General features: G+C 35.7%; 15 protein-coding genes and 1 long non-coding RNA gene across 19 annotated transcripts; 6 read left to right on the top strand and 10 right to left on the bottom strand.

Moving 5' to 3' along the window:
• Nucleotides 1,565–3,250, top strand: LOC109708736 (protein JINGUBANG-like). Its single transcript, XM_020230556.1, has 3 exons — nucleotides 1,565–1,611; nucleotides 1,676–2,334; nucleotides 2,433–3,250. Exons 1-3 carry the CDS (start codon nucleotides 1,565–1,567, stop codon nucleotides 2,978–2,980), a joined length of 1,254 nt encoding a protein of 417 aa, XP_020086145.1. The 3' UTR covers nucleotides 2,981–3,250.
• On the top strand, nucleotides 4,824–8,489 carry LOC109709667 (ribosomal RNA-processing protein 17). The gene is made up of 4 exons (XM_020231991.1): nucleotides 4,824–5,073; nucleotides 5,764–5,869; nucleotides 7,759–7,894; nucleotides 8,052–8,489. The coding sequence occupies exons 1-4, from the start codon at nucleotides 4,922–4,924 to the stop codon at nucleotides 8,303–8,305; spliced, it is 648 nt and encodes a 215-aa protein (XP_020087580.1). The 5' UTR covers nucleotides 4,824–4,921; the 3' UTR covers nucleotides 8,306–8,489.
• On the bottom strand, nucleotides 25,895–26,668 carry LOC109708735. The gene has a single exon (XM_020230555.1). The coding sequence runs from the start codon at nucleotides 26,666–26,668 to the stop codon at nucleotides 25,895–25,897; it is 774 nt and encodes a 257-aa protein (XP_020086144.1).
• On the bottom strand, nucleotides 29,487–39,821 carry LOC109708923 (beta-adaptin-like protein C). The gene is made up of 15 exons (XM_020230864.1): nucleotides 39,617–39,821; nucleotides 38,217–38,414; nucleotides 37,316–37,429; nucleotides 36,871–37,121; nucleotides 35,995–36,130; nucleotides 35,116–35,295; nucleotides 34,933–35,025; nucleotides 34,002–34,213; nucleotides 33,817–33,880; nucleotides 33,535–33,714; nucleotides 33,024–33,116; nucleotides 32,533–32,945; nucleotides 30,729–30,918; nucleotides 30,410–30,613; nucleotides 29,487–30,097 (listed from the first exon to the last, which is right to left on the bottom strand). Exons 1-15 carry the CDS (start codon nucleotides 39,701–39,703, stop codon nucleotides 29,801–29,803), a joined length of 2,712 nt encoding a protein of 903 aa, XP_020086453.1. The 5' UTR covers nucleotides 39,704–39,821; the 3' UTR covers nucleotides 29,487–29,800.
• On the top strand, nucleotides 46,490–50,805 carry LOC109708816 (protein IQ-DOMAIN 14-like). Of its 3 annotated transcripts, XM_020230654.1 has the most exons (7): nucleotides 46,490–46,642; nucleotides 46,716–46,805; nucleotides 47,783–47,878; nucleotides 47,958–48,242; nucleotides 48,961–49,179; nucleotides 49,333–49,464; nucleotides 49,867–50,805. In XM_020230654.1, the coding sequence occupies exons 3-7, from the start codon at nucleotides 47,804–47,806 to the stop codon at nucleotides 50,497–50,499; spliced, it is 1,344 nt and encodes a 447-aa protein (XP_020086243.1). In that variant the 5' UTR covers nucleotides 46,490–46,642; nucleotides 46,716–46,805; nucleotides 47,783–47,803; the 3' UTR covers nucleotides 50,500–50,805. The 3 variants fall into 3 exon arrangements, with proteins under 3 accessions (XP_020086243.1, XP_020086241.1, XP_020086240.1); XM_020230652.1 differs by having other exon boundaries at nucleotides 46,498–46,805; XM_020230651.1 differs by lacking the exons at nucleotides 46,490–46,642; nucleotides 46,716–46,805 and adding an exon at nucleotides 47,487–47,546.
• LOC109708817 (glucan endo-1,3-beta-glucosidase-like) lies at nucleotides 51,751–55,786 on the bottom strand. 2 transcript variants are annotated; one of them, XM_020230656.1, is made up of 2 exons: nucleotides 55,645–55,786; nucleotides 51,751–52,878 (listed from the first exon to the last, which is right to left on the bottom strand). In XM_020230656.1, the coding sequence occupies exons 1-2, from the start codon at nucleotides 55,649–55,651 to the stop codon at nucleotides 51,935–51,937; spliced, it is 951 nt and encodes a 316-aa protein (XP_020086245.1). In that variant the 5' UTR covers nucleotides 55,652–55,786; the 3' UTR covers nucleotides 51,751–51,934. The 2 variants fall into 2 exon arrangements, with proteins under 2 accessions (XP_020086245.1, XP_020086244.1); XM_020230655.1 differs by lacking the exon at nucleotides 55,645–55,786 and adding an exon at nucleotides 53,783–53,929.
• Nucleotides 57,233–58,730, bottom strand: LOC109708448 (glucan endo-1,3-beta-glucosidase-like). The gene is made up of 2 exons (XM_020230195.1): nucleotides 58,462–58,730; nucleotides 57,233–58,333 (listed from the first exon to the last, which is right to left on the bottom strand). Exons 1-2 carry the CDS (start codon nucleotides 58,583–58,585, stop codon nucleotides 57,393–57,395), a joined length of 1,065 nt encoding a protein of 354 aa, XP_020085784.1. The 5' UTR covers nucleotides 58,586–58,730; the 3' UTR covers nucleotides 57,233–57,392.
• LOC109708544 (glucan endo-1,3-beta-glucosidase-like) lies at nucleotides 61,677–65,198 on the bottom strand. Its single transcript, XM_020230335.1, has 2 exons — nucleotides 65,051–65,198; nucleotides 61,677–62,794 (listed from the first exon to the last, which is right to left on the bottom strand). Exons 1-2 carry the CDS (start codon nucleotides 65,136–65,138, stop codon nucleotides 61,848–61,850), a joined length of 1,035 nt encoding a protein of 344 aa, XP_020085924.1. The 5' UTR covers nucleotides 65,139–65,198; the 3' UTR covers nucleotides 61,677–61,847.
• On the bottom strand, nucleotides 69,168–74,594 carry LOC109709274 (DNA repair protein recA homolog 2, mitochondrial). The gene is made up of 8 exons (XM_020231425.1): nucleotides 74,362–74,594; nucleotides 73,877–73,937; nucleotides 73,107–73,327; nucleotides 72,484–72,571; nucleotides 71,319–71,491; nucleotides 70,773–70,919; nucleotides 70,344–70,478; nucleotides 69,168–70,000 (listed from the first exon to the last, which is right to left on the bottom strand). The coding sequence occupies exons 1-8, from the start codon at nucleotides 74,470–74,472 to the stop codon at nucleotides 69,704–69,706; spliced, it is 1,233 nt and encodes a 410-aa protein (XP_020087014.1). The 5' UTR covers nucleotides 74,473–74,594; the 3' UTR covers nucleotides 69,168–69,703.
• Nucleotides 75,026–87,077, bottom strand: LOC109708734 (DNA helicase INO80). The gene is made up of 23 exons (XM_020230554.1): nucleotides 87,069–87,077; nucleotides 86,358–86,396; nucleotides 85,680–85,767; nucleotides 84,649–85,466; nucleotides 84,366–84,566; nucleotides 84,176–84,286; nucleotides 83,268–83,698; nucleotides 82,778–82,886; nucleotides 82,328–82,408; nucleotides 81,867–82,039; nucleotides 81,618–81,743; nucleotides 81,222–81,383; nucleotides 81,060–81,117; nucleotides 80,441–80,671; nucleotides 80,131–80,274; nucleotides 79,483–80,016; nucleotides 79,098–79,355; nucleotides 78,704–78,811; nucleotides 78,085–78,179; nucleotides 77,813–77,969; nucleotides 76,782–76,979; nucleotides 76,419–76,541; nucleotides 75,026–75,910 (listed from the first exon to the last, which is right to left on the bottom strand). Exons 1-23 carry the CDS (start codon nucleotides 87,075–87,077, stop codon nucleotides 75,587–75,589), a joined length of 4,578 nt encoding a protein of 1,525 aa, XP_020086143.1. The 3' UTR covers nucleotides 75,026–75,586.
• On the bottom strand, nucleotides 88,624–91,832 carry LOC109708645 (S-formylglutathione hydrolase). Its single transcript, XM_020230452.1, has 7 exons — nucleotides 91,500–91,832; nucleotides 91,145–91,262; nucleotides 90,952–90,999; nucleotides 90,137–90,333; nucleotides 89,948–90,046; nucleotides 89,764–89,832; nucleotides 88,624–89,036 (listed from the first exon to the last, which is right to left on the bottom strand). The coding sequence occupies exons 1-7, from the start codon at nucleotides 91,656–91,658 to the stop codon at nucleotides 88,857–88,859; spliced, it is 870 nt and encodes a 289-aa protein (XP_020086041.1). The 5' UTR covers nucleotides 91,659–91,832; the 3' UTR covers nucleotides 88,624–88,856.
• LOC109708644 (eukaryotic peptide chain release factor subunit 1-2-like) lies at nucleotides 92,661–96,673 on the bottom strand. Its single transcript, XM_020230451.1, has 3 exons — nucleotides 96,526–96,673; nucleotides 93,267–94,706; nucleotides 92,661–93,175 (listed from the first exon to the last, which is right to left on the bottom strand). Exon 2 carries the CDS (start codon nucleotides 94,682–94,684, stop codon nucleotides 93,377–93,379), a length of 1,308 nt encoding a protein of 435 aa, XP_020086040.1. The 5' UTR covers nucleotides 94,685–94,706; nucleotides 96,526–96,673; the 3' UTR covers nucleotides 92,661–93,175; nucleotides 93,267–93,376.
• LOC109709525 lies at nucleotides 100,193–101,280 on the top strand. The gene is made up of 2 exons (XM_020231801.1): nucleotides 100,193–100,389; nucleotides 100,631–101,280. The coding sequence occupies exons 1-2, from the start codon at nucleotides 100,340–100,342 to the stop codon at nucleotides 101,187–101,189; spliced, it is 609 nt and encodes a 202-aa protein (XP_020087390.1). The 5' UTR covers nucleotides 100,193–100,339; the 3' UTR covers nucleotides 101,190–101,280.
• Nucleotides 105,728–108,018, top strand: LOC109709246. Its single transcript, XM_020231379.1, has 5 exons — nucleotides 105,728–105,904; nucleotides 106,990–107,029; nucleotides 107,103–107,203; nucleotides 107,291–107,405; nucleotides 107,741–108,018. Exons 1-4 carry the CDS (start codon nucleotides 105,821–105,823, stop codon nucleotides 107,396–107,398), a joined length of 333 nt encoding a protein of 110 aa, XP_020086968.1. The 5' UTR covers nucleotides 105,728–105,820; the 3' UTR covers nucleotides 107,399–107,405; nucleotides 107,741–108,018.
• Nucleotides 108,900–111,800, top strand: LOC109709245 (putative pentatricopeptide repeat-containing protein At3g15200). Its single transcript, XM_020231378.1, has 4 exons — nucleotides 108,900–109,056; nucleotides 109,361–111,078; nucleotides 111,215–111,305; nucleotides 111,408–111,800. Exons 1-2 carry the CDS (start codon nucleotides 109,002–109,004, stop codon nucleotides 110,950–110,952), a joined length of 1,647 nt encoding a protein of 548 aa, XP_020086967.1. The 5' UTR covers nucleotides 108,900–109,001; the 3' UTR covers nucleotides 110,953–111,078; nucleotides 111,215–111,305; nucleotides 111,408–111,800.
• On the bottom strand, nucleotides 111,727–113,583 carry LOC109709247. The gene is made up of 2 exons (XR_002215940.1): nucleotides 113,482–113,583; nucleotides 111,727–112,197 (listed from the first exon to the last, which is right to left on the bottom strand). It is a non-coding gene; the product is annotated as an uncharacterized LOC109709247 (long non-coding RNA).

Here is a 117,755-nt window from a genome sequence, read left to right as displayed (position 1 = left end):
AGAGAGTTGAAATTTTAGAAAGAGAGAGAGAGAGAAAGCTTAGTTTAGAGAGAGAAAAAAAGTTGAATTTTAGAGAGAAAAATAAGTTTAGAGAGAGATATAAGGTTAGAGTATAAAGAAAAATAATATCAATTAGCCGGCGGGTAGGAAGAAAGAAAGAGATTAGACATATTATGATTACCCCAATCCATTAATATGAGGATACCCACCCTCCCTCAAGGGAATGAGATTAGCACTTTGGGGTGAATCTTATTCCCAAGTGAATCCAATATTACCAACTAGATTACTTAGCGCGTTTAGCAAAACACCGTTATATTTTTTTATTCCCATTGGATTACTAGGAATCTTTAAAAGATAGCGCGAACCAAACGCACCCTTAATGTAATTTTTTTTTTTATTTAAAAATTAATTAAGGAAGCAAGCTTATCTTTTATTTAAAATTATTCTCTCCAACAATTACAATTGGAATTGCGGTCAATTTGGACGTAGTTCCAACTACTGTAGTTGGACCTCTTCCTGCAGTTCCTACTGCAGCAGTTAGAGTTGGATATATTAAATCAAACACCGAATTTATATTTTCATGTAATTACAACTACCATGTACAACGTGCAGTTGAACTTAAAAATCCAAAAAATACAGAGTTTAGTGTTAGAGCATACATCGATGAAATAGCCTTAATAACGGCTAGATTGATTAGCAGATGTTTTATCATTACCCCTTGAATACTTTACACATCCAATGTGACCACTTTTTTTTTTTTTTTGAGAGAGAGATAGATAGCACACTATCCATTTCGTTTATTTTATTTAGAAATAAACTTAGCTAGAAATGTGAATAAACTAGGATTCGAACTTGGACCTCGGGTATCAACCATCAAGCCTTTTGCCACTTGCTCTAGAGACGGCCGGTCAATGTGACCACTTTTAACACATAATTATCCAATAGAACAGTGCCGCTCCACTACCACCTTCTAGGAAAAATAATTTGTTAATAAGGTGTAGGAATTTCCTAGTTAAACCACGTGAAGAAACATGATGAAAAGTGTAACTTTTTTTTTTTTTTTTTTTTAAAGGGAGGTTTGAAAGTTGAGCACTTACTCTCCACTCACAAAGGTTTGGAAAAGTTTACTGAAACTATCTCATGGACCCATTCTAATTGGAGTATTTTAAATTATTTTTGTGAGTTATGCGTTGTGCATCATGTAGTATATTTCAAAATATTTCTCGTTTTGAGACATAAACTATAAAACTTTTGAGAAATTGTAAATCACCGACCGTCCCTAGAGCAAGTGGCAAAGGGCTTGGTGATTGGTATCCGAGACCTAAGTTCGAATCCTAGTTGATTCATATTTTCAGCTAAGTTTATTTCTAAATGAAATAAACGAAGCGGGTAGCGTGCTACCTATCTCTCAAAAAAAAAAAAAAAAATTAATAAGTCCGGGCTCTGAGGCAAACTATTTCTACTGATGTGGGGTCCATCTCAAAGGCTCCCTTGTTTCCAAAGTAGCCGTTGGACCGCCACCCCCCTTACCTATTTAAAATCCAGATCCCTCACCGAACACACAATGCACAGAGACACAGGCAACAAACAACAAACACTTATAATTCCCCTGTTTTTTGGAACACCCTTTTCTCCTCCCCAATCTCTCTCTCTCTCTCTACAATGGCCTACTCAGAGCCGCCGATATCGGCCCCCTAGAATCGGCCCCGATCCGCCGACGCACCCAACCTACAATCACTTCCTGCAGCAGCAGCAGCAGCAGCAGCAAATGCAGAAACAGCAGTAGGTGCTCCTACAAGCAATTAGCGGTGCTCTCGGGGCACGCCGGCTCCGTCTCCTGCGTCGCCCTCTGCGGCGAGTTCGTCCTCAGCGCCTCCCTCGGCGACGACATCGTCCTGTGGCAGCAGCCCGATCTCCGCCAGTTCGCCAGGTTCGGCCACGGCGGCACCGGCTCGGTGAAGGCGCTCGCGGCCTCCGGCGCCCGCGTGTTCTCCGCGCACCAGGACGGCCGCATCAGGGTCTGGAAGGTCTCCCGCCGCGGCGGCGCCGGCGCCGGCCCCGGCCGCGAGAACGCCCTCCGCCTCGCCGCCACGCTGCCGACCGCCAGGGACTACCTGGGCCGCTGCCTGAAGCAGAGCAACTACGTCGAGGCGCGCCGCCACCACCGCAGGCTCTGGATCGAGCACATCGACAGCATCTCCTGCTTGGCCATCCACGCCGGCTTTATCTACTCCGCTTCATGGGACAGGACTCTCAAGGTGTGGAGATTATCCGATTACAAGTGCTTGGAGTCGATTCGGGCTCACGACGACGCCATCAACGGCCTCGCAGCCGGTATTTCTTTTCTTTTCTTTTCTTTTTTTTTAATAAAAACTTAACTGATCTGATCAGATCAGAGAGAACGGTGTTTTAATATTTTTTATGTTCGACAGGTAACGGATTCATCTACTCGGCATCGGCCGACGGAAAGATCAAAGCCTGGGCCAAAGGGAAGAGCTCGCACTACCTGAAAGCCTTGTTGGGGGCCTACGACGACGTGTCGTGGAACGCGGTGGTCGCGTGCGGCGACGGCCGGTCGGTGTACGCAGGCGGCTCCGACGGGCGGCTCGCCGGGTGGGAGATAGACCCCAGCAGAAATGGATCCTGGAGCCTGGTTTGCGACGTCGGCAGAGCCCATGACATGGCCATTCTGTGTTTGTGCTCCATGGGGGATCAATTTGTGTGCAGTGGATCAGCTGATAAGAGCATTGGGGTGTGGAGGAGAGAGAAAGGTGGTGGAGTTTGCAGAGTTGGAGTGGTGAGGGGGCATGAGGGGCCAGTGAAGTGTGTGCAAGCTTTGGAGAGTAGTAGGGTTGGGGAGGGGTTTATGTTGTACAGTGGGGGGATTGATAAGAGCTTGAGAGTGTGGTGGATTGCAAAGGATTGTAGTGAGAGAAAGAGCAAACAAGCAGAGGATGAGAAGTGCATTGTGTTGAGGTAGAACAGAAGGGGTGATGCTTTTGGTGGTTTTGGTGTGTTTTGGGTTCTTCCTGCTTCTCTCAAGTTTTTAGTTGGAGGAAGCATTTGATCATGTGGTTTAGATTTGGTTGATTTGTTGAATTCATTGTGAGTTTGGTTATACTTCACACACATAGTTTTACTCACAAGTCATTGTGATTGTTTTCATCAAATTGTGTGAGATAAAATTTCTCAGATGATGTACACAAAAATGTCAGTGTTGTGGTAATTACATGTAATATATATTATTAATTTGTCCTGTTCATTCTTGTTGCAATTGAATAGGTATGGTGTCTTATCATTGATGTTTTAGCTCCATTTGGGACAAAGTAATGCTCCAATGAACAGTTTGTAGAATAAATATTACTGTTCTTTTGATGCGTTGAAGATTGTTATATATTCAAATCTTTAGGAGATTTTCTTAAGTTGATGTTAATTATTTCAACAAAGTTGTTGATAAATTGTGTGCATTATTATTATTTTTTTCTATAGTTTTAAACGTTAGTGCTTAAACTCTACTATAATTCCAAACAAAAGAAGTTTAAGCTAGGTTTGACCTTGTGTAATATCGAACAATTTAAGGGGGCCAGGATAAGAGAGCAAAATCATATTTCTATCGAGAGATATGGTGTATTTTCTCTGTTTTATCCTGTACTTTTTTTATCCCCCATGCTGAGATTAACTGCTTATTTTTACTTCTATGTGAAATGAATTGTCCAGGTTTTGTGTTATTTTAACTGTTGAAATAAGTCTCTAAAAATTCATCGATCACACGTGCAATTTATTTGAAAGAATTAAAGTAAAAAAGTAGTCTTTTGCTTTAGAAATGAAACATATTTAAATCATTCTCTGGGAATCAAAGTGAAGCAAAAAGGGGAAAAGGACATAAATTTTGTGTACAATTAAGCACATAAAACCTTTCCCTCACTAAAAAAGAAAGTAAAGGCGTGATGATTAAAGAAAAATTCTCAATTAGCCTAATTGACCAACTTTTTAGCTGTGTTTAGGCCCAACTGGTGGCTAATTGTACTACAGCATTAACTTTAGGAATCATCACAAGCTAGTGTAATAGTGTTTGTTTTCCCAATCCAGCACATGTGGTCATGTTACAAAGCACTTGCTTTCTATCATTACTGGCACAACATACTTGAGAAACTGAATCCTTAATTTATTCTATCAGTGTTACATTCCGATGGTTTAAAACTTTCCCTTTTTAATCCTAAAAACCTTCACAAAAAGAAAATTGGTTAAGTGGGATAAAGAGTGACAAAATATATTTCTTTGCATATTCATATTTAATTTTATAATTTTTTGAAATTTATAGAAGTATTTTTGGACCAATCCAAGACTATTTCATATTTTACTTAAAAGACTATGTTACCTTAGTCTTCTTCGTTCGTGCAGTTCTTAATTTCTCTGATGAATCTAACCATTAAGAACTTGACAGAAAAAAAATGAAACAGACGAATCAATCGTAACATAACAACAGAAAAGAAATGAATTTCGATCTTTGCACCTCTACACCTCTACTGGATGCTGGTACTGGTGCTACATAAAAAGAAAAATAGTCATAGTAAAATATGGTGGCATTTTAGTAATGTAACAAAATATTACAAATTTCACCTGAGTTTATCTTATATTTTTAAAGTTTAAATGACATTTTAAACCGCAGTATTTCCTAAAATTTTTAAAAAAGTAAAGCAGGGCCTCTTTTTCTTAGTAGGCCGTATTTATATGGCCCATGGGCCGACCCACTTTGCATTTTGGGTAGGGTTCGGATAAGGATAAAGGATCCGAATACAAACCCTAATCCAAATCGAGCCGGGACGCCAAAAATAATAAAAAAAAGGCACAAAAAAAAGGGGCAAAAATTCGGCTCTCTGCGTGGAGGAGGAGAGCTCGGCGGCGGCGGAGGAGGAAGACGATGCAGGAGGAAGAGGAGGAGGTGGAGATGGAGGAGGAGGAAGAGGTGGTAATGGTGGGGCAAAAGCCCACGGTGATGGTGCCTCGCCACATCAATAAGCGTGCTCTCAAGAACAGGGGCCTCTCCGTCGCCTTCAACGACAAAGAGCTCAAGTAACCTTCTCCCTTCCTCCCTTTCCCATCATTTTGATTAAAACAATAGATATTTTGTTGTTTGCTGCTTAATTCGGTTTTTTCCCCCTTATCAAATTAGGTTTATGTAAAACCCTATCTTGATCGATTTTGTGGAAATTTGTGGAAATTTGGCGTTTTATGTAGATCGATGAAACTCGGTAGAAAAAAAAAAACCACATTAAAATTGCAGTGTATTCTACTCAATTGCTTGCTATAGTGGGTTACGCAACAGATTGTGTAATAGATGATTGTAGTATTATCCCGCACATTGGCGTGATTAAGTAAGATATGTGTTAGTTCAATTCTAGGGCATTTGGGAGTCTAAGTATAGAAGTAACAGTGATGTAGGATTGGCAAGTAAAGCATAGAAAAGCACTTGGACAACAAATACATGATAAAATAGGTATATATTTTATGGATGAGTAAAATTGTCATGAAAAGTAACACGGAATCGAAAATATACTGTGAATTGCATGATATGGTATCAGGTTTTAGGGCTCCAGATCTCATTCAAAGTTGTATAGATGATGGTATTATTGGTTACATTCATGAATAGTAATGGTACATGTTCTCCTCATGTGACTAATGGAGTGGTTATTCATATTATTTTTCCTCGGGAAAGTAAGTTGTTTTTATTTTACTTAATCTTACAAGAATTTAATGTTTTAGGGATTTTGTTACTGGCTTCCACAAGCGGAAGAAAAAAAGAAGAAAAGAGGCTCAGAGGCAGCTGCAAGAAAAGGAAAGGTTGAAGCGAATTGAGGCCCGTAAAAAGGTTTGCTTCGAGATGTATTCCAGTTATGCAATATTCTTTACTTGGATGTTTCATACACTGTCTGATCATTGATAATCACTATGAAAGGGGTCTAAGTATAGAGAAATCTTTTTACAGTTCACATAGAAATTGCCATTCATCTTTGGTGAGAAATAAGCTCAAAGAACAACTGAGACAAAATAAATGTACTTATATGTTTAGCAACTTAGAAAGTGAGCATTCAAGTCACTCTCTGTTATTCAATAGCTTTCTCTGTGCTTTGTCTTCCTTATGCTCTGTCCCTCTCAGACTTGGAAGCATTTATCTATTGATTTTTAGAATCAAAACTTTGATAAATGTCGGAGAATAGATTTTATTAATTGTACCACAGTATCTCTTAGTTTAGGGTTGTTTGTTGCCAATCAACATGTATTTAGCCTCTTTGTATCTTAAGGAGCTATATCTACTATATATTCATCTGAGGAGCAGACAAAACTTATTTTGTTCAAGGTGGTCGCTCGTAATGTAAATAATATTAATATTATTGAGCGCTTATAAAGCTGTTTAACAACATAATGTGTAGAGCTAGGAATAACATTTCTATGTAGATGTGCTACTAGGGAGCTGTTTAACTCTTCTACAGACCACTGGATTATGTACAGAGAGAAGCAAACATGTCATGAAATTTAGGTGAAGCACTTATGTGAGGGGTACTATATTGTATTTTGTACCATAGTTCCCTTCGAAGGACAAAAGTCTTTTCTATATTGTAGCATTACTCGTAATGTAAATAAACTATTACCCATTCTAGTTCCCTTCGAAGGACAAAAGTCTCCACAAGCATGCCCTCAATTTATTTTACCTTAGTCAAAATTGGAATAAGATAAACATTATATATTGTTTGAACATCTTTTCTGAAATATCGAAACAATAAGTTTGTTGCAGTAGTGATAGCTTCTTGTTATGATAACTTGGGTGATGTTATTGTTCGCAACTATACCAACATTCTGGCCCAACCAACCTTGTATATTCACTAATGTTACCAACATATATATATATATATATATATATATATATATATATATATATATATATATATATATATATAGAGCAATGCTTCAATACACTATAGGTATTAAAATTAAACTCTTAATTAGTAAAGGGTATAGTTGAATTTTACATAAAGTAACCTATTGAATAGGTTACCAATTTGAATTAGTTAATATGACAATATTGGAAAAAAATTAGTAGTATATACTAAATTTGTCAGCATCTTTTATTTAGTTTTGTTACTTACCAAATTAGATAATACCCAATTTGTTAAGTATCAAACTCAAAAAAATATTGAATTTAAATTTAAGTTTTGAAGTTGGTATTGTAATATAAAATTTTAATTTCAAAATTTATATTAAACTTTTAAATTTTGAATCTACATTGTACTTTTAATCTGAAAACCAAATTTTAATTTTTGATTTAAATTAAAATTTTGAATTTGAACTGAAAGTTTTATTTTAAATTTGTGTTTTATATTTAAAAATTGAATTTGATTTATAATTAAGTTTGTTATGTTGCTTTGCATTTAAATTTATAATTTAGTTGTAATTTGAATTCCAGCTATTATTGTAGGTATTTGAGAAGGTTATAGTATTTTTTAGTTGGATAAAACCGGTTTTGTAGACCAAACCGGTTTTGTAGACCAAAATATTTTTCTATGGCCAAAATACCCTTTAAATAGGTACCTGGTAAATGATACCTATGCCTAAATAGTAAGTCGCATCTAGAATCATATTACATCTCAACCATCTATGTAAAAAAATAAATGGTCAAGATTTACATAAGATTTAGATGGTGTATTGAAGTATTACTCATATATATATATATATATATATATTTTTTTTTTTTTTTTTCAGAGGAAGGAAGAGAAGGAATTAGCGTTATATGGACGAGTATTTTCTTCAGAAGATCCAAATACTTCTGGGTTAGAACCCGACAATACTGATAATGACCATGAGGAAGACGAGCTCGAAATAAAAGCATCAGTTTCAGGTAAGTTGTAATTAATAGAATTTGTAGCCTTAGGTTAGTATTAGCATAGTCTGCCGGCAAATGATGATGATAGTTTTGTTCCTTTATCTATTTTACTATTATTGAAGGATCTGTTGTTAATTGAATTTGCTAAAACTTTTGGTTGGTATTTTTGAAGAAACAAAGACCTATGAAGATGGTTGTACCACAATCACGGTCACGACCAGCGAAATCTCCTGCGATGGTGATGAAAACCTGAGGCCTAAACATGTCATCCCTAAGCCGAGCAACAAAAGTGAGAAGAATCATAGTTTGGGTGTAAAGAAGAATCCGCTGAAGAGATCTTCTTCTAAGCATAAGCCGCATAGGAAAGGACGGAGCCATGTGTTACAAAATAACAAGAGAAAGAGCAGACGCGGAAAGAAGCGTTGATTGGTAGTGGTGTTTGGTAGGATTTTGTGGTTTTGTAAACTATAGTTTTAGTTTCGGTTGTGAAACTAACAATTTACTTGCTGGTGGATTATTATATGTAGTTTAATATAAATTTGGATGTTGTGTTGAACTATATTGTAGCATTACTTGGTTTGCCCGATAAGAGAGCAGTTAATTATGTATATATATCCTATCCCCGTTGCCGTGATTCGCTCATGATGCGAATCATGCACAATCCGTAATAATTATGGAAGCTGTTATATTTAACAGCGGTGTGAGCAAATTTTATAGATAAATTAGGAAGCTGCTAAATTTCAACGGTCCGTTGGAACTTCACTAGGACTAACGAACACCATTAATATAATCAGTGTATACTAATTAATATTAGAGCCTGTTTGGTTCGAGTTATGTAATATTACAACGTATTTCGATATATTTAGATATTTTGAATTTTTAAATTTCTAAATGAGATTACTACTGATACTGTATTAACGCGTTTGGTTCAATACAGTAATATAATGCTGGATTGCAGTGTTTATAGTATTATTATATTTTGTTCTGTCTATAAAATTCAGTAATTTAGACAATAAAATATAGTGTATTCCAAAATTGCTCTTAGCCATATATCACAAACTTTTTTTTTTTACTGTTTACCAATAATATTTTTTTACTAAATTTTCTTTTAAATGATTTATTTTTTTAATTTTAAATTTTAAATTTGAACAAAAATATAAATTTAATATTTTAATTTAAAGTATAAATATGAAATTTATAAGTTTAAAATCTAAAACCCAATTATATATATTAAATATATTAGATAATATAATTGATTAATATATTATATAGTAATAAAATTATTACTTCTACTTTAGTAATATAAATTCTATAAATATCAGTTAAAACTATTAGATAGCACCATATCAATGGGTGGTGCTTCGTTAAAAGTAATCCGTGGTTTCTATCAACTAATGCTTACTGATGAGTGGTCTTGTGTTCTTAGGAGCACAGAGGCCTCCGTGCTCTTGGTGTCTTTCGATTATGAACTTCTGAATCAGACGATCGGTCCGATTAGATATTAATCTAGGTAACATTTTAATTTTCTGAAAATATTTTTACGGATTCTTTTTGCATATCATTTACCTACATGATCGGAAAGGATTCAAATTCACTAGGGCAAATGATATCGTAAAATCATAAAAATTGTATTTTCTACATATCAACTCTAGATCAAGCTTTAACGGAGCGGCCGGTCGCACAGGTGTCCGATCGCACGATTCGAAGTCGTCGAACATCGAACGAGCTGGTAAGAACGGAAAGTCGCATCCGTGTTTTCTGATTTACGCCATAAGGTAGCCTCATTAATTATTTTATATTATATATAATAATAAGTAAAGAGAGAGAGACGAATGAGTGAGAGAGGAGACGAGAAGAAGAGAGTCGATGCTACTATGTTATTAAAATAGCACGAAGTACTTGCGCTGCACCAGAGTACGTTTTCCAATGCCGTTAGAATCTTACTGCTTGGTTTGATCATTTTCCCTTTTATCTGTTTAGGATACATACTATTTACAACCAGCGCGGTCAACCCTGGGGCCCAATCAGCTAACCGTACTTTCTCTTAATTTCCAATTGTGTCAAAAACTTTGATTAGCACCAGATGACTTGGTGCGCAATTATAGGTAATCGTATTTCGCTAGAAAATTGCAAAATAACACTAGATCAAGGTCTAAGCGAAGTCGATCGTCGTTCGGAAACTCTATTCATCGTGAAAACGGCAGGGCACGGAGACTCCGTGCTTATAGCACAGAAGACCTAAGTATATATATATATTATATATATAGTATATATATATATAACTATATACTATATATATTATATATATATTATATGAGTTGGACTGGTACTATTAGTACTCAAACATCTAGCCTGTACAGTCTTTAGGCACTGCCTACTGATCAACTATTTTCATTATTTCTAACCATTGGGGATAATGAGTCTATAAGCCGGTATGTCCCGTGGCCAAACGTGGGAAGGCCACTCAACCCCTAGAGGGGAGCTTAAAACCCCTCAATCTTCTAAGCGCGGCTAAGTCATGCCTGGACCCATAAAATTTTTCATCTAAAGAGGTTAAAAACTTGATTATCCAAAAAAGAGATCATGTTTCGCTTTTAGAGTAATCATTCCAGCCCTAATTCAATATATATAATATATATTATATAGAGTGGCTATCTGTATACATCTATAGTACGTGCAGCTTCGGTCTATAGTATTGTTTTGATCTTCGGGCCATTCAAATTAACTCCTCCACACCGTTAAACTGATTAACATATTTAATTTTTAGAATAAGAATTACTATATTTTTTCGATCATAGTTTCTTTAGATCACACCATTTCAAAATTCAATCTTTCAAAGGCCTATTATGAGGAGTTTGTAGTTTTAACGATACTAGAGAGTAGAATGCTAAATTTCTCTCAAGTTTTAAGAATAGAAAATACTTTAAAACTATATAGCTTTAAGTGAACATCTTGCACTTGAATTCTAAAAGTCTATGCATATATTTCTAAAGTATGTGAATTCTGTCCACGTTCATGTCTTGAATTATATATATATATATATATATATATATTATAGTTGGACTGGGCTACTATTAGTACAAAATCCTATTGCTGGCTACCAGTTCTTAGCCTTTGGATCAACTCTTTCATTATTTTCTAACCATTGGATTAAATACTATAACCGAGTGGGGACCACTCAACCCTAGGGGGACGCACTCAACTCTAACCGACTAATATCTCCTGACCTACAATTTTTCATCAAAAGTTAAAAACTTGATAGCAAAAAGCATTTACTATTAGTAATATTCCAGCCTAATTCATATATATAATATATATATAGAGCTAGCGTATTATACTATCTATAGTACCGGAGCTTCGTACTATAGTATTGTTTTCGATCTTCGGGCATTCAAATTAACGATCCACACCGTTAAACACTGATCTAAGATATTAAAATTTTAGAAATAAAATTTTATATTTTTTGACATAGTTTACTTTATGATCAAACCATTTCAAATTGTCAATTTTCAAAGGCTATTATGACGAGTTTGAGTTTAACGATATAGAAGAATGTAATTTCTTCAATTTTGATAGAAAATACTTTAAACTATATAGATTAAGGTGAACATTCTTGATCTGAATTTAAAATCCTATGCTTCAATACATTTAAAGGTATTGAATTTCCACCGTTTATTTTGACATAATTTATTTACTAAGTAAACGATATTGAAAAAAACTAAAATTTTATTCCTAAGAACTTCATATACCCTAGATCATATTTAACGGTGTGGATCGTTGATTTGAACGCCCTAAGATCGAAAACTATACTATAATACTGGAGCTCCGGTACTATAGATAGTATAGTACCTAATTCTATATATATATATATATATATGTAAATACCTAATTTCAATAGCAATTGTTCTAGAATTTTACAAGGGTAAAAATGCAAAATGACCCTTAGTTATAAGCCAATTCTTCAACTTATATTTTTCTATTGACTTTTCTGCAAATTTTTATATTTATTATTTGTTTTAGTTAATTAGGGTATAAGTTTACATTTAATGACTTCAACAATTAACTATTATCAATTAATTTTTTTATTTTTATTTACTAAAAGATTAAAGATAATAAGTAGAATATATAAATTATCAGTAGTTTGTTATTCGTCATTTTATGCTTCAATACGGCATCCGTGGAGACTATATTTTCCTACGTTGAGCTTTTGGAATGTAATTAATAACATGGAAGATTATGAGTTTTTACCATCTTCAAGGAGGTGCTTGAAGACTATAATTGTCTGAATTTAAGGCGGCTCCTTGCAGTACTGTACGAAGCCTAATAGAATGAAATAGAAAGAAAATAGGTTATATCTAGACTCAAGTATGAAGGCATATTTTCACTTAAAAATTATATAGTTAGATGCTCTCTAATTGGTTTGGAAAACAGTTTGCATATCGAGGTAAAATCGACAGCTTCTCCTAATAATTCTTTTTTTTTTTTTTTTTTTTTTTGAGAGAGAGATAGGTAGCATGCTACCCACTTCGTTCATTTCATTTAGAAATAAATTTAGCTGGAAATGTGAATCAACTAGGATTCGAACTTGGGTCTTGGGTTTCAACCACCAAGCCCTTTATTACTTGCTCTAGGGACTGTCGGTTTCTCTTGATAATTCTCAAATGCATAAAGTGGTAGCGTGAATGTCTTTCAAACTGTAATATCCTTAATGTTGCTTGTCTACTTGAATTAAGTGGAGACTTAATTCTATGTTGTTTCCTTCTGTTCAAAGTAGTTGCACTAAAATTCTAAAAGATATTCTTTTTGCATAGATCAGTGCAGTAAATTCTATGTTGTTTCCTTCTGTTGCTTGTCTCTTTGAGATTGTGGTCATAGTAAATATAAGGATTTTAGTGCAACTACTTTGAATATATTACTTTTTCACAATAATTATAGAATTTTTTTTCTTAGGCCGCAAAATATGTAGTTCTGAGAGAAAGGATAGTCATTACTGATGATTCAAGTTGTTAATATATATAAATTTTTTAGCTGCTTTGAGCCTTTTTTAATTATTTTTTTTTCTGATTAGACTTTGTACATTTGCATCTATCTACGATACTAGTTGAAAATATTTTTAAATTTTTTTTATAGAGATGTAATTAATAGTTTACTGAAAATTAATGAATTTTGAGATCAACTGTGAAGGGGTATCGGGATGGAGATTTTAAGGCTTTGATATTGTGGCGTCAAAGTTCCTGCTGCAGATTAAAAGCTGCAACTTTTTCTTTTTTCTGGATGATAGAGGCCAATTTTATTCCTTAGAATCCTTTTGGTTAGGTTTCAGAAATTAATAACAAACTATATGAATTTTTAGAATATTTATAAGAAATATATCAATTATTTTAAAATTTTTTCCCGAAAACAATAGTAGTTTGAATGACAAAGAAAATTCTAATCGAATAATATCATTATGCATGCATCATTTCCAAAATATAACAATACATCGAAAACAATTATAATTTAAAATGATACATATCTTTTTTCATTCAATATTTCTTAAAAATTTTATTTATTATTTTTTTAATATTTATTTTATATATTTTGCTTTTTATTCTTTTAATTGTATTAATTTAATAAATTAAGTTAGTTATATTATTAATATAACAATTATTCTCTTGAGTATGTTAAATATTTTTTCCACTTCTATGTTTTTAGAACGGAATGTTTTACTGGAATAAGTTAAAAATTTTATTAATTTAATTAGTAATTTTATTAAATATAATTATTTGAAGTACTTTATAGTGAATAAAATAAGATTAATTAACCACTAATAACTAGTTAAGCTATAGAATTATTTTATTGAACTAACTAGAAAAATTCAAATTAAAATAATTAAAAATTAGGCGAGTGTTAGTAAGGAAAAAATAATAATAAAGTTGAGATCTCCATACAGTTTAAAGTAAAACAATAATTTAGTGCCATTTAAAATAGATCAAGGCTTCAAAAGCTGGAACAAATTTTTTCATGTAGATGAGATGCACCTGCTCAAACTTATTTTTTGGGAACCAATATGATCCGCATTAATTTTTGTCCCGCATAAGAAGCTTCTGATTACCCAGTTTTTTCTATTTTTGAAGGTATGATTAGGCAGTTGCTTTTAGGATTAGCCATAATAAATTGTTTTGTAATTTAGAAGTTAGAACATAGTTGTTTAGTGATAGAATTTTGAACTATGACTTTAACAGAGCTTTTGCTATTGAAGAATGATATTTTATATACGACACTTTTTTTTACTATGTCTCAAGATATTCTAGTCGGATACCATATTAAAATGAGTAATAATATACTATATAAATTTTGAACATTTATTTTTCTTAATAGATGATTGAATTGTAACATACCTCTAGAAGTGATTTGCTATTGAGATACAGGTATCATCCACTAGATACCTATCTGAAAGGTATTTTGGTCTTTGTAAAATATTTTGGCCCACAAGATAGATTTTATCTAACTACGAATACTATAAACTTCTCAAATACCTATAACAATAGCTGGAACTTAAATTACAACCAAACTATAAATCTAAATTCAAAACAACATAAAAAAGTTAATTATAAATCAAATTCAAAATTTTTAAATATAAAATAGAAATTTAAAATAAAATTTTCAATTTGAATTTTTCAATTTAAATCAAAAATTAAAATTTGGCTTTAAGATTAAAAGTACAATTTAGATTCAACATTTAAATGTTTAATATAAATTTCAAAATTAAAATTTTACATTATAATACCAACTTCACAAATTAAATTTAAATTCAATATTTTTTTGAGTTAGATACTTAACAAATTAGGTATTATCTAATTTGGTAAGTAACAAAAGTAAATAAGATATTTAATATTTATAGGACACTAGCAAATTTGGTATATACTATTAATTTTTTTTCTAATGTTGCCATATTAACTAATTTAAATTGGTAACCTATTCAAGAAGTTACTTTATGTAAAATTCAACTATATCCTTTATTAATTAAAAATTAAATTTTAATATTTATGGTGTATTGAAGCATACCTCTATTAAAATATGTGGGCCAATTTGCATAAAGAATCCACTAATTTTGGACTTTTGCAAAAGTGGGCCACAATTTTCGTTTTTGTAGATTCGGTCTGATTTTTAGCAAACTGACCAAAATATTCTTATACCTTTTTCTCTCGTTCTTTTTTTCTTTCTCTTCCCAGAGAGCGGCGGAGGCGGAAACGCCACCCTCCCTGCCCCGGCGACGTTGCCCTCGCCCGCTCCGGCGACGAGCCCCCCTCCCTCGCCTCGGCCTCTTCCCCGGCCCCTCCTCCTACCGCGCCCTCACCCAGGCCCTCTGCCGCCGCGGCCAGGCTCGCTTCGCCGCCTCCTTGCTCGACGACATGCTCCACCGCAGCCTCCCCGCTGACCGAATCCTGCCACCAATTCCGCCACCCACGCCATGGCCAAACCCACCGCCAGCTCCCTCCTCCTTCTCTGGCGCCGCCCTCCCCGGCGCGCTCACCTTGACGCTCCCTAACATGAAGAGCACCACGGCGAGCACCATTTTTCCTCCGCCGCTTCCTATGGCAGCTCTTTAGCAAGCATAGATTTTGAGGCCGAGTAGGTGGGGGAGTGATGCTGCGACAGGGGTGGTGGGATGGGACGAGCCATGGTTGGCATTCTTGTACAGGGTCAGCATTGAAGAAGGAGGAGGAAGAGGAAGAAAAAAAAAAGAGAAATGGTGTAAATTTCACCCAAACAGTACAGTTCTGTCTCAAAGAGTGCAATTTTAAAAAAAATTACACTGTTTTATATAAAATTTATACTATTTGAGATAAAATTTACACTCTTTTGGACGAGAGTTGCACTCTTTAGGCGAACGTTGCACTATTTGGGTAAAATTTACACCATTTGGGATGACAAAATTACACTTTTTAGACGAACATTGCACTATTTTGGTGAAATTTACACCATTTTTTATTTTCTTTTTCTTCCTCATTCTTTCCCTCGGTTTTTTCTCTTTTTTTTTCTTCCTCCTTCTTTCCCTCGGTTTATTCTCTTTTTTTTTTTCTTCCTCCTTCTTCCATCTCGAGGAGCTTTGGAGCCGCTTCGCGCGCCTTCGTGCTGAGAACCGTGAGCTTGCTGTGCAGCTTAGCGGCGCCGCCCATCTCTCCGCGCTCCTCTCCCGCGACTCCGACTGGCTCTGGGCCGAGTCCGCATCCCTCCGTTGCGTTGGCGCGCCGATGGAGAAGGAGAAGGAGGAAGGAGGCCGCGGTGGAGCATGTCGTCGAGCAGGGAGGCGGCAGAACGGGCCTGGTCGCGGCGGCAGAGGGCCTGGGCAAGGGCACGGTAGGAGAAGAGGTTGGGGGAGAGGGCGAGGCGAGGGAGGCGGGCTCGTTGTCGGGCCAGGAGGGTGGCGTTTCCGACTCCGCCACTCTCTGGGAAGAGAAAGAAAAAAAACGAGCGAAAAAAAAGAGGAGAGAGAAAAAGGTACAAAGGTATTTTAATCAGTTTGCTGAAAAATCGGACCGAATCTGCAAAAACAAAAAATGTGGCCCACTTTTGCAAAAGCACAAAATTAGTGGATTTTTTATGCAAATTGGTTAAATATGTAACACAATTATTATTCTTTAAAATCTTAAACTATCGAAAAAAAAAAAAAAAACAGTAAAATAATGTTTTTAACTTTTTATATTGAACACTGTGATAGGAGCCTTATGACCTTATCATCTGATAATGCGGTGTCCAACAATCTTTCGTATTCCTTGAAACAAAAATCATGCAAGTTTTTGAAATTTAACAAACTCTTTAGGGCTTCATCCTTGTCCCCAACTAAATGAGAATCAAAATAAAGAATTAAAAGAATTTGCCGGGCAAATAGAAGTACACGTAAAGCTCTCAAAAGTTAGATAAATAGAGAAATAAAAACCAGAAACTTAAGAACAATCATTAGTTATTGTATAAGGCATAACCTATATGTAAAGAGTATACCATTAATATGAAATATTGAAGTGCCATTCTCTGTCACACAACTTCCCCTGTCAAAAGAAAATTGAGCCGTTACTCTCCATCGGGAAACGAGAAGGATTTTGCCTCAGACAATTTCCTTTGCCGAACACTTCACTTCCTTGTCGGAAAGCACATTACAATTGTCGGCACGAGCCATCACTTTGGCTGCTTCATCCTGATCAAGTCGCAGCCGCCGTTATTTCAGTTGCTCGATTATGATGGGATCGAAGGGCCCTATGAATTCCCACAGCTGACCATCGTATATGATGGTCGCGCCTCGATCCGCTGTCCCTACGATATCAATCAATTCATCCAGACTATAGGAGCTGTCGGATGGCGGTTCTTCTTGCCGTGACTCTGATGATGCGCCGGATGGTAGAGGAAGAAGAGAGGCATCGGGCTTAGAATTGTTCGCAGCATCTTCAGATCCAAACGCAGTGTCTTCACGTGCAGATTCATGAAGAGATCTCAACTCAAGCTGTTCTGACAGAGAACTTGCAGAGTGCTGGTTGCCCACGGCGACTGCAGGGGTTTCACATGCAGATTCACGAAGAGATCTCGACTCCGGCAGTGCGGACTGAGGAGTTGCGGAGAGTTGGTTCGTGGCGGTGGGAGATTTACATGCAGATTCGAAAAGAGCTGTCGATTCGGGCGGTTCCGACAGACATATCGGAGAATCAGGCTTGGCATTGGTGCCGTCAGTAACCGCAGGGGCTTCGCTTGCGGTTTCAGGAAAAGCTTTCGACTTGGGTGTTCCTGACGGAGGTGTCGCAGAGTTTCTGCCCGTGGTTTCTACCTGGCCTGTTACCGGTTTCGAAACAAAGGTTTTACGAGCTTCACCTGCAGATTCAGCTGACGCTTTCAATTCTGGCGGTCTCGACATAGATACCATGGAATTCGTGTTGGCGTCACTGTCGTCGTCAACGACAGGGGCTTCGCATGCAGGTTTAGGAGGAATTCTCCGATTAGAATTTTCTGACAGAGAAGTTGTCGATAGTTGGTTGGCAATGTCTTCCGCTCTCGATTCGAACAGTCCCGACATAGATGTCGCTGAATCTGGATTGGGATCGACAGAGTCGATCACAGCAGGCGCTTCGCATGGAAATAAAACAGCAGATCTAGATGTACATCCGGACGGAGAAGCTGCTGCGCTGGCAGCGGCAATGGTAGCTTGAAACTTGAATTGTCTCTTCCGCTTGTTACTTCTCGCGACTTCCCGACAGCTCTTCCTAATATGGCATAAAACGGAGACGTACGTGGTGCCGCCATCGCTTCCATCGTTGTCGACGAACAGCTCATACTCGTACATGACATACCCTGTGCTCGTGGTTCGATTGCCCGCTGTGTAATACGACAGCAGCGTCTTACGGAACACGGCAACGATGCAGCCGGCGGCATCGACCACGGGCCTCTTCTCGCTTGTCTGGGTCCTCCACGTGCCGTTTTTTCCGACGGTTCGGCTCCTCCGCGTTCCGACCATCGTCTTCGTCGCGAAGAAGAACGCGCCCTCCTCGCTGTCCCGCTGGTGCTCGTCGAGGAGCACCCACGGCTCGACGCGGTAGGGATCGTCGTTGATGACAGACTCGGCGCCGGTGATGCGGCCGAGGGCGAAGGGCAGGAGGTACTCGAGGATGAGGCGGTCTTCGGGGGGATTGAATCGGAAATCGGCACCTGATGACGGCACCACCCCCTTTGATGATCTCAAAAGTTCTGCTGCCGTCAATGGTCTACCGACTTTCACCGCCATTGATGGCATACTGAACGCCAATGTAGGATCATCAATCAGCGCTTGGAGCTTACATTATTAAACCTCCGCAATAGTTGGAGTTTAAGTAGAAGTAGGATTTAAAGAGTGAAATAATTAGGACTAGAATCTTTCCAAAAAGGAATTTTTTTTTTCTTTTTCCGGCACGTGTGCATAATCCTAATCTTTTAGTATGTTTTTATTTTTAAACTTTAAATTTTTAATTTCTTTTGAGGAAGTCCGAGTCCCAGTGTTGTTTCCTTACGGGTTTTGACTTGGACGGGCCACAAATTTTGACGTTACCTTTCCCGCCTTTTCTTTTTTTAATCTGCTACGTTTGTATGTGTGTGTGCGCGTCTTTTTTTTTCTTTTTTTTTTGGATCGTAGGTGACAATATACCTGTACTTTTTGTTTCAATTAAAATTTGGCGCAGATTCTCAGCTGGAACGTGAAATCGAACTCTTTTTCTTTTTCATTTATTCTGATCTAACAAGAAAAGCACTTTTTCATTTTATTATTTTTTGGTCCAATGCTTATTTTATGGCACTAGCACAATTCAATATTAATTAGCATAAAAAAATGACTAAAAATGATGAATTAGGTTACCACATAATTAATAACGTCAAGTGATTGACACTATTAGATTTTCAGCTGTTTGATAAAAAGATATGCAGTTAGTGGTCCTCTAAACTTGAGTGGATGATTGGTTGAAAAGTGTGATCGAACGAATGAAAAATGACTTAAAAAATCAAGCAAATGGCGAAAAATTTGATCGTACTGACATCTTGATGTTATTAATAGCATAATAGCCGGACTCCAAAATTACTAGATCGTACCTATTTCATGTCATAATATGGAACATTGGAATTAGATTCTTAATCCATTATTGATCCTTCTACAGAAAGTTTCGAACACAGACTTTAAATAATTGTTTGTTGCTGTTTTAATACTTATGCATTATATGTAGTGAGCTTTCTTTAGCGGAGAGGCTCTTATATAATTTTTGCTCCTATTTATCCTATCAAAAAAGTGGGACCGAATTCAGAAATATAAACCCATTCAATCAACTTAGTTTTTCTAACCCGAATCAGTTTCATTCGCGTATATACTTAGTGTCATTCTTTTATATGTATACGTTTCAATTAATAGAGATAATTTGATAAAACTTTAAAATAATAAATATATCTCTTCAAATTTTTGAACAAATTCATATATTACTATAAATAAATTTCAGAAAAAAGTGCAAAAAGATTTACATACAATTTGGTTGGTTAATGTATTTTTAGGAAAATCATTAGCGGAATCGTACATAATGCGTAACGCGAGTTCACTTCATGAGAAGTCGAGTTCTACTAAACTTGATTTTAGGATGAAGTCGAGTTCGGTAAAAACTATTTTTTTCTACTGTTTATTTTATAGCTATGGATTGCATTTTAAATTTATTGAACAACTCTTTGGCCTCTATCATAAAAAACATTAGCAACTCTTATAGCTGTGAAATTGAAGTAATGAAAATCAAGACCTTCAAAATCTCCACCCAATTATGCATTTACAGTTTGTCGTCCCTCTCGATTTGTGCTCAACAACAAATTTAATCACTCTGTTCAAATAAAATAGTAAAAATTGCCTCTATATATAAATAAACTATATAAATATTAGAAAAAAAAATGTCTAAGTATTTTTTAATATTTATATTCAATACTTGAAACCTTTTGGTAGACCCAAAAAAATAGGCTTAATTAAATAAATAAAAATTAATAATATAAAAAATCTGAGAGTTAAATTTAAAATTTATACTGTTGTTGTGATATTATGTTAAATTAGATAACATAATCGCTATTTTTTAAAAATATAAAATGTTATAGAAAATTTTAACATTTATATTAAAAGATAAAATAATGTAGCTACTAACAACTCAAATATTTTATTGAATAATTATATACGTTAATTAATTGTGATAATGAAAAAAAAATGGAAAAGCTAAACAACTTTTCATTTACATTGTTCGGACATGACTTCCTCATTAAGTAACTCATTTATCTCGTCCATAGTCATCTTCATATCCACTTCGCCGTTGTAGTCGAGAGTGGGCTCCGCAGGAAGTACAGGAAAGTCTGCCCGTGCCTGGTAAGCGGCTTCCTTCCACCTCCGATTTCTTCTCGAGATTTCCTTCCACCTCCGATTTCTTCTCGAGATTTCCCAATCGCTCAACTTGACATAACATATGACGCATTCATGGATCTCGCCCTTGCGACGAGCCCCGCTGCCCACATCACAGCCGTTCTTAAAAAGTTCATATTTTTTTTGAAAGGAATAAAAAGTTCATATTCATGCATCACATAACTGGTAGTCTTGCTGCAGTTGTTGGCATTGTAGTAAGAGAAACGTCTTGCGCCACCTCACGATCATGTATGTGGCCCTCGCCCCACCGCAGCCGTCCTTATAGAGTTTGCACTACCGTGTACACCTCCAACGAAACCCTCTCTAAGGCCGAAAAAACTTGAGTCATTGGTTAATCCTCCAATATCCCAAATAGTAAATATAATATAACATTACTCATCCTAGACTATAGGAAAAAGATTGTAAATCATATAGCATATAAATACACCAAGCATTATATTGGCTAATTTCACAAGAAAAAGGTGAATCAATAATGAATGTCATTTGTATGACATCTCGCAGGAAACGAATGAACCAACTATGAAGGTCATTTGTTTGGCTTGTCCAACTTCCGAAGTTAACTGTATAACTTGGATCATATTTTACATGGTGCATATTTATGTAAATACCTAGTCAATATGACACTAATTTTATATGTATACATATACATAATAGTAAAACATGAAATAGAACATGAAATCGTTTATCGCTTTAAGTGTAAACATTATTTTTTAGCAGAATACATACAATTATGTTTCAAATACGTATATGTAAATACCTAATTTCAATAGCAATTGTTCTAGAGTTTTATAAAGGTAAAAATGCAGAATGACCCTCAGTTATAAGCCAATTCTTCAACTTTTATTTTTCTATTGACTTTTCTACAAATTTTTATATTTCTTATTTGTACTATTTTAGTTAATTAGGGTAGAAGTTTACATTTAATGACTTTATTAATTAACTATTATCAATTAATTTTTTATTTTTATTTGCTAAATGATTAAAGATAACAAGTAAAATATCTACATTATCAGTACTTTGTTATTTGTCATTTTATGTTTCAATATGGCATCTGTGAAGACTACTTTCCTACATTGAGCTTTTGGAATGTAATAAAATGGAAGATTATGTGTTTTTACCATCAGGCATCAGCAAGGAGGTGCTTGAAGACTACAATTGCCTGAATTTAATGCGACTCCTTGCAGTGTTGTAAATTGTAATAGAATGAAATAGAAAGAAAATTAATAGGTTACTAGGAACCCTCACAATGACGGATAAAAATTTTTAATAAAAATAAATAAATATGGGAAGTGAAAAAAAAGAAGGATATAATTATATTTGATTAAATTTAATAATATAAAAATATTACAATAAAATTAGATTATAGCGACACATATTTGGGACACTTTTGTGTAAGTGTGTCATTTATACCAAAATTTTTAAAAAAATCTTAAGGTCTAAATATAAAGCCTAATCCAACAAAAAATAAAATGTTACTCTCCTCAACCCACCCAATCGAGCTCATTCGGTCCGATTATAAACAGAAAAGAAAAAAAAAAATAATTTGATCACCATCTCTCCTTAATTTTCCATTCACTCAATCCAATGAAACCCTAGACAATGAGCCCTTCGCTTTCCTCCTCCGTCGCCGCAGCCGACGAGGTAGGGTTCCAGCGGTTATTAATTGCTTAAATAAATATTGGTAAATTAGCAGCATTCTTTTTAGGTCATATCGATACTCTTAAAATGTCACTATATACCTAGTGGCCCTACATATAGTAACACTTTTTAAAAGTGTCGGTAATTTAGCCAGTAGCACTTTTCTTGACCTATACCGATATTTAAAAGTATCGCTATACACCATTGTTGTTGTAATACAAATATATTAAAGTTTTTAGAATAGAATTATAATTCAACGAAAAACAGAAAGAACTATAGGAGAAGAAAAATTATTATATAGATATCGGACCTTTTCACACTCTCATTTAAGGCTTTCTTACGTGAGGTACCACAGCACCTTCAACCCCTTCCTGACGACTCCATATCCTAGCTAATACTTCTCTTTTTCGAAGATCATTAGAGAGGAAACGCCTACTTAATTCGCATAACTATACAATACGATTTTAAGTACAAACATTACACATTTTCTCATGAATGGTAGACCAAAGGCCATTGGAAAAAAAAAAAAAAGAAAGTAAATATGAGTAAATGCAACAAGGAGCGAAGAGCCATTTAAAAAAATAAAGTAAATGTAGTTTCTTAGAGAAGAAAAGAAATAACTTAGGGCTCCATTTCCCTCAAATTAAAGGGGTACATAGGGTTTAGGCATGAGAATTTATGTATAGGTATACATAGTAGGCCAAGGCCTTTGAAAAAAAAAAAAGTAAATATGAGTAAATGCAACGGGAAGCGAAGAGTTTCAAAATAAAGTAAATGTAGTTTTTAAGAGAAGAAAAAAAAAGACTTAGGGCCCCACTTTCCTTAAATTAAGGGGTACATTCACGTAAAATTTAGGCATGAGAATTCATATATAGATATAGATATAGATATAGATATCTAGACTCAAGTATAAAGGCATATTGTCACTTAAAAATTATGTTAGATGCTCTCTAATTGGTTATATTGGAAAGCACTTTGCATGTCTAAAATCGACGGCTTCTCCTCATAATTCTCAAATGCATAAAGTTTTCAAACTGTAATATTCTTACTGTTGCTTGTCTGCTGGAATTAAGTGGAGACTAAATTTTACATTATTCCCTTCTGTTCAAAGTAGTTGCGTCAAACTTCTAAAAGATATTCTTTTTGTATTTGCTGCTCTAATATATATGTTTGAAGCAGCTAAAATTTTTAAATTATGTTTAATTTACAGATAGGCCCCTAAGTCGTCATTTTGGTGCTTTCTATTCTAACTTGCATAGGTAATATTGTGCAAGCTGTTCTAAATAATGCGACCATTGAGACAGACAATTTTGCACTCGATCGGTGATCGGGCATACGTATGCTGGGTGTCTTCGATATATTTACTGATTCTGAGTGTAAAAAATTCTTATATTTACTATGACCACAATCTCAAAATTAATTTATTACTGTTTTACAATAATTATAGAATTTCTTTTCTTTGGTCGTAAAAGATCGATATACGTAGTTCTAACAGAAAGCTAGCCATCAGTGATGATTGAAAGTTTCAAACCTTTTAGATCCTTTCTCTTCTTGATGATCTTGATGATATAAGCTAGCTCCTTTTAAACATTGCTACCTTTGGACTAATAGACTTGAAAAATACATAATCAAATTTAATTATATGTAATCTTTCTCGCACTGTTTCAAAATTTTAACTTATAGTAGTATATAAATTTTTTAGAAATTTGAAGAGATATATTTATTATTTTTAAATTTTATCGACTTATACGTAAATAGACCGTTTTAACGTAACAAATATTAATTCTTGTATAGTTACCCTTATGTGCTTGTACGGTTATCCTAAATAAGCTGTTTAAAAATTATTATTTGTAATGGTTTCTTAGTGATTAGGGACGTGCATGATTCTTAAGACCAGTAGCATATTGAACGAATTTCTTATCTAGCTTTATTGAAAAAATATATTTACCAATTTAACCTCATTTTCGAAATATTTCTGATTAAGAAATTAAAGAAATCGTTAAAAATGTATTTTTAGTGATAATTAAGAGAAATTAATTTTCTCTCTTTTCCTACTACGTACGTACGTACGTACCCACTTTTCTCTCTCTAACTCTCTCTCTCTACCCTCCCCCCTCTCCCCACAGGTTCTCTCTCTCTCTCCTCCCCTTCCCCCACCCGTTCTCTCTCTAGTTCTCTCTCTCCTCCTTATCCTCCCACAGGTTCTCCCTCTACCCCCGATTCTCTCTAACTCTCTCTCTCTCTCCTTACCCACCTGATGATCTCTTCACCTCCACCCCCACCCCCACCGAGAGAGGGAGGAGAGAGTGAGTTAGAGAGAGAAGGCTATAGAAGATGGTGGAGGTGGGGGTGGGGGGAGGAGAGAGAGAGAGAGTTAGAGAGAGAATCGGGGTAGAGAGAGACTTAACCCGTGGGTTGAGTCTAATATTATTAAAGCATAAGTACAAATTATATTAATATTTAATAGTGTTCGTTAGTCCTAGTGGAGCTCCAATTAACGGTTGAGATTTAGCAGTTTCCTAATCCTACAATGTGTATTGCTGTCTATAAGATTTGCTCCCAACCGTTATGTGGATATTTAACTGTCCTAAATATATTGAGCGTGTCCTAAAACTGTTATATTTAATATGATTGAATCACGGCAACGAGGATAGGATATTTTGCGTTATTATCAAATGATAACAACGAGCGGAATGTTTTTTTTGTCCGCGTAGTAGAATCTTAATTCCTAGTGTCAGATCTTAGTATTGTTAAATCCTATATATATATATATATATATATATATATATATAATTAATATATATATTTTAGAAAAATGAAAACGAGGGTGGTGTAGCTGCTGTAGCATTGAAAGTAGAGGGCTTTCTTATATGTAAGAGGTGTAGAATTTAATTTAATAATAATTATTATGTTTGAAAAAAGAACTATTTAAATTTAGATATATATACATTTAAAGTTAATTTAGATTAAATTATAATCATAAATTTAGATTTGAAATATAAATTTTGGTATGATTGCTTTTTGTANTTTTTATCTAAACTCAATCCTCTACAACTTTTAACCAAAATCATTTTTCCAAAATTTAGGCCAAATAGGCCCTTTAACATTAGAACTGAAGCTACCAACATCAAAACCTTATAATCTGCATCCAAATACCTCTTCAGTTGATTCTAAAATTTATTAGTTTTCGATGAACTATTAATTATATCTCTATCAAAAGATAAAAAAAAAAAATATTAAAAAAATTAGTATTGTAGATAGATGTAAATTTATAAAATTTAATCAGGAAAAATTATTAAAAAAGGGTTCAAACGAGCCAAAATTTTGTATGTATTAACAGTTCAAATTAGTTCACTGTATACAGAAAATATAACAATAAAAATATAAACAAAATTTAACATATGTCGTGACTAAATGTAAGAACTTTCATGACTTTATTACATCCTTCCTCAGTCTGCGCTGCGTGCAATCTCCCCCAGCAGTTCCTCCCATTCGCTATTGCTTAAAAACTTCTTGACGGCATCAACACCATCGGGAGAAAAGAAGCTGTTCAAAAAGTCATCATCATGAGTGCCAGCTGCAGCTGCAGCTGCACCTGCATTACTAGTGCCGGGACTGGTGCTGTTCCTGCAAGCAGCTGAGGCGGATTCCTTCCTCTTCCTTTTATTTCTTGCGACCTCCCGCTCGCTCAATTTAACTTGAGCAATTACGAATTCATGCGTCTCACCGTTGAGACGACCTCCGCTATCCCCACCATGGCCGGTTTTGAAAAGTTCGTACTCATGCATCACGTACCCGGTGGTCGTGCTGCTATTTGCTGCATTATAGTACGAGAGAAGAGTCTTGCGCCACCTCACGATCTTGTCTGCGGGCGTCCGATCGGCGTTGCTCTCGTTCTTGCTATTCTGGATCCTCCATGTCCCAACAACCTTATCCGCCTCGCCGACGGTTCGCTTCCGCCGCAGCCCTTTAGAGCTGAGCATCACCTTCTTGGTGAAGAAGTAGGCGCCCTCAGCCACGTCTCTCTGATGGGCCGCGAGGAGTTTCCACGGCTCGGCGCGGTAGGGATCGTCGGCGATGATGCGGATGCCGTCGGGAACGGCGAAGCCGGCGGCCATCGGATGCAGGAAATCGACAGCGAGGCTCTCGTCGGACGGTTGGAAGGACCAGACGTCGGAGTTGGAGGAGAAGCCGTGACTGCTCGTTGACGCCACCTCCGTCATCTTCGAATTCTTGATTACCGTCCACCGATCGAATTCTTTAAGCGATCGAGAGAGCAATAGAGTAAGTAATAAGGTAGAAGTACGATACTAATTAATATTAACACTTATATTAATTAGCAGACGCTGATTATATTTATAGTGTTCCTTAGTCCTAGTGGATCGAGTTCCAATTGACGGTTGAGATTTAGCAGTTTCCTAATCCTAGTGTGTATCGCTATCTAGAAGATTTGCTCAGACCGTTATGTGGATATTTAACTGTCCTAAATATATTTATATAAAGCGTACGTGTCCTAAAACTGTTATATTTCACGCTTTCGTAATGATTACAAATCGTACATGATTCCTAAATTTAATAGGATTAGATATATAGCATCATGATCAAATGATAACAACAAGCGGATTTTTTTGTCCGCGTAGTTAGATCTTAATTTCTAGTGTCAGATCTTAGTATTGTTAAATCGTATATATGTACGTACAAGCTCATGCTTGGCATATCAAACCTCATGCACTACGTATGTAAATGTATTCGAAATATCCCTAAAATTAAAAGTATACGAAATGCTCTCAACAGTACTTTATTTATTTTTTATGAGGAGCAATTATTTATATATCTCTAAAAAAATTTGGGCTTTCTGTATATTAAAAATACTCTTTTAAGATTTCAAAATTTTCAAATAGAGTTAAATTTTTTTTAGTGAACTATTAGGAAGCCGTTATTTCTGTATATTTTATCCTTTCAAATATAAACTTCTATTATCACCAACTCATTTTAATTATTTACTTCCTAAGTTAGGAGCAAAAAAAATATTTTAATTTTTTACTCTTTCAAAAGTACTCTTGTACAGTCACCAACTATTTTTATTTGCACTTAAGTTAGAAACAAAATAGTCATTTTTACTATTTTTTAACTATGGTAAAAATTTAACTCAGCTTGAACACGAGATTACTTAATGGGTATTAATAGTAAGGGTATTTTTGAATAACAGAGAAATATTAATTTGAGGAGTATATTTAAAATTAAAAAAAGGAGTAAATATAAAGTATTTCAGAGGTTTTGAAAACTATATAGGCAATTATTCCTTTTAAAAAGTATATGAGATACCCCTCAACAGTAGTGCACTATTTTTAAATACACTTTCGACTTCACAAGGTTTCACTAATTAAGATTGTGGACATAAATACTGTTATATATCCATATGGTTGCAGAGATGCAATGAAAAGATTTATGTGCTATGCCAAAAATACCCATAATCATACAAAAAAAAAGGATTAATTAAGTGCTCTCTTATCAGGCAAACCAAGTAATTAATGCTACAATATAGTTCAACATGATACACTGAAATTATATTAAACTACATATAATAATCCACCAGCAAGTAAATCTTTAGTTTCACAACCCAAACTAAAACTATAGTTTACAAAAACCACAAAATCCTACCAAACAAAACTACCAATCAACGCTTCTTCCCGCCTCTGCTCTTTCTCTTGTTATTTTGCAGCACATGCATGGCTCCTTCCTTTCCTATGTGGCTTATGCTTAGAAGAATATCTCTTCAGCGGATTCTTCTTTACACCCAAACTATGATTCTTTTCACTTTTGTTGCTCAACTTAGGGATGACATGTTTAGGCCTCAGGTTTTCATCATCGTCGCAGGAGATTTCGCTGGTCGTGACTGTGATTAATTGTGGTACAGCCATCTTCATAGGTCTTTGTTTCTTCAAAAATGCCAACCAAAAAGTTTTAGCCAATTCAAGTAATTAACAAGAGATCCTTCAATAACTTTTTATAAAATAAGTAAAGAAACAAAATTATCATCCTCATTTGCCAGCGGACCATGCTAATGCTAACCTAAGGCTACAAATTCTACTAATTACAACTTACCTGAAACTGATGCTTTTATTTCGAGCTCGTCTTCCTCATGGTCATTATCAGTATTGTCGGGTTCTAACCCAGAAGCAATTTGGATCTTCTGAAGATAATACTCATCCATATAAAGCTAATTCTTTCTCTTCCTTCCTCTGAAAAAAAAAAGAATGTTGGTAATATTAGTTAGTCTACAAGGTTGGGCCAGAATGTTAGTACAGCTGCTAACAATAACATCACCTGAATTATCATAACAAGAGGCTGTCGCTACTGCAATAAACTTATTGTTGCCATATTTCAGAAAAGATGTCCAAACAGTGTATAATGTTTATCTATTTGGATGTTGACTGAGGGAAATAAATTGAGGGCATGCTTATGGAGACTTTTGTTCTTTGAAGGGAACTAGAATGGGTAATATATAGTTGATTCCCTGGTACGAGATACAATATGGTACTACTCACATAAGTGCTTCACCTAAATTTCATGACATATTTGCTCCTCTCTGTACATAAATCCAGTTCTCTTTAGAAGAGTTAGACACCTCCCTAGTAGCACATCCACATAGAAATATTCCTAGCTCTACACATTACGTTGTTAAAGGGCTTTATAAGCACCTTATAATATTAATATTATTTACAGTGCAAATGACCAAAGGGAAAACAAACTGCGATTTAAAATATAACTAAACTGCTCTAGCTTCTTTACGTTTACAATCTTTAAAATAAAATCCAAGAAGTGCAGGTATACAGTTCAAAATTTTAATGCTTACTCATAGCAGGTTCTTAGATTTTTCTCAGAGCAGGATCTCAAGATTTAAATGAAATCCCAACTTTCATGGTGCAGGTGTTTAGAGTTATTAGAGATGTGTGAAAAGCATCAGGCCATCAGACTTTGGCGTAACATAGAAGACAACACAAACCAACGAAAAAACAGAAGATCTGGAACTTCCGAATAAGTACTAGAGAAAATAAAATGTTGCAGAAATTATAATAGGAACAATAATCACCATCCAATGATGATGCACATTGCGTAACTTAAATGTAAAAAGCTGAAGTGAAAACAGGACCACCGAAAGATTGATACTGTTCACAAACTGAATTTTGAATGCGAATTCCTCAGGGACTACCAATGATCTAAAATACAAGGGTATCAAATTCACCCTAGCTAAAAAACAAACTCACAACATATAACCAGAATGCATTGGTTTCACAACACTACGTAGAGAGGAAAATTTTATCATTTTACAAGGTCAACCATCAAAATCGTCATCACTTGAGAAGAGTCTCCATGGCTTCGAAGAAAAGCGGCGCCAATTCGGGGCTTGGCGTCTTTACTGCACATTTAACACCGGGAATACCCACTGTAGCAGTAAGCTCGATAAGGAACGGGATACCACGAGGGATCTTGGTGGATAGATACAGGAGGTCTTTGCTCGCATTCCTCCGCTTTGCTACGAAAAAAACATTAGATGCCGTCAGATGTTCAATTGTTGCATCAACACTATTGATGACTGCATTAGGCAAATCCTTTGTGACTTCATTCGCATCCGGAAGGTTTTTCCATGTCTGCAAAAGTACCAAGTAATACAAAATCTGTTAGTAAACTGAAACAGTTTATCAGAGAACAATTCAATGGAAGTGCTGTTAGCGAATGAATCATGATCGACTTTCCTTCTTTCTTAATAAACAAAGTATAATAGACATGCATGAAGATCCTTGAGAAATATATTATGAGAACAGAAAAAGCAGAGGATGCTTCATATTTTCAGACACGATCCCAACAATTTGGATTAGATTTATCATTTGACCTCACCCAAGAGTAAACTCTTCAGTGCTAACTGCAACAGCACAAATACAGCAATATACAAAGCCACTAACCTCTAGGAAATTTGCTCGCTCCATCCGACCATCTTCCACAAAGAAGGCATGCAATGAGATTTTATCATTGAAGTACCAGACTGGTTGCTGATTATTTTTCACAGCAACCTGCAAAAGTGAGCTTGGAGGTCCAGTTGACACATTCTGGAACAATATCATAGGCAGAAGGGTGCGGGCCGATGCTCCAGGTTGCAGTGGTGGGACCTAATACAATTGCCAATAGCATCTCAATTTATGGTGACTGATACTTTGGTCTTTCAGAAATCATAATGAAAAAACTATAAAATGAAAAAGCAAAAAAAAAAAAAAGGAAAACCACCTGAAGAGGACCAGCAGCAGCAAGACCAAATGTATTCTTGTTGAATTGTATCATGAAACCATCCAACACAATCTGTGAGTTGTTCTCAAACTGTATATTGTAAAATATTTGGCCATCGCGTCGCACAAGCTGCGCAGTTATCTGTAGACCTTGACCAGTTGAGGAAGGCAGTAGTACTGGTAAAGGTGGCCTACGAAAAAAGAAAAAGAAAATACATGAAAATGGAAGAGTGGAATGCGAGGGTGAGTATTAAAATCCACCTACTGCCAAAAGTGTGAAACAGAAAATGGTCTAAACAGATAGTGAAATATATATATATATATATATATATATATATATGAATTAGGCTACTATATTATTAATAGCACCAAGCCATTGGTGCTATTAAGTTTTCGGCCCTTCGATGAGGAAATGTACAGTTAGGATAATAGTGGTTCCCAAGGATTAAGTGGTTGGTTGAATAGTATGATCTAACGAGTGGAAATAGTCGAATGGGTAGGCCTTACGGTGGAAAGCTTGCTAGCACCAAGCGCTTGGTGCTATTGATAGCACAGTAGCCGGACTATATATATATATATATATATATATATATATATATATATATATAGAGAGAGAGAGAGAGAGAGAGAGAGAGAGAGAGCGTAGAGCTACTGTGCTATCGAAAGCATAGAGGACCTGGTGCTTTCGACTTTTTGGCCCTCATCATCACACTTGTTGATTATTTCCAACCTTTAAATTAACATTATTACCTTATAGGGAGTACTCAACCCTAGAAAGGACCACTATCATCCTAACCGTATAATCCTCGATCTAAAGGTCAAAAAGTCGGAAGCATCAAATCCTCTATATTTCCGATAGCATAGTAGCTCTACATTATATATATATATATATATATATATATAGGAGAGTAGGGCTACTATACTCTTGAGAGCATAGAGCTCTGCGCTATTTATAAGTCTTTTTCAGATGATGGTGCTTCCGAATCTACGATCCCTCCGTTCAACTGCTTATGAGTATTTCAAACTTCTAGCAAATAAATTTTTAATTTATCGGAAATCACTAGTAAGGTCCATCCAGCGGGCATAAAGCGCTCGATCTAAAGCGTCGCTCCTAAAAAGTCGGATGCATCAGATCCTTCAATTTATGATTGGATATTGATCTATTATCTATGTAGTGTATATATATTTTCTATCAGGAGTTCAACGTTTTCTGATTCTTTTACATCGTTAGATTAGCAAGTATCTCATACCGGCTGTTATATATTGTCAATTTTGTAGAGCTTCTGTGCTCGTCAGGTGCATGGTGTCGTCCGATTCTCCAATTTGATTTCTAGCATTTTTAAATGCTCTATATAATGTTTATCGGTAAGGATCGTCAATTCTGTAGCTCTATCATCGAGCACGGCTTATGCCTCCGAGGGTGATCGTACTCATGAGAGTATAGTAGCTGTGCTATATATATATATATATATATATATATATATATATATATATATATATATATATATATATATATATATATTCCTGCAAAGTCTGCTCCTTCATATGTTATCTTCAAAAACTTAATTTCTTACATACATAGGCGCAAAAATGTCCTTCGGGAAAAAGAAAGAAAAAAATCTAAATTAAAACCAATTTCTCCACATGAATTGGATGAGTTTCCAACTTCAAGTAAACAGCAATTTGTTAAGAAACTGTACATTCAAGAGTTTAAAAGGTATGCATGAAATCTCAGATTCACACACGTAAATAGAAGAATTTGCAGGAATATACATGTATAAACAAGAAAAGATATTTATCCTCACCCTGAAGGTGTAGTCGGCTGATCAACAGGTACAATGGAGTTATCCAGCCCCATTAAATCACCAAGCAGATCCGGCACAGGAGCTGCAGCAGGCACAGTGGCCGGAGGTGCTGGCTGCTTTGCAGCTGCATGCGTAACAGCACTTGTGCCAGCAGCAGTGACAGGTGCCGGTGCGGCATCAGCTGCATGAGAGGGTGATTCAGAATAAGCCGTTTCACCTCCATCAGGATATTCCTCATCATCTGGTCTAGGCGCGGCAGTCCTTGCACGGCTAACAAAAGCTTCTGGAGGCTTATGGTACACTGAAGAAAGGGTCGCAATGTTTGCGAGGAGCTCATCAAGAAGAGAGGGGTCAAGAAGGTTTGAATCATCACTGATGACTGGCTTTTCTGCCAGAACTACATCTTTTGCGGCCTGAGAAAAGAAACCAATGATTATTGTGAAAAAATAATATTGAGATTGTGGTCATAATAAATATAAGGATTTTTATACCTCAGGATCAGTAGAGAGAAGACGCCAGTATATGTATGCCCGATCACGGAGATCAGGATTGTCTGTCTCAACGGTGGCATTGTTTAGAACCGCCTGCACAATATTACCTATGCAAGTCAGAAAAGGAAGCACCCAGAAAATCACTACACTATGTGACGAACAATGACGTTTCCATGTGATTAGAAAAGAAGCAAAAATTACGAAGTCGTTACATAACAGTGCTGATCAAACTCCATATCAATAGAGCAAGTCAATGCTGATCAAGCTCCATTAAAATGATTATCTTATGCAGACAATTCCAAAAGCAAAGCAAGGATTTGTGCATCATAGGGGAATATACAATGATATTATTGAAGACACATTTAAGGGAAGTGAAAAATACGTTCACATCCGCAGGATGAGATCAACATTCCTTATGAATATCTTGATTGGACACTTCTTCAGTCAAGGAGATAAGTGAAATAGTACAAAGTGATGTGAGAAAGAGAATGAAAAAGGAAATAGTGGTAACCTGAATCATCTGCTGTGGGCCCTCCGTTGGCTTCTTAAGAAATAATTTGACAGTTGCTGTGAGCAATTGCAATTGTACCAATGCAGGCTCTTCAGGAAAACTTTCTAGGAAGCTCTCAAGAAGCTCATCAGCATTATCAATTCTTTCAGCATACTCCCCAATAATCCAGATCATTGATGCCTGTGAAATATATAGCAGTTAAGATGAAATGAAACTAAAGGAATGCTAAACTGGATATAAAACAACTGTTCTTGAGAATATTAAAGGATAGTTTATTATTACTTTAGCCTCTGGCTCATCTAAAGTGTCCAAACTCTCACACAGGGTTGCAATAATGGACTCATAGCTGCAAAAGAAGGTTGCAAAGCAGAGTAAGATTCCAATTAAAAAAAAAAAAGAAGCAGCTTGTGCACCTAATTTTCTGAAACAAAACAAGTAGACCATAATAATAGATGTTCCAAACTCACGTGTTAGGATAGCGTCTAAAGATATCCTTAATAACAATAATAGCCTCTTGCACAACATAGTTCACTTTGATCTTTATCAGCTCTAGCAAAACACTAATGCACCGTTCGGCAGCCCTCTCCAACTTAATTGCACACCGTCCAATTGCTCGAACAGCCTTCCTAACAAAATCTACATCTACTTCCGTAGCATATTCTTTGAACTCCAGCAAGACCTACAAGACAATCTATTAGTTTCTGAAGGGGAACCTTGGCGCAAGAATCACCAATTATTTTAGATTACCATAATATTAAAAAAGGATGTAGCTTACAGAGCAGAAAATAGGATTAGATGGAATTGAATGGATTATAATCGACAACTCGAAGGCTGAAGAAATAGGATTAGTTAGAACAGAACGAAAGTTGAGAAGGTTAAAAAGTATCTATGAAATCGGTACATGTAGACAATTAAATCATATCAGAAACCTAAGTAGGCTACATTTTCCATAAGATTCAAGTTAATTGTTTTACTGTTTGAATCACCACCATCTCCATTATTCAAGCCTCTAGAATCTTGAAATTGAAAATCAGCCAAAACAAGAACTAAGGATGCTTGAGAGTGTCAACGGACTTGACAAATTTTCACAACAATGAATAACTAAGGTCAAGCCTTTCAAATTAGATATGCAATTTATATAAAGTAAAATCATGTAAGATAGCAGCATCGTGTAATTTGCAACGACAAACTCCATCAGAGTAATGATCTCTCTTATAGCTTGCAGTTTTCATGAATACTAGGAGTAATTATCTCAGTACGCATGGAAATATTTCAACACTCAATTAGAAAGAATTTGAAGATGCCATATAAAACGATCAAGAATCACAATAAGAAGTCAAAATTGTATTTTAACTACAACCTACACCAATAAATAAAACTTCATTGCATGAAATGTACCTGATCTATATTCCGATCAGAGGCAAGCATAATCATTATCTCCAATTTCTCCATCTTAACATAGATTGGGTCATTGTACTTGCAGAAGAAAACCTATTCCACAAATGGAGTGTAGAAGTTCAAAAACCTTATACAATATAGGAGGAAAAAATTTGATTAATAAGATATGCACATTCAACTCACCTTAATCTCATGTGCAAGTATAGTAGGCCTTTTCTGTACAATAAGATTGATGTTCCGCAGCGCTACATACTGAATCTCGGGTTCTGCCGAAAGAAGAGTAACAAGCGGAGGTGCCATCTTCTTACAAAGATTTCGGACCACATCAGTGCTAGTAATAAGTTCCATTTGCTGAAGAATCATCTGTAAAATGCACGAAGCTAAGTATGGAAGCACAAAATTGCAAAAGCACCCAGATAATTTGTCATGGAAACAACAGGAAAACAAACACCTACAATTTAACCTGTAGATTTTAGCCTTTAATTCATTCAAACTGCTAAAAAACAATCCATGGTTCACCTCATTTCAATTGAGGTGTTATATCACAACTCCATCTTAGATAACTACAAAAACAAAAATATTTGACAATTCCGAATCATGTTCCAGGCATCTCTTGAATATCTAATTTAGATAGCATCTCCAAAGAATCAGGCATGTATCACATTAAAAATCATGTTCCAGGCATTTCTGCATCTTCATAGGAGCTACCCAAATTGGCAGTTTCTCAAACAATTTATTCAGTTTATGTGATTCTTTTCCATTAATATAACCAATGTTGTCTGCCAACTTGTCTTTGCAAAGCTTTATATTAGAACTCCACAATCTTCTCTACTCTAGAAAAGAGTAAATGCAAGGTCAAAACTGAAGCATCTGAAAATGCGTGCATTGGGGTGGGTCGTGTAAGTTGAGGTAAAGGAGAAAGTGGCAGGGTGGTTTTTATAATTTAGCCTCGGTGAGATGCACATCTCCCTTTCTTCATTGAAGTACTTGTGTTAGTTCAAACTTCTTATCATCATATTTCATTAACAAGAAATATATCAAAAGTTGAAGAAATAAACATACTTTGACAGCAGAAAGCACCACAGCACAATTTGCATGTTGGAGACGAGGAGTAACTCGCTCCACTATATTTTCAGCCTCACGAGCATCAGCCGCTTTATACCTCGATAAGGCATCCAAAATAAAGACCTGGCCCCATCTGCAAAATGTAATTAAAAAAACTTTAGCTTCTTCAAACATATATTAGAGCAGCAAATATAAAAAGAATATCTACTTTGAACAGAAGGACACAATGAAGAACTAAGTATTCACTTAATTCAAATAGACAAGCAGCAGCAGTGTTAATAAAGGAGATTATAGTTTAAAAGACATTCACACTACCACTTTATACATTTGAGAATTATCGTGAGAAGCTGATTTCACCTCGATATGCAAAATGCTTTCCAATACAACCAATTAAAGAGCGTCTATACATAATTATTATGAGGAAATATGCCTTCATACTCGAGTCTAGACATAACCTATTTTCTTTCTATTACACTGCAAGGAGTCACATTAAATTCAGATAACTATAGCCTTCAAGCACCTCTGTAATGATGGTAAAAACTCAGAAGCTTCATTTTTATCACATTTTCAAAGCTCAGCCTAGGAAGACATAGTCTCCACAGATGTCATATTGAAACATAAAGTGATGAATCACAAACTACTGATAGTTCAGATATTCTACTTATCCAATTCTCAGATATTCAAGATTGTTTTCCTCCCAGCTAATCATTTTTGCTACAGTTGATACTGATGTAGTAGATAATCCAAATCATTCAAAACAGAATGACATAATACAGAAGTAAATTTGCAAAATTAATACCATCATAATATTCTGTGAAGAAAAATAAAAAATCATTTAGGAGAAACAACTAGCTTATTCATGCAATAACTTACTCAGTACATTCATTGAGAGCAGTCAGTAGTTTTGAAAGTGTATGACTTGTGATCTCAAAGATTGGCCTAGCACTGTTATCTTGGATTTCTGCAAGCGCTGCAACTGCATTTGCTACCACCATTGGATTATTGTCTGATATTAAGTCTTTGAGTGTTTCAAGGAATCCCCTATCTTCCACTAACTCAGCATTTATATCGTAAAGTTTAGCTACACAAATAGCTGCCGTCTTCCGAACATAGGGATCATCATCCTGTACCAGATAATGAGATTGTAATCAAGCGGTTGCATGTAATGCCGGCAGAAACTATTTAATTGCAGAAATTACTCAATCATATTTCATATGAAGGAAAACTAGAAACAGAATAATGTCTGACAAGATGAAAAATACGTATGGAACGACTGACATTAAAGGTATGCAGGACAGAGGAAAAAAGATAGGAGGACCTTAAGACATCTCTGAAGGGGATCACACAAATACTCTGTAATCTTGTCCACACGGATGCACCCCATTGTCCTCACAGCTAAGGCACGAATTAATGGATTGGGATCTTGTGAGTCCTGCAAAAGTGATTAAAAGGTTACAGAAGAGCCACATTGAGCTTTATAAAAAACTTTTGAAATGCTATCTTCAAATCTTAAATCAGTTATTAAGGTTCCATAAATTTCATTGCATCATGACATGTCCAAAGGAAAAAGGTTCTCAACTTCACAAATGCAAGGCCAAAGCATTATTGAGTGTTAGACTTGTAAAAGATATTGTAAATCCTGATAATTCTTTCTTGATAGTTTGGTCTCAATGAAGATAAGGAAACATAAAGGGGTTGTCTACTTAGAACTATATAAGAAGGCCAAGATCTGAATCTTGTATTGCCCTTTGAATAAGATAAGCCTTCCGATAAGTTTTGCTAATCTCAATATAGCAATTTCAAAGGTTTTTGTGAAACAAGCACTTCCAATTGAAACATGAACACAGAGATTCTAAGATGAGATGGGTCAGAGTTTATGCACAAACTATTGAAAACAATAGGACCTATAAAAATAACACATAAGCTTGAATATAGATGCAAATATTCTAACTTCGAGAAAATAATTGCACACAACATTGGCAACCCTATGACTCATAATAACAGATTGGCTTGTATATAGGTGCAAATATTCTAGCTACAAGGAAAATGGTCTCAATCAGCTCTGATTCGACACGATCCAATTTCGCTGTATATTGTCGCTTCCAGAAAAATAATTCGAGTCAATGAGAGGTAAGTGACCAAAAAAAGCTTCACAATAAATTACCTACATTTCTTACACAAAACCTTAATGTGATAATTCATAGATAAATATATCTTACCTTGACAAATGTATTCACAGCAAGTATTGCTAGATCAGGTTGACTTTTAGCATAGTTTATTAGATATAAATACACAAGTTTCTTCAACTCCAAATTTTCTGTCTGCATGCAGTTCACCACATCCGTGAACAAAGAAGAAACATCTTTTCCAACAGTCATTGCAGCTATCACCTTCTTTACAGCATCTTTCTTTTTATCCTATAAAACAAGTCAGCATATATACGATTTATCATTAGAGATTATCCCCAAATGAAACAAAAATGCGCGACAAAACTCAACCAATTTAAAGAAACTTAAAAATCATGCTTACAATTTAGAATTGCAGATGCATTTTTCTAATCATGTCTAGCACTATAGCGTGATCCATCTAGAATTAACAGGTGTCTCAAATTACGTGTCTGAATTTTGTTTTCAAGTTATACTACCATACATTTAAAGACAAAATGAGCAGCATATGGATATCATCTCCTAGGATGCATTACTTACATCAGTTGTAACCTGAAAGACATGGAAATTAAAATAGGGTGGCAAGTTATAGCAATCACCAAGTTTTCACAATAATGATGAGGCCAGTGAATTATAATAGGGTGTTGGGAGTGGAAGGGAAGATAACATATGACAAGGGAAAGAAGAAGAAAGGCAGGTGAAGAAAAGAGGCACCCCAAATAGGATAGCAGATAAATTACGAAAAATAAATGTTAAGGGAGTATCAGTCGAAAACAGTTAAAATAATCAACATTTATTGGAGTTTGTTTACAGTATTACTTGTCTGCATCCGATAAATATGACCTTTGCTGACATTATAATCCACAGAAAAAATTCAAGTGTTCCTTGAATTAGCTTTATTGTTATTTTTCTTTTCAATTTGTTCTTGTTTTTCTCTTTTTTTCTTTTTTACCTTGGCACAATTAAGCACGCACAAACTTTAAACAGCTTCTACAGGCTACAGGTACCATACATCAACATTAAAATATTGAAGAGATCGTCTAAACTGAGAATGTTCGCATATAATCCCTTGAGAAAGGCTTTACTATTACACAAGCACCATTCTTCGCAGTTCAAAAACAACAATCTCAGATATCTAACAAAGAAATTAAGATCAATCGAAACTAAATTCAGAAAATAGCTAGAGATTTAAGAATAGAATCAGAGAAATACTCCAAAACCGCAGATGAAAGCATCAGAAATAAGTATCAAATGAAATATATATATATATATATATATATATCCAAATTCAAATCCAAATCTCAATTGCTTACAACAATCGTAAACTTCCTGAGCAGAGCAATCACACCACCTCCCATTCGCAGATCTTAAGAATTTAACCAAGAAACACGTAGAAAATCTAATAAAAAGCACGTAGATCTGCGGGGATCTGAATCGATCTAGGAGATCCGAACCTTGTATTGGGAATTGAGCTCCTCCTTGAGCTCGGGGATCTCGCCCTTCTTGGTGGTGGAGAAGTACTTCGAATCGTGCCCACTCATCGCTCCTCCTCTTCTTCGTCGTCGTCGTCGCCCTCTCCCCCCTCTCTCCTCCTCCGAGTATTTACCCGATCGAGAGCGTACGACGAAGAAGCAGCAGCTGCGCAGGGCGAGAAAAAGATGGAACGGTGAAATGGACAACCCCTGACTAAATGGGTGGAGTCAAATGGGCCGAGCCCAAGTTCCGTAACGGGCCCATTTCGTTTTATTTGGGCTCGTTAATTATAGAGAAAATTGAAAGAAAATTGTTTCCTGGACCTGCTGTAATAGACCGGACCAAGGAAAACATCAAATGCGCCCCTATACTTTTCGCATATTTATTAGGAATTATGAGCGAGAAATAGTGTTTTATAAGATTAAATAGTAAAATCAATTTTTTAAAAATTTTGGATATAAAACATTTTTGGTTCGGACAATGTCACAGTAAGGGGATAGTGGGTTAATGGAAGCTGCCCATGTCATTCATATTTTGTTTTAGAAAAATAAATTCAGCTGACAACTAAATTTCGAACTTGAGATCTCGAATACCAACCATCAAGTAAGTAAGCCTACCAATGACAAGGTTAGGTCTACAAAAGGCTTGATTTTTGCCCGGGCTTAGTTTGGACCACCCTTGGGCTGTTCTCAGACCAGTGAAATGCCATTCAATTTGGGCCTCATTTGATCCAATTAATTCCGCTGATCTTGAGTTGCCCACACAAAATTGGGCCGCACAGGTTTCAGTTGGGATTATAGAAAGATTGTGTTATACACGTTCCAAAACGCACAATGTTAAAACATTTTATTTATATTTATATTTAATATCACGTTAGGTACATCACAATGAGTTGATATTTTCTATGGCCGCTAGAAAATAGAGAAACATACCATTTTGGCCAATAGCATTATGTGGCCCTTGATACCGAATGTCGGTGAGTATCTCTCATAAAAACCCCCTAGATTAATTTGCTTAACTTTTAACAAATTAAGAACTCGCGCCGATAATTACCTCAGTTTTAACTTTTGAAAGATTAAGATTTTATTTAAGTTTCCTAAATTTTATTTTATACATGATTTGACAAAAGTTCTTTGCAGCAATCCTATGGGGAGAGCGTCAATGGCACAAGAGAAAACAAGTGGTGAAATAGTAATAGCTCTGATACCATATAAAGTAAACATATAAAAGTTTGGCAAAGAGAAGTACATTTCCTTCGCTGCCCTAATTAAATGATTTGATGTCTAAAGAAAATGAAAGTAAATATGCATGCAAAATAAGCAATACAAGAAAATATATAAAATAAATTGTTTATATTCTTCTATTTGTTGTAGCTTACAAAAGAAAAACACAACCTTTTGTTGAACTAATATTGTGACTAGCATTATATATACGTGGCTGATATAAGCAATCATGTCCATATGTTGCAAGTTAGAGACAGTGGCTGCCATAAAAATAGAAGAGAATAAAAGCATATGAATAAGCCATTTGTTTTGTGCTAAATTATGAATATATATATATATATATATATATATATATATTGGCCAAGCTTAATTTAATTATTAGTGGCTCCACCTTATGAGTTGGCTTAGATCTTGAATAATTCTAGTTCCTTTTTATATCTTACTTCTTTGAAAATTATAACCTCTTATGCTCAAAAGGGCATCAATTGTCAATGGGTAATAAAAATTGTTCATTGAGTACTCAAAAAGTCCACAGTAATTAATAATTGACACAACTTTTTTCTTCAAAATTCAAACTATTAATTGATTCATTTAGGAAGCAAGTTAGGACACATAGGACTAGGGGGTTGTGGTTTTATCACAAGTCAAATACACAAAGCCCTCCAAACACGGGGAAAAGTAAGAATTAATAATGTCCAATGATGTTAATTTTACATTAAGAAGTTAGCATTTAAACACTGTACTTTACTGCTATTGTATATATATTGCGTAGTGCTTGTGTCGGTCTTCAGCGTAAATGATTTTATAGAGAATACATAATTTATGTGGACTTGGATTTGGAGTACATAATGTGTGATGAGTACATGACATTAGATACCTAATAATTGCCTCTTTCTTAGTTACAGTGAGTATTCTGAGACTGATGAAGAGTTTTGTTTAGAAACAACAAAGAGTTAGATGCAATGTTACATCTTGCTTAAGATGGACTCAAAGAATTGTGACCACCCCTATGTTTTTTAAGGGCAACATAGGGCTGTTGCAATCATGGATTAAAGGAAGGTCATCATTGGCCCCCGAAGAATCCTCGATATGTTTTGCCTGCTGCCAACAGAGTCGTGGCCCATGGCGGCTACAAAGATTAAGGGCTTGTTTGGTCCAGCACTCGAAATCTAATAATTAAGGAAGTGCGCTGCGCAACTATATTGTGGTGTAAAAAAAAAAGCTCCAACACGAAAGCCGGTGACTGATCATCCCTAGCGCAAGTGATAAAGTGCTTGGTGATTGGTACTAAAGGTTCCAAATTCGAATCGTAGTTAGTTCATATTTCCAGCTAAATCTATTTCTAAATAAAATAGACGAAACAGATAGCAACACTAGAGCTGGTGCGAACTATAGCATTTGGTAATGTTGTGATGCATTGGAATAGTAAAATTAGTCTCCACCCGGAATTAAAAAAAAAAAAAGAAGAAAAAACTAATCCTAGTTTGTCCCATTAAAACTGTTTCCTTCAATTTCGCTCCAAAATATTTTAGCTCGCAAAATAAAGTGGATCTAGGCCAAAAGTTTTAACGCATTTAGCAGAGACCATATAACTAAGATAGCATGCAATGGTATTGCAAATATATATGGTATAAATTGAAGCCATAATGTCATAAGTGTTAATTCCACCAAATTTTTTTGTTCTATTTTTCTGGCACCTTAAAACGCATTTGGCATTGAGTGCTACCTAATAAGCTATCTAACATACTTTTTTTTTATCACACATAACGTATTTTGTCAATAATATCTAACAGAGTTTAAATATTTAGAGAAAGATAGTTATTTTATGTTATTTTAACATCTCTTTCACACCTCTTTCTCGGATCACAAATAAAACTATTCCTTGCATAAAATTATCTCCATCCAACCTCATTTCTTTATATGTCCTCGTTCATGTATATGTGCATGTGGGCATGCGCATGCATGCGCGGATGCGGTAAATAAAAGTTATCAACTTAGCAAGTGAACAAGAAAGACTAAAAAAATCAACATTAATTAATAAACATCTTACAACAATTTTTCTTTAAATAAAAAGAAAATCTCAACAAGTATGGATATATAATTCCCAATATATACTACCAATCTTTGGCAACATCAAAACTTCTTTCGTTTAGAAGAGTTTGCAGGGGTTTAATTAAACCAAGAAGGAATTAAGCATTGAACTGTGGTTTGTGGCATGAAATAATAATAATAATAATAATAATAATAATATATAAAAGGAATAACAAGTGATGAACAGAGAATAATACGTTGTTTGCACAGTAGGAGCGGATGTTAGGGGATCGAGCAGTGGCGACACGGCGTACAAGGGAATAAATAACGAGGGAGGTTTAAATGTGCAGTGGCTGTGGTCCTCCTGGACAACTCAGACACAGTTGTGGACGCCTCGCTTGGGTCCCCGCATATTTAGGCATTCACTCACTGCTTCCAAAATCGCAACCCTTTTCTAGAAACGCTGTAAGTGCTCACTTACTAGATTTGATCTTCAGATTTTTTTTTTTTTTTTTCACCGGCCGTCTCTAGAGTAAGTGACAAAAGGTTTAGTGGTTGGTATCCGAGATTTTAAGTTCGAATCTTAATTGATTCACATTTCTAGCTAATTTTTTTTTTAATTTCTAAATAAAATAAACTAAGCGATAAAAGATTTTCAGATTTTTTAGAAACTGTTTATCTATTTTAGACTATGAAATCAAAATAAGATTTATTGATTTTGATAGTTGTTATTTGTTTTGTGGGAATCAATTTTCGATTTTCATTTCACTCTAAAATATAAATGATCTAATACAATTATAGTTCAATTCAGCTTTAAATTTCAGATTGACCCATTTAAAAGTAAATTACTCAAAATCATCGCTCACAAATACTTCTCCCTCCTCTGTTTTTACTTTTTAGTACTGTTATCTCTTTTAAAATCCTAAATGTTCATTATGATTTTCATTTTAATAATGAACTAAATTTTTTTGATAATTTGCCATTCTATTTTTCATTCTAATAAATCTAATTTTATTTTTCACTCTTATTTCAGTCATGAGCCAAACATGCCCTAATAGTAAACTAATTAGGGTTTGTAACTTCCTCCTCCCTTCCTCGCTCCTCCTTTCTACTTTTTCTCTCCCCTGCTCCCTATATCATTTTTTATATTTATTGTTAGACAATAACATGTTAATGACAATTACGAAGGCTAATGAAAAATTGGAGAATTAGGGGTGTTGAGGGTGTTTGGAAAGAAAAAAAGGTACATACCATATCTAACACAGATGGCTAATAATTTAATAATTGATATTTAAGGTTTTAAATTCAGAGTCTAATTACCTTACAAATCTAACTAAATTTATTTTTTTAAAAATAAACAAAATGGATTACTTACTGCCTTTCTCTCTGGAAAAGAAAAAGGGAAAAAGGTTATTTGCATTCTCTATGGTGTAATCTTTATTACACCGATTAGGTTGGGGGCCATTATCAAAGTCTTTTTCAGTTTGTATACTATTTTTGTCCCCAAATCATTTGTGATTATATTTTCCTTTACTCTTATATGCCCTCTATATTGTAATATTTTTTTTTTCTTTTTTTTTTGAGAGAGAGATAGGTAGCACGCTACCCGCTTCGTTTATTTCATTTAGAAATAAACTTAGTTGAAAATGTAAATCAACTAGGATTCGAACTTGGGTCTCGGATACCAACCACCAAGCCCTTTGACACTTGCTCTAGGGATGGTCGGTGTAATCTTTATTACATCAATTCGATTGTTTGTGTTTATTTTTTCCCTTTACTCTAATATACCTTATGTGGTGTAATCATTTATGTTTATTTTTTCTTTTTACTCTTGTATCAAGCTCTACATTGTAACGATACTTCTTACTTCAGCCATCGGGCAACTTCTCAAAAATAAAAGAAAAAACTTCAAATATCATCTGCATAATTTGACACTTTCTCACTTTAGTATCATATGGTTTAAAGTATATCGATTTAGTATCCCGTGATTTCATTTTTATTTTTTTATTATTGATTCTACTAATTTTTTTTTGATAAATCAGTGACAAAATTAAAACTAAAGAGTACTAAAGTGAATATTCGATAAACCTAGGTGGAGTATCTGAAATTTTTTGTATATAATTTAGTGAAATATTAACGGAGAAACTGATAAAAAGATAAAAATGAAATCATAAAATGCTAACTTGATACACTTTAAATTATAGAATACTAAAATGAAAAGTGCGAAACCACATGGATAGTATATGAAGTTTACCCAAAAAAAAAAAGAAGACCATATCTAACACGTATGCATGGTAAACATGTACGACAAATCAGACTATAGTTATTCAGATTTGGATCCGAGGATTGGGTCGAATTTGCTGAGCTAATCTCATCTAATATATCCTTTTCAACCCCGAATTGGTGTCGTGGTCCAAACCACTGAGTCTATGAGACCTTTCACACAAATTGATCTCCCAAACAGTTTCCTGTGGTCAAATTGTGGGCCATCCATACCCTTTTGGGGTATCATTTACTTGCCTAATGTAAATAAACAATTTTTTTTTCTACAAATTGTGGGCCATCCATACCCTTTTGGGGTATCATTTACTTGCCTAACGTAAATAAACAATTTTTTTTTTTAGAAAAAAAAAAAACTAAGCTAGGACTAAGTTCATGTCCTAATTGGACATGATCCACCAAGTCATCGGTGACCTCATTTTCATCTGTATTTTGAGACTGGAGCTTTTGCTTCTAGAGCTGCAAAATATATTTTAGCTGTTTATTACAGCAAAAATGTTATGTCTTAAGTGTTTTGAAAATTTAATTATTATCTTTATGTATCCAATAACTTATTGGTTTTGGTATAAAACCTAGTGCACCGTATCCGGTAACGCCCATATGTAAGTGATTTGGAAACAGATCTTTAAACCTTATTTATGTTGTTACGGATTTTTAGTTCAGTATATAGGTGTAAATTTTTTTTGATAGATCATAGAATCAATCTTTTATTACACCAATAAATATTTATTTTAAAAAAATAGTACCTACCGGTGCCTAACTAAAATCAATTAATAAAATAGTTAGAAAGTTGAAATATTTGAATAATAAAATTATAAGACCTGCTTTCAAATCACTTGTAGTTGATGATTGTGAATATTCTCAGACCCCTACAATTATAAAAACCTTCTCCTGAGATTAAGCGACACGTCTCACCCTCTCTCTGTTCAACCCCTCTTAAGATCAACAAAATATTATAACAATCACAAAAAATCAAGTTCGAATTCCTGTCTCCTTCGGAAAAAAAATACATTTATTGCAAAACTACAATCACAAAAAAATCAAGTTCGAATTCTTGTCTCCTTCGGAAAAAAAAATACATTTATTGCAAAAGTTTTGAGTAATATTATTTATACGCTAAAATAAAAATATAAATTTTAAGTTTCTTCATCAAATGGCTAGTATTTTATCTATATTGTTATTCTTAAAAATATTAAAAATTTAAAAAATAATTAGAATTGAGGGTGTAAAATGTACAGGGACATGTCAGTAATTTCCCTACTGGAGCATTGTCCTCTCTTGCCCCTCCACCCTCAGCACAGCTGTTATATGTGAAAGCAACTCTCATTTCTTAACATGTGCACTTGTGTGTGCTGGATCTTTCTCCCTCTCAACACTACCAAATTTTTGTGTCCACAAAATCATCCCACATCTAAATGAGAAATCTCCAACAATTTGATTGAAGAAGAATCTTAGGGCTTTTTACCATTGCTGGTTCTTCCTTTCATCATCAGGTATTTCTACATATATTTCTCTTCCTTTTTCTTATCAATGGTTCTTCTACCAGGTTGATGCAGGTTTTGATGGTTATAATAGCCATTGGGCTATGATCAATAATCCTAGTGAGAGAAGGTTCTGAAACAAGAGATTGGATTAGGTACTTGATTGTTTTGGACTTCCTCACTTTATATTCATCTCACTGTTTTTCTTTTTCTCCTTTGCAATTAATGAGGAGGTAATGCTCATGTAGATCAGTTTAATTTATAGTGATGATTCATGTTGGACCATCTGTGTTCTGTATACTTCTATAGAAGGGGCAAAAAAAGATATAGTGGTCACAGTTGTATTATTAGTATTCAAAATTTTAATCATGTTGGTATTTCCTTCTCTGATTAAATATCAGATGGAGGAATTGCGATTTTTCAAAATCCACAAGTCTAAATTTTTCCCCTTTTTTTTGTAAAATATATCACTATCATATGATTGGTTTTTCATGGTTTGGCAACCTTTTCCTAATTTCCATTTTACTTTGACAGTATTTTACTTACTGCCTTTGATAATGAAAAATTTGATTGAGTAGTAGATGTTCTCGCTTTAATTATGCTGTTTGTGAGTAAAAGTCTCATGTTTAAATTGTTCATTAAGAAGTTTCTAATGGGATACTATACATCGATCCAGCGCATTGGAAGTCTCTAGAGATAGTTTTTCGAGTTATTCTTTTTTTCCCTGTTTTCGGAATTATCGTCATCACGATTTCTCGGCTGTAGCTATGTATCCTATATATTGGTTAGCTAGCCATGTGAGAGCCACCTTTCTCAACAGACCTTCACAATAATGCTTGGAATTTGTGCTAATGCATTCTATGATTGTTCAATCAAGAACCCATATGAATTACTATGTACTTCGACAATTGTTTTCAGTTTGCATTTTTCTTTTTCTCTCTGTTTATTCCTTAATAAGGGATACAATACATTTGAGGTGGAATAAGTTCTGCGAGCAATTGTCGTCCTGCAATTATTATTTTCCTTCTTCTTTCTCTTTTGCCTGTTAAATTGGTCGATTGGATAAAATATTTGGCATCACTTGTCTTGGACCATATGATGAACTCCAAGTTGGTTTTTGTATTTATTTCAGTACCTTTTTGGTGGTCTTTTAATGGCAAAGAAGAAGAGTTGGTTAGACCAACTGAAGAAGTTTTTTGGGTCCGACTCAAAAGCGAAACAAGAAAAGGTCGCTTCTTCAACTTGATTCTATAGCATTGCACTATTTAGTTTAGAGATTGAACAAGTCATTTTGGTAGCTTTCTCAGAAGGGGAGGAGAATAAGATGGCTTTTCGGAAGGCTCATGTCCAAGAACTCTCCTCCTCTTCCACCCCCACCTCTAGAGAAGGAAAGTGAAATAAGGAAAGCTGAAGAAGAGCAAAGCAAGCACGCATTGGCTGTTGCTGTCGCGACAGCAGCAGCTGCTGAAGCAGCTGTCGCTGCCGCTCAGGCGGCTGCTCAGGTTGTCCGACTCACAGGTGATCGGTCATCTTACAATTGGAGTCGAGAAATCGCAGCCATCAAAATTCAGTCTGCCTTCCGTGGATTTCTCGTAAGCTCGGTGTTTTCCTTTGTTAGACATCAAATAGTTTCCTCAATCACATTCAGTTCCCACATTCAGTGGTGAAGGGATGATGATATAGTATATTAAGAACGGGCGTTCTGGTGTTAATAACTTGGGCTTAAGCATCTCAGGCTATGTGTTTGAGGCCTAACAAGTTACTAATAGTGATGGGCTAGTTGGGGTGTATTGATCAAATCAACCATTACATCTGGATTCATGATCTGTAGCCTTAATGTGCTTTCAAATATCCTACTGATGCTTTTATTGGAGTTTGTCGATTTTGTGTTAATATGAAGTAAACCAGAACTTATTACTTTTGCTTCTTGTGAAATGAGTGTTTGTTAGTTCCTTGGAGACAAATCTGAAACTAGACAAAACTTATCCTTATTCTCCTTTGTACTGAAGTTCCTTGAGCGAGGATCTAAACTTAGTCGAAGCTTTTTATTCAGGTTATGCTTGATTGTTTGAACCCCTGCTAACTGATCCATCATAACTGTGGGTCACTTGTGAAATTCGAAGAATTCTCCTATTTTGATCCTATTTTCATTTGCTAATAATGTGTACCTCTAAATTCTTTTTGTAATTGATGTTGGCAAATATTCATTACTTGCAATAGATCAAATCTTCATACCGTGCTTGTGCTGGGATTGCCCTGAATTTCAATAGCTATATCTTTGCACTTAATCTTATTGCAATTTTCTTTCAGGCAAGGAAAGCTTTGCGAGCATTGAAGGGCTTGGTTAAACTCCAAGCTCTGGTTCGCGGACAAGCAGTGAGGCGCAAGACAACCATAGCTTTAGAAGGTTTGGAGTCTCTTATGAGGATTCAAACGCATGCCTGTGCCAGTAGAGCCAACCCTGGCCACAATTTTCCTGTCTATAAAAGTCGAGACAGCAACCAGAGGAAAATGAAGGAATCAGCTGATGTAAAATCAATTATAGTTTTCTAGATTCCTTTCTTTGTATCCTGTCATTCCTTTGTTCAGCTACTTAGTTGATGAAACTTCGGTTTTTTGTCAGTAGGATATTAATTTAGTGTAGTTTATGTACAAGATTGTTAAAGTTTCTTTTTTGAGTAGATTGAAGAAGGTAAGGAGAGAAGCTGGGATGGAAGCATCTTATCTAAAGAAGAGATAAATTCCATACTGCGAAAGAGGGAATTGGCTGCACTAAAGCGAGAGCGGGCATTGGAATATGCATCTTCTTATCAAGTAAGCTTCTTATAATTGCACATATCAATTCCCCCTGAAATTTAAAACCAGACAGATCTTACCTGAACTATAAGCCCTTGTTGGATAATTGAACTGCTGAAATTTTGGTTTTACTATATTTTGGTTTTACAAAATTGTTATCTTTTTTCTTTTAGAACTTACCTGTTCCCATCAAGAACTTGTCGAATATTTTGTTGATACAAAATTTTCCATTCGGCTACAGATTATTTTCATTATACTAAGTTATGAAACTCTAATATTCATATACCGTTCCTAAATACATTATATTTCAGCTAAGATCTCTAATATTTTACCTGGTACTTTGTTGTGCAAAACTATTCGTTGTTATTTCCTACTTATTGTGGTTGTATCTCTCTTGTTTTCTTCTGATGGTTCCATAAGGAGAGAAGAAATGCACGAAGGCAACTGGTGCCCAGAGAAGAGCTCAATGATCTGAACCATAGATGGATGTGGCTTGAGCAATGGGTCGGTTCACAACCATTAGATACAGAAAATTATGAGATCCATCAACAACCATCAATCGCAGATGACACCCTCGATCCTAATATTCATGCTTCAGATTTGGTCAACTATTTACACTCCTCACACAGAGAGAAAATGGAAGAAATCCAACTCAGATACTTGGCTAGAAAATCCTTTAATAGTTCAAGGAGGACTTCGTTAAGGGATGATGATTCCTTTTCAAGCTCCCCTTCTTTCCCAAACTACATGGCATCAACAGCATCAACTAAGGCAAGGTTTAGATCGATGAGCACACCAAAACAGCGGTTTGTGACTGCAGATATTTTTTCTGATCACTGTTACCCATATACAGATAGGGTACAGTCACCAATTCCTTCAATTGTTAGTGATGCCAGCCTCATTAAAGCGACAAAGTCTCCTTTGTTTCTTCAGGGATCCCCTCGCTTAAAAGGTCAGGCAGGACCTGTTAAATCGCGCAGATCTTCCGGTTATCTCAGCTTTGACTCTGAGTGCTCATTGCTTAATTTGGATCAGCATAATGGTTTTAGGTGAACTCATCTGAGTGCATTGTATAAAAGCGAGTGCAGGTTTGTGGTGTTCTTTGTCTGTTGTTGTGGATCCAATTAAGCCATTTCTCAAAATTTTGTATGTGCCTGTGTGTTTTCTGTTGATGTGAACTTTAAACTGCTTGCGACTTGTGTACAAAAGCATCAGATGACACTCAAGTATATATGTTTCAAATAAAACCACCATTAAATTACTCTTTTCCTCCGTTGTCTCCTTTGATGCTCATGTAGTTGATCTGTATAAAAAGAATGATGGCCTGTTGGCAAATCATTGGGCAAATATTCTGTCTTACATGTCATGCTGGCATTGGATTCTGCAGTATGAAATTCCCGCTTGATTGGACTTGTAGATGTATCAAGTTGGCTACTTAAAATATATAGCTTTTTGCTGTTTCTTATTCAACATAACTTATAACCATTGTTCTGCATTTCAGTTTGTTTGCATTCTGTATCCAATATCTTGACTGATTATAGACGTCTAAATAATTTCAACAAGAATGAAACATAAAAAGAGAAAAATATTTTGTTATATTAGGTAAGACCGGGTGCGGATGTAGTCTAATTGATGAATAACTTATACAGTTCATGTTGCAGAAGAATTTATTCTGGAATGTTAGTTGAATGGATTGTTTGGATTATATGGCATTTCCAAGTTAGCGACAAGGGACCATTCCTGAGGTAATTTAATTACCTCTATAACAGGGACTTAAAGTTTCCAACTTCCTATATGAAAAAATAAAAATAAAAATTCAAAGCTCATTATTTCATACCCTGCTGCTCAAGAAATATTGCATTAAAAGCTGTATTCGGTAGGTTCAGAATAAGTTCAGATAAAGTAATTAACTACAGTCTCTGTTATTTCTAAATGGCAGCAAATTTTTAACTGAAGAAGAGAAGTGTAGCTGATCTATTTGACTGGAGGAGGCAAGTTAAACTTCTTATTCTATGACTTTTCACTTTTAAGATGATTGATTAGATGCTTACACTTTTTCAGAGTAATTAAATGTTTATACATGTAAATAAGTCATTTGACAGAGTTTGACATTTAATTAATCTTGAAATTGAAAATTTCTTTCTGTGGCTCCTCTGGCACTCTAATGCTTTTAGAATTTAGATTTCAATTCGACAAAATGATTCCACAATTGTTTTCTCATTCATTCTGTTCTTGCAGCCCTGTAGCTTTTTCAGAGAACTGCAGATGTATCAAGAATTCATCAGTATATATCAAACACCAAGATTTAAAAATACCATTTATTCATTCCACCTTTATTATTCCAGCATTCGCTTTATTATAACACGCGATATTCCGGTACATACAAGTCCCAAGGTAAAAGTAAGGCATATCAATTATTCCGGTGGTTTATTTTTCGTCGATCATTCAACTTTTTGAGTAGCTCTTATTTCTCATCTCTTTTCGCCATTTAACTGAAGTCGATCGGATAGACAGGTTGTCCATCAGGTTTAAACAGTCCCCAGTGTTGCTCTATCCCTGCCGGTTTCTGATCCTCATTGAACATTGCAAATATGTAGGTCTCTATCGGCCCAGGCTTCCTCGGCGTCCCTTTTCCGACATGTTTGATCAGATTCTGATTGTATGTCTGTGCGTTGCTGACTGTGGCTGCGGTGCCACCTGCCGACGGCCAGCCACTCTCTGACACCACGACATTAACATTCGACCCCCCGGCCTTCTGTAATGCTGCATAGAGCGCGTCCACGATGGCATCAAAGAGGTTCTGATATCCATACTGCCCATCCTGCACGACTGTCCCCGGCGACGTGAACAATGCATAGTCGATTTTGATGCTTCCTTGGTTGTTCACATAACTGAAATATGGGTACACATTCACGAGTAAAGGAGCTCCTGTTTTCGCCAGGAACTGCACAATAGGCCCCAAGGTCGATGCAGCATCCGAAGAGAACGCTCCGTTCGACGGAGGATATGATGATCCAAGAACACCTTGTGAGACTGCTGTGGAGACTTTGATCTGGCCACTCAGGCCAGCCGAAGATAAGGCGTTGTAGATGTTCTTCATGGCAGGGAGAACATACTGCGCCTGGTTCCCGGGGATCACTTCATTGCCGACTGCGATGTACTTAAAGGAGACACCAGGAATGTAGGCTTGCACATTGGACTTGACCCAGTTGGCGGCCGCGGATTGATCGGAGGCGATTGACTGGAGATTGTTGTTGGGGACGTCGACTATGAGCTGGATGTTGGAGCCCTTGAGGGCTTGGAGAGTGGCCCCGTCGGGGCTGTAGATTCTCATCGCGCCAATGCCTTTGGATTTGTACAGATTTACTACAGAGCTCGGCGGCGGCAGGTTGTTTCCAAGCATTCCATAGCAAACACCAATGGATTGCACGGCTGAAAACAAGCAAAGATTTAGTTCAGAGTCAAAATCCAAGTGACTAAAATTCTTTTAAACTTGTCCAGCATATATCTTACAATCTTACGGTATTTCATCTGTTCATGTTTGAAAATAGGGAACGGTTTTACAGACGGAAAAAGTAATCAGTAATTTTATTGTATTGTGATTCATATCTTATGTAGCATATAAAGAATTTGTATTTCCAGCAAGTGGCAAAGGGCAAGTGGCAAAAGGCTTGGTGGTTGGTACCCGAGACCCAAGTTCGAATCTTAGTTGATTCACATTTCCAGCTAAGTTTATTTCTAAATGAAATAAACGAAGCGGGTAGCGTACTACCTATCTCTCTCAAAAAAAAAAAAAAAAAAGAAAAAGGGAAAGGAATTAAAATGAATTGCTAAATGTAGTTTAAGTTGTATATGTGTAGCAATGCTCCAAAAATAACTTCAAAAAAAGAAAAATCATTTGTGATAGCAAAGAAATATGTATAGTCATGCATGCTATCTAATTTTTATTTAGCCAGGCCAGGCCAGCTTCTCAAGCAGTAAAGTTTTTGGTAAATAAAAAGTTCTGATTTTTAACACAATACTGAAATAAAATTCTAAATTTTAAAAGCAAAAGTGCTTTACTTGAAAGCTGCTATATATCTTTACAATTGCAAACTCGCTAGCTTATAGGAGGATGCATTATCAAGTAGCTAAGAATATTATACTCCTCTAATATCCTTACTCATGTAACATTATCTCAAAATTAAGCTCCACTGCGCCAAACAGGCCCGCATATTGCATGCATGCATGAACTTCCATGTATTTCCATGCATACGCATGCACGAAAACAAGCATAACAATATTACCAAATTCACGTATATTAGAAAAAGAGAGGGGGAGAGATGGATAGAGAGACTTGTTGGAATGGCCACAAGAACTCCAAGAAGCAACAGCGCAGCTGCAAACATATTGGAAACTTGAACCCTTGACAACACTAGTATGTTGATCTCTCACAATATAGCTAAGTCCTAATTACTTAGACGTGCCTCTTACATGTACATGCAACTACGGATCACGCCTTTATATAGAGTTTAATTCCCATACTCTCTACACTCTTGCACGTCTCAATTGAGATGCCCGTGATAGTTGCTATTCAACTACCATTCTCATTCTCCCTCATCTATCAAAGGTGAGTCATAGTCAACTCGACACTAGCCTATTTATCAATCCCCAAAGTGAGACTGTTTCATCCACCGTCCATCGTATAGACTGATACGAATATCAAAGTAAATTAATGGACGGTAAATAATATCTCTCACCATGGAGAATGATTGCACGTCCCAATAGGTATGCCTGCTATAGTGGGCTATGCAACTACCTTTCTCATTCTCCCTCATAGTCTATTTATCCGCCTATCAAGGCCACTATTTTTCCTCATACGTACACACTATTTTGGATTTGTTTCTATGTGATAACCGATTTGAACATCTTTTTGTTACTTAGTATATATTTTATTAGAATGCATCTTTGATCGTGTTGGTATATAAATTTAATTAGTTTGGTAGGATGCATGATGAACTACAAATTTTTCCATCACGAAGTTATTTATTGATAAAGAATGGTAATTTGTAAGATCTAGAACTTTGTATCTTTTTATCCCATCTTTCTATTTTCAATAACAACCCACTATCAATAATAAAAAATTTGACACCAACCGCACCTATGCAGTTGGCTGAGGATTTGATATATAGTTGGTATCCGAGATTCCAAATTGAATGCCTAGTTACTTTACATTACTAAAAAATAAAGAAAAGAGTAAGCTTACTACCTCTCTCTAAAAAAAATTGCAAATAATGAATTTAGTATAAGAAGAATTGAAAATGAGTCTTAGACCGAAAAAAACAAATCCCTTTTTTTTTTTTTTTTAACGAACCAAACAGGAGCTGGCTCACGAGCTGGACAACGAACAATAAGTTAAATTGATTAGATTGGATATATATAAAAAACTAAATTTATAAAATCTCACCTATTAAACTTTGATCTAATGGTTGAAACTTTATATATAAGTGAGTCTTTTTATAATTGAGCTCGACTTTATTTTTTTTTTATTAAAAATCAAATAATAAAAATAAACATATTATATATATAATTATTTATTTATATATATAAATATAAAATATATGTATTCGAGCTGTTATCAAGCCGTACACGAGCGAGCTGACCCCAGCTCGTGTTCGGCTCGTTTATCAAACGAGCTGAAAAATTCAGCTCGTGTTCGGCTCGTTTACTAAACGAACGATTCGATCTCGAGCTCATTTCGAGCCGAACACGAGCTGACTCACAAATAACGAGCTGGATTGCCACCCCTAGGTAGCACGCTATCTGTTTCATTTATTTAATTTAGAAATAAGTTTAGCTGGAAATATGAATCAACTAGGATTCGAATTTGGGACTTCGGATACCAACCACCAAACCCTTTGCCACTTGCTTTAGGAATGGTCGGTAAGTCCCGATTTGTTACTTCTACTTATGATATAGATATATAGAATATGTTGTGGGAATTTCAAACTACTCATGCAACAAGAACATGTACACCTTAAAGCAGGGCAAAATAGCATATTCTAAACTTGATATCTAGTTTAGCATGAGTAATTTGTCAAGGACTCTTAGACTACTAGAGGAAGAAGGAAGGAAAAAAAATACATCTAGTTTAGTATGAGTAATTTGTCAAGGACTCTTAGACTACTAGAGGAAGAAGAAAGGAAAAAAAATACGTACCCATCATTCTCACTTGAACTAGAAAATAAAAGCCACGTCGCCAACTCGTTGGAACAAACACATGGAACAGAAGAAGATGGAGGGAAAGGAAAGAAGAGAGAATTGCTTCATTGCATAATTAGTCTCTGCACGTAGCATTTTATACTATTGAATTTCACAATCTCTGTTCTATCCAATTGATCTATTAATTAAATAATTAATTGGTTGTTGAGATGTGATAATCATCTCAACAATCAAGTTGACTAACAGCAACCTAAACCGACCGTCGCCCTAGAGCAAGTGGCAAAGAACTTGGTGGTTCGTACCCGAGACCCAAGTTCGAATCCTAATTGATTCACATTTCTAGCTAAGTTTATTTCTAAATGAAATAAACGAAGCGGATAGCGTGCAACCTATCTCTCTCTCTCTCTCTCTCTCTCAAAAAAAAAAAAAAAAAAAAAAAAAAAAAAAAAAAAAAAAAAAAAAAACAGCAACCTAACTAGCTACAATTCATGTTAACTGGATAAATATATAGATTTCTACCGGTTAGCGTTACTGTATAGTATATACAAGACTCACACCTTTGGCAGTTCAAATTCCTATTCAACCTTCAGGCTCTTAGTCTGAATAGTTATTTATTTATCACCGTTAACTTTATCAGAAGTGTGGGGATACAGACCAATTTAGTTAGCTAGGTTAGATTTTTTTTTTTTTAAGAGAGAAAGTTAACATACATATTATCTGCTTCATTTATTAAGATCAATAAAATTTGCAACAAGAGTGGGATAGTAAAATCTCAGGCAAAAAACGAAAGAAGAGTGGAGAAAAAGAGAGAAAGAAGGGGGTAGGCCAACAAACCAAAAGGGAACAACACCAAACACAACTACACAAGATCAAAATTACATAGGAGGTCCCTAACCTTGTACTAAAGTTTCAATTTAGTCCCACTTAATTAGACTTCGTGAACCTATCAAATTGCCCATTTAATATAGCTAATTACTTTTCTTACTCAACATAACTTGTGATTCATTTACTATTGTCATTCTATGTCCAATAGTTTGACTAGTTTTGGAGGCCTGAATAATTCCAACAAGAATAGATGGAAAAAACAAATGAGAAAAATCTTTATCTAGATCAGATAATTAAGATCAGGGGCAGGTGTTGCCAAATTAAGGGATGTTAGAAAAAGTTCATTTGGCATAGCATGGGAATCTTGAGTATTAATTGAGTGAATTGTTTGGATTAATTATTTGACATTTTCAAGCTAGCAATAAGCGACCATTCCTGGGTTACTCAGTTCTATAATAGCTAGTGCTTTGAATTTTCAAATCCAATGTCATAAATTTCTATCTCACCATTTCACATATCCTGTTGGTCTAGAAAAAGTAATTAAACACTTCAAAAGTTGTATTCAAGTGACTAGGTTCAGATTCAGACTCGGTGGAAAGCAGGAATGTGTTGATCTAAATCCTCCTATTCTATAATTATCTTCTTAAATTCTCAGTTAAACTTGTATATAAAATGTAAAAGGCACTGGAAGAAATTTTGTCACATATATATACTTCCATAAATATTTCAGATAGCTTCAGAAGTATCAAGAATTCATCAGTTAAACAAAAATAATAAACCATCATATTCCAGCATTCGCTTTATTATAACATCAATTTTCGATTACATGGAAGCATATCAACTGCTCCAATAAACTTATTTTATTTCTAGATCTTTCCAATTATTGAGCAGCTCTTATTTCTCTGCCTCTTTTGGCAGTTTTAACTGAAGTTGATCGAGTACACAGGCTGCTCGTTGGGGTAAAACAATCCCCAGTTCTGCTCGATCCCCGGGGACTTGAGATCCTCGTTGAACATCTCAAATATGTAGGTCTCGATCGGCCCGGGCTTCCGCGGCGTCCCGTTGCCGACGTGGTTGATCAGATTCTGATTGTACGTCTGCGCGTTGCCCACCGTGGCTGCGGCAGGGCCGCCCCCCGAAGGCCACCCGCTCTCCGACACCACGATATCGACGCTCGACGCCCCAACCCCCTGCAGTGCTGCGTAGAGCGCGTCGACCTGCGCATCGAATAGGTTCTGGTACGCGTACTGCCCGTCCTGCACCACCGTCCCCGGCGACGTGAACAGCGCGTAGCTGAGACTGATGCCTCCGCCTACGTAAGCATTATACGGGTACACGTTCGCTAGCAAAGGAGCCCCGTTGCTCGCGAGGAACTGCACGATAGGCCCCAGGGTCGAAGCAGCGTCGGGAGAGAACGCACCGCTCGACGGAGGATATGATGTTCCGAGAACACCTGTTGAGACTGCCGTGGAGACTTTGATCTGGCCGCTGAGGCCGGCGGACGATAAGGCGTTGTAGATGTTCTGCATGGCGGGGAGAACGTACTGCGCCTGGCCGCCGGGGATCACTTCATTGCCGACCGCGATGTACTTAAAGGAGACGCTGGAAGTGTAGGCCTGCACGTTGGTCTGGACCCAGGAGGTGGCCACGGACGGATCGGAGGCGATGGACTGGAGACTGGTGTTGGGGACGTCGAGGATGAGCTGGATGTTGGAGCCCCCCAGGGCCTGCAGAGTGGCGGTGTCGGGGGCGTAGATCCTCATCGCGCCGATGCCGTTGGACTTGTACAGGCTCACCACGGAGCTCGGCTGGGGGAGGTTGTCTCCGTTCGTTCCGTAGCAGACGCCAATAGATTGCACAGCTGATGACGAGCGAAGAGTTAGTTACTTTACATTTATAGCGTATCTTCGTTTCTGAAAAATATACGAAACGGATAACATGAAAATACACAAAACATTATCAAAATTCACGCGTATGAGAGAAAGAGACCTGTTGGGGCGGCCACAAGAACTCCGAGGAGCAACAATGCGGCTGCAACCATATTGGAAACTTCAACACTAATTTGCTTTGCCATAGAGAGAGACCCTAAACAAAAATAATGAGTTGGTCTCATCTACAAGTACTAGCTAGTGCGCTTAAATAGAGCTTTTCATGCTCTCTACATTCCTGCATTTAGTCAATCTCCCATTAGAAATTGTTGCACCCAATTTAGCGTTCTATATATTCAACGACTATTCTCATTCTTCTCGATCTATCGAGGTTAGGCATACTCCAACTCTAATTAATCTAGTCTATTAATCCGTCTACAACGGGTATTTTTGGACAAAAATTTTATAGGCACCGTGCCCAAACAAATTGTTTGGGCACGGTGGCGGCGCCCATCCGCACCCTCCCTTCCCCCTCTCTTTCTCTCTCTTCCTAAAATCCGAGCCTACCATTTTTTTTTTTTTTTTCGAGGGTGCGGATGGGCACACGTGGTACCCATCCGGGCACGGTGCCCATAAAATTTTTGTCAGGTACTTTTCCATCTACCATGGCCACTATTTTCCTCGCAAGCTTAATTACGTTGCATTACACTGTGCTTTTGAATTTTTTGTATTCTCTACACTTTTTTTTTTTTTTGTGCAAACATACCACTAAAAAATTGTTTTCATCAATGTCTATATTATAAGTAATAAGTTTATAATTTAAGACGAAAGATAATGCTATTTTAAAACGCATTGGTTGAAATTAGTAGAGCATAAATTTTTTCTTATTTTGATTAAAAAAATTTAATAAAACCTTAGAAATAGCGAGAAAAAAAAATTGAAAATCACTTGATATGGAATTCCTTCTATTATTAATAACCAATTTGAACTTCTTTTTGTTCCTCAGTATCTATATTTTTTATTAGAAAAAGCTTCAAATACCACACCTGTAGTTTTGCACTTTTTCACTTTACTACCATGTGGTTTAAAGTGTATCAAATTAGTACCTTGTGGTTTCGCACTTTCTCACTTTAGTATCCTGTAGTTTAAAGTGTATCAATTTAGTACCCTGTGATTTCATTTTTCTCTTTTCGTCGGCTCCTCTATTAATATTTTGTTAAATTATATATAAAAAACTTCAGATACCCTAACTAGGTTTATCGAATATTTATTTTAGTACTCTTTAGTTTTAACTTTGTCACTATTTTTTTTTCCTCCGTTAATATTTCGTTAAATTATATACAAAAAACTTCAAATACCCTACCTGGGTTTATCGAACATTCATTTTAGTACCCTTTAATTTTAAATTATCACTGATTTAACAAAAAAAAAATAATAAAAATGGATGATAAAAAAAGAAAAATAAAACCATAGGGTACTAACTTGATATAATTTAAACCACTAAGTACTAAAGTGAGAAAATGCAAAACCACAGGGACTAACTTGATATATTTTAAACCATAAGGTACTAAAGTGTGAAAGTGTAAAATCATAAGGGGGTATTTGAAGTTTTCCCTTTTTATTATAATGCTTTTTGCACCATGCTCTATTCTGGTAGATTAATTAACCCATTTGAACTTCTTTTTGTTCCTCAGTATATTTTTTATTATAATGCATTTTGCACCATGCTCTATCTTGGTAGATTAATATAGTTTGATAGGATGATATATTGCTATTGAACTTTTTCATCAAAAACTTTTATATCCACATAGAATGACAATTTGTAAAAACTGTCTTTTTATCTCACCTGCTGTTTTAAGCAACAACTCACTATCAATAAAAATTTTGACAAACAATAAAGTTAATGTTTCTACAACAAGAAGAGTTTTTTTTTTTTTCAGAGAGAGAAGGTTAGCATGATAAATTTAATGTTTCACATTTCTAACTAAGTTTATTTTCAAAATAAAATAAACAAAGCAGGTAGCATGCTACCTATCTCTTTCAAAAAAAAAAAAAAAAAAGATTCAAACTTGAAACCTCAAGTACCAACCACCGAGCTCTTTGCCACTTGCACTAGGAACGATTAGTTATAATAAGAAAAGTTGAAAATGAGATTTTTGAGATCTAAACACATAAGTTCTAATTTGTTATTTCCGCTTATGCTACGAATAGAATATTTAGCGAGAATTAATTACAAAGTACTAGTTAAATTGTTCTTCATCCAACAAGACTATCTATACCTTAAAGCAGGGCAAGTTCTTGCATAACAATCATAAACAAATCAGAATTTTGTAATTTCCAACACATGCGTACGTGTTGAATAAAAATGATCGGAACATGGATATCTACGTCGTTAGTACGAGCAATTTGTCAAAGAACTCTTAGACAACTAGTGGAAGAGGAGATAAATTAATCAACAATACATACCCATCATTGTCACTTAAGCTAGCAAATAAAAGCCACGTCGCTAACTCGTTGGAACAAACATTGACAAGATCAATTCAGTTGCCTTTCATTTTCTCAAGAAATAGATGCATCGATCCGATAGGATACGTAGCCGCCACGTGATTCAGATAACTTCAACAAAAATCCATTAAAACCAACTATTTGCGTGGAAAAAGCTATGTTTCAACTTTGAGAAACTGTGGAACCGTGTGTTAAGCTCCGGGATTTAATTAGAAGCATATATACCACATTAATGGAAAAGAAGAGATGGAGGGAAAGGAAAGAAGAGAGAATTGCTTCATTTGCATAATTACACAGCATTTTATACAAGCATTTCAAAGTCCATTGCTTTACCCAATGGAGCTACTAATTGCTTAATTAAATGGTTGTTGAGCTGTGACAATCACCTCAAAAATCAAAATCAAATAGCACAGCTCAATTAATTATTAACTCACGTTACATGTACGAAATATATATGATGGAATTATGCCTCTTTTATGTTAATATATGCAAGCTCACATCATTCAACGGTCACTAATTTCAAAGGACTTCTATGATCCTCGGTTCATCCTTGCAGCTCTTGGCTATGTATTTTACTTTTACTTTAAAATTTAATGTAATTACTTTTCATAACGATTTATAGTTGTGAGAATTGTATGAAACATACTAAATAAATCTGTAAAGATAAATAACGTATTTAAATTTTTAAAAAAAATATCGTTAGCTGATTCAAATAAAATAAAATAAAAAGATTAAACTATAAAATCAATTTTTTGAATAATCGATTTAAAATAGTCCAAATAAGTTTGGTACGTTTTCACATGTTTCGGACAACTTCAGTAATATCAAAAATTCATCACTTAACAGTTTAACATTTTATTGCCCAGCATCCGGTTTATTATAACACGAATTTTCCGAATACATAATATTGGTGCATCAATGGCTCCAATAAATTTATTATTATTTTTTTCTAGATCTTTCGAATTATTGAGAAGCTCTTATTTCTCTGTCACTTTTGGCCATTTAACTGAAGTTGATCGAGTATACAGGCTGTTGGTTGGGGTAAAACAATCCCCAGTTCTGCTCGATCCCCGGGGACTTGAGATCCTCGTTGAACATCGCAAATATGTAGGTCTCGATCGGCCCGGGCTTCCTCGGCGTCCCGTTGCCGACGTGATTGATCAGATTCTGATTGTACGTCTGCGCGTTGCCGACCGTTGCTGCGGCGGGGCCGCCCCCCGAAGGCCACCCGCTCTCCGATACCACGATACCGACGTTCGAACCCCCGACCCCCTCCAGCGCCGCGTAGAGCGCGTCCACGATCGCGTCGAAGAGGTTCTGGTAGTTATACTGCCCGTCCTGCACCACCGTCCCCGGCGACGTGAACAGCGCGTAGCTGAGACTGATGCTCCCCGGGTTGCTCACGTAGCTGAAATACGGGTACACGTTCACGAGCAGCGGAGCTCCGTTGCTCGCAAGGAACTGCACGATAGGCCCCAGGGTCGACGCAGCGTCGGAAGAGAACGCGCCGCTCGACGGAGGATACGATGTTCCGAGAACACCTTGCGAGACTGCTGTGGAGACTTTGATCTGGCCGCTGAGGCCGGCGGACGATAAGGCGTTGTAGATGTTCTGCATGGCGGGGAGAACGTACTGCGCCTGGCCGCCGGGGATGACCTCGTTGCCGACCGCGATGTATCGGAAGGAGACGCTGGAAGTGTAGGCCTGCACGTTGGACTGGACCCAGGCGGCGGCGGCGGACGGATCGGAGGCGATGGACTGGAGACTGCCGTTGGGGACGTCGAGGATGAGCTGGATGTTGGAGCCCCCCAGGGCCTGCAGAGTGGCGGTGTCGGGGGCGTAGATCCTCATCGCGCCGATGCCGTTGGACTCGTACAGGCTCACCACGGAGCTCGGCTGGGGGAGGTTGTCTCCGTTCATTCCGTAGCAGACGCCGATGGATTGCACAGCTGATGATCACGAGCAAAATTAAACCCTTGTTTAGAAGATTTTCTTTTTCTTTTTCTTTTTTAATTTTTAATGGAAAGATCGTTCAGGAGATTATTTCATCTGTTTCCTCCTAAGAGCAAAAGATATTAATTAATTGGAGTAGTTTGTTATATGTTTTCATGATTTTGGAATTCCTTCTTCTCTTTTTGTTTTTTTTTTTAGAGCTTCAGTTTTTATAGAGAAATGACAGTTTTATGTTGTTTAATGTAGTATTAAAGTAGAACATATTTTGAGTTCAAATTCTACTAAACTCTTAAACATGTGATATCTTAATTATAAGTAGAATATAAGAATCTCTGCATTAAATTTTCTTAATGTAAATTAAGAAATATTTTTCACAAGCTCCAAAGTAAAATGTTCAGTGCTTATGGTGCAGCCTAACATGGACTATGAATCTGATACATACATACGGACGAGTACGTATATACATTTTATATATATGTATATATATATATGCATACGTACATGATTGTATAAACTACTAATGTTTTACTTCCTCTCTGTTTATAGTCCATGTATCAATTAATGTTTGGTGCTAAATTTTCCTGGGGAATAAACAATAGCGTCAGTGTTTTTTTTTTTTTTTTTTTTTTTTACAGGGATTTACGCTATTTGAAAAGGAATTACAGAGCGTAAGTTTTCAATTGGTTGTTTTTCTCAAAAAAATTGGACCATTTGGTTACCGTACAATATATAATGGGATTTGGACTTTATAGAAGGTCAAATCGTTCAAAGTTCTTGGTACACATGGTCATAATATATGAGAATAATTAAATTTTAAAGCCTATTCTTATCCTCGAGGATTAAATAAAAAAAAAAAATCATGTTGAATTCCGTGACAAATTCATCAAGTATAGGACCGAATATATGAAACGAAAAGCTATATATCAAACTATAATTCACCTCGCTCATTTGTGAAAAAATATATATGTATATTATAAAACTTAATCTATCAGTTAATAATGTTTTATATTTTATATTCGACATATTTTTTACTGTCTGAACTCTCTTACTTTTAATAAGTTCAAAATATGGGATTGAATTAAATAAAAAAATAATTAAGCTAATCAATTTGTTTATATGAATTAAACCCAGTCGTTTTAGTTTGACCTGTTACTACATGCATGGATTGGTGTATAAATTGACTCGCACGTACATGTTACACAGAAATGCACCCCTGTTTATAATTTGTTTTTAAGCATAAAAAATAGATAAAATGAATCCGTAAATGCAGTATATATTTGGTATATAATACGTAGCATTAATGCTACGCCGAAAAAGAAAGAATTCATGAATTAGTGCTATTTAATTCTTGTTAAGCAAAGTATCAAACAAATAAAAAAATTTCAATCTTTAGCAAAAAGCTAAAATAAGATTCAATACAGGTGTTTGGCCGCTGTATTGTACGTAGCTTTTACGGCACACAACTATAGTGATCTGTTTAGAATGTGCAGTTGCGCATGCAGTTTCATGCCAATCACACAATTTCACATTTTTCAAGAAACTTTCTCAAATAGACTAGTATTACAACTCATGAGCAAGTAGGGATGCAAATGGATCCGGGTTGGTGGAGCTCCGCCCCGATCCGCCCCGAATGGGGTGGTAAGTGGGAACAAAAAATATAGAAAAATATAACCCGCCCCGAATCCGCCCCGATCCGCCAAGTAAATGGAGCAGGAGGCGAGAGACTCTTTTCTTCCTTCAATCTACCCCGATCCGTTAAAAATCTGCTCCCGCCCCGATCCGCCCCGAATGGAGCGGTAAGTGAGAGCCAAAAATAAAATGAAAAGTAACCCGCCCCGAATCCGCCCCGCCCAGATAAGAAATGGAGCGGGAGATGGGGAAACTCTCCCACCCCCGCATCCGCCCCGTTTGCATCCCTATGAGCAAGCCGGTACAACTACGGTAAATAAGTTGTGTATATATATATATATATACACACAACTTATTTACCCTTCTTTATTTACGACTGAAAAGTTAAAAAGAATTAGTTATTAAACATCTATTCGTACTTTTTTAAATAACTCTATTTAAATAATATATTTTTCGAAAGCTCAACAAAGGAAAACAGACCCATATTGCACGTGTCATGTCAAGGTCACATTTATGCAAGGATCCATGAACATCGAAGCACGTGCACAAATCACAAAACACACATTATATTACCACAATCACATAAGAGAGAGAGAGAGAGAGAGAGAGAGAGAGAGAGAGACTTGTTGGGTTGGCCACAAGAACTCCAAGGAGCAACATTAATGCAGCTGCAACCATATTGGAAACTTCAACACTAATTTGCTTTGCCATAGAGAGAGATCACTCTTAACAAAATTAGTAAGTTGATATCTCACTAGGACTTAGTTAACAAATTAGACGTGCTTTACATATATGTACAAATGCTAACACCTTTATATAGAGTTTCTCATACTCTCTATACTCCTACATTTGGTCAATCTCTCCACCCCATAGAGATGCATGATTCTCTATAAAGTGCTATTCATCAACTACCATTCTCCCCCCCTCTTTTTTTCTTTTTTCTTTTCCTGAATGGAATTATACGTACCCCTTCTACCACGGCGAGTCATTCTCAACTAGATCTTACTGGTCACTTTGGAAATTGCAATCAAAGACCTACCTATAATTAATCCGCCTAAAAAGGCCATTATTTTCCTCATACGTATACAATTTCTCGTGCTCTTTTAGTTGTTTTTTTCTAAACAGATTTGTTTCTATGTGATAATTAATGCTTTTTTTCCATACAGATTTGTTTCTATGTGATAATTAAGTAATCAACGTTTGAACTAGTTAGTTTGCCTTCTATTGCACCACGCTACACGTTCGGATAACTATGAAGTTTGCTTTATGTTACAAAATTATTCTATTCATATACAATGCAGCTACTGGCCTGCTCAAATGTATAAATAAATATCGCGCTCAACACAACTATTTTATTTCTTAAAAAAAATTTTAGTATTCGGTAGATGAAGAATCTGACCATCAAATGCTTAAAAAGACATGCTTTATCCTGTTTTCAAGTCATTTTAGTTTTTCAGAATAAAATGAAGTGTCTGGTGGGTGAAATATACTAATCCAAATAAATTTAAACTAAATCAAGGCCTTGCAAAAAAAGTAAAATCAAATCCTTAGATTGCAACTATAAAGAAAACTTTTATAGTGCACTAGTTATTACTTAATATCTTGTTCTAATATCCAAACATGCCCTTATGTAATGTTTGTTTGGCTGGGCTTCAACAACCACCAAAATATTTAACAAATAAAAATGTTCGACTCTTCTACTACAACAATGTAAAAAAAAAAAAAAAAAAAGGTCCAACAGTACAAAAGCTCTAACGCGATACTTCTATTTGTACTGCAAAAAGAATATCTATTAAACTATATGAATCCTCAATGTTTGTTGCCACGTGGCAAGTTTTTCTTCACCCTCACTAATGTAACTCTTCTTCTTTCTATCACTAAATTTTCAATATGCATTTTAATGGTCCCATTAACCAAACTTCCCACTACCTTCCCTCCACTATATTTTTAATTAATATAAATGGTTCCACTACCAAACTTTTAATTAGTATATTTAAATGGTCCTACTACTATTTACGATCCTAATCTCTTTATGTCCAATTATTCATCATATTCACTAAATTTTTAATATACATTTTAACGGTCTCATTAATCAAACTTTCAATTAGTGTATTTAAATGGTCCCACTACCTTCCCTCTACTGTACTTTTAATTAATGTAAATGGTTCCACTACCAAACTTTCAATTAATATATTTAAATGGTCCTACTACTATCTACGATTCTAACCTCTATCTCTAATTATTCATCATGGCCCATTTTCCTCCTTCCACCGAACTTTCAATTCTTTATCTTCGATTTGTTCATCAATTCTTTATTTCTCATCTTTAGCTATACACCATCGTCTCCTTTCCTCACTCCCTCTCTCTCTCACTAATGTGCACCCAATTCCTTCTTCCGCCGCGGTCGGAGAGATCGTCGTCGCCGTCACTATCACCATCGCCGGAGAAGGCATCGTCGGGTTCATATCTGCCGCCTGCAGTGAGATATTTTCGGTAGATGTACCAAATAAGATACACAAGAGAATATTTAATATTTTATTATTATTAATTACTATTAAGATTTTTATCCGCTGCAAAGCGCGGGTCTCTACACTAGTACTTAATTAAGAGAGTATTTAACATAATGCTTCTTCTAAATATCTACTTAATTACACGGCATTATATATAGCAGGATAAATTCTTACAAATTATACAGTGCGGGTTAATTAGATTGTTATCCATATTATTCGCAGGGATCTCATTAAGTATATTCCAACATGGGTATCTACTTTAGCATTAAGTATATTCCAACATGGGTATCTACGTTAGCACGAGCAATTAATTGGTCAAGGCTATTAGAACACTGGTGGAAAAAAGAAAGAAAGAAAGAAAGAAAGAATAAATAGATACCTCAATTAAACGATGCTGCCGAGTTATTGACAGCAAGTAAATTAATATTGACTAGATCTTTGTAGTTCCTATACATTTTCGAAGAAATTGATGCATCTTATAGTTTACGTACGTCGACCCACGCGTGATACATGATACAGGTATACATCAAACGCATGCAGCACAAGTCCGTTAAAACCCACTACTTGCGTGGAAGAAGGTTTCGTAGCTAAAATTGTGATAGATCATCATGAACCAAGGTCAAGTAAAAAAAAAAAAAGGGTGTTTGAACAAGCCATTAGTCTTCAAATTAATTAAAAGTGTTTGTCTAAGAGAAATGATGGGACAGCCCATATGTTTTGCTTCGGAACAAAGGATTGTCATTTCAGTCGGCACGATCTTGTACTCGTGACACATGCCGCTTATATATGCCGATAATTTACCTGTTCGGTGCTAACCGTGCCGGCATATAAAATAAGATGTGTGTTGAAAACTATCAATTTTCTGCACCATACCAATTGCTTAACTATAACATATTAGTGGAAGGAAGGAAGGAAGGAAGGGGAGTTTCAATAATAAGAGTGTCAACAATTGCTTATTTTAATTCTGCATAATGACCGGTTTGAACTCTATTAAAGTAATAAGCTCTATATATATATATATATATATATAGTGAGGGAATTTAGTTAGAATAATTTTAGAAACACCAAACCCTTGGTGCTTTTAAGTTTTTAGCCCTTGGATTTACTCTTGATTACTAATAGCCTTTGGATCAAATACTATTCCACCTACCACCACCTACCACCATCATCTCAACCCTACATCTCTCCATCCAATGGCTAAAAACTCAAAAGCACCACTCTTTGGTTGTTTTTGAGAGTATTTTAGCACAACTCTATAGTAAGACTATTATACTATCTATAGTACGAGTGCTTCGGTATTATAGTTTTATTTTCGATCTTAGGGTGTTGAAATCAGTGATCCGCGCCGTTAAAATATGATTTAGGGTATATAAAGTTTTTAAAAATAGAATTTTAATTTTTTTCAATATCGTTGATTTTGTAAGTAAATCATATCAAAATGAACGGTAAAAATTAAATAATCTTTAAAATTTGAGTATAGGACTTTTAAATTCAAGATCAAGAATGTTGATTTTGATCTAGATAATTTAAAAATATTTCTTATCAAAATTTGAATAAATTTAAAATTTTCTACACCGTTAAACTATAAACTACTTATAGTGGCCATTGAAATTTGATAATTTTAAAACGGTTTGATCATAAAGCAAACCATGTCAAAAAAATATATAAAGTTTTATTTCTAAAAAATTTTAAATACCCTAAATCTATTTTAACGATGTGGATTGTTGATTTGAATATTTTAAAATTGAAAATAAGACTACAATAACAGAATCCCAATATTATAGATATTATAGGAGCATAGCTTTATATATGTAGAGTTCAGCTGGGATACTATCGATAGCACCAAGGGCTTGGTGCTATCAAGTTTTCCACCGTTAAATTTAACCCTTTGATTATTTTTATCCGTTAGATTATATTATTCAACCAACCGCTCACTCAACCCTAGAGAGCCCACATCATCCTAACCACACATTTCTCAATCCAAGAGCTAAAAAACTAATATAGCACTAATAGCTTGGTGCTATTAATAGTATTCCAGACTAGTTCTATATATGTATGTATATAATTTTTTTTCACTCTCATCTTTACATACAGTTACATAAATAGTTCTAGTATTACTTTCCTAATCAAACACATCGTTTTTACATACGGTTACTAAAATATTTTTAATATCACTTTCACTAATTAAATACCGCAACATATCAAAAGCATCCTCATTAAACGCAATCGATTCTCACAATGTGGAAGGTCTAAAACCACATGTAGAAGAATAAATGCCTTGACATGCTGTGATTAATGTCAAATCATAATTAAGCTGTAAACATTCAGCGTTACACACACACACACACACACACACAGACAAAATAAACTAACAACACCACCACCACCTCCACCCTACGATGGCTTGAGAATTAACAGAACATTCATACTGTTACATTGATCATGGAGTACATAAAATGATATACACGTCAACGCAGGAATTACACACAAAAATTACCTTCACGAAGAGATATCGCAATAGCAAAATATCAGCATGGCCTTCTCTATCAGTTCCTAGTGCAAAAGGATGCCGTCGAGAGCCAGGGAGGAACTTCTACTTCACAAGAACAAACTAGATCGTGCAAAGAATTGTATAATCGTATAGTGTTATAGCACTCGCGAACAATCACAGCTGCTACTGTGAGATCTCTTCTTGCAAATCCAAACGTGATTTAGAGCGAAGCAATATTCAAATCTTACTATAAAAAAATCGGTTTATGATCTGTCTCAGGCTCCATATTCTGGCATCTCAAACAACTGACTCCGTAAGTTATTGACGAGCTCATCTGCTACCGTGCTATTCTCGGATAGGAAATGTTCGGCCTCTGCTTGATCTTTGAAGAACGACCCTTTTATCCAGTATCCACCTCCCTCTCTCAATATAATTCCATGCAAAGAAGCCATCTCCAGAATCTCAGCTTCATGGCAAATCCCCTTCCCAAATTGGATATCTAAAGTAGCTTTCTTCATCGAAGGAGCTAGTTTGTTTTTCACAATTTGCACCAAAATGCCGACCCCAGTTATCTATGATCACAAGATTGAAAGCAAAACTTTGGGATTAGTGATGATTTCAAGAATATCTTCTAGAATATCACTTGAAAAACATGAAAATGCATATATGTAGCGTTAAATGTGTTCTGCTGGCATAAGTACTGGTTCAGACATCCGAAGCTTTAACCAATGAGCTGCGCACCTAGCCAAGCCTATTTTCTTTTGTTTATATAGGAAACCAACTTTTCTATTCTTTCCAGAAAAACTAATTTTAAATTGTCAGGACAAAACATGTAAAGGCCCATAAGAAAATTTATTCAGAAGAGAAATCAATATAAGCGGGAAAAGAAAAAAATAAAAAAAATAAAACAGATACCTTATCTTCAGTCTGCAGCAAGCCCTTTCTTGAAATCCTCATTCGAATTGCTGCATAAAACTTTAAAGCATTCCCCCCGCAAGCGACTTCGTTTTTCTCCCCGACGCTTTGATTTGATCTTAAATTTGCTCTGACCTACATATTAATACATGTTATATAAGATATAAATTGAGATACATTGCAGAGGCATCGACGAATAAATGATCATTGTAATAAAATGTACTTTTCATAAAAGTCTATCTCCTGAGAAAAGGAGTAAATAATCTCCTTTTCTGAATTTCAGTAAGCACTTGTATAATGTTAGAAAGTGGCATTTTCTGGCATACCCAACCAAGTAGCATAATTGCCTAACAGTAGTCTTAACTAAGGATCTAAAAAAAATTGGAAATATTGAAAATAATGAAGTGCGGAAGAATCCTTATATTTTACCTGATTCACAAAAATGACAAGGGTTTTTGATCGGCTTAGTGAATCATGAATTTTTCTAAGTGCTTGAGTCATCAAACGCGACTGTACATCCTCAGAATTCAGATCTATAATGCCATCAAGCTCACATTTTGGAACAAGTGCTGCCACCTGCATTATTTTGAAAAGCAATCTAAGAAATGTATGATAAGAGAATATCGGCTAACTCTAAAAAGATGTATCAACCAGAAAATAGCATTACATCATAAACAAGCTTAAAATTTTTTCTGAGAGTCATTTTTCTTGTTTTCCAATTCTTTCAAAAGTAAAACTTGTTACTTTTTCAATGTCAGAGGAAAAAAAGACCAACCTAATAGGCATCTATTCATGAAGGTATACAATTTTCCCGTGTACCGGCATAAAACATCATGCATTACATTGTGCTTAAAGTCATGGGAGCTTTCAACAACCAATGCATAGCACCCAAAAAAAAAAAAATCCAGAAGAATAATGAACTAATAAGTAAATAACAAAGAAATATTAGGAAACAAAAGAAGAAGATACACATACACTGTCAACAACAATGACATCAACTGATCCACTATTAACCAGAGTGTTCACTATGCTTAAGGAATTTTCAGCAGAGTCAGGACGCGCAATAAGGAGATTTCCAGTGTTTATGCCTATGGATTCTGCAAATGAAGGATTCAATGCATTTTCTACATCGAAATAAGCACAACAACCTGCAAAAACAAGAAAAAAATTAAATATCAAAAAAAAAAATTCAAACTGTTATTGAAAAGTGAAGTATGATACCAATCAAAGGAACAAGAGGTGTAAAACCCAAAACAAGGCATGAGATGCAAATTTAAGGACGAAATAAATGGAATTAGTTTTTCGATTAAAAGTTGACAGACATCTGAAAGCTCTACTGAAATCAAGATGAAATGATTTCAGCGCAAAAATATCTGTAAAGCACCTCTAGCTAAAAGAATTAAGGAATTCAGACAGTGGCCCAGGCGAGAAGAGTCCCTTCCTTTTAAAAAGCTGTTTTCACTTGAAGGGGCTTCTTGTTTTCAAACAAGTTTAGTTTCGACAAGAATTATGTAATCAAGTACATATATAACGAAAGTCAAACAAGGAGGTAACTAATTAAGCAATCTTATCTCAGCCTTTAATGTCAAGTATTTATCAACTGCAAAAAAACATCATCTTGCAAGAATCATTATATTGAGAATATCAGGATCTAGGATGACTTCACGGTTCTACGTACTACTACAGCTTGTAGTCTGTGCCACACAGGAGGCAAGTTTCCCTACCAACTAAATGAAGAGGACAGTTGTTAATTAATTATACGGAAATTAGGACTCAACAAGTCGTAATGCTGATCATTTCTTCATATTTTCAGCATTCACTGTTTGCCATAACCACTTCAAGTTTTTTTCCTTTGTGAAGTTGATATTAATGAGTCAGGCGGTTTAAAGAGTGACTTTAATTACCAGTGCCTAGACATATATCATTTGTTGATAATCCTGCCTATGTGCGTAAGCAGCAGAATGAAACGTTACTAAGGTGCAACAACAACCAATTCTTTAGCTTCCTTGATGCGATACTTCGAACTGAAGAGCATAATTATCCTTATCAGTTTATGGTCTCAAGCATCCATGAGAGTGCCGAAGTTAAAAGGCAGGAATTATCAATAGTAGAAAGAGAATTAGCTCAAAGAAATAGAAACCTCCAATTTTTTGAGCTTCCTTGACAATATGAAGAGCCAGTGTTGTCTTCCCAGATGCCTCTTTCCCAAAAATTTCAACGATTCTCCCCTGCACTACATAGCAAACACTATAATTATAAATATGAGCTTAACACAAGTAATAAATGGGGAGGACTTATTTTCCATAAATCAACAAATATATTATTCCAACTCTAAAAGAAAACTACGAATGCTAGAAGAAGGTAGAATTAGTTCAAAAATAATCAACCTGTTAATAGGGGGGAAAAGAAGCACATATATTGTTAGAAGCAAGAAATTTGAAATTCTGTCCAAGAAAGTAACCAGTACTCCAATAGACCATTTACCCTCATTATTGCGTTAGTTGTTTACAAATTCATATCCTACGTAGCGTATCATTCAAAGGTTCAGTCTAGGAAGTACAAATAGTTCAATTCGGTTGGATCTTAAAAACACAAGTTCAGAAAACAGTTTTTGGTTCAACTTATAAATCTATAAAACATATTAGTGCATACCTCTGTATGGTGTTCAGAAAAGAAAATAGTCCCACAATATGAAAACAAATGAATTTAATGTACTGCAAAAGCATTGCAAAAAAAAAAAAAACCATTGTATAGCATTATTACCCTCGGTAATCCTCCAATGCCGAGAGCAAGATCGAGTTTTAAAGAGCCCGTGGAAATGACCGAGGTATGCCGGGTACAGAAGAAACGGTTCAAAGTCAAATTGGACTCTCTATCAAAATCACCGGCAAGCTGAGAAAGTGCGAGATTAAGTGTCGACTCCTTCTTGACCGCCTTCCCATCATCCAACGGCTCATCTCTTTCGTATTCTAATAGCGTCTCAACTGCAAAAATATGTATCTTAGTGAGTTGCATCGCCCCCAAACAAAAAAAAAAAACAACTGAATGTGGTAATATTATATGATATCTTACTGGCCAAGCCCCGACTTGTATTAATGATAGATTACACTTCAAATACTGAATTAAAATTCACACAATAATAAAATTTTCAAACAACTTTTTTGGACCTCTCTCTGCAAATATAAGAAGCATGCGAAAAGAAAATGTTGGTATATTATCAGAATAGCTCTGATATTCATAAGCCGCACATTGTTTTCTCAACCGACTACGGTCAAATGCTCCATTTAATTAAAAAATAATAATAATAATTACTAGTAGGCAACAATGGGAATCCGAGTCCCGCTTTCGTATCTGATTCTCTTTCCTGCTCCCTAAAATGTTGGATTTTTAAGTGTTGTAATATACTAGGCAAATCGAAGGTTATACACTCCATAGACACCAAGATGGATGAAAATAAATTACAGTAACTGATAAAACATAAATAAGCATGCCCATAGATCTTCGAAGCAAAAGATGAAAGTGTAATGTGATACCTGTTGATGATAGGTAACGACTCTTCGTCCCGAATAAATACAGAGCGTCTCTTTTGCCAATCTAATTAACCCACACACACACACACACAAAAAAAAAAAGTGAGAAAAGATTTAATGTAGGCACTACAAAAGTTATGCAAGCTGAAATTTACAATGAAGGGCAAAAGAAAAAAAAAAAAAAGAAGATTGAAGTAAAATATATGCCCTACAGCATTTTTTTTTTATTTCATTCAACATAAATAGAGAAGCTGTGCTTTTGAGGCTCAAATCGCGTTTCTGCTTTCCGCTGCAGCAAAAAAAATGGATTTTTTCTAATTGTCGAACGATTTCGCTAAGATTGCTGCTGTTGAAAGGAAACGAATCTTAGCAAATCCTACGAAAAATAAAATTCTACAAAAAAGGCGAATAGAGGAATCAAAAATTACATGGAAACAAGAGAATTTTTTTTTGTTAAAAAAAAAAAAGGGAAAAAAAAAAGAGATCACCTGCGGGGATAGGAAAAGGGGGGAGGAGAGCGAGCGTTGCGAACCGACGCGGGGTAGACGAATCGCGCGGAGAATAGCGGAGTAGATCGAGAAGGGTTTGAGACATCTCATGGCGATGCGGAGGCCACCTCGAGCGCACGCTCGCTCTTTTTCCGCTTTTTTGTTTCTTCCGTGTAGATCGAAGCAGAATCAAAAATTAGAGTGATCGACTATGGGCTATTTGTAAAATCTGCTACTTAACTTCAATATCTTATGATCTATCCATACATTTTGAAATTGACTCACTTGTGGCTTCCTCCCATGTGCAACGCACGTGAGACTCATCTGTTTACAACCATCTCAAAACAATTAACAAATCCGTCCCCATACTAGTTGGTATGCACGCACGCACATCTCGAATCAAGTTGCCTATTCTTCCATCTTAGCATTCTAAGATTCAGCTGCAAGCGATCAACCAGACAAACGTATTAAGAAGAAAGAGTTCCGCCATGTTCAATTCAAACAGGCAATTACAATGATCATTCAAACTCAAACTCTGAAAGTAATAAATAACCACAGAGGATCAATACGATACATACCGTAAAAGTACCGAGCAAGCTAGATGTACATGATGGTCACACTCATCTATCACACTATCCGTACCTATTCCATTAATCAATTAGAATTAATGAGTAAAAAAACATTCTAGTCACCATCAGCTATTACTGAGAAAAACTGCACATCAAAATCATAGAGAGCTAAAGTCGCCTTTACATTAGCTAAGCTTCCTGATTTTCCCAATATACTATAAGCACGGCGAAGTGCTGATTTACAGAAAAGGCCTCGGCCATTTCGCCATCCCAATACACCAATAGCCTCCAGTACAGGAAGAGCTAGAGTAACCTTCTCTTATAGTGTTAAAAAAAAATTGTTAGAATATTGCTAAAATTACATGTGAGATCTTTCCATTCAAGCATACATGAATTCGAAACATATCAACCGTATATATTCTTTGATTGATTATGCTACTTGGCAGGTCCGCAGACCACCACACAAGACGGTGCTAATGGCTTTCTCCATCACCAACATCCATGCAGCTTAGCATCCAGCTTCTTCAAAGCCCATAATGCTGATGCGGCAGGGTTTCGTTATCTAGTTTTTTCCAAACCCCACGCTGTCGTCCGTATGCATTAACAAACGGCCGTTATATTATTTTATGTTTATGATTTGCCACCATAGTGAGATACTATGTCATTGGAGAATGAGCATAGGCTCTCATGCTTCGCTGAGTCCCAGCCATAGGATCAGGGGTGCCGTAATCGTGAGGAGATGAATAATCGTCAGCTGGTTCTACAGCAGGTGTTGTAGAACCAGAACCAAGTGCAGGCTCAATGTCCTCATTAATGCTCTTCGTGGGCCTCTTGGGTCTCTTCGGCCTTCGTTGGGTGATTTGATCCTCATCATATCCAAATGGGCTAGGTTCATCAATCACCATAGAAAGATCAGCATCCTTGTCTGCTTTTTGAGAATTTCGTGACTTTGCAGCTTGCTTCTGGGAGTTTGATTTTCTCTGAAACGAATATCACATAGTGAGCCGCATTATAAAACATTAAATCAAGAGATAGCATGAAGGTGATTGTTTTGTGCAAGAGATTGTTAGTATCAAATATCAAATGTGACACAGATAAGTATTCTATACTGCCTAAATTTCATTTTTCCAAATAGATAAAAAGTTCTAATATGAATAAATATTGAATAAATATTTCCTTGAAGTATACATCTCTCCCTAACTATTTTTTGTTGGTATTCAACTGTTTCTCAGGTGCATGGTTCTCAATACAAGTAAATGAATGGAAAAATAAGAATCAGCTTTAAGTTAGAACAAGAGGCCCAATTTAATGAAACCTTTGAATTTCATTTTGCCAAGGCGCGCATATAGAAGGCATCATGTCTCCGTATAACCAATGAGAGATTAGAAATGCAAAATTTAAGGAAACCTTTGCACTATTACCACCTATATTTCTTGTAGATTAAATGAGAAACTGCATAAAGATAAAAAAGAGTGACATTCCAAATACCTTTTTGTTGGCTCCGGTCTCTTGGTCTGCACTCTCTGAATTGACGTCTTCAAATGTCACATCTCCTTCTTCATCAACCCTTATGCCCTTCACTGGTCGTTTTTTCTTCTGACGGTCCTTAGCCTAATAAGAGGAGAAAAAATGGCAAAAAAACAAAAGATACTAATGATCATTTCTGAAGCGGAAATGTGCCACCTTAGCAGAAATATTTATCCTACAGAGCACTTCCCAAGCAGATTGCTTCTCTAATAATGCAATAGTCAATTAAAACAGAATGAACCAAGCTTTGTTCACGACTTCACAGGTTTGGAACAACGTCAAGTAACAGTACAAAAGAGTAGACAGATAAAAGAAAGAGCGCACCTGCAAAGGAACTTCCCTAAAATTTTGCTCCAATTGGGCATCATCGAGAAGTAAAGAGACAACATCCTCTGGTTTCAAGAGATCTCCCTGAACATGCCCGCCTGTCATGACAAGCTGTTGCACAGTGTTTTTCTGGCTTGCCCTCTGCAGAATCTTTTCTTCAACTGTTTCTTTGCAGATTAATCTATACACAGTGACCTATACAGCAGAACAAACAAAATCATAAGCATACATAGAGAGATAGGGACAGACAAGACAGTCACACTTGAAATTGTTCAGCAAAGCAGTAAAGAACATTTTAGTAAGTTGAATGCTCGAATTTTAGATATCTGAAGAAAGACAATACCTTTGAAGGGAACTCTTTAAGTGAGATTTTCAAATATTTCTGTAATTAAGACTGCTATTTTATTGTCCATGTATTCAAAACATAGGACTAAGAGGACAATTCCACGATCTGTTATTTGAATAATTAGCTATTGGAATTGACCAAACGCATCTTTTGGTGGAGATCCTCTAACTCCGTTATAAGCCTATCAAAAGTTCCTTACATATAGATGTAGGGTTATGGTTCCATAATTCTTCAAATTTAAATACCTTCTCCCAACTAAGACAGACGGATAAATCAAATTTGTGCACTTCCACTCTCTCCAGGTTCCTCCATTACTTGCATTTGATGTGTGTTTAGAGTCATCAATGAGATACAGAGTCTAATTAACAACTTTTACAGCATAGCAAGGTTATCAAAACCCAGTAACATCTTCAGTTTGTTCTCTTGCACAAAACACAGCATATCTGACCTTTCTTTTCAATACAATCAGTTGGCCACAGTAATGTCTTTAAATAGCCGATAGCACTAGACAAATAAGTACACATGCATGCACATATCACAACAGGAAATCAGCAATCGAAGGAAATAAATATTTTTGTAGATATTACATAGGTCAAGAATTTCAATGCATAATGCCCTCGATAATGGAGAATTTGAGCATTCATGTGATTAACATATACAAGTTAATGCTGATTTTACTAACCTCTTTTGTCTGACCTAATCGATGTGCTCTATCCATCGCCTGCAGATCCAAGGTTGGATTCCAATCGCTTTCGTAAAATATAACTGTGTCAGCAGCTGTTAAATTTATACCAAGTCCTCCTGCTCTGGTGCTCAGCACGAACACAAATATGTCGTTCCTGCCACAGGAGAGAATACAAAGTCAAACCTCAGACCTACAGCATCAGGGCGATCCATCTATAATTATCAAAGATCCTAATGTAAATATACATTAGAGAAATAGAGAATGCCTACCGGCACTGGAAGTCTCTAACCATGTCACGACGAGACATGATAGACGATGATCCATCAAGCCTTAAGTATTTGTATTTCCTGTAGTTCATGTAGTCCTGCATTATGATTTCAATTAGTGCTCACCGGGGTCTGGTTGATACAAAATAAGTAATTTTACAGATGGATGAATGACGTACCACACTATGTTAAAGCTAGAATGAAGAGAGAAATTTCAAAAGCTTTACTCTATATATGGTATTATGGTCAATGTCAAGGTTGTCAAAGGCTTTAGTTTCCCAATGCAAGCGACAGACTAGATAGAAAATAAAATAAATCCAACAAAGTAAAAATCCCGATAACTGATTTATACCCAAAAAAGGGAAAAAAAAAAAAGATCATCAATGATTAATTAGTTCACTAGATTGCTAATATATCATGAAGATATCTCACTATTTTGGTACTGTTCAACTGAATACTCTGATCAAACTTTGATTGACGTAATTGGAGAAAGGAAAAACTTGGTTGCCAGTATATAATATTTCACTTAATTAATTCAGATTTGGAGACGGCTAACTTCATACGCCATGAGGTGTAAGCATTAAAGCCTACCACCGGCATTAAGATAAGGAATGAGAAATACCTCAATGATATCCATCATTTTTGTCATCTGCACAAACAGAAGTACCCGATGATTTTCAGCCCGAAGACGTTTCAGCAATATATCAAGTGTATGAAGCTTCCCAGAATCCTACACCAAGAACAATGCAGATTAGTAACCACAACTAGTGCTTAAAATGGCAATAAATTACTGTGCAGGAAAAAGTTATGGTTTATATATAGAACTAGCAGACTAATGTAAGCAAATTGGGCTTTATTATTTCAGGTTGCATGGTTAAAAGCCAATCAAGTTCCTTAAGTAGTTAAATCGTTAAAACACTAGCAAAAAACGCCTTTATCACCAAGAAGAAATGGACTTCTATGTTGAGTTTGTCCAAAATGGCTACATAAACCAAAAGAAGAGGACATGGACTTACAGTAAGCATTCTAGCAAGATCAAAACTTTGCATGGGCGGAGAAGACCCGAAAATCTTATATGGCAGTTCCAGAATGGGCTGGGGAATAGGCAAATCCCTGTGCACTTCTTGTATGAAATGATGAATGCCAACAGGTTTTCTTGGACCATTAAACTTGGATGTCCTAGAAAATCCAAGCAGCAGTTTTTTAGTAAAGGGATGCTGTAGTTCTTCAACCCTTTGATAAGCAAAGCTCCTATCAGAACAGTGAGCATTTACCTGCCAAATTAACATCAAAATAGTTTAGAGAAAAATGCACAAGAACAGCACATGAAGCAAAACAAACAAGCTATAAGCATTAAAGACGCAATGAAGTGAAATGAAAAATGAAATGAAAATGGCTTACCGGCGGAGCTCTAACTCGTGGAATGAAGGCATGGGTCGCGCGCAGAAGCCTCGTGTTGGCTATGAACCTATCCTGATGAGAACTAACTAATGCTTCGAATGGTGCATCACACGGACCAGTCGCAAGCTTGTCTCTGAAGAAGCTTGACTCGAATTTTGTTGGCAATAGTAGCATTCGTGCAACAGCCCGAACCTTCCCTCCGTTTAGGTTATTGTGGTGAAGAAAATCATCACTTTCAGATTCCAAAAATATGTCTAAAATCTCATCAATGAATTGTCTATCCCACCTCATCACAGAAAATGATAACTTCTCGAGCAAAGAACTATTTGCCAAAAATGAAGCCTCCCCAGGGGATAAATTCATCAAACGAGTAAAACCAAATGACCCAGATTGAGCCAATGCCGACTGATGAATGTTGTCGGTTGAAAATATATTAAAAAGTTTATCAAAACATTCACGTTGGAGTCCACGGCCAGAAACCGAACAAGGCAATTCTGTGTTACGGATGACCTTTTGATGCACCAGCTTTGGTACCTGAAAATAGAAAAGTAATACTATTTCAATAAATGGAGAAAATAGAGGACAGAGACATCCACTTAGGGAGAAAATACCAAAATATTAGACAAATCCACGAGTATAAGAAAGCACCTTATATGTTATAGGATTAGACTCCCCTGCATAAAATACATCCTCTAGCTCCCCAAATGAAGGAAGTGGAGGATATCGGACATCTGCAAAGTAAAAATACGTGCTACCCTCATTGCGCTCAAATAACTCTGGATGGTTGCACACCTACCATTAATTGGAAAGGAGGAAATTACTAAAAGCAGCACGGTGACACAAAAAAACTGAGGACAAGCCATTTATTCTTACTATGAGAATTAAGGCTATAATACACTTGAAAACTAGGAATGGTAAAAAAAAAAAAATCATGAGAAGCACAGGATAAATAAAGTACCTTTCGTAACTGGATAACAATATTCATCAAGTTGAGTAACTTCTTCTCACTCCAACGGCCACGACTGGAATCAAGAAGCTCAGCAAGTGATATCTTATTTTTTATAGCTTGATACAAAAGTTGCTGACGAGAACTTAATTTACAGTGCACTATCACCTCCGTCTTCCCGGTCATTTCCGAAATCACATCTTTCTTGACCCGCCGTAACATAAAGGGCTTTAACACAGCATGCTGTTTGGGGAAAGAAACAAAAATTTATGAGCAAATAATAAACTGCGAAGAGAATTCTATCCCACTTTATTAATAGAATATTAAAAAAAAAAGGTGTTTAAGGACAAAAATAACAGGAAACATTATAAGTCAGTGCACCAAATAAAGAAATCATACTCTCGTATGGTTCCAAGTTAATTTCATATCTAACTGTGACAAAAATATGAGACAGCCTACATATTTGATCATATGTACAGCATGTTATGACTACTTCCATCATCAACCTTCGCATTTATTTTCTTGACCGCATTTGCCTAAAAATGTTAAATGTAGCTTCAACAGAAGAATGAAGTGATCGACAGGTTCTTCAGTAGAAAAGCAAATTCTCATACTTGACAATTTTACTTACCAGTCTATTAAGCTGATGCTCATTCAATGTGCCTCCATGTTCTGCATGACTTTCAATACTAGCAAAAACAAATAAAATATACGAGCAAGAGACAAAGAAAATCAATCAGTTGAAGAAACTAAATGAAGACAAAGAAAAAGCTTAATGTTTCTTAAGCAATACCCCTTAGAAAACCACTCATTGAACTGTTCATGACTGTCAAATAAAGTGGGCATGATGAAATGAAGAAGGGCCCATAACTCTGCCATATTATTTTGTATTGGTGTCCCAGTTAGAAGCAAGCGATTCCTACAATTAAAGCTGAGCAATGTCTTCCATCGAATACTGCAAAAGAAAGAAGTGGAAGTAGTTACTGGAAATTTTCAGACTTCAGCACAATGTATTAGTACTGAGAAACTGTGGAAACTGAACATGTGAGTAATTAGAAACTTGGAAATAAATTCCATATAGCAGTATACCATTCAAGCAACCCACAAGTGTAGACCAGATTCATACTTCAACACGATAACTTCCGCCATAGTATCCAGTAAAAACTAGAAGAAGAATAGCAGCAGTTACCTGTTTGAGCTTTTGATAGCTTGGGCTTCATCTAATACCATATATTGCCATTTTACACGCCTTAAATACTTTTCATCTGTTACAAGCAACTGGTAGCTGGTAATAAGTATGTGGAATCCCGCCTCCCTGATATTCAATAAAAATAAATTCGTTCCATAAGAAAATGGAGGGAAGAAGTCAAAAGTCAAACCCTGAAACAAAAGCAGATGCATTAAAACAGCGTATATGTTGCAGCTTTTCACAGTTTACCTTCTATAGAGTCGCTTTGGATTGATATTTTTTCTGAGAATCGTCCTTTCTTGAAGTCCACCCCAATAAGGAAGTGCTTTCAGATCAGGGCAGAATCGACTGATTTCATCTACCCAGTTGTTCAGAACAGATGCAGGAGCAACCACTAGAAAAGGCCCCCATATATTCTTCTCCTGATTAAAACAAATTAAGGGAGACAGATCAAACAAATTAATAAATTTTTGGTGAGTTTAAATACCAAGCTGTATCAGAGAAAAGGTGACCCTAATTTTACAGCCCGCATCAAATTACAGATGATATAGAGCGAGCGAAAGTGGAGGAAGAACATCAAAAAGTCGACATGACTTTGCAGTAAAAAGCAAGTAAAATGGCTCCACCATGTCAGACATGAAAGCCCAAAGAGAGAATCAGGAATTTAGTACGTAAGTACAGCAGTAATTTACCAACGTTAAATCACCTACCTCAGCCAAATGGGCCAAGAATGCCATAGCCTGGATAGTCTTTCCAAGTCCCATTTCATCCGCAAGGATACCATTTAAACCCTGCAATTTGTTAATTGACACAAATATTAGAATAAGAAAAAAGAAATGGAAATCAAGAGTTACAAAAGAAGCATTCAATTTCTCTATATAGTGAGGTAACAAGAAGAGCCAAGATGTTTTCAGCACTGTCAAATCCTACTGATAGCCACTAGCTTGCGATAACTGACTTAAGTTTGTGATGTACAGTCAAATCCATTTACAACCCGGGTACCCCCACAAATTAAATCACTTGCCAATGCATGTCAACAACATCCGCAACCCCCACCCACCCCGAAGAACCGCTTTCCAGATTAAAAAAAAAACAACCAAGGAGAATCTGCACGCATAGAACAGTAACCAAAAGAAACTCAAACACATTACAAAACTTACCTGTTCATAGCAATTAACAAGCCACTGCAATCCCTTCAATTGATATTCTTTTAATCTTCCTTTAAATAACTCTGGCGTCTGCACAGACGATGTTACAGGCATCGTAGAACTGAAAAGTATAAAAACACCAAAATTAAAACATGCTTAATTTCAAGAGAATAAAAAATCGCCATGAACTTCCTCTAATTATTATATGAAATTTTGATCATGACCTCAAAAGCATCAAAATACCATGTAAACCAAACAGAAATTTGGAATATCACCAGATGCCCCTAAAAGATAATGAATACTCAAAAATGCACTATCGGAGAGGATTTATAAAAATTACGAATGCATTTTCAGGAGACTTATCATATTTTTAAGGTTATGCACTTATCATATTTAAGATGTTTCCAACTTTAAAGAGGGCACCTGCACAAGTATATGTACTTAAAGAGTACATGAAATTTTGCCAATTATTAATGAGCATAGGTTTTTTGAATAATCTTACGGGTTTAGTAGGTCAATGTTAGTAGGTCCTGCAGTTGCTGAATCATCCACTGGCATAGCTGATTCAGCAGCTTGTCGCAGCTTCAAGCATTCACTATCAAATTCATCTGTTTTCTTCTTTTGCACAGACACGGCATGTTGTGCAGCTCTTAAAGCTTCCCGCTTTAGTTCGGCTTCCTCAGGATCTTCTTCTTCATCAGGTTCAACATCTGCAAGGGCTGATCCTTCTTCTGATCCAACTAAATTGCCATCAGCCAAAATTATATTTCCAGCAGATTGCAAATTCGGCTTGTTCTGCATGAAATGACTGTACAGTTCAGTTTGGGATAACAGGAAGTTGAGCCTCTGCTGCTGCCTCTTTGCTTCACGAAGCTCTTCCTCACGTTTCAAAGCTTCAGCTGCATCCCTTTCTTCTTTCTTTCTGAGTTCAGCCTGGAAACAAATACAACAAAGGCAGTTTAAATAAAATCAATAATCAGATCGACAAAACAGATAGCAACTATAGTCTTGATGCATGAACCAAATGTAATTAGTCATTTGACTTCTTCATTTTACTCGCGAAACTCTTCTTATTCAAATTGACAGTGTATGCTCTACAAATGAATTAAATGTAAATGCTGAGCATCGAGGACCACGAGATTAACGTCCAAGCATCCAGGAATCATTGAAGAGAGAGTAGATTGGATTTGCATAACACATGTAGACACTTTAGCAGTAGGTTTCAGTTAAAAGAAAATTATATGTACCTAAGCATAAAAGCAAAATAACTTCAAATTTTTTTAAAAAAAGGAAAGCAACATTATTATCTGAATGTGATTCAGAAAAGAAATAAGAAAACTATTGAACATGAAACTACCATATCAAATTGCAGGAAAAGCGTGTGAATAAATTGAGGAAGGAGATGGATACCTGTTCCTTATCTACTCTCTTCCAAAATATCAGCATGTCTCTTGCTAGCTTTCTGGTATGTATTGCAGCACTCCTCATCAACTTAAGTGATCTGCTAACTTTCAGTTTTACCTGCATTTTGTAAGCAGAATTTGTCAAAACTCAAAATAGAAAAATTTCAATCAGTGTACCATAAGGACTGATGTCACACCTCTCTTTGACAGGTCTCTGAACACCTCTTCGCATCTGCTAGCTGTTTCCTATGAAAATTGGTAAATATCCTGTGATGTCTCGGAATATCCTTTCTCACAATATTAATCCAAACTTTTCCAATCTTCTCCATCTCCTCTTTCTCAATCACTGCAGGGTCCTTTTTTGCTATTTGTTTCTTTGGCAAGCTGCGCTCTATGATCTGAAAACAAAATTAAAAGATGATAAGAAACAGGAGGATTGGTAATGAAAAAGATCCACACACACCATTCACTAATACTGACCTCATATGTGTCTCCCTTTTCCAAGACTTTAACATAATAGACCTGCAATGTACCATTTTCAGAAATAATTGACCTCCTTATCCTCCCAGCTGCACCCTCAGGAATCGAAAAGGGATCCAAACCAACATCACAAATTTGCAGAGCGAACTTCTGATTTGAAAGACCCTTCAACCTGGCCTGAAGTGATTCATACTGGGGCTGAGGTTCACATAAACCACCACGATTCTGAGCCTCAGACCTTCGATCAGAAGTGATAATCTCCGCCAGAGTCCGCAAGTCTAAAGTGCCCTTTAAATAGTATTCCTCCACACGAATATCAGAAAAGCTTGGCAACTTGAGGGAAGCAGCAATCTTATCATAAGTTGGAGGGATCCGATATGAAATTCCCTCCCCAATATCCAAGTAAGCATTATCAAGGGTCGAAGCAAACCTACTAATACCATAGTACTCCGCATCAAATTCACGTTCATTATAGTCTTCTGAGGCTTCCATCTCACGTAGTGATCTCTCCTTCGCAGAAATGAAAGGCTCGTTTCTGAGCCTCGTTGCCTTCGCACCATTACTTCGTTTAGGGTATGGGACCGCCATGCGGATTGAACCCGAGTTTGATGCAGACTCCCTAAACCGGACCCTTCTGTACTTCTGAACGTGATCGCTAAGCATCGATCGGTAGTGCTCTTCAGTTATTCGATTATCATAGTCTTCATCATCTTCATCGTTACTGTCGAAATCTCTCCTCGTAGAGGAGGGCTCAGCTGCATGCTTCTTCCGCCGCTTAGACCCATCAATAGCCCCATTAGAACGGTCCAATCCATGACCTGAAAGGCCAAACCCCAAATAAACTATCAAAATAAGCACTTACAAGAAAATGAATTGATGTATATAATCAAATTTTCTTCCTTTAAAGCACCACCACTTTTTTTCGCTTCAGACTACATACAAAGAAATAACCAACTACGGATTAAACCGAAAAATAACATATAAAAAGAGTTTAGAACTTGAACTTAAAAACAGATTACACAATGGCCTACCTAGGGTACTTCTGCTCTCATCTTGACTACCATTGTCGTAGTTATTATAATCATCTTCTGGTTGAGGGACTTGAAAATTCACCAGGGACTACATGCAAAACAAGGAACGCCAACAACAGTTAACAAAAATGTAAGGAAAAAAAAAACTCCAAGAAATCAGATAAAGCGTCTTAATTGACTCCTATGAAATTGTTAACTACAGGATACAATCAAAAGAAGCATCACTACAGAGACTTTACCACATAATAATGACCAAAAATATCAAGTATCACAGTAACGCAAGCTGCATTGGAACTAAAACCATTACTTAGCCACCACCGAATACAACAGCAAATATGCTTCACAAAATAAACATACAAATAGATAACTGCAGCAAAGAAAGAGTACAAAGCTAAAAATTCAATAAAATCAAAGAAAAGAAACACCAAACTGATATCACGATCGCACCAGAATAACTCTAATCAAGAAAAACCAAAATCAACAAAACAAGCTGCAACCGAAGCCCTAATCAGAAACCAAGCCGACCAAAAACCAAAAATCCCTTTCCCTCTCCATCCCAGAAGAACGACTAATCACAAAAACATAAGAAAAGGGGGGAAAAAGAAGCGATCTTGGAGCCAAAAACGCCAACAAAATCCACAAAAGCGCACGCGGAATCGGGTCGGGAGGCGAACTCACATCGAGGTTGAAGAGATTGGAGTAGGAGAGGCCGTTCCGCTGCTAGGGTTTCGGGGCCAAGAGTGGAGCCCTAGAGACGGGCTCGGGGGAGAGTATAAAGGGGAAAAGGAGGGGGTATACGCGTCGACGAGGAGGATGAGGAGGACGAAGAGGGGGTTGGGCACGTGCGAGGGGCACGTGCGGGGCGCTAGGGTTTGGTTGAGAGCGAGAGTGGGGAGGAGCGGAGGGGAACAAAGGCATGGTTCGAGCGTGCGAAGGGGTATAGGGAGGAGACGATGATAAGAAGGGGGGGGGGGGATGTGGTGATTAGGAGGGAAAGCGAGGGGAAGGGTGCCAACGTGCGCCGCGTTGTTGGGTGCGGAATCGTAGTAGTATTTTCCGTTTACAGGTTCGGAGAAGGGTTTTTTTTTTTTTTTTTTTTTTTTTTTNGGAGGAGGAGAGAAGGGAAGGGGAGGATTAAATTAAACTTTAAATTTGATTTAAATTTAATTATGTGTTAATTAAAAAATGTAATTTAGAGCCGTTGTATGTGGGAATTCTTTTTTCTTGACATGTGGGGGTCCCATTATACCATCATTTCCTTTTTAAATTTTGAATGATGTTAGTTGTAAATTTAATAAAGAACAAAAATAAATTTCAATTTCAAATTATCACCATATGGTTTAGCTTATTTTTACCTTATTACTATCTAGGTAAAAAATTTTACTTTACCTTTTTCATAGTTTGCTTTTTATTTTATCAAAAGAATTATCTAAATAAATATTTTTAAATAATCACGGAATAGTAAAGTATATATATATAGTAAACCACGTGGAGTGTAAAATGCTTTTTTTTTTACCATAGAGTGGTAAAATAGAAATGATCTAAATCACAGAGAAGCAAAGTGAAAATTTTGAATTATGGGGTGACAAGAAAATAAATAAGCTAAACCCCGGGTGCTAATTTGAAGTTTATCTAAAAAAAAACTCTAAATTACAATGTGGTGAAAACTTTTCAAAACACTGCTACTGTTCCAAGCATATAATTTATTGTCTTTTCTTAGAAAGGCCAATTAATGCTGTAGAGGGCAGGCCCAACTCTACAGCAAGCAGGTACACCTTTGCTAGTCAATTTATATACTGCCATAGAAAAATATTGTTTGTATACCCCATACATATATATCTACAAAGGGTGTACATCTTTATACCCTATAATCCAAGAATTTATAAAATTTATTTAAAATTTTTGTGAAAAATTTTGATAAGATAAATGGATAAATGTTAACCACAAAAAACTAGGATGTAAATTTCACGTCTATTTTATATAGGATGTACATATAGCATTGCTTTGGCTCGCTGCAAAAGATGTTAGTATAGGATGTACATATAGCATTGCTTTGGCTCGCTGCAAGATACTGTCATAAAACAATCACAATCATGCACATCATGTATGGGAAAATATTGAATATCTTTTTCAGAGACTTATAGCATTACTTCAATTCAAGAAACAAACACAATGCACAAGCAAAGATTTTTGTGCTTGATTTTTTTCTCCACCATTTTGGCTTAATTGCGCAAAATAACCTTTCGCTCTCGATTATCTTCTACCTCAAATTGTGTCGGTTCTAATCCTTGCATTTACCATTATTTTAAATAGGCCTAAAATTTTGGAATGGTTAGTGTATTTAAATACAAATTTGGTTTTAATTTTCCTTAAATATAAAAGAACTTTTTTAGTAAGAACTATTAGGTAAAAAAGAACATGACTTAACATGAACTATGGAGCATTTTAATTTGGCTACGCAACATTTCAAAATTTTAATTTCACTATTTAATTTTTCAATTTGTTTAATTCAAATCAGTCAACAGCACTTTAGCATTAAAATTTAAGCTAATACTTTAATAAATTTACACTTACAAAAGTACATAAAATATATCAGCTAAATTCATAAAGATAAAAGACGCATTAAACTTTGAAAGTCAAAGTACTGTTGAATGATTGAAATCAAATATATTGAAAGACCAGAGAGTAAAATCCAAATTTTAAAAGTTTGAATAGCGAAATAGGTCATAGTCTTAACAAGTTCCATATGTTTTTGCCAAGCAATTTCTCCTAAGCCTGTTGCAGGCCTTTTTAAGTGCAACCAAACACGGCGACCACAATAATTTATACAAATTTCGAATCAAAGTGTGATCTAGCAACTCGCACCTGCACTCCTCATTTGGGGGAGCTCTCTCCACAAAAGCGAGCCCCTCTGCATCAGATACTGGAAATTTTAGCAAGAGAATGAATTTAAAGCCTGACTCCCCATTTTATTCCTCCAAAAGCTCCAAGAAGCATCATTAGATATGGCATAATGCAGACACAAATTCGACAAACTTTCGACAAGCATAGTCTCTGACATAGACTAAGGAAAAACTGATGTCATATTTAGCAAGAAGGACACGATAAATCCAGCATAATTGCATCATAAGCTCTTCGAAACGATGTACTGCAGATCAAGGTATGATTTCGTAGCCGTCAACCCTTGAGAGCTTGAGCATGATGGGCAATGTGATCATCGATGAAAGTAGCGATGAAAAAGTAGGAGTGGTCGTAACCAGGTTGCATACGCAGAATTAACGGAGCGTTCACACTTTTGCAAGCCTCCTCGAAGTTGCGTGGTAGCAGCTGATCTTTCAGGAACTTGTCGTCATCTCCCTGCCCAAAATAGCATCATATTTGTAATCGCCGTTGAGAATTAGTTTAGTTATATTTCAGACACGCACAAAGTTTATAAGAATAATTCGATACTATGAAGCTATTATCCAGAAGTTTTCTGGAAAGCAAACTACAGGCATTCAAGCAATCGTGTTTGAAATTTACGTCTTTGCGTACTATAAGGGTTTAGGACAAAAAAAATAAATTAACGAGCTTGGACGGAGCCAAATTTAAACAAAACGGTCTAGCAATCTTTTTAAGCCAACCAGAAGTTTAGAACCAACCAAATCAAAAACAAATTACGAGCTTGGAACGGAGTCAAATTTAGGCAAAATGGTCTACCCATCTTTTTAAGCTAACCAGAAGTTCAGAACCAACCAAATCATAACTTACGTTTTTCCCTGGTCGACAAAACACGACAAAAGTAATTTTCTGATAATTATCTTCAATCATTATACTAATTATCAATTATCTTTTGCCAAGAGTTGTCAGTCTCAGAAAATTGCAGCAGTCCAATTAGTCAATCTCCAAGAACCGTATCTTTTAGTTGTTATGAATTGTAAAAGCTCACCGACTCCAAGAGCACCAAAAGAGATTCATATTTGAAGTACCTAATACTTCGAAGCAGGATCAAATAGAAGCGGAATAACTACTATGAGAATACTATGAGGCTCAAGCTCAAGAGAAATACCATCCAAATATACTGTCCAGATAATGCCGTAGTTACCTGATCGATAAGAATTGGAGTAGAAATTGTGTTGTTGAACTTTTTAATCAAGCAAGTGGCATCATACTCCTGCATTACAAAGAAAATTTATAATTTTATATATAACAATAAAACCTGGCAGTGGGAGACAAAAGGAACTGCAGGAAAGTTTCCTAAAGAACTTAAAATAACATGAGAAGTTTACCTCCCAGTCAGACTTACTGCTGCCCAAGTAGTTTGAGAACGCCTTCTGACCCCAAGGACAGTTTATCGGATTGGCGACTGGAGCAAAAGCAGACACCGACTGTACAATATGGCAAGAACAAACCACTGCTCAGGTGATTTCTCAATCTAACTGTGGATTTTTCAACAAAAGATGAACTCGACGAGATACCTTGTACTTCTCAGGGTTTTTCAAGTAGATCGTCAGCGCTCCATGTCCACCCATTGAATGCCCAGAAATGGATGCACGTGATGTGTCAAGCTGTTCGAAATTCTCGTCCAAAATTTTTGGCAACTCGTTGACAACATAGTCGTACATGCGCCAGTTTTTCCACTTCTCGTTCATGGCATTCAAGTAAAACCCAGCACCTAGTCAAGCAAAAAAGAGGCAGGCACAGTAGTTAAAGATTGAGAACTTTTTATACACAGTATACAAGTAACATACACACAATCCACCACTAGGAAAAACAAAAAAAAAAAAAAAAAGGAGAGATGATGCACTTGTTTCTATCGATGATGCGCATATTGCCAACTTGAATTCATTTGTGTAGTTTGTTTTCCCTAAAATTCCAAGAAGTAGATTCAAACCCCCCCCCAAAAATTTTTTTTTGAGTTTCATGCCTCTCCATAAACCTCATTTTTTTTGAGGTGAGGTTTGTGCAGAGTTAATTTGTCATAAGATAAATTAGTAGGGTACAAGGTTGCACATACTTCTTTTGTATTTCTCAAAACATAATATGCCAGCATAGAAAATCAACTCAAATAATTCTTTATAATGCATTCTCTTTGCACAGGGAAAGAAAAAGACAGAGATTAAGCAGCCTAATTCACATAATGAGGCAAGCAAAGTATACTGGTCTATAGTCACGCAATTGTCGCAAGAAGATGCGTCGGCTAATCACAAAGAATCAAGTAATTGATCAGGAAAAAAAATAAAAATCTTATGCGCATCAAATCGATAAAGCGCGTTACAGTGTCAACTCTTACCTACACCGAAATCCCAACTATCTGCTTCTCCTTCAATGTTAAGCCCTCCTGCATCAAATGAACGAAATTACAAATCACATGATCGTGTATGAACAATATGAGGAACGAAATAACGGTGCCAAAACTTTTTGCATTATCGAAGCAACTAATGGCGTAGCTCGACACGGTAGTCGAGCGTTAGCGGAAAACTTACTCGGAGAAGTATCGGGAGCAACTAAAGCAATGCCCTTCGCGGAGGCCATGCGCTGGGCGCCGGACTTGGCGATGAAATTTTCATCAGTGCAAGTGAGCCCAGATAGCCAGTAGAGTACCTGTAGATAATACCAGCGACGATGATAATCCAAATCTAGACATTAATGTATTGGTAGAAAATTTGGCATGATGTCAGATCATGAATTTCCCTAGTTTTACAGGCAGCCGATATATGTAGATGTGTGTTTGATCTATTTCGACTTAAAAAGAAAAGAAAATAAAAAATTAGAGCATGTGAATGCAGGGAAGGAGGAGGAGGAGGAGGAGGAGGAGGAGGAGGATGGGGGGGATCGTACGGGGAATTTGTGGGTTGGGGAGGGGGAGGAGGAGGGGGGAAAGAAGATGGAGAAGGTCATGGAGCAGCCGAGGGTAGGGCTGAAGTGGTTGTAGCGCCGGTTGTAGCCCTCGAACATCTTCCACCTGCTCACCTCCGTCGGCTTCTCCGCACCCGCCATCTCTCTCTCTCTCTCTGTCTCTGTCTCTTCTCTTGCTGCAGTCTGCAGACCACAGTGGAAGTAGTGATGGGAGCGAAGAAGGATGCGAGGGGCGGAGTGACAGAGATTTTTTTTTCTTTCTTGTTTTTGGGGGTTATTTGGGTATTGAATGAGTTGGGCAGGCCCGAATCAATTGGACCATTTTAGCAAAAGAAAAGCAGTGTTAAAAGCTGGGTTTGGAAAGGATTAGAATGTGCGAGAGACGTCTCTTAATTTCTTTTTAGAATTTTATTAAAATTAGTTTTTTTATTTTGGAACGTCGCTGAAAATTAAAGTCCGCTGTATCAATCGACCACAAATTAACAGCCCGACAAAAATCCTAAAATAAAGACAACTAATTGAGGCTCTTCTATGTTGTTAAAACAGTAAATATTTTATATCGGTCACAAAATTATCAATAATAGATAGTTAATATAACAAGACCGCTCTATCTCGCCTAAATTCACGAGTTCGGCATGTATTTTCCTAACCAAAAATATAGCTCTTAGGATATCCTAACCATATCTGTACAACGATCTTATAAATACCCTTTTACCTCAACATTTCCTTGTTATGAAAATTTAACTTGCTGCTACTATTCACAAAGTTTTACTCACTCTTAAACCCCAGAGCAGCAGCAGCAGGCAAGTCTACTCAAACAACACACACGAGTCCTTTCAGAGCTTAAGTTTTCAAAAAAACATTCAAGAAGAGCATGTTAGAAGATCCACAGTCAACTATCAAAAAAAAAAAAAAAAAAAAAAAAAAAAAAGAGGAATAAACAGGCCATCAAAACATTTCAGCGGTCGTGACAACACACCAATTGAAAGTCAAAAACCACCATTCACCAAAAGGGAAATAACATTTGCAACCAGGAAACACCACGGAAGCTAAATACACTTAACCAACAATTAATTCAAAGCAAAAAATGCTGGTCAAAAGAAGAACACAAATGCCTGATCCTCAAGATTCCGATCAATCAAATATTCATGCCCTTATAGACATTAGAAAGCAATCTCCTTCTTCCCTGCCATGCTAAAAGCACAACTTTGATTCACATGCATACTTTATTTATTGTTCAGACTCTTAAACATTCTAAAAGCACAACTTTGATTCACATGCACACTTTATGTATTGTTCAGACTATTAAAAGTTCACGACAGAGTCTTCATAAAGAGTGAAACTCAACCAGGACAGTAATATTATGACTCATAGCTAATTAAACGGCTCGACCAGACCAAACGAGTGTTTCAAGCTTTAAACAGTAGGACTTGGTTGACTCACCAACTCATACCACAATAGCAGACACAACATAGTAACACACAGATAGGAAAACATAACTTGGACATGTATAGCCCAATTTTCTGTATCCCCTGCAATACTAAACCACCATAACATATGCCGAATAGCTGAGAAATCTTTTCCTTGATGAAGTGCCATCATCATTCCAGCAGATTAATCAATCCTGTAGAAATCACTTTCATTATGGCCTTCTGCTCCTGAAATCAAAAGTATGAACACCCATTAGCTAGCAGAAGGAAAACTGATAGATAAGCACATGGTCTATAGCAACAGTCAAAAGCAGCAAACCATTAATTTTTCCCCGAGGAAGTGCGTGACCCCTCAGGAGCGCGTCCGGACCGGGGCTGGGCCAGCTCAGGCTCCTCCCGGACCGGGTTCAGTGAATGGTTGATTGATTGCTATTCAGAATCATCATAGTACTCATCCGACAGCTCGTCGAAGGCCCTAACATCAAGCTGATAGCGAAGGATGCCACCAATGCCACCAAAGCCCCTGCAGAACTGAGATCCCTCTTGTGACTTGTTGGTCACAAACTCAAGAGTGCAGCCGAACTGCCTGTACTCGTTAGCAAACCACTCCAGTAAAGCAGTTTTATCCTGCACTTCGAGCTCGGCCCCTGTAGCAGAATCCCTGAAGTTGTTCTGATCTGCTTCCTGTTCTTTGGTAAAATGCTTCACAATATTCTCCCCAGTGGCAGAATGCTTTAACACATATCGATTCACGTCCAGATTCTCCCACACAATTAGGGTTTCTACAGCTCCCATCTCGAGTGTCTTCAAGGTGTCGTCCACACCAAAGACGTATTTCCCAGTGTCCTGGCTTATCTCCTCAAAGTATTTTCCAATCAATCGCTTCTCTTGTATGAATTTCACGTTTGACAGTATCTCAGATGATAATTCAATTGCTTGATTGAAGCCATTCTCACCGCCATATGAGACATCAACCACATTTAGGATTTTTGCTTGGAGGCGGGGATCAAACATGTCGGACTGGCTTAGCTCGGTTTTGAAGTCAGCTGAGCCAGCGAGAATCAATCCAGCCACATTCGGTTGACTTGTAGCAGGGTTAATGAAAAACTGAGTGGCTAGTTCAGCAGTTTTCCGCACATAGTTGTGGCGCTTCTCCATCCGAAGTCGAGCAAACCGAAGTGCCGATTGCCCTCCTCTTCCATGCTTCTTAGGAAGATCAACAGTGAACTTGTGAAGAACTTCACGGGTGTTGCCGCTTAAAGTGCCAAAGAGTGTTCCATTCCCATCCATTACTATGAAACCAAACTTGTCATCCGATTCTAAAAGCTCGCTCAAAGCCTCCGTGTGGAATTTGTTGTCGCAAAGATATAGCGATGCATTGATGGGCTTGAACGGCTCGAGATCGATTGTGACTTTCTTTTCTTTGCCGTCTTCAGTCACAATGGTCCCAGTGTACAGGACAAGTCCATTGGGAGGGACTTTGTTGTAGAGCTTCAGCCTTTGCTGAGCAGAGGTGATGGCGCCCAGCACAGATTGGCGGTTGACTCTGCTCTTGATGTTCGAGGCTGTCCCATATTCGTCCCCCAGCATCTTAGCAACACGTGAGATCTGATCGCGAGGCGGCATGATGAGAGAAATCATGCTTGTTCCGTTGCCTCTTGCAGCTTCGAGTGCCTTGATTAGTTTCTTGATCTTCCATATCTCAATGTTCTTGTCGGTTTCGTGGCCGTCGGCCATTTCGAGTAAAGCTTGTATTTGTCTGCATATATAAGAAAAAAAAATCCAAACCATACACAAGATATTAAGCAATAAATAAATGTTTACAAAATTTGAGCAAATGGTAAGAAAGCAATTTTTCAAAACAGAAGAAACCTGCTAAAGAAAATAGCATAGCTGGGGAGAGTGTCAGAGAAACTAAACTATTTAGCAACACAATATATGTTAAAAGCCAATAATGACAGCAAGTAAACTGTATCCAGCGCTGATTACAGCCTAATCCTCAAAATGAAGGCAATCCAATTATTGACAGCATGCATCTTAATCTCTTTTATCAAATACACCTTCGCTTTCACATCAAACACAACTAAGATATGCGATCTAACAAGTCTAATTCCAGTCCATATGGTCTTAAATACATTGACTTAAACAACGCAGGGAATATTAGGATTAATTACCGGGTGATTATAATGATTGAGAGTTAAAAGATAGTAATGACCAAAAGAAATAACAATTCATTAATATAAATATCAGTGAAGAATATACTGACTCTATAACAAATATTAAGCCAGTCATCCAACAATGTATAATATGATGAAATACTAAAGAGAGTAAAGAGGTTTCAGAATTCAACATGTACCACACATTAACCAGATAGTAAAAATTCAAAATTTCACAGTTCTCAGACTCAAAGAAGATATTAGCAAAATATTAGATTAAAACATGAACAGTCTGCCTTAGAATAAATGAAATAAATTTTATCCAACAGGCAACTCAGAATTCAACAAACTAAAATTATAAAAATACACAAACAAAAATTCAACAATATACTATAAATTAAGATACTAACTGTACCATAATCAAATTAAATAATATTAAGAAAAAAGACAAACAAATTAAAGAAAATTCATGCAAATAAATCGTCTTACATTCTAGTGCATAAAACCTCGTGCAACAAATCTGTCTTTAATCAGGGGCAAGTAACAGAGACACGATGAAGCGGTAATAAACAAGATAAAAAACAATAGTAATCAAAAAAAAGTTTTGTCAAGGAAAAGAAAATTGAATTATAACCTACACAGCGCCCAAAATAAAGAAGCCCGCCTATAAGAATATGACCTTAAGAAATAAATTATATCAAAGAAAAAAAAAACTAAAAAAATCAAACAAACACTTTAATCCAAACCCTCTACAATATACCAAAACCTAAACATATGCATCATCAAGCCCCTAACGCTAAGTGCATCAGATCAGATGAAAGGGGAGATTAATATGTAAGAAGATGGCATGCAGAGATGAAAACATATCGAACCTGCGGGAATTCAGAAAGGACTAATAATCCAACAAACACCCTATTCCAAACCAAAACCTAACATATACTTTAACACTAAATCCATCAGATCGAAGAAAAAGGAAATTAACATGTGAAAAATCACATACAGAGATGTAAAGATATCGATCTTACAGGGATTCAACGTGAAATAACCATAATCCAACAATCACCCCTATCCAAACCCTATGCAGTAACCGAAACCTAAACACGTACTTCAGATGAAAACCCTAAGCCTAAATCCATCACATCAGATAAAAAACGAGATTGAGGCATAGGAAGATCGCATACAGAGATGTGAAGATATCGATCCAATAATCCAACAAACACTCTAATCCAAACCTTACACAGAATCTGAAAACTAAACAAATACATCAGATCAGAACCATAACCCTAATAAACGTTAAAGAGATCGAAACCCACCACAATAAGAAAACCAGAACCTAAAAATATACATTCGGATTCAAACCCTAACTCTAAATCCACCAGATCGGCGAAAACAAAAAGAGATTAAGATGCAAAGAGATCCAACCTTTGGGGGGACTCGAAGAGAGATCCGCAGCGAAACGCTGCAAAAAGCCCCAAGCTCTCTCTCTCTCTCTCTCTCTCCCAACCGCGAGGTGGAGCCGCACCCTCGAAGCAAGAGACGTCGAGAACAAAACCCTTTCACGCACCTCTTATTTATAGCTTTTACGGATGCGATTTTTTAATTAGAGCATAATCCGCAGTCAAATCGCACGAGAAACGGGGCATTTTCGTGATTAGCACGAAACTTGATGCGCGTTACTGATCTGTTAAAACGGATTAATCGTGGTTCCTGAGTAAAACACAAAACATTCCACGCGCACATATGTTAAGACTTAAGATAAGAATAGAAATAAAATAAAATAAATAATAAATAAGTATATAAAATGTATACTTATTTTACTAAGTCATATAGTTGCAGAACAAAATTACAGCGTGCATCATTTATGTCTCTCCTTGCTATCTCCTATTTTAAATAGTTAAATAAATTAATTCTTTGTTAAAATTTAATAAATAAGTTCATACTAAAATGATTTATGAAAATTAAAATAGAAGACAAAAATACTGATGTAAACAATAATTTTTAAAGTTATTAAAAAAGACAAGCTATGGAAATCAAACTTAAAAAGGAAATTAGATACTTTAAATGTGAATTTTTAAGAAGTTCACTCTTTTGTTTGTTAGTAATAATTATTATCAACTTTTACATATTTTAATATTTTAGTTACCAATATATGATTATGTTTAAGACTGCAAACAAAAGATACTAAATAATTAAACTATACATATATATTTATACAAAACTAGCTATATATATAGAGAGAGAGAGAGAGAGAGTAGAGTTAGAATACTCCCAAAAGCACTAATAGGTTGGTGCTTTTGAGTTTTTAACCCTTGGATGTAGAGATGTAGGGTTGAAATGATGGTGGTAAGTGGAATAGTGTTTGATCCAAAGGCTATTAGTAATAAGGAGTAGATCCAAGAGTTAGAAACCTAATAGCACCAATGAGTTGTGCTTCCAAAAGTATTATAGCTCAATTCTCTCTCTCTCTCTCTCTATATATGGAGTTTGATTATTATACTATCGATAATACAAGTATTTAGTGCTATCGAGTTTTCTGCCGTTATCTTTTTAATCAATTTTATCCATAATATTATACTATTTAATCAACCACCTACTTAATTCTATATCTATCATTTTAATCGAGAATCGCTATCATTCTAATCGCATGTTTTTTTATTCAAAAATTAAAAATTTAATAGCACTAAGCGCATGTTACTGTTAATAATATAGTAATTTAATTCTATAAATAAATAAATAAATGATAAAAACATGGACATTTGTCTTCACATGAAATCATACGAGGAAGATATTCTTTAACGTAACACTTATTATAGCAGGGAGTTACACATAAACTCGCATCGCATGTGCGACGTCCACGTGTCGCCGTGTCGGCAGCCGCTGGAAACAGACATCTTTTCCCTGCTCTTGGTGTACAGTTTACATCTCGATATGATACACAAAATTGCATTTTATTTTATTTTTAAAATCTTAAATTTGCAGCCTGATTTCTTCAGATTCTGATGAACGAAGTTGATAACTTGCTATAAATAAATTTTAATGAGGATGAATAATAATTTATATACAATAAATATAATAGAAAATTATTTTGACTTAATTTGGAACTCACGAATAATTCACTATTTATCTATTTCTACACTATTGTATATAAAAAAATATTAAAAAAAATAAAAAACTTCCTAAAAAGGACTTTAGATGTTGGAAATCGCTTTATATGTGATTTGTTATAGTTCGAAACATAATGAATTGAGACCAACTTTATAATAGAATTATTTTTTGAGCGAAATATGACAAGAGACTTAAATGAAGCCAAAGACACTGGACAATAATATTTGTAGAGGAGCATGTTTGGTTAAAATTTGAGTTGGTATTTTTGTTTCTATGTTTGGAGTTCGTTCAGTCGACAACTTAAAAAAAAAAAAAAAAAGCTCGGACTACGGATGTACTGCTACACCGGGTGCAGAGAATACTGTTCCCTGGTTTTTGAAGGGTATGGTGTGGTTTGATGTGACATTACACCCAACAAAAACTAGTTGCTGCCATCTGGATGCTACGGGTTGAGTTGGCTTGAACGTCGAGTTGCGGTCATGACCTGCGCACATTTTTTTGGACCACTGTATTTTTGTTTGGGAGTGGGCTAAGGTGCCAAGAAGTTGTTTGTTTTTTAAGAAAACACTAAAAAAAGCAGGATCGGATGTGAGAAAGGCGAGATAAGGGTCCACAGGCGAGAGCGGGGGCAAGAACGTGTAAAGTAAAGATGAGGCAGGCCGCCTCCGTCTCCGCCTTCACCTTCGCCATCCTTTTCGGAAAGGAGAAAAAAAAAAAGAACGAGAAAAAAAAGAGAAAAAAATAAGAGTATTTTGACCAGTTTTTTAAAATTTTGATCTGAATCTATAAATTCAAAAAGATGACATAATTTAGCAAAAACTCAAAACTAATAATTTTTTATACAAATTGGCCTATTTTTTAAAATAATTTATGTGAAATAATTAATTTTTACGAGTGCGTATGTTTTAGATAAGGCACTTTTAAAATCGCAATACTAGTTTTCAAAAAAACTGTTATTTTAGAACCAAACAGTATAAAAATACTCTCTGTATCTCTCCATTTCAAATTACGGAAAATTTGCGTTACGTACAAAAAAATACAGTATAAAAATATTTTATTTATTTTTATGTATAATATATTTTGCTTATATTGGTAGTGAGTTGATTGCGATATATTTACACGGTTTGATAAAAAATATATAAAAAAATGTATCCTTACATTCTTTTGTCCGAATTTTATTTTGTCTACCAGCATTTGATGAACCTTAGTATCAATTGAACTTTAAGGTCTTGAGATTACGTTAGATGCTGTAACAAAAATAAGATTAAATATTTTTTTATTTTTAATAAATAATATTAAGTTGTTTATGTTATAATAAGTTAGTTAAAATATATGCTCTTCGGTCATAATATAAAATAAAAAAATATATAAGCGTTTGGTTCGGGAACGACGGGAATAAGCCATTGTTTTCCCTCTTTGTTCCCAAACAGTGTATTTGATACCCGAAAACCTTAGCCAAAAGAAAAAGAAAATTTTTTGGAATAAATACACAGCCTGGCAAACGGGNCAATTGTGGAGACCACTATGCCTACTTTTGCCTCTCTTTTCTCTCTCTCTCTCTCTCTCTCTCTCTCTCTCTCTTGCACCCTTTGTTTCTTATTTGTGCTTTTTTTTTTTCTTATCAAGAATTATGTTACTAGTAATTGTGTTCAGGGACTTCTAATGCATTAGAATTAGTTAGGCAAATTCATGCTAATAATGAAATGATACCAAGTGTTTGCGGTTAGATCGACACGATCGACGAATGGGTAACTTGATTACTTAGATCCATATAAAATTTGGTGATGTAACATAAACATATAGTGAGGCTTCAATAGTTATTATTTTATGTACATTTTAGGAGGTACCTAGCTCTCTTGTGCTTTTCTACTTTTCTCACTCAAATTCAAATTAGTGTTCAAATCTCTCTCTCTCTCTCTCTCTCTCTCTCTCTCTCTCTCTCCTTGTAAGGAATCCTATCAAAGCAAAAGCATGCTACAATAAAGAAAAGAATGAAAGGTATAGTGATCAAGGAAAAGTCCAAAATGCCACTCTAGAATCTCTTAACAAACTAACTCTCTAGCTCAATCCACACCACTCTAGCTAACTCAATAGAGAAACTCCACTAACTCACTTCCTCTTATCTCCCCACATGTTTCTCCATTCCTTGTTAATGCAAGAGCCCAAGAACCCACAAACAAGGTAAGTAAATCTCTCTCTCTCTCTCTCTCTCTCTCTCTCTCTCTCTCTCTCTCCAATATTTTCTCTCTTTCAATTGTTGGTCACATATAATTGCTTATATATGGACATGACTAGTGTCATGAACTTGGTCACATATATCCTACTGTTAACATTTCCTTTTGAAAAATTGTACTACTACATGTATGTTATGCTCATTAGGCTCATTGATCCCTATGTTCTATTCTTTCTTGTTCTTCCTTAGAAAGTCGTGGTATCGAAGAGCGATGGAGGTCATATTAATCCTATGGAAGCCACAAACCAAGTCTCCCATAAGATCTTCTACTAACGGAATCGCACCGAACTGTGAAAAACCGAAGCTGAGGAAGTGCACTTCCCTAAAGGTGGCGTCATCGTTCACTCGCGTGTGTCTATGTGCCCCAATCTCCTCCTACAATGAGGTTTTCCATGCCGACGTCCCCCCTCGAAGAAGTTACAGTTATCCGAGGTCGAAATCCTTCGTGGCGCCCACAGAGAGATCAGTCCTGAGTACGAGCACGAGAAGTTCGGTGGAAAACCGGAGAATCTTTCGCGGGAAATCGTTGAGGGATGATATACTAATGAGGAGGTTTGTGGTGGAAGAAGAGGCAATGATGCAATTGAGAATTAGGAGGAACCAAATTGAGTTTATTAGGAAGAGGAATGTTATGAGAAGGAAAAAACTTGGTCCTAGTCCTCTTAGCAAAATGGTATTGTCCGAAGAAGGCGAAGAAGATGATGATGATGAAGAAGAAAAGGAAAAAGAAAAAGAAGAGAAAAAGTAGCAACTTCATTTTGCTTTTCTATGAGGTATTAACCTCAATTTGTAGTGATTTTTCTCAATATTCCTCTATTTAATGGACTTGGAATTGCATAGTGGCTTGCATTAATGCTTCATCTCATCATTCATAACTCCTTAATTTGAAAAGAGGAGAATATTAGGACTTAATGACTGTGGTTTTGGCACACAAAGCTTAGATTTTATTAATTAATCTACTAATTGCAATAACTTTTTATTTTTCCCCTAATTATAGAAAAAAAAAATCTTCTAACTGAGGCTAAGATAAAAGAAGATAACATACAGTATTTGCATTAATTGTATGCGGTGGCGATCGCAATTTTTCATGACTTTGCAATTTTGATTCAATAAGTAAAACTTGGACTATTGTTTTTTTATGAGAATCGATGAAACAAATGATTTTTTTGTTCCATTTTTCGCAGTTGTTCTCTCTCTAAATCAAACTTTTAGAAGCATAATGTTTAATTAGACCTCTGGAGGGAAATGATTTCAAATAATTTCTATAAAGCTTTAAAGTTTTTTTTTTTTTTTTTGCCGAGAGAGAAAGATAACAAACTGTTTGCTTCGTATATTTTTCTTAGAAATGAACTTAGTTAGAAATGTAAAGTAACTAGGCATCGAACTTGGAACATCATACACCAACTATCAAGTTCTTAACGATACGATCAGTAAGGTTAATATTCCATCAATATTTACATCTGAGGATCGATGAACTAAGTGACATTAATTTTTTGTTTCATTTTCTCTCTCGCTCTCCTTTTAATAAACATATGTATGCTGAGAATCAAATCGAATTGAACTTCTGCCCACTGGGCCAGCAATGAGGATACCTACCATCTGCACTATACAGCGATAGTAATCAATCCCAAAATTGTCACCTCCCACCTAATACATAGTATGTGAGAACCCAATTTTAAAGGGCTAAATTGATCTTCTTTAAGGCTGTAAAGGATAAAGCTGTCTCACAACTAAATGTGACCCAACATGTTGGCTTGAGCTCATACCAGCCTGGTCCATTCTCATGCTTGAGAAGGACCCAAAATTTGTTTTATTTAATCATCAACTTTAATTGGTAGGTCCATTGAATTGTTTTAAGAGTTTGTGAATTATATCCTCAATTTAAGGAGCATGTATTGGGTACTAGACAAAAATTTTAAGCTTTAAGTTGACTACAAAAATAAGTTATATAACCAACTAGAAAGGGAGTAGATCTTATACAATTAAATGTTGCCCCATTGAGTCCTCAAAGGGTAAAGATCTTTTACTTATTTGAAATTAAAAAAAAAAAATGGCCTAAACAAAATGATTAATTCATCATAATTTCTATGGTGTGTTGTGTTGGCTTAAATGGACCAGCATCCTATCCTATGGCGGGAGGTCATGTAGGCCGAGTCATATTCGAAATGGCGTGAGGCTGGGTTGGGCCGAGTCATGTCCAAAGTGGCGTGAGACCAGATGGGCCGAGTCACAATCGAGATCCGTGGGCGCTGTTTCTGTACGCTTTAAGTGAATTGGTTGCGTATTTCTAACAGCTCGAGCTTTTGGGATTAATGATTAGTGCCAACGATCCGACATGTTTGTGACACCCCAATAGTCCCACATCGGATGGGAATAGGGTTGACTCAGACACTAGTAATAATAACTGGGCTTAAGCATTTTGGGCTGTGGTTGGGCCCAACGAGTTATTGTTGCTAGTGGGCTGGGTCGTTACATTTGGTATCAGAGCTGGTTCACCAGCTGGACATGTGTGGCGAGTCTTGGCTGAGCCAGGGTCTGGATGACGGGCTAGCGAGACGAGTCTCACATAGCCTGGTGATCTTGGGCTGTGTGTGATTGGACTGACGAGGACGTCAGGACCTTAACGGGGGGAGTCTGTAACACCCCAATAGTCCCACATCGGATGGGAATAGGGTTGACTCAGACACTAGTAATAATAACTGGGCTTAAGTATTTTGGGCTGTGGTTGGGCCCAACGAGTTATTGTTGCTAGTGGGCTGGGTCGTTACAATGTTCGAGAGTAAGCATAGTGAGTGTGTACAATGTCATTGTTGAGGTAGTTCATAGTGACATTCAACCGGTTGAATCAGTGACCCAACATCTTTTTCGATTCGTAACTAATTGTGAAATTTAAAATATTGGTACAAAAAGGTTAGCTGTAGTACGTGACCGGTTTAGTTGGTCGAATCAGTGATGTCCACGTGGTGTCATAAATTATTAATTTGCAAATTATAAATAATGAAGATAAATGAATATATCTTACAAAGTTTCTCAAACGAAAAATCTAAATTGAGTCGATCGAGCCATTCGATACGATGATACGAAAATTGGGCTAGTTCACCGGCTTACCGGTTATATCGCCAGTTCAAACGAATAGGCCTATGGACTGGGTCACGGTGGGACACCACCGCTTCCGCCTAGGGTTGTCAATGGGTATGGATACCCGAAATTTTATCCGAATCCGAATTCGAATGAAACAGATATATCCGGTGGATATGAATATGGATATCAAAAGTAGAAACCCAACGGATATGGATTCGGATATGAATTTTGATTGTATCCGACCCGAACCCGAATTTAATTTGTATTTTAAAAATTTAGGTTTAATATAATATATTTTGAAATATTGAAAAAAGAAATAATTGTTTCGGGTTCAAATTTTCGGGTTCAGGTTCGGGTTCGGATTTCGGATTTTTGGTCGGGTTCCGGTTTGGATATGGATTTTTAAAATCCGTCGGGTTCGGGTTCGGGTTCGGGTTCGGGTCTCCGGTTTGGAGTCGGGTTCAGGTTCGGGTTTTTTAAAATCCGCTCCGAATCCGACCCGTTGTCATCTCTACTTCCAACAGATTTTTAAAACACTAATATTTTACTAGCCACTTATTATTATTTAAAATTTGCTTGGTGTTTGATTGAGGAGACGGAAAAAAAAAATATGCATAAATAGTTGCAAATTATTTTTTTTTTATAGTAAGCTCTCTATATATAACTAGATCCGGCAAACGGGCGGGTTGAGTAATCCACGGACGGGTCATTATACCCACGGATTATTTGGGCATGTGTAAAATTTATCTGTAAATTTTTGGATATGCAACATCTTTACCCATACCCGCCCGCGGGTGGTTATGCAGGTTACGCGCAATCTTTTTTTCTTTTTTGCTTTTATATTTTTTAAATACATAACACATATATATAAGTTTTAAAAGTATAATATAACTTATTATTTAAAATATCATTACATACAATAAAAATATTTAAAGTCTTATGCAAAAAAAATTCGTAATATAAAAGGCGTGTGTCACGCCCCGGATGTCTCGTTCCCTGGGCACGCCGACAAAATATATGTCTTTTAATTAAGAAAATATATTTGCAGGTATCTGTGAGTACCTGCGGGTTATCCAAAATGCCTACAGTTTAATGGGTACCTACCCGTTTTACTCGTAATCTTTTGGGTTCGAAAAGTTGGTACTCATACCGGCAAATTTACGGATAACCCGCGGGTATGGGTCGAGATTGCCAGGTCTAAAGACCCATGAATTTAACTTCTTCATTAATATAAATTTTTAATTTTTGTATTTTAGCAATTAATCTCCATAAGTTTTATTTAACAGATATCTTCTCTCAATTCTCAAAGCGAATTTATTAATTAGAAGGCCCGTTTTGCTTGCATATTTGGTGCATAATTTGATAAAATTAAAAATATATAATTTTTAATTATGATTGTTAAAAATATATATTGCTGGAACAACTAAATTTTTTATTTTATTTTATTAATAAATAGTAGTAATTTCTATGTGCCAGATAAAGTAATGAAAATTGATGTGAAATTATTAACTTATAAGAAATATAAATGAAAGAAACCATGGTATAAAAGTAAAGTCAACCCAAACTAGAAAATGGCCATTAAAAATATTTTTGAAGAATCCGTCAAATATTATCAAAATTATAATTGCATAAGATCTATTGAACCTCTCACTAGGTAAATTAATATTACAAAAGCACATATATTCTAGATATTTTATTTTATTGAGAATTAGACACAAATTTTTTTGTTTGAACATGCACAAACATTAAATACGTCGTTAAGACTTATTGTAAAGAAACTTGCTACTTGTATATCCTACAGTGTACATTTTATCCCCTGACATTTATTTTTTTTAAAATATTAGGGTATTAAAAATTAATAAAATAAATGTACATGTAGCATTACTTTATTTTAAATATATGTTTCTTACTCACCAGACTGAAAATTATATTAAGTTATTCAAATCTTAAACATGCATATAGAAAAATCTGGACTCCCAATTTTATCTTTTATGTTTTAGATACCAACCAACTGTACTTGTACTAGATAGTGGTAATTTTCTATGTCTTATGACAATAAAAAGAAAAAAGAAAAACCAAATCTGGTCAGAACCAGAACCGGACCGGGTGGAGACCGGGCTAATCGGGTCGAGTGGCAACACGAGCCCGACTCCAATTTCGGGCTCAATCGAACTCGGGTCGAGCTCGAACACATTTGCGCGACTCAGCCGTTTACATAAACCCTTCCCACTTCCGCGCCCGCGACCCCGACTTCGTCGGAAGCAGAGGAGGAGGAAGTGGGTTTACGGCGCCGGCGACATGGCGGAGGTGGAGGAAGTGGAGAAAACGAAGAACATGGAAGAGGTGCTCAAACCCTTCTACAAAAGGGCTTCCGAAGCCGAGGTGCCATTTCCCGCTCCTTTTCTCCCTCCAAAATCTCTTACAATCATCATTTATGAAAACCCTAATCAATGAGAAGATCGTGCAATAAGTTCGGATTTTGTTGAATCCCTAAATTTTGAAAATACTTTTGGAATCAGTAAAATTTTCAATTTTAATCTATTTGAATGGAAGGAGAACTGAACAAAATGAATAGTATTTCGAAGGGTTGTATTAAGATATGCTTAGATTTGTGTTGAATATCCTAAGCTTTTCGAGAATAATGGTATCTAAGTATGAGGTTCTGAGTCTGAATTTAATTCGAGTCTGCGTCTGGGGCTTATCGAAAAGTTTCGAGCACTGACGCGGGGGATGGTGTTCAATATGATAGAAAAATACCGTTCTACGGTAGCTTAAATTTTTGGAGAATAGAAATTATTTCGTATTATCTAATTGAAGTTTGAGTTTTGATGAATATCATACTAATCTGCTTTTTATGTAACCATCCGTCAATGGGATTCGTAATAATTTGATCAAATGACGAGTAATGCTCCCCCCCCGCAACCCTACTAACACGGATATGTATGTGTGCATATTCGATGGCCAATATAAGATACACAAACTTTTCGAGGTTTTACATCGGTCAAGTTCGATAGAGCGAAAACCCTACTAACATGCAGATAGTTGTACAGAATTGTAATTGTGTATTATATTCGGAATTCACGGGCCAGATAACGCTATCTTGGTACACCCCTTATATTTTTGGTCTCAATTATATGTAAAGATGTTCTCGGATGGCCTGTAGCTGAAAAACAACTGAATACCAGAATGTAGTAATGCGTCTTGATCTTATCTTGAAGTTCTTTTACATATTGCAGCATCTTTATGTCATTTAAGATGTAAAAATAGAGAAAATCGTTTCGAATGTCAAGTCACGGCGTAGGTCAAGCAGCAAAAAGCTGTCGTCTACATGAATTTTAGGGCATCTATCAAAGAAATTCCTTAATATTGGTTTGGCCTACACGAATTGGTTTTTTAGTTGTTGTTTTTGACACACATACGCCTTTCGAGCTTCTTCCAATGTCTTATCTAGTTACGTGTCGTTGCAGGATCGCTTAGCGAAGTTAGAGTCAGCGCTTGCTGAGAAAGGTATTCTCTATACTGTTGAAACTTGTTATTGTATAGTAATTCCTGCATATAATATTATACTGCGACCTCTTAGGCGATGTGGACACTAGTAGCAAAGAAATCTCTACCATCATAAAGGAATTTGAATCAAAGCTTGAAATCGCACAGGCGGAGCTTGTATCTGAAAGGGAGAAGGTTGGCCCCATTCAAAAGATAATCGTCTGGCGTTTTCATATAGAATAAAAGCAAGTTGTTCTCTCTTGTTTACTCGTTTACTTGTAGGCTTCAAAGGAGATTCAAAAGCTTACAGCAGAGAACATGAAGCTTCAGTACCGTATTAGCCATCTCATTCGTGCATTAAATGAGGCGGATTCCAAGCTAGCGGCTTGATGAAAAGGTAAATTTTCTGTTTCTTGATTTGGTGTATGTTTATCATCGTTGTACTTGTTTTAATTTATTATGACAATAATTTGGGATACCGAATTCTCTTAAGGCCACGAAGGAGCTGCTTAGATAACAAAACGGCGGTTCTTAAAACACCTTGAATTTTTCCAGTGCCAAGCCGAAGAAACTTGTTTCTCACCATTGGTATCTAAAATTGCATCAAAATGAGAAGCAATGACCTTAACGGGCTTGTTTATTAAGCTAATTTTTTTCCCCCTAAAAACCTACTGCAAAGTTTTCTCCAAATCTACGATCTCTTGTGATCATCATTATTGTGTTTTTGTGCAGAAGATGACAGATGATCGAAACGAGTTAGTCGGTGCTTCTTATGAAAGTGGAAAGGAGCTGTTTGAAGCAAACTGTTCTTCTTAGTCTTTGCTATTGCCTTTCATTGTTTGTGAGTTGTGACATTGTGTGTTGGTAGTATATCTTGCTCTATGAAAAGAAGTGTTATTGCATGCTCTTCTTTTCTACTGATATGAATATCTTAATGCCAACCTTTGCTTCAGTATATTGTAAAACTTCACCTGAAATAAAGTATAAAGTACATACATTATTTAGGAATACAGGGAGGGAACTTGTACTGCTTTTTGTAAGGTGGGCTTTCTCTGGACTTGAATTCAAATTTGGGCCTACTGAACAATCAAAATGTAATCTAGTCATTAGTAGTTCGATCCGATTATTCGAATCTAATCAGAATCTGAAGTACCAGATTAGAGCGCATTGTTCATGATTTTTGGGCTCAGTTCACCTGACCCATCGGGCTTAATGTTTAAGGCCCAAAAGCATTTGGGCTTTGGGCGGAGTCTCTAATTTTTCTCACTCTACCTGGGGAAGATCGCTTTCTGTTTGGGTCTTACTCTTTTTGGGCCCAGTTTGCATTTTTTATCAAATAAAAAAAAATCGAAATCGAAGCAATATTCAGTGAGCAATTTCCTACACCCGGTGTATAACTACAACAAATATTGTCAAACAACATAATTCACAAAGAGAAATGCTACTCTGCGTACCTAAATCCTTTTTTAGAATTTTAATATTTAAATAAAACTTGATGAGACTAGTGTGAAATAAGTAAAATTTTAAATAAAAAAATATAAAATTTATTATTATTATTATTTAAATATACAGATGATATTACTCACTCATTATGTATCATGTCATATTTAAGAGTTCTTAACACTAAAAATTATAAAAATTAGAAATTTATTTCTGATAAATCAAACAATGTTGTACCATATCAAGGCTGCTTGATGACTCGGCAATAAATGTTAAGCCCTTACAAAATTTCGGTACTAAGACTCATAAAATGACAATAAATTACAGTTACGAAACCGAATTTTGATTTTAAAAAAATATTAATCATTAAAAAAGGTGCGGTGCATGAGACACGCGGTACACCGGGTTCAGCAATAATTTCTTTCTTCACCCTAGGGCTCTCCCCTTCTCCCTCTCCCTTCGAACAAAAGAGTACTGCGTTTCGCAAAAATCGTGTATCGTCTCCTCCCGACGCTTCACGCTGAATCGCTGCTACCACAAGATCCAGTAATAGATGTTGTTATCCAGGGCCTCCATTTCCAAATCTCTATTCCCCACCTCTCCTCTTGGTAAGCTAGGGCTTTGTTCGCCATTGTTGTGGTGTCTACAACCCCTTTCCAATTTTTTTTCTTTTTTTAATTTATCTTTGGCAAAAATGCACTTGCAAGTGTGTTAAATTATTGTTGGATACTTGGATTCAGAGAAATCCCCAATTTATCCCCAATTTATTTCACTAAAGTAGTTCAAATCGATAAAAAAACAAATTTTGATTGGGTGTCAATTGATAAAAAAAAAAAAGAAGTTTAGACAGATTTGTAGTTGTTCTAGTTACTCTCTTCATTGAAATTTTGATTTTATTTATTTTATATTCAGGTCGCATACAGCTCGCGAATTTATATTGCACAATTAGATTAGCATGTTCTTCGTTTCTCGCGAATTGCGCAACACATAATCAAGATGAATTGCAGACGCATAGTCGATTAAATGGCGGCGTAAACTATCGGAAGTTATGCCTGGGAAGTTCTTCAGGCTTTTCAACGCAAGCCGGATTATATCAAGTCGATTTTATCTCACCCAGTTCTGATAACTTATCTTCTGATAATGACTCGAGTGTTACGTGTGTAAACATGATCGAAAATGTTCTCAAGTCTATTGATGAGAATAGCGAGTTAGAGACGGCGCTCGATCAATTCTCGTCCAAGATAAATGAAGATGTAGTTATTCAGATCCTACGGAGGCATCGATCTGATTACAAACTCGCCTTATCGTTCTTTACTTGGGCCTCTATGCAACCGTGTTATACTCACGGATCGAGAGCATATAATGAGATGCTCGATATTCTCGGAAGGATGAAACAGATCAAGCTAATGAGACAGCTATTTGATGAGATTCCTAAAGACGGTAGCGGCGACTCAATAGTTAACGACAAAACTTTTGCCATTTTAATGAATAGATATGCGGCGGCGCACAAGGTCCAAGAAGCTATAGATATATTCTATAAAAGGAAGGAGTTCGGCTATGAGCTCGACTTGGTCGGTTTTCAGACTCTTTTAATGTCCCTTTGCCGATACAAACACGTCGAAGAGGCCGAAGCCCTCTTTCTCCAAAAGCAAAAGGAATTCCCCCCCGTTATAAAGAGCAGAAACATAATTCTTAACGGTTGGTGCTTGTTGGGAAGCTTACGTGATACTAAGAGGTTTTGGAATGACATAATCTCTTCGAAGTGCAAACCGGATTTGTTCACTTATGGCATTTTTATTAATTCCTTGACCAAGGCTGGCAAGTTGGGAAGTGCAGTAAAGCTTTTCACTTCCATGTGGGAGAAAGGAATCAATCCGGACGTTACGATTTGTAATTGCATTATCGATGCGTTATGCTTTAAGAAGAAAATCCCACAAGCGCTCGAGATATTTGGCGAGATGGATGAGCGCGGTTGCCTTCCAGATTCCGCGACTTATAACTCTTTGATAAAACACCTTTGCAAGATAAAGAGGATGGAGAAGGTATACGAGCTTTTAGATCAGATGGAGGAAAAAGGTTGCCTTCCAAATGCTAGAACTTATTCTTACATCTTGAAAACAATGAAGAAGCCCGAAGAGGTCGATAATTTGTTAGGAAGAATGGAAAGAGGCGGTTGTAGAATTGACGGCGACACGTACAATTTGATATTGAATCTTTATGTCGAATGGAAATATCACAAGGGTGTGAGATACGTATGGTCGGAGATGGAGAGAAGCGGATTAGGTCCTGATCAGCGTTCATTTACCATAATGATTCACGGGCTTTATGCGCAAGGGAAGTTAGATGAGGCTTTGCAATACTACGACGAGATGAAGGCGAAAGGAATGATTCCGGAACCGAGGACGAGAATAATAATAAAAGCAATTCATTTAAAAAGAGAGGGGGGAAATAGTGGATCAGATCATTCTCCGAATTCTGTAGAAAAGAGGAGATTCGTGAGCTGATCCATACAGAATTTCTAAGTCAACATTAATATAGTTGGGAATTACAGTCCAGATGTGAGTTGGTCTATGAATTGACCTACGTACTTACACTGTTGAGCTCTAATTTGTGTACTTCAAAGGTTTTGGGTGCGTCCACTTCTAAATTATTTGCTAGACTTTTTTTTCTTTTCTCGTTGAAGCAGTTGAACAAAGCAGTTGAATGCGTATTTCAAGTTCAATTTAAGACTCTTGGTAGCCATCATAACTGCTCTGTGAATTACAGGGAGAGGTAGCAGGAGAGTGTACATCATTGAGCTTACCGACAGAAACCACAGCTTCTAAATTCATGTGCCTCATTGTATTCAACTAATGCGGTAAAGATTAGCTACCTCTGTTTTTCTGTGGATTAAAGTTTTTTTTTTTCGAGAAATTTTTTGAAATTTTAATCTGTTGTCTCCAATTCGTTATTGCTGTAGACGCTAGATGGTGGACAATATGGATGGGTACCATCAATGCCATCTGCAATTGACGACTAAATGTTTCAAAATTTCCTCCTTACACCCAGCTAAAGCATTACAAAAATGCTGCAACATCAGCATTCTGAGCTCTGAAGAAGCTGCAGGAAGCCATTCTTTCGTGGCGATCTGCGTATACATTGTTGCAGATAGATTGAAAGATGTAGTCAAGCTTGACAAGTTTAGAAATAGCAAACGCCCCAAGTTCCAGTATGTCATTTCTAGCATCTTTTTATCGCCATTATCATTTTGGACTATACAGGAAAACTTAAGATTTGTGACATCAACAGCTTTTTTTCTTATTAGGAACTACTTAACACTAACAAGTAGTTATATAGTCCTTATTTATTGTCACTTGTAACAATCTCATGCATTGTAGTTACCTTGAGAGATGAATGCAATAAGCTAAGCATATAGTTGATTCCAGCGACGAAGCCAGAAACACATTGATTTTCAAAAAAATATTAATAAAATAAACTGTATATAACAAAAATTAGAAGTACAGAAATATAAAAAAAAATTAAAAATTTTGTTTACCATGTAAAAGTTAGAATAGTGCTCGGCTCTTCTTCAAGTCATAAAATTCATCAATAATTGAATCAACAGTAAATTTTTTGGCAATTTCTCTTTCAATGTACACGATCAAAGAATTACTAAGAAAGTCATCATCCATCTTGTTCCGAAGATCGGTTTTGAATCGAGTTTAGTTGTCTTTTCTATTAAAATAATAACGGTCTAGCCCTTTAGAGATCTACAAAAATTATATCAAAAAAATCAAATATTAAGATCACATTTATATAAAGTAATTTGCAAATTATATAAAACTATTGCAAGACCCGCGTTTTGCAGCGGCTAGATTGTATTTCAATCAATTAAAATATATAATTATTAAATTTATAAGATTAAAAAATTATAACTACATAAAAATATTATCAAATAATATTATAAACATTACAAAAAATAAGTTTTTTATTTATATTTTCTAATATTTGTTTAAAAACATATTTGGGACAATTGTCATAAATCTTACTATGAAGACCAAAGGTGTAATTATTCCAAATAAAGATAAATTTAAGCATCGATTTTGTTCAATTAGTTATTTTATTCGAGAAACACAAATATTAAATTATCTAACAAATTTTATAATGCGTAATTGTTAAAATTAATAGTGGACCAATCATATTTTGGATATTTCACAAATTGTAGATGTAAAATTGATCGCTTATTAGATTGTAATATAATTTTAAAATTTGATATTAAAATTAAAAAATAAAATCGTATAAAATTTTTCTAAACGATAAATTATTTTTAATCATCTATTCAAACTTTTAAAATTTTATTTTTACTATCCAACCAGTTTATATGTTAGCTTTTAAAATTCAAGTATAAAAAATTATATATTTAAATTTTTATAATAAAAGAATATTAAATTGGATAAAAAAGAAAAAGCTCAATCTCTAAAAAAAAAAATCTCCCGCTCGCCCCTCCCCCGCTCTCTTCCGCCACGTGTACAGCAACTCACGTTTCATATTTTTATATTTATATTTATATTTATATAGATATAGATTGTATAAAAAAATAAAATCTAAAAATAAATTGTAAATAATAATTATTTTATTAAAAGTTAGCTAGAAAAGAAAAAATTTCTATAGTTTTATTTATAAAGAAGGAATTCATAAAAATTCAAAATCTTGGATCTACTATAATACTATTGTACTTCATATTTTTAAATAGTAAAAAATTTAAAATCTAATAAATTATCATTTGAAGTTCCTAAAAAATTCTAAAAAGTTTTAAAATTAAAATTTAAATATGAATAAATTATTATTATTATCATAATTATTGATCATGATCAAACAAATATGAACAACTCGAATTATTAATAACCAAGAAGCAAAGTAGCAAACATTAAATAATCCAATATAAAACATAATTATTAATTATACAAAGTAAATTAAATTATTAAAATATAAATATTTTTTATTGAATAGAAATAATATAAAAGGGGCTAAGGGAGTGAGAGAGAGATTATCACCACCGGCCTAAAAATTTTAGCGCGCCGCAGGCCGTAGTTGAATTGGGCGACTGGGCCCTGCGACGAGCGGACGAGGAAAGAATAACTGCGGAGTGCGGAAGGAGAGGAGTAGAGGGGGGAGGCGGGAGGGGAGAGATTGAGAGAGGGATAGAAATTAGAAGAGAGAGAGAGAGAGAGAGAGATAGAGATTTACATCAATCATGATGCCTCGTCGCTATCATGCGGGGATTCTTGGCCCACAGGCCATCGCCTCTTTTTAAAACTTAAATTTAATTTTTTAAGAGCCTAATAATAGACTTTTTTAAGCCATTGTCGGCCCCTGTGGGGGTATGGCCATTGTTAGCCCCAATATGGCTGATTCATCTCTTTCAGAAATTATAGGTAGTTGTGTCCTGTTCGCCGACTGCCAGTTGTGCATGGAGAATGTGGACAATGTTTTTTCCCCCTCATTAATTGTTCTCCGGCTTCGGTTCGGCTATGCAGTGGCTTGAATATGTCTGATGATGGACTTTGGTTTGCTTGGTATTGTTCGTCAGTTTATTGACTCGGGTCTAGTTTGGAATGTTGGTGTCTAATAGCATTTGTTTTTAGACTCTGGAAGATTTAAAAATTCGTAAGCGTTTCTGGTCTTCTTCTAATACTATAAAATTATAGTAAAACTGTCATTGAAAGAACCAAACAGTTACATGCTTATGTGACAGATTTTTTTGTAATTTTATAATATTTTAGGGGGAAAAATTGAAAGCACTTTTAAAATTTCTAATCCTTCGAATGCTTTTGGCAACTCAAATTCAAATTTGGCCTCAATCTTTTCTTAAGATAAGTGGAGTGGAAAACAGTTATTTTGAGGCCTTGGTTGTACTCCCTTTGGTGGCTTTTAAACTCAATTGTTTTCATTGAATGAGTTAGGGCACGGTTGGTTTTTCGGCTGCTTGTAGTTCCTGAGATCTCTTTATTTCTACTTTAAAAGAACATGATATTCCACAACCGTTCGTGAAAGCTTAGATACATTCAATTGCATAGCATGTTACCATGATCTAGCCCAATCACTCAGTGTAGACGACAAACTATGAGTCAGAAGTGGAATTGTACAAAATTCCAAACGGAATTCTTCCTTGTAAATAAATAAGTAATCTTTTCACGTCACTAAAGTGAGTGTTTGACTTGGACTCTGCGTGAACCACTTTGATAGGCTTGCTGCCAACATTATCTATAAATTTTTTCAGAAGATTTTCAGTGGATTACTTTTGAAAAAATCAAGATGAAATATTCTGATTCTTGGCTTTATCTCGATTTAACAGGCGTCTTATAATTAATGCGGATTCGAAAAGAACTGGCTTCTTATAATTAATGCGGATTGGGAAAGAACTGGCGTCTTATAATTAATGCGGATTCGAAAAGATCCCTCCATCCATCCTTAAACTGTCCAGCTGTCTTCTCCACCTAAAAATTTTCTAGTACACATAATATATATGAAGGGCTTTTTTGTATTTAGTCTCTTAGGCTGCGTTTGGTTCGGGTATAAGTAAGAACTGCTAGTTCTAGGGATAGGTACAAGTTCAGGTATAAGCAGGAACTAGACCAATTTTGCGTTTGGATGAAAATTGGGTTGTTCCTAGGAATAAGGTAAATAGTGTTTGGATGGTTAGATTGGAACAAGAGGAATAAGAGTTATAATTTGAAATTAAAATTATATTATGTAATTAATAGTAATAAAAATATTACTTAAAAATAAATAAAAAATTAATTATTAATAATTAATTATTAATAATTAATTATAAATAATAATTATTATTATTAATTAATTATAAATAATAAATTAATAATATGGATTATCTAATTAATTATTATTATTATTATTATTATTATTATTAATTATTAATAAATAATAATAATTATTAATTATTCTTATTAATTAATTATAAATAATAAATTAATAATAATAATTATCTAATTATTAATATTTAATTATAAATAATAAATTATTTAAATTATTTAATTATTAAAGTAATAAATAATAATTTAAATATATTAATTAGATTAATTAATAATTTACTGCCATTAAAATTAAATTTAGATTTTAATTAATCTTGTTCTCATCAAGGAACAAGCTTGTTCCAGGAAACGGGTGGAACAGCAGTTCCAGCCTTATACCAGCTAGTTCCAGATTCCCGGAAACTACTGTTCCCGGGAACCAAAATTGCGTTTGGGAACAAAGAGGGGAACAAGGGCTTATTCCCCCCCTTGTTCCCGAACCAAACACTACCTTAAAATTTCTTTCTATAAATAATTTTATAAAATTTATATTTATAAGGTTGATTTTATTTCCGCAACGCAAGCGCCACGTGGGTGTGGCTAGTAGTGTAGCATAAGTTAAACACGATGAATTATTTACCGTGCTTGGAAGCAGTAAATGATTCATCATGTTCAACTTTTACATCTTACCTTCTGTACAATAATAAATATGGTGAATCATTAACTATGTTCCATTATTTTTTTACCAAAATTTTAAAGAAATATGTGAAAACGGCACGATGAATTATTCACCATGGCCAAACATATTGAATGGTTTAATATTTTCAACTTAACTTATACCACGCCAACATAGCGCTAGCGTAACGATTGCATAGTGAGGATAGGGTCGAACTTGCAAATATAAATTTTATAGAATTATTTATGAAAAAAAATTTCTGAAGAAGCTAAATGCCAAAAATAAAGCTCAAATATAAAAAGAATAGGAAAAACTTCAAATACCACCCATGTGGTTCGCAATTTTTTATTATAGTACCCTATGTTTAATGTGTATCAATTTAGTATCCGTGGTTTCATTTTTCTCATTTTATTTTTTTCACTATTTTTTTTCATTAAATTAATGACAAAGTTAAAACTAAAAAATACTAAAATAAATATTCGATAAATCTAAGTAAGATATTTAAAATTTTTTGCATATAATTTAACAAAAAGTTAATGGAGGAGCCAACGAAAAGAAAAAAAATTATAGAATACTAAATTAATATACTTTAAACTATAGAGTATTTATATCCATATAAAGTTGGGGATTTATCTCACTGTCATGTTCCAACATGATCGTCCTAATGGTATTCGGAATTGGGATGCGCGGATTTTACGAGGCCAAGATTACCGTTGATTTTGCGTGTCGCTAGATTATTTAGATTAATTCTGCTACTCACGTGTGAAAATTTGGTTTTCCTAATTTTTGTAATTAGTCGTGAGAACACCAAATAAGATTAGGATTTTACACATCTTAATTCTACCCGCTTTTTTTTTGTCTTTTTTTTTAAAAAAAAAAATCAGAGCAATAGCAACAACTAATGCAAGACTCAACTTCATTAACCGCCAATAATTCGCGTATTATAGGCCAATTGACTAACTATCTAGAGAGAGAGAGAGAGAGAGACCAACAGTGGGAGAGAGAGAGGGAGATAGAGACGGATTGAAACTTGAGGGAGAGGGAGGAGGTTTACAGGTAGGAAAAATTTTAAATACCACTTATGTGATTTTGTATTTTTTTATTATAATATATTATGCTTTAAAGTTTATCAATTTTGTACCCCGTAATTTTATTTTTCTCGTTTTATTATTCTTTTCACTATTTTTTTCATTAAATTAATGAAAAAGTTAAAATTAAAAGAAACTAAAATGAATATTCAATAAATTTAGATAAGCTATCTGAAGATTTTTGCATACAATTTAACAAAAAATTAATAAAGGAGTTGACGAAAAGAGATAAATAAAATTATGGGATACTAAATTGATATACTTTAAGTTATAGAGTATTAAAATAAAAAAATACGAAACTATAAGAATGGTGTTTGAAGTTTACTCGAAAGAATATGAACGGTTAATGAAGGTGAGTCTCGCATTAGTTGTTGCTAGTGCTCTAATTTTTTTATTTTTTTAAAAAAGCGGGAAGAATTAAGATGTGTAAAATCCTAATCTTATTTGAGAGCTAGGCTGATATACTATCGGTAGTACGGAGGCCTCCGTACTGTCAAGTTGTTAATGATGCGGCTTTCAAATTGATGATTGGCTCCAATAGACTTGATTTATACTATTAAAAGTATTTGAAAACTAAATTTCATAATTTTTCGACATCATTTGACTAGTAATCAAAATGTCACAAAATTGACAATTTAAATGGTCGATGTGATGCGTTTGTAAATTTAACGTTGTAAAACAATTCAAATCTAATGGAATTTTTAGAGAAAATTCTTTTCACTATTTAGAGTAAGATCAGTACTTCTAATATTAAA

Source organism: Ananas comosus, linkage group 4, assembly GCF_001540865.1.
Source record: "Ananas comosus cultivar F153 linkage group 4, ASM154086v1, whole genome shotgun sequence".
In the NCBI taxonomy this organism is placed as follows: Eukaryota; Viridiplantae; Streptophyta; class Magnoliopsida; order Poales; family Bromeliaceae; genus Ananas; species Ananas comosus.
This window is presented reverse-complemented; position numbering and strand designations above follow the sequence as displayed.

Excerpts from the sequence above, each read along its gene's own strand:
- LOC109708736 (XM_020230556.1), top strand. The coding sequence starts at position 1,565 with ATGCACAGAGACACAGGCAACAAACAACAAACACTTATAATTCCCCT. Across the intron at positions 1,612-1,675 it reads CAAACACTTATAATTCCCCT|AGCCGCCGATATCGGCCCCC; the intron begins GTTTTTTGGAAC and ends TGGCCTACTCAG. Across the intron at positions 2,335-2,432 it reads CATCAACGGCCTCGCAGCCG|GTAACGGATTCATCTACTCG; the intron begins GTATTTCTTTTC and ends TATGTTCGACAG.
- LOC109709667 (XM_020231991.1), top strand. The coding sequence starts at position 4,922 with ATGCAGGAGGAAGAGGAGGAGGTGGAGATGGAGGAGGAGGAAGAGGTG. Across the intron at positions 5,074-5,763 it reads TTCAACGACAAAGAGCTCAA|GGATTTTGTTACTGGCTTCC; the intron begins GTAACCTTCTCC and ends TTAATGTTTTAG. Across the intron at positions 5,870-7,758 it reads GAATTGAGGCCCGTAAAAAG|AGGAAGGAAGAGAAGGAATT; the intron begins GTTTGCTTCGAG and ends TTTTTTTTTCAG.
- LOC109708735 (XM_020230555.1), bottom strand. The coding sequence starts at position 26,668 with ATGACGGAGGTGGCGTCAACGAGCAGTCACGGCTTCTCCTCCAACTCC.
- LOC109708923 (XM_020230864.1), bottom strand. The coding sequence starts at position 39,703 with ATGAGTGGGCACGATTCGAAGTACTTCTCCACCACCAAGAAGGGCGAG. Across the intron at positions 33,881-34,001 it reads TTTAGACGCTATCCTAACAC|CTATGAGTCCATTATTGCAA; the intron begins GTGAGTTTGGAA and ends CTTCTTTTGCAG. Across the intron at positions 33,117-33,534 it reads GCCCACAGCAGATGATTCAG|GCGGTTCTAAACAATGCCAC; the intron begins GTTACCACTATT and ends AATATTGTGCAG.
- LOC109708816 (XM_020230651.1), top strand. The coding sequence starts at position 47,502 with ATGCATTCTATGATTGTTCAATCAAGAACCCATATGAATTACTAT. Across the intron at positions 47,547-47,782 it reads GAACCCATATGAATTACTAT|TACCTTTTTGGTGGTCTTTT; the intron begins GTACTTCGACAA and ends TATTTATTTCAG. Across the intron at positions 49,465-49,866 it reads AATATGCATCTTCTTATCAA|GAGAGAAGAAATGCACGAAG; the intron begins GTAAGCTTCTTA and ends TGGTTCCATAAG.
- LOC109708817 (XM_020230655.1), bottom strand. The coding sequence starts at position 53,834 with ATGTTTGCAGCTGCGCTGTTGCTTCTTGGAGTTCTTGTGGCCATTCCA. Across the intron at positions 52,879-53,782 it reads TCTTGTGGCCATTCCAACAA|CCGTGCAATCCATTGGTGTT; the intron begins GTCTCTCTATCC and ends GCTTGTTTTCAG.
- LOC109708448 (XM_020230195.1), bottom strand. The coding sequence starts at position 58,585 with ATGAGACCAACTCATTATTTTTGTTTAGGGTCTCTCTCTATGGCAAAG. Across the intron at positions 58,334-58,461 it reads TCTTGTGGCCGCCCCAACAG|CTGTGCAATCTATTGGCGTC; the intron begins GTCTCTTTCTCT and ends GCTCGTCATCAG.
- LOC109708544 (XM_020230335.1), bottom strand. The coding sequence starts at position 65,138 with ATGGCAAAGCAAATTAGTGTTGAAGTTTCCAATATGGTTGCAGCTGCA. Across the intron at positions 62,795-65,050 it reads TCTTGTGGCCAACCCAACAA|CTGTGCAATCCATCGGCGTC; the intron begins GTCTCTCTCTCT and ends CGTGATCATCAG.
- LOC109709274 (XM_020231425.1), bottom strand. The coding sequence starts at position 74,472 with ATGAGATGTCTCAAACCCTTCTCGATCTACTCCGCTATTCTCCGCGCG. Across the intron at positions 70,920-71,318 it reads ATGTCATTGTTGTTGACAGT|GTGGCAGCACTTGTTCCAAA; the intron begins GTATGTGTATCT and ends AAAATAATGCAG. Across the intron at positions 70,479-70,772 it reads TTGTCATTTTTGTGAATCAG|GTCAGAGCAAATTTAAGATC; the intron begins GTAAAATATAAG and ends ATTAATATGTAG.
- LOC109708734 (XM_020230554.1), bottom strand. Across the intron at positions 85,768-86,357 it reads CCAATCTCTTCAACCTCGAT|TCCCTGGTGAATTTTCAAGT; the intron begins GTGAGTTCGCCT and ends TTTTGCATGTAG. Across the intron at positions 79,356-79,482 it reads CACGAGTTAGAGCTCCGCCG|GTAAATGCTCACTGTTCTGA; the intron begins GTAAGCCATTTT and ends TTAATTTGGCAG.
- LOC109708645 (XM_020230452.1), bottom strand. The coding sequence starts at position 91,658 with ATGGCGGGTGCGGAGAAGCCGACGGAGGTGAGCAGGTGGAAGATGTTC. Across the intron at positions 90,047-90,136 it reads AAAACCCTGAGAAGTACAAG|TCGGTGTCTGCTTTTGCTCC; the intron begins GTATCTCGTCGA and ends CATATTGTACAG. Across the intron at positions 89,037-89,763 it reads CTCCAATTCTTATCGATCAG|GGAGATGACGACAAGTTCCT; the intron begins GTAACTACGGCA and ends TATTTTGGGCAG.
- LOC109708644 (XM_020230451.1), bottom strand. The coding sequence starts at position 94,684 with ATGGCCGACGGCCACGAAACCGACAAGAACATTGAGATATGGAAGATC.
- LOC109709525 (XM_020231801.1), top strand. The coding sequence starts at position 100,340 with ATGTTTCTCCATTCCTTGTTAATGCAAGAGCCCAAGAACCCACAAACA. Across the intron at positions 100,390-100,630 it reads CCCAAGAACCCACAAACAAG|AAAGTCGTGGTATCGAAGAG; the intron begins GTAAGTAAATCT and ends GTTCTTCCTTAG.
- LOC109709246 (XM_020231379.1), top strand. The coding sequence starts at position 105,821 with ATGGCGGAGGTGGAGGAAGTGGAGAAAACGAAGAACATGGAAGAGGTG. Across the intron at positions 105,905-106,989 it reads AAAGGGCTTCCGAAGCCGAG|GATCGCTTAGCGAAGTTAGA; the intron begins GTGCCATTTCCC and ends GTGTCGTTGCAG. Across the intron at positions 107,204-107,290 it reads TTGTATCTGAAAGGGAGAAG|GCTTCAAAGGAGATTCAAAA; the intron begins GTTGGCCCCATT and ends GTTTACTTGTAG.
- LOC109709245 (XM_020231378.1), top strand. The coding sequence starts at position 109,002 with ATGTTGTTATCCAGGGCCTCCATTTCCAAATCTCTATTCCCCACCTCT. Across the intron at positions 109,057-109,360 it reads ATTCCCCACCTCTCCTCTTG|GTCGCATACAGCTCGCGAAT; the intron begins GTAAGCTAGGGC and ends TTTTATATTCAG.